The sequence below is a fragment of the Magnolia sinica genome, chromosome 17, assembly GCF_029962835.1.
Source record: "Magnolia sinica isolate HGM2019 chromosome 17, MsV1, whole genome shotgun sequence".
NCBI lineage: Eukaryota > Viridiplantae > Streptophyta > Magnoliopsida > Magnoliales > Magnoliaceae > Magnolia > Magnolia sinica.
The window spans coordinates 67,880,040-68,024,218 of NC_080589.1; the positions used below are offsets into that span (position 1 = coordinate 67,880,040).

Genomic DNA, 144,179 nt, shown 5'->3' on the forward strand with positions numbered 1-144,179 from the left:
CTAGCAAGGTTTCAACAGTGGAAATCATTATCCATGCCGTTTCCAATGGCATGGTCCACTTGATCTTTGAATATGCTTTAATTTTAGGCTCAACCCCCTAAATTAGATGGAAAGACAAATGGACGGTGTGGATAGATAACGTATATTAAAGGTCGGCCCAACTGAATTTACTTAGCATCTTAAGAGTGTACTGAGTAACTCAGTGCCCAATCCATTCACTATTAGTTTTACGACTCCATATTCAAACTTAGATTCAGTTTCGGATTAAGACTTCGACTTCAGATTTAACAAACACGGATTATATCACAGGAACAGTGGTGATTAACCATTGAAAACTTCTCAGGTGTTTCCTTTGGTGTGGTCCACCTGAGGTTTAAATCTGCTTCATTTTCTGGATGATGCCCTAAGATAAGCTGAAAAAACGGATGGACAGCATGCATGTAAGGAATATACATCCACGTAGGACCCGATCCACCCGCCTTGGTGGATCCGAAGCCGCGCCCACCTTACCACGTGATGTATTTGACCTTTGCCCGAACGGGGAAAAGGATCCTCGAACCGAGGTTTCGCACAGTATACTCGGTTTTTCAGTCCTGACAAGTGGGGCCCAGGACATAGTAATCCAGACAATTGCTCTATTGCCTCCCACAGTGGATGGACGACCTTTAAAATCCAAATAGGAATATCCTAACCACCAATATTTAACCCCCTTTTTTCAGTTCAATACGGACCGTTGCCGTTTTCTCTTCCATATCGTTTATCCATAACCCTACGATCAAAGGGTACAGAGATATCTCTGTGCCCGGGGCTGTGTGGGACCCATAGAGATATCCGTGACAAATCCACTCCGTCCACCCGTTTTCAAAGACCACAATAGGACTGGATTCTAAAAATCAAGCAGATCCAAAACTGATGTGGGCCATACCACATGAAACAGTTGGGATTGAACGTCTGGCCGTGGGGAAAGTTTTGTATCAGCATAAAAATTCTTCCTACAGTTTATCTGAGTGGTAATAATTCTTTGAACGGTTTGGATGGCGTATAAACATCATGGTCAGCTACAAAAAGTTTTCAACAGTGGACGTTGTTGTTCCCATTGTTTTGTTGGTGTGAACCACCTGAGTTTTGGATCGTCCTGAATTTTAGAATCATATTCTACTGTGGTGTTCCAAAACAGATAGACGGAGGGGATTTGTCACAGACATCTCTGGCGAAATGCTGTGGGCCCAAAATCGGATTGCCTACTGAGTTACTCAGTGCCCTCTTAACGTACTGAATAAACTCATTAGGGCCCACCCTGAATGTATTTTTCTTATCCACTCTGTCCATCCGTTTTTTCCGATCGTTTTAGCAGTTGAGCTCAAATTTGAGGTATATCTAAAGCGTGGGAATAATGATTTCCACGGTTGAAATCTTTCTATGGACAACAGTGATATTTATTTATCATCCAACCTGTTCATAATATCACAAAGACATAGATTAAGTGAAAACACAAATATCATATTGATCTAAAATTTCTGTGTCTCCCGTGAAAATTTCAATGGTAGATGTTCAATTGACACTGTTTCCAGTGGTGTGGTCCATTTGAGCTTTGGATATGCTTCATTTTTGGGCCAACGATCTAAACTTATCTGCTAAGATGTATGGACCGAGTGGATAAAATGCATGAATGACTGTGGGACCCTCAATGGTGATTATTTTTCATCAAACCCGTTAATCAGGTGTAGTATAAAGACAAGATACAAAAATAACCCTGATACAAAACTAAGGTGGCCCCACCGTGTGAACTTAGCAGTTTCGGGGGAAATTTTACATTGTTCGAATTTTCGTGGCCCATATGAATTTTTGATCTCGATCATATTTTGTATCGACGGTTAAAATAATGGTTCTCTTCTAATGGACGGAGTGGATTTTACGTGTACAACATGTTGTAGTTTGTATCTCGGTCAAAACAAGGGCGAGCGCATTATCCCTACGGCGTAGAGTAGGAGCAACCCCTTTCCCCGCCTCTTCAAAAAAAACAACACCCTGTCCTACGAAAACGAGGAGAGGGAAAATCCGAAAAGAGAAAAAATTAAAACCCGCTCCGATACCATTTCAGATATCGGGGAAATCCCCGATATTCCGGTACGACCGAAACATGTCGGGCGAGGAGCAGCAGCTGCATATAGAAACCCTAGAAAAGGGAAATCCGACCTCCGAAGAAGAAGAAGAAGAAATCCAGGCATTGGAGCGAGAAGTGAAGGAAATGGCACAGAAAATCCTCGATTTCCGAAGAACGCTTCCGGATCTACTGAAGAAAACCCTAGAATCTTCTCTCGCTGCGAGCAGGCCCATTCTTCCGCAGATTGATGCGGCGGAGGCTGGAATTTCAGCAGATCGAGACCTAGGTTTGAAAAATTCCCTCTTTTCTTCTTCGTTTTCCTTTGTTTTGAGTGAGATTCTGGGGTTTGGCAGTGCCACTGTTGTGATGTTTCTTGCATTTTTGCAAATTTATTGGATTTTTTAAAAGAGTTTCTTCTTCTGAGGAATGATGGCTGGCTTTCAGAAATGCATAGGACATCCAGGCCATCAAAAGGTGTGCCTCACCTCGAAGGTCACCTGTCACAAAAATCAGGCGAGTCTACTCATCAGGAGGGCCACACCTGTATGAGAACGGTGGATGGTTTAAATCAGACTAGCTGAACGTCTTCAACATAAGTGTGGCCCACTTGATGAGTGGACTGGTCTGAGTTTCGCACCAGCCGATCTTCACTTTCGGGCCCACCTCTTATGTGGCTCAGATGCCATACAGAAGTGACGTTGTTTCTTCGTGTTCTTTCCAATGTCTGTTGGATAACTTGGATCCGTGACATATGTCGCTGCTAGGGCCCACTTGATAGTGCATATCTTCTCCTTTTAATCGGGTTTTTCCACTATCCATTGTAAATGAATCCATAAGGGGCTGTTTGGATGCGTGTAAGTTCTTTTAAGTTGTAAGTCACTTAAGTGACTTACGGGTGGAAGTCACTTACAAGTGATCCTGTTTGGATGTAAGCTGTAAGTCACTTACAGGTAAATTGGTTTTTGTGTTTGGGTAGCCTGTAAGTTACTTAGAGCTAAGAAGTTGTATATGTACAGCCAAGCAGAGCTTGGAGTAGGGAATCATTTCAAGATGTTACAATCACATAAAAAATCTTGACACCAAATATATCATTTTGTTAAGCCCACCAAGAGGAATATTTAAGCCAATTCTTATGCTATTCCATGGTGGGCCATTTTTGATATTTTAGTTGTACACGGCGTAGAGCAGCCCCGCAGCTCCCCTACACCTCAGCATATCTACAAAAATCTGAGAGTCATCCATCTGGTGGGCCCAATCACATAGATATACCAATGCCTAGAAATAGGTGTCCATTTGTTTCACATAGCATGTTATGGCCCATATAATAATAAAAGAAAACAGTGGGCCCAGAAGATAGATAACAGAGCGGTGTACGATTTAGGAAGTGTTTTGGATGTTGCTAGAATATGGATTTTGGCTGAAAAATAGATAACTTATTTCATGCCCTGCATATATGAGCAGTAGGTGGAAAAGGTTGAAATGCTTTTCTTGCTGCTCCAAACAAAGTTACCTGGATTGCATGTTGCTTTTGTATGTATGGGAATGGGTCTACAGTATGCTATTTCCTCCAATCCATGGTAGCTAAGGCTAGGATCACATGGGTTGCTCCAACCTTTACCATGCCCAGTTCAAGAGCCCTGGTAAAATAGGAAGGTTGAGGTCCAGCAGGCAACTGATCATAGAACTTCTGCCAATCGTCCATTTAAAAATCTGACTCCAATTGTTGGGAGAAAGGTAAACACGGTGATTATACAGATTACTGTTGTAGTTTATGTGAAATGATGAATATGTGCACACAGATCTTGCATGCACAGTATTATATGGCTGGTGCTGCATAAATCAAAGTATAATTCCCTGCATTCTCAATATGAATTTGTCACAATTAATCAAGAATAGGACTATAAAATCATAATTTTATGTCAGTAAGAATAGTGATCTGGATTGAAATGACCCATCCAGATTGCGCAATTCAGCCTAGATAATACCTAAATGATGTTCCTTTTTTAATTGAAGAATATTTTTAAAAAATGTCTGAAAATTGTAGGACAATATTTACATGCTATAGAATCTTCCAGGTTCCATTAGACATGATTGATTGTTGAAATCCATAGACCTAATATTCTCTGACATCAAACACATCAAGATGGTATGGCATGGTTTGCTGCCAATTGTTGGAGCAGAGATTGAAGAGGACCAAAAAAATATAATTAGAGCAACATTTCTTTCAACTTCCATCTTTTTAGAATGAAGGTAAAGCATTCTAAAAAGCTTTTTCTACACACCACACATGCACTTCTCTTTCAAGAGAGTTTCCAATTTCACTTAATCTATATTTGCTATTAAAAATAAAGCCAAATACTCAAAGGCTACTTAGAGCACTCCTAAAAAATCAAACTTTAATCAAATGTATACTAAAGTAAAGAAATTCATCAATTTGAATATGACTCCCTCCCCCAATGGAGGTGCGTTCGAAACGGTAACTCCAAAAGCAGATTAAAAAAAAACTTCATTGGATTTTTGTTTTAATGACCATTTCCAACATCCTCTCTGAAAGTGAAGTTTCCAAATATGTCGCTACGCATCATCTTTGATTTATTGCCTGTCTTCTTTGCAACCAATTGTAAATGGACTTTGCATTCATTTCTTATTGAGTCTACAACTTTAATATTGAGCAAAATCACTGACTCACTTGCTGAGATATGGAGCTGTTGGAACACCACATCAAACAGACTAGTGTTTTATATCAATAAAATGAATTACTAGGATCTTACAAGATATTGTGATGCAGGACAGATAACCTGAACTATAATGACGCGAATGAATTAATAAACGGATTATTAGAGTAAATCAAAATATAAAATATTGCCAATCTATAACAAATCTAAAGAATTCAAGTAGTCAACTATGCTCAAATTCAAGACCACATCATAATCCCATAGATGGATCTTAAGATTATCGATCGGAAACGGCCCAATGGAATATAGAACTTCCATCTAGTATAGGATTCAATCTAAATCTGAGGATTCACTTGCGCTTTGTTAGGGTTTAGAGATTTAAGGTTTATGGAAATGGGAGATTAGGGTTTGGAATTCTATGTTCTAGGGTTATGGTTTTAGGTTTTAGGTTTAGGGTTATGGAGTTTAAAGGGGAAGGATCAAGGACCAAAAATAAGGAAAGGAGGAGGGAATGGAGCCAGTCATGTGGGGTGGGGGTTTAGGTCTAGAAGGTTTTAAGGATAGGATTTGGAAGGAAACAAAATAAAATAAAGAGAAGGGAAGAAGAGAAAAGTGAAAAGAATACCTTGAAGAGAAAAAAGAAGAGGAGAGAAGATAGTTGGAATCATTCCATGGCTTCACACCAAACTCCAATCACATGAGGTTTTTCTTTGCTCAAAGCAATAGAGAAGAAAATTTTATTTTCCATGTCCCCCTAGCGCTTCACATGCCGAACCTTTTAATAGTTTTTTTAGGTTGTTTTTACCAAAATACCCTTGTTGCATATAAAATGTCTAAAACACCCTTATTTCAACTAAATTATAAAATAAACAAAAAACCTAAACCATGCCATCCCAATGGCTCCATCTTATCCAAGATGATCCACAATTACGATCCAACGGTCCAACACTTTCAACTAAGCAACCCACATGCATATATCTGGTGTAGTCTTCAAAGATGCATGATCATGCATGTGCGGTCATCAACGGGGCCAAGAATTTAAATTCGGCCCATTGGGCCCCATGTAATGATCATCTAGCCATAATGAAACCGGGGTAGCTCTCCTATGTCTCTGATAAACTTTAAAAGGGGCTTGGATGCCCTCATCATATTAGGTGTATGGAATTCGGTGCTCAAAAATGTGTTATGGATGTGGGATTTTTTCCCCTTTCCAATCATGTAGTTCTCTACATTTGGTATAAGGGCTAGTAGTCTAATGGTGGGATTGTCACAGGGGAGTGGTTTGAAACGAGTTATTAGATCAAGTGGTCAGAGCAAGAAAAAGAAAGAGGAGAAGAAACAAAAGAAAATAAAGAGGGCGAAGAAGAGAAAGTGAAAAAGGATACCTTGAAGAGAAGATAATTGGAATCACACTATGGCTTCACACCAAACTCCAATCACATGAGGTTTTTCTTTGCTTAAAGCAACAAAGAAGAAAATTTTATTTTCCATGTCCCCCTAGGGCTTCGCACACCCAACCCTTTAATAGTCTTTTTGGAGTGTTTTTACAAAAATACCCTTGTTGCATATAAAATGTCTAAAACATCCTTATTTCAATTAAATTATAAAATAAACCAAAATACCTAAAATAAATAAACAAAATAACTAAACTATGCCATCCCAATGGCTCCATTGTGTCCAATGGGTCCACAATCAAGATGATCCATGGTCACGATCCAAGTGTCCACGTATGAAATCCGACGGTCCAACACTCATAACCTAGCAACCCACATGCATCTTCCTAGTGTAGTCTTCAAAGATGCACGATCATGCATGTGGGGTCATCAACGGGGCTAGGAACTTAAATTGGGCCCACTGGGCCCCATGTAATGATCATCTAGCCATACCGAAATTGGGATAGCTCTCGTCTCTGATAAAGTCTAAAAGGGGCTCGGATGTCCTCATCATATTGGGTGTATAGAATTCGATGCTCCAAAATGTGTTATGGATGCAGATTTTTTTTTTTTTTTCCTTTTCCAATCATGTAGTTCTCTACATTTGGTATTAGGCCTAGCAATCTAATGGTGGGATTGTCACAGTGGAGTGGTTTGAAGTGAGTTATTAGATCAAGTGGTTGGAGCAAGATGATAGTGAAGCCTGTTTTGGATCGTGCTCTATGCAATAACATCTTTGTTGTTGGGAGGCGACAAAATCAGTGCATGAGGTGCAACACTTGGTGGAATGATGATAAAAGTCGGTTCATCATCTTCTTTGTAAAGAATGGTTTGGATGGCATTTTGATTGTTTCACAGGTTTATTTTGGTGGGTTGGGCTTGTATGATGATCTCAAGATAGGTCATGAATATTCAAGGACTTTGGTGAGTTCAAGGTTGGTAGAGTTTATTTTAGGCATTGGAGAAGAGAATCCTTCTTTCTTCTTTTTCTCCCCTTCAAAAAATGGAAGCTTGCAAAGGGTTTGCAGTAAAGAAAAATCTGTAGATAATGAAATCTTGTGGAATTTTCGAGTCAATGTTGTAGCAACTACAATATTTGATGAGGTGAGATGATGATGTTGAATTATATGGGAGTTATACAAGACTCAATGAGAAGACACGAAGCAGAGGCCTATTCAATATTAGTTGCAAAGGAGATATGTTCAATGAGATGATGTGTTTTGTTCTTTAACTATAGTTTAAGTCTATCTAGGGGTGCGGGCAATATTCTAAATTGGTAAGTTTCATTAGTCTTTAGGTTAGGTCCTAGTATTTAACTTTCTTAAGGTGTTTGAGTGTTGCAGGATTGGTGGTATGTGATTGGACGAGACTAGGACAGTTATTGTGGCCTTCTCAACCCCCGTCAAAGCCGATTCCATCTTGGTGGAGAAAGTTTTCTCTACATATCTGTGATGAATGGAGTTACTTGATTTCTACAATAAAAGATAAATATGTTCATGGAATTCTTTGGTTAAGAATTGCCTAAAGTAATAATGCTAGTGACGAGTAATCTTCAAGAAAAAGGTAAATAGTTCCTACATGAGGGAAATTCAGAATTTTTATGTAGTCCCTATAATGTCAGACAATCTTTGCTAGCCAATCCTTCACCAAATCCCTCACCTCTCAAATATTCCATGATAGAAGTGTACGACACGTTTTGGGTTGGCAAGACAGAAGATCCCTGGTGATTTTTTATTAAAATTGGGGGAATTTTAGAAGCCGCGACAACCCTTTTTAAGGGGCTTCTTGTGACTTAACCTCAAATTACTTGCTTTGATGACAATGAATCGAGAGTGTATCCAAGCCTTAGATTCCTAAGTACTAAATGTAGAAAACCATTGTGCGATAAGAATAGGTTTTGAGGAGAAAAGGATGTAGGAAGTAATTAACCTCTCCTACCTCATACTTTTATTATTATGATACACTACGCATTGTTATGGTGTCCTAAAGAAGAAACCTTATTCAAGGATGATGGTGGTGGCCATCTTCTCTGCACATTGACAATTCTCATTCTTGGTAATTCACTTGACGCAGGACAACTAGCCACTTGCTCTAAAAGCTCGAAATGATAGACCATGGTGATTCGATCCCTTTATCTCATAGCCTAGGTCAGGCCCTCGACCGAACCCCCTTTGTGGGTCCCACCTTACATGGGCCCACTTCATATGGGTCTCGCCTCACATGAGCCACCCCCCTCACACGGGCCGCCCACCTTAAGTGTGCCCTCGCTTCACACAGGCTACTCCACTTGAGCTTGATGTGAAAATGCCCTTGCATTAATCATCTCCGGTGAGGAGTCTTGAACACGAGACTTCCCATTCTGATACCACTTTTGATGCAAGAAAACTAACCACTTGCTCTAAAAGCGTGGTGAAACAATCCCTTTATCTCATAACCTAGATCAGGGCCTCTGCCAAACCTCCTTTGTGGGCCCCACTTCACATGGGTCTCGCCTCGCATGAGCCACTCGCTCGAGTGTGCCCCTGCTTCACACAGGCTACCCCACTTGAGCCCATTGTGAAAATGCCCTTGCATTATCACTTTTAACTGGTGCAACACTTTTGTTTTTGTTGCAAACAACTAAACCATCTCATCATGGTTTCCCTCATTTTATTATCTATTCTTACTGCTCCTAGGTCTCTCAAATGCATTCATTTCTAATTCTATCCTTCGTTATATTTATTGTAAATTAATAAATAAATTTAAATTTAAATATGTATTTAAATAATAACATACTTAAGGTTTTTACTGTTTTGAGTTAATTTATCAATAAAAGTGTCATATTTTATAATTTCACGATATTTTGAAAATCTCATGATAATATTGTTTAGTGCTCATTTGACAGCTTGTATTTGGAATGCATTGGAATCCAAATCACAACTGCATTGGAATCAAAGTGATTCAAAATCTTCAATTCTATACTTTGGCATCCTGTCATTGGAATCTTGTGGAATCCAAAAATTGTGTTTGGCCTAGATTTTGGATAAAGTGAAATTGTGTAATATATTAATAGGAACCTAAATTTGATTGAGTAAATCATTTTTAATACTCTAAAATGGTATATATGTGTGACATTTTAGATAAGTATTGTAACATGCCCAATGAAATATATACTTTGGCTGCTTAGGTAATCCTGAGTCTCAGATGGGTCACATAAGTGGGCCCATTAATTTTATAGTTGAAGCAAAACCCTATATGCTTAAGATGATGAACCGTGAAGGAGCTTTTGTAGGGAGAAAAAAAGTTTTTTTTTTTTTTTTTGACAGTGGTTGGAGAGAGAGATGGCAATGGTGGTGGAATCCCGCTAGAGAGAGGTGGAGACAAAAGTGGAATTCAATTGCAATTGTGAGAGAGAGTGGTGGAATCCAACAACGGTTGGGGCGAGCCCACTAGAGAGAGATGGAGATGACGATGGAATTCAATTGCAATTGAGAGAGAGAGAGAGTGAGAGAGAGAGAGAGAGAGAGGGATGTGGTGCCTCTTTTTTAAAAAGAGGGACTTGCAACAATTACCTCTTTTTTACTGTTGGTGAGGAATTTATATGAATTCGGTTTGAATTCACACCATTTCAAATAGATTTTGAAATTACCTTTTTGAGTGATTTAAATACACCTTGCCAAACACACCCTTAGTGTATTTTTCTCAATATTATTGTGAGATTTTCAAAATCTTTGCTATAGTTGTCACATTGCTTCTTTGATGACTGATACTTAGGTTTCTTCCAAGTGTATAGCTTCAATTGCTTTCGCACATCATCTTAAACATATGAGGTTTTGCTTCAACTATAAAATTAGTGAGCCTACTTATATAGCTCGCCTAAGGCTCGGAATTACCTCTTTTTTAACCAAAGTATATATTTCAATGGGCTTATTACAGCGATGATCTAAAATGTCACATGTATATGCCATTTTGAGGTATTAAAGATGATTTACTTGATCAAATTCATGTTCTTGTGAATATGTTACAGAATTAATCTTTATATATATATATATATATATATATATATATATATATATACACACACACACACACACACATCATACACGGTCCATAAGATGCGGAATCCCATGAAACCTTAGGGGGTGAATTTTCACCCTGATCTAAGATTCTGGTGGGCCATAGCAAAGAGAAATTCAAATCAAGGGAAGAAACCGTTTGCATTTTTCATGGCCCACCGAAGTTTTGGATCAAAGGAAAAATTCGTACCAAGGGGTTTCATGAGGTTCTGCTTCATGTGGACTGTTCAGATTTGCGAGACTCATCAGATATGATGAGTTCTCAAAAAAGTTCGTATGTATTACGTACGAACTGGTTCGCAGGTGAGTGTTTCCGTGTGTGTGTGTGTGTGTGTGTGTGTGTGTGTGTAAAATGCTGCCCAGCACAATTTTTAGATTTCACAATATTCCAATTACAGGCTACTAAACACAATTAAAGATTCCAAATCACTTCAATTCTTGTGCAATTGTGATTTGGATTCCAAATACAAGCTGCCAAAAGAGCTCCAAACTTATGACTAAGATGCAAAAGATTGAGAGGGATGCTATTTGTAAGGAAATGGCATTTGGTTGATCATACAGGCGGTGGTGGGAGCTGCCTCATCCTAATAGGTCTTAGGAACGCTCATCCCTATTAAGATGGGTCTACTAAACACAATTGAAGATTCCAAATCACTTCAATTCTTGTGTAATTGTGATTTGAATTCCAAATACAAGCTGCCAAAAGAGCTCGAAACTTATGACTAAGATGCAAAAGATTGAAAGGGATGCTATTTGTAAGGAAATGGCATTTGGTTGATCATACAGGCAGTGGTGGGAACTGCCTCATCCTAATAGGTCTTAGGAACACTCATCCCTATTAAGATGGGTCTATTTACCCCCAAGAAGATGGCAATTTTTCCTCCAAGCAATACCATTTTGCTGAGGGGTATGTAGGCATGATTAATTCTATACCCTGATCACAAAGATAGCTTTCTAACTCATGGCATGGATCTTCCTTTGCATTGGCAGACTTTTTATTTGGATTCTGAGTTGTGTATGAATTTTTATGGAACATTTTTATAGGGGCTGTTGTGCCTAGCGCCTTTTAACTACACTGCTTTCTGACAATTGCTTGCTTTTCTTCATTTATTTTCATTTGTCTGCTGATGTTGGTCTTCAGATGTGATGTTTGTTGTTTTTACCAGACATAAATTAGCAACTTCCCTTGCCGTGAGTTTGTGACCCGTTTGTCAGTAAAGAGGAATTATAGATTCCTCGATCCCTAGTCCAACCAGTGGTTCAGAATCCAGGCCTGTTCTGCCCCACATTGGATGGAGAATGCCCTGAAATGTCTCAAAATGGACGATCCTAGCCACCAATCTTGAGTAGGACTATCAAAAGGCCAGGTTGCCCATCAGGCTTTTAGGGTTGGCCCACTTCAGTCCAGGCTTGTGCTGAGATGCTAGGCCTGAGGACCAGATCTGGGCTTAAGATTTATGCCCATTTATTAATCAGGCTGGGCTCAAGAAGCTATGTATAGGAGCCTGGCAGCCTGGCCTGTTTAAGGTTTCAAGTGCATTTTTGCCAATATCATGCATGATTGGGGATGCCTAACGAACGGCCTAGATCTTCCACAAAAGAGGGTGGCTGGGTCACAGCCTGTTTGTTTTGGCCTCTCATATGCCTGGGTAGACCTCAGCCTGTTCCATTGACAGCTCTAATCTCGAGTCTGTTTTTCTTTGTATATCGCTCTTGTATTTTTCTTCTTAACTGTCCACTTGTGATGCCACAAATCAATGGTTAGGATTGTTCTATCAAGGAGAATTTTGCATCATGGTTCATCCATGATGTAACATACCAATCATCTGGATTAACTGGACCATGGGCCACTCATCATTACTGAGAACGTTGGCAATTTTATTCGCAAGTAAAACAGTATTTGAAAGTGAACTTGTCACTTTTAACCTTATTCATCAGATCTAGATGGGTTCATTTTCTTACTTCCAATGCAAATTTGTTTCAGTTGTTCTGTTTGACAGCTACCTAAATTTACAGGAGCAAGAGAACACGCAGAGTCGAGCAAAGGAGTGGTGCTAGCAGAGGAAGATCCGGAAGCTGCTGAGAAGTTACGCCTGCTTAAGCTAAAGCTATCCAAAAATCTATCAGCCATGCCTGTCATTCTGAAGCGGATGCGTGACTGCATTGAGGCAATAGACAAGCTCGATCAATATGATGTAACTGCTCATCCGGCTTTCAAAAGGAAAAGGACACACTGACCGAGTTCATATCAACCCTTAACACAATTTGGGGGGGCCCGCTGTGGTGTATTTCTCAGTGTACCATAATGTACCATGTTGCCATTTGGCACTGAAAGGCTAACTTTATGAAATGAAGCGGACGGTGGCGAGCGACTCTGTGGAAATGTTGTTTACTCGATTTTCTTCTCTCAACAAGGCCCTTCACCCCCCTCAAAGGCGATATGCCATTTGTATGAGCTTTGTATTCATGTTATTTTGGCTAGGATGAGAAGTGTACAGAGCTTGTGAGCATTTCTAACTTGTCTTTCTTATTTGTATGAATGGCGGAGATCATTCCATTGTTGTGATTTTTCACATGATGGTGTAAGAAATGTTGATTGGACTGGATGAACGGTCTGGATTTAGATGTTTGCGTTGCACCTGTTCAAAATGGCATTAGTTTTGGGTAGTTAATGTGCAGCTAGTTGCATATGTTTTATTTTCCCGTCCAACGGATGGGGCTGTCAATGGGTACCTGTGCTCAACCTGATCTTAACAGTTCCAGTCCAATTTCGTGGACCCGTTAAGATTCGGGTCTCACCTTCTCGGGCCTGAACACTGAACTGAACTGGGCTCAAACCCTAGGTTCAAAGATCATATGGGTATCTAAACCTGATAGGGTCCCAGCCTGGGTCAAAAAACGAGATCCGAACCCAGGAAGATCTAATCCCGATTGTACAGGTGCTCTAGGGTCCGATCCGTCGACAAGTGTGCTCAATGCTACCTGGTCAGATTGGCAGCTAGACCAATGCTATGATTATGACGATGATGGTGGTGATGAAGAAGCCATGGCTCAGAAGTCAGGGTCAGGTGTCCAATGCAAAACAGTACAAATATTCATGTGAGGCCGAAGTGGATGAATGGATGCCAGGGGCCTATCAAGTATTGAATATTGTCGCGATGTATGTAAGGGGCTCGTCATGGACTGGAAATTGCCCCGATATGACCATGGCCAGATAATCACAATTCACAACCGTTGATATCAGGCAGAAAATTTGGCAGCATTCCTTGTGTCCTTAACTGATTCCACATTCAAAGTTCATGTCAGGTCCATCTGAAGCCTGGATCGGGCTGACTTAGCAGTAAGTTATTTTGAGTTTGTACAAGTGGGCCATGATTCGGTAATCCTAACCGTTAATATGATGGGAATCTAGATAGCCAATGCACGAGAAGTGCGGCAGATTGGACGATCCTTGCCATAAAATCTGTGTCCATCATTTGCTTGAATGTCAAACGTTGCCACATTTTCTTTCTCAACTGTTTATTTTTCAGGCCACCCATTCCATCGCGAGATTTTTGGTGCATGGGCCATCTGCACTGGGGCCTGTCACATTAATGCTTTGGATCACTGAGTGTTGTCCCAATGCCAGGCTGAATAATTTCACTGGGCTAGGGCCAACCCAACCCGAAAATTGATTTATTTATTTTTTAATCGAAATTTCAACTTGATTGTTCCGGTGATCAAGTGGGCGAAACATGCACCAGGAAATCGATGGTCTACATCCAAAATGCATGGGTGGCTTAATCAAGGATTAGAATGCCATATTTGTAGGATAGTAAGACATACATGACATTAGTGGAATTAATTGATACTCTGGCAATACATGACACTTGATACGCAAACACTCATAAATGATGCACACGGTGGCTAACGCACCACTTAAGTTGTCAAACCACCATCGCAAAGTCACCATCTCGAGCAATCCTAGCCTTTGATTCACGGACACTTGTTGACAAAATCAACTCGATCCAAAGCTCAGGTGGGCCACAGCACAGCCAACAAGTTAGGAGAGATGCCCACCCTTAATTTTCACTGGGCCTACACACCGATCCATAGCTCAAGTGGTAGATTGAGTGACCATAACCTCGTTCCAACACAGGTCTCGGTATGGATTCCCAAATGGAGTAAAAAAGAGATTTTCACTGGGGCCCACCTGAGTCGCAAAAACGCCTGGCCTGACACTTCGACCAGGCCAAATGAAGGATCTGAATCGCCTAGCATATACACAAAACAGTGATATCCCCAAGCAAATCAGCAGTGGGTCCCCTCCCTACTTGTTCTCTCTGCTGTGGTCCTGTTATTCAGATCAAGCTGATTTTTGGGCCCCAAGGGGAAAATGACATAACGCATCAGATCAACGGTTGGATATCATCCATATGTCTCGTGGGCCCCACATCAACCCGTAGCCCTGTGCTATAGGTACCACACAGGAGCACGCCCCTTGCATGCCACGTATGCAATTTCTGTAATTTCCAAGTGCGTGCGCATGGATATCATCTATCACACCGCCAGAGTATCAAAGTTCCTTTTCTGTCCATTTCTCTCATACAAGGTGGCCCACCTGATGAGTGGAACTCATATTTGGCCCAGGGCATGATCACGAAGCCCCATGCTGGATTAATAGGAATTATAAAATCCTCACCGTCTGTTGTGTGATCCAGACCATTGGTTAGGACCCACCATGGATGAGAAAGGCCCAGAAAATGTCCTTAATAAATCAACACTCCCTACCCTACACAACATGTGCCAGCATGGCAGACCCATACCAAATCAAATCCATCCACCAGAGGTTTATCACTATGTAGATGCACTAGCTGAAGAATCCGCTCCATGCACTAAAACAGGTGGCCCACGGTCCACAAATAAAATACACGGCTGAACAAAAATTGGCCGAAATTCTTTAAGCCTCCAAATGTTTCTGACATCGTGACCAACCTACTAGGTGGACCAACCTGATTTTTGGATGAGAACATCTTCCCAGTGGGACCCACCTGATGAATGGCTTGGATATTGCTCCTGTCTGCAACGTTGCAACTCAGAGGATCACAGCAAAGTGTAACTCGTAATTAGCTGCCAATGTTAGGAAAATAATCTCAAGCAAAGAACGACATTTATGCCCTAGCATGATTGATAAAAATTGTTACAAGTCGAAGGATAAAGTGGGGAATTCACATTGCCAGATTTGCAAGACAGCATCAACGGCTATATGCTGAAGTGGGCCTTTCGGGGATGTGCTGAGGCCATTGAAATGAGGGGTTCTTGCCTGTGAAAAAGGAATTTTTGGGTCAGTTCCAAAACAATTGCTATAAGAACTTTGGTGAGCCTGCATTGCATTGCGACTTGGACTGACCGATTGGTTTGGTTCTGAGTCGTCCTGACTCGACCAAGTTCAGCCTATTTCACTGCTTACTCATGATGCTGAACCCAGTCAAGACTCGATTAACCCCAAGTCGATTTGGACAGAGTCGCATCCGATGGAGTCTGGTGGGTCACACTTGGGCACTGACAGAGCAACACCCAATAATAGGGTCAGGCCTGTACAATGGTGGGACCCATCTGATGCACGGGTCTTACATTCAAACCCCATGTGCAGCCAATGATAGTGGTTTCATAGAATGAATTTAAAAAGAAAAAAATAGAAAGACAAGGGTATTATTACCTAAAGAGCTTGATTGTGATCACATTCATCGGTAGCACTGCCCTCAATGTGAATGGATAGAGCTCCAAGCCACAAGCAGGATGAGATCCACGTGATTGTCATGGTGGCAGCATTCAGAGCCACAGAAGCACATGATGCTTGCTGCTGGATTTAGACGGCCACAGAAGCATATACGCTTATCCCAAAATATCATTCCGGGTCAATCACTCCAGGTCAATCACTTCTGAGTCAGCAAAGATGACGGAAAAATAAATAAATAAAATTATGGCCATTCTTTGCCATTCCTCAATGACCCACTCATTCACCATAGATGTGATAGAGACACAGGTCAAACTATGGGTCCCCTTGTGGATGGAGCATATATCCTGAAAATCAAAGATGAAGCAATAATAACCATATGACGCTTGCTAAATGTCAATTTGAATGCCACTGATTGGATGGGTAGGATGGTTCTGAAATCCACAAAAGGCCCCATGATTCCGACCGTCTGGATTGGCATGCATGTATGCTGCATCATCTATAGTCTATAGAGGATGAATCATTACTAGTTAAAAAATGGAAGAAAATGTACACAGTGCTCCGACCAATCACAATATGGAGAATGACGAAGAAATGATACATTCTAGTAACTCTGTTTTCAGTCCAGGAAATTGGAAGTTGCTAAAAGAGAAGGGGCGTGCTCCGGCATTATTGGTACTACGTAAGCTTAAGGTGATACCAGGCAAATGTTGAGCCCATGCAACGTATTCACACCATCCAACCTGTCTATCAGATAGGCCACCTCAGAAAACCTCTAGGACCCAAAACTCAGCCTGATCCAAAACTTGGGCCACAGTAAAGAGAAAAAACTTGGAGGTAATGCCCACCACTGAATTTCACAGGGCATACATGATTTCACTAAACAGCCTGAGTTTTGTTGCGACCCTTTATCGGGACTGAATGAAGGGTCTGAACAGCCTTGGTTATATATAAGCAACATGTTGGGCCTCCCACCCTAATCAATGGTGGGCATTCCCACTCAATATGTTCCCTGTCCTGTGGCCAATTCGAGATTTGGATTGAACTCATTTTTTGGCTCTGGAGGTTTTCTGAGGTGATGTATCATATGTACAGATTGGATTCCGTGAATAGATCACTAGGACCCACATCTTTCTGGTACCACCATAAGCTCATGGTGGTACCGGTACTGTTGGAGCTCACCCTAAAAGAGGGGCCAAGGGAGAGTGGGATCATAAAAAAGAATCGGGAAAAAAAAAAAGAAGCAAGCAATCAGGGATGTTGTTGAAAGAAAGCGTGCAGTGGGAAACCAAGCACTAAATGAATTCAAGGAATTGCAAAAGAAAAAAAAAAGGCAATAGAGCTCTGTGTGTGCATGTGTTTCTATTTTTCATGGGGCAAGGCTTTGATGATGATGATCAAAGATGCAAAAGAGACTGCCATGGCCGGTTCCAAGAGCCTGGTAAAAGAGGAAGGTTGGCGTCTGGCAAAAAGCCGGCCACAAAAACATTTGCCAATCAGCCATTCTAAGGCCAAACCCAAATTGCTGGGAGAAAGGCTAAAATGATAGCGATCAAAACAGACTTGAAAGTGACCCATCGAAGGACCCAGTTCGAATCAAAGAACTGATATTCAGCTGCTTGTGCTTCCATTTCCAATACACTCGTTCTCAAGGGACATTTCGGAATCTGATGAATAGCTTGGACTCCCGCACTTCATTGAACTCATACCCCTTTCAAAGAAGACGAAGAATCTTTGGAAACACTCGCATAATTCGCCTTTACGAACGAAAACCGTGCAGCCTCGACAACGTAGAGTGATCTTCCACATTTTGCCGGTCCTCAATGATCCGTGCAGGTAATTTTGGCAGTTCGAAAGAAAAGACCCTCTTGAAAAATTCATATGATGCAAAAAATATAGCTCCTTGTGACATATACATAGCCAACCTCGGAGTCAATCCCCTGCCATCACAAAAACAAAGGGCATCACACACTAGAAAGCACAGAAGAGGGTATTGCAGTTCAAATTTAAATTAGGGAGGGAACCAAGCTACCATGTGCCCAAGTTGTCCACCGATTTGTCTGACTAGGTTATTTGACTCAGCAACTCAGTGAGTTGGCACCAAAAACAAAACAAAATGTCTTCCGATTTCTTTTAAGAACCCACATATGAATCGGCCAAGTTGGTTTGTCTATGTGCGTTGGCATTCTTTGAAGTAAAAAAACTTGTTATATCTTGTCAACTTAAAGAAGCAGAAGTTGAGGAGATTTTGCTTCTCGACCCAATATTTTTATTTTTATTTTTTATGATGATAGATACATATGTTGATAGATAAGCTGGAATTAAGCCCATGACCTCATGGTCTTCAACTTATCCACTGTACAGGAGGTATACATACAAAGCAGGACCACCCAAATAGTGGGCCCCATTGTGCATGGAGCATGGCCCAACGGGGAGTTACTGATCCTCCAGCTGTGTATGACAGTTGATATGTAGGCAGTCAAAAACTGTATGCAAGGTGTACATTACCTCAAATTAAACTGACTAAGTTGGGGAAATCACTGTCGCAAAGTCTCAGTCCCATAGTCTGATTGGCTGAACAACCCTAACCTCTGATACACAGCAACTCATTTGTTGAAATAAAACAAATCAGTTATTTCCAATCTTACCCATCCAATAAATGTCCACCATTCTGATACAATCAAATATGCGCAACTTTTGGTCAATGATACATCTAAACTTGGACACAGTTGGGACAGTTTAATTTGAATTACTGGTATTCCATGCATGCAATTTCTAAGTAATAACTGCCAGAGTATTGAAGTATTTCTCTAGCCCAAAAGACACTTAAGCAGACAATTGCAACTTCATAATTAACAAGCATCAAATGGACAGTTAAAAAGAAACTGTCAGCAGTTTCAAGAGTTCAAAACAGAGTTAATATTGCATAATCAAAATGATTTTCGGGTCATGCTCCATCCACAGTGAGGCTCATGGTTTCGCACTCCAAATCAGCAAGCCGTATCTCACATGTGCAGCTGATGAATTGCAAGAGACACAAGTGGCATTCAGCAACAGAGGAAAGCACCCACGCCTAAATTATATAACAGAATCAATATCTAACTTATAAAATCATGAAACTATCCTGAGGTAGTGTTCGATATTTCTTTTTTCCTTTTATCTCCTAAATGTTTGTTTAAATCTCCCCCTATTCCTACTTGAAGGAGAACTTTGATACTCTAGTGGAGTATGATGGTTGATACATATACACAAAAAGATTGTATGTGCATGTAAGTAATTCAAATTAAACCACCCAAACTGTGAGCCACAATTTAGACAGGTCATAAAACCCAAGACCACGCTCATATGATAATTTAACTGGCCAATTGGCAGAAACTTAGTGGATGGTTGATATGTGTCGAAGGACTATGATAAATGGCCGTGATCATGTGTGGCCCACCTTGGTGGGTGATGACTCCCTCCCTCCCTCAGGATTGTCTAGTGATCTGATTTTGGATCAGGATGTATCTACAGTGGATCCCACTATTTGGGCAGTTTTAAATGGAATTAATGCCTGGCAAGTATTTAATTTCTGAGTCCCTGCACATCAACTGCCATACTCTACCACAGTATCAAACAACTGCCCTTGTAATTATATGTGCATCTTGCATTGAAGAAAATAAAAAATTTTACAAATCTTGTTCAAGACCCTAGAGAGAGAGAGAGAGAGAGAGAGAGAGAGAGAGAGATGGGATGCCATACCTGTAGAGACCTTTCAGCCCTTCACGCTTGGCTATTTCTTGAAGGGCATGAAGAACACCATCATAATGTTTGAGCGATCCTGGAATCTGTTGAAACAAAAACTTGCTGGTAACATAGAATGCATCCTTCTAATGATATACTATCAAACATCAACATAAAACATTTACACAATCAAGAAAAAATCATGACAGTGTAATGTTATAATTCGTAAATAAGGATGCCTATGTTTTATGCGGTCTTTTTTAAGTCAAATTGGATTGTAAAATTGCAAGATGATTGAAGTCGCAAATTGTAGTAGGATTTTTCTTATCTTCCACACAAATTATTTTTTTTTAAAAAAAAACCAAAATGATATTAAACAATCTTTAAAAAGGATAATAAATTATTCATTATTTTATCATTGCCACATCATAATACCTAGATAATTGGAGAATATATTACTACAACACAATTTTTTACGCTATTTTTCCCCGAGTACGAGGGGCATTTCCAGTTGGATCCAGCGCAATGAAATGGTCGATCTGCCGATGGAGGGGGACCTTATTTCCTTGGTCGAATGGTCAGCAGAACACAGCCATGTTCTGTATCGACAGATTCCTGGTATCTGTGGAGTGGATAGGAAAACTCCCTATTTCCAAGCAAGTGGGTCTGCCGAGGCCTGTGTCCGATCACAGACCGATCCTTCTCAATGCCGATGAAAATACTTGGGGTCCGTGACCTTTCTACTTCGAATTAGCCTGGCTGGAAGTGGAAGGTTTTCATCAATTAATCAAGGACTGGTGGGCCTCTTTCAAAGTGCAGGGCTTTGCTGGTTTCATCCTTGGTCAGAAACTGCACCTATTGAAGAAAAAGTTGGATGTCTGGGAGAAAGAGTAATACAAAAGCAGAGTGTGGTCAAGACAGCGGTCATTGCTTTTGTCAAAGAATTCTTTGAGAGCAGTAGATTATCTAAAGAGATGGGGGCCACTTTTGTCACTATTATTCCAAAGATTGAGGGGGCGGAAAACATCAAAGATTTCAGGCCCATCAGTCTGATCGGCAGCCCTTATAAGATCGTGGCAAAGATTCTTGCTACCAGATTCCAAGAAGCACTCCTGTCTATTATTGCTGAAAATCAGAGCATGTTCATGTTTGGCCACCCGATTCTGGATGGTGGATTTGTTGCTCACGAATGCATTAATTCATTTCATCGAGCACGTAAACCGGGGGTGGTCTGCAAACTTGATCTTGAGAAAGCGTACAATCATGTGGACTCGGATTTCCTGGACTACATGTTGGGAAGGTTTGGTTGCGATCGGATTTTGAGGGCTTGGATAAGGGAATGCATCTCATTGGCTCACTTCTCTATTCTGGTAAATGGATCTCCAAAAGGCTTTTTCAAGGGTTTGAGGGGTCTGCGGCAGGGCGATCCGCAGTCCCCTTTTCTATTCGTTGTGGTTGCGGAAGCTCTCGGGGGAATGCTTTCGAAAGGGCAGGAGTTGGGTCTATTCTGTGGCTTTTTGGTTTCTACCTCGGGACCGGTGACCACCCATCTTCAATTTGTGAACGACACTATTTTTTTTTGCGAAGTGAACCAAAGTATGATTGACAACCTGAGAAAGGCCATCAAATGTTTTGAATTGGTCTTGGGGCCGAAGGTTAACTCCATGAAGTGCGAATTACTTGGGATCCATTTGGCGGAGGAGGATGTTCGTTGATACTCAGGCATCTTTGGGTGTTGACCTGGGTCATTCCCTTCGTTTTATAGCTGGGAACCACCGATACATGATTACCAAGTACCGACAGGGCTCACATGCCAGCATGGTCCAGCCCCACATTGCATCTTACTATAACCATTGCACTATACCTGTGAGACCCCAGTCCCTTGTAACATAGCCGAAGCGCGCACTTGTCTCGATCGGCCCTTACACAACACCCTTGAGCACTTAGAACCGGACCATAGTGAGTTATCTCGAATGACCTTGAAACCTTTGTTATGTCGACCACGGCATCGCTGCGGTCGCAACGATGAAAACCGTGCATCAATCCGATACCTGAGTACAAAGAAATGTGCATTTGATCAAATCCATAAACAATTTATGCACATGCGTGGGGCTCACCTAAGTGGGCCATGCCTAGAACGTTCTCCCAAGCAATCATTTCCCTCCCTTTTGTAATCATTACACATCTTTATTACACTTAAAGAAAACATCCACATTCATTGCAATTAATAAATAATAATAATAATTTAAAAAAATGTTGCAATAGTGGCTAGCCATTCCCCTCCCCTCTTCCCCACGTCATCCCTCCCTCTCTCCCATTTCTACATTTAATGAAAAAAAAAAAAAATTAAAAATGGAAAGAGAGATGTGAAAGAGAGAGAGGTACCTCCTCTTCTTCCACTCCTCTTTCTGCCTTTCCTTGTGCACACCCACCCCATCTCCCTGAGATAGAGAGGGGGTGGAGTAATCTTGGTGGGCCATCAACCCCATCCCTTCCACCATCAAATTCATCCTTCAATCTCAGCCATCCATCTTGATCACCAAGGTGAGTACACCACCTCCACTCTTTCTTTCTAAGTTTTCTTTCTTGATTATTTGGGTGATTACTCATGATCGTGATCTAATGATGGCAATGATAAAGTGGGACTCATTGACCATAGGCCTCACAGTTGCACTTGGATGCAATCCAAACCTTTCACGGGGTTACACACCCTTAGATGAAGGGAGTATACAAAAATCAGCTTGTTCTGAATTCTTTGTGGGACTCATTGATCGTGGGCCCCATCGTAATATTTATTAGCCATCCAAACAGTCATCCAGACCCACATAAAGGGACCACACAACTTTCATCTTGTTCCAATGTAATGTTGGGCCTCAAGTGGATGATCTACTCCGTCTACCATCTTGGCCAGTTCGAATGGGATCCAATAGGATCTGACTGGGACTGGTTGGGATGAACAGGGAGCCTGTGATGGGCCTTGAAATGTTTCAACATCTATGAATTGTTTCCCTCCGTACAGCCCACTCCAAGATATGATGTCTCATATGTCGGCCCATGGCCTAAAATGATATGGAGAAGCCGGTGGACGATGTGGATTAAATACATATATCATGATGGGTCCCATGAGTGGGGCCCCTTCCTTGCCCAAAGAGAGTTCTCACATTGCTGGGCAGTATCGCCTAGCACATGATATATGTAATTTTATTTTTTTCTTATTTTTTGTTTACTGTTGAATGGGGCCACAATGAAATGATCCACTCCGTACATCTTGTCGATCATCTCGCAGAAGACTTAAGGAGTCCAATCTTGGATGGGTTCCACTTCCTAAAAACATCACGGTGGGCCTGAAATGTTTCAATAGTGGGTGCCACTATCACCATTGTTTTCTATGATGTGGCCTACTCAAGCTCTTGATATGGCTTATCATTGGACCTATGGCCTAAATTGGCATGGTGAAACAGGTGGACGGTGCAGATTCTAAATGGTGGGTCCCAAGAGTGGGACCACCTCTCCTTGCCCAAAAGGACTTCCGCCACCCTCACATTGGTAGTAATGCCACGCACGTAAAACCATTTTTTTCCTCTTTTTTTTTTGTTCTTTTGCATTTTCCATTGATTGGGGCCCACATTGAAATGATCCACTCCGTTCACCTTTTCTCCCAGCTTGCCATGGACTCAAAGAGTCCTGACTAAGGCCATTTTGATCCCATGCACAAATCACAGTGGACCTTTGAAAGTTTTAACAGTGGGAGTCATTATCACCACTAATTTCTATGGTGTGGTCCTCCAGACATCTGTATTGTCTTCATTTTTCGGCCAATGGCTTGAAATAGGTTGGAGAAATTGATGGACGGTATGGATCAAACATATACGTTATGGTGGGACCCAAGAGTGGAGGTCCCACTCTCCCTTCATTCCTGGCCTGGGTTTCTGGACATTGGACATGGTCCCCTCTCTCTCTCTCTCTCTCTCTCTCTCTCTCTCTCTCTCTCACTTTTTGTTATTGTTATTATTATTTTATGAGGTTGTTAGAGTGTGCTCTGGGCTAGTTTAATGTGGACATTTTTGTCCGCATTGTTCATTGGTGTCGCCCACCTGAAATTTGGTTCTATTCAGTATTCGGGCTACTGGCCCAAGATGGAATGGAAAAATAGACGGACAACATGGATGGAACACATGCATCATGGTGGGTCCAGCAGTGGGTCCCACCTCCTTTCTCTTTTCTTTCCTTAAAACAGCAGAAGTGGATGCGTCGGCTGCAATGCTTATCTTTTTCTTCATTTATACATAAATATTTATATTGCTATATTATGGTACGTGATGGGATGACCACCTCAGTGGGGTCTAGCAATTGAACGTTCTTAACGACGAATAGACACCGCAGTGGGTCTCGAAATTAGAACTAGCTGAAAGTTGTGTGGTCCCTTCATCTAGGTATAGATGAATGTTTGGACGTGTTGGATGGCCAATAAATATTACGATGGTGTGGTCCCTTCATCTCGGTTCAACATTTGCTGGTGTAACCCGATCTCGGCTCACTCTCAGTTGCTCTCTTGGCATGGGGTTCGAATGAGTAAAGCTAGACGAAGCATCTGGAGGATGGTGATCCTTGCAATTTGGTGATCAGTTTGGGAGGAGAGGAACAACAAATGTATCGTCTTCGGTCAAAAATGTTTGGCTTAGGGCTAAAAATCTTATTTTCGAATGGGCGTGTAATGTAAAAGGGTTGTCTCAGGACAAACTCTTGTTTCTTGGTTGTTAGGTTCCCTGCTATCTCAGCAGGGTCCTTTCCTTTTTTCTTTCTTTTAATATAATCCTCAGTTATCTGTAAAAATAAAAAATAAATATTACGATGAGGCCCACGATTAATGAGTCCCACAAAGAATTCAGAACAAGCTGATTTTTTTATACTCCCTTCATCCAAGGGTGTGTAACCCCGTGAAGGGTTTGGATTGCATCCAAGTGCAACCGTGGGGCCTATGGTCAATGAGTCTCACTTTATCATTGTCATCATTAGATCATGATTATGAGTAATTACTCAAATAATCAAAAAAGAAAACTTAGAAAGAAAGAGTGGAGGTGGTGTGCTCACCTTGGTGATCAAGATGAATGGTTGAGATGGAATGATGAAGTTGATGGTGGAAGGGATGGGGTTGATGGCCCACCAAGATTACTCCACCCCCTCTCTATCTCATGGAAATGGGGTGGGCATGCACAAGGAAAGGAAGAAAGAGGAGTGGAAGAAGAGGAGGTGCCTCTCTCTTTCACATCTCTCTTTCCATTTTTATTTTTTTCATTTAATGTAGAAATGGGGGAGAGGGAGGGATGACGTGGGGAAGAGGGGAGGGGGAATGGCTAGCCATTATTGCAACATTATTTTATTATTATTTTCTATTCTTTTTTATTAATTGAAATGAATGTGGATGTTTTCTTTAAGTGTAATAAAGAGGTGTAATGATTATAAAAGGGAGGGAAATGGTTGCTTGGGAGAACGTTCTAGGCATGGCCTGCTTAGGTGGGCCCCACTCGTATGCATAAATTGTTTATGGATTTAATCAAATGCGCATATCTTTGTGCTCGGGTATCGGATTGATGCACGGTTTTCATCGTTGCGACCGCAACGACGCCGTGGTTGACATAACAAAGGTTTCAAGGTCATTCAAGATAACTCATTGTGGTCCGGTTCTAAGTGCTTAAGGGTGTTATGTAAGGGCCGATCAAGACGAGTGCACGCTTTGGCTATGTTACAAGGGACCACGGTCTCACATTCTACCCTCCTTACAAAAATTTCGTCCTCGAAATTTCCAAAAGCGAACTCACCATATTACTTGTAACCAATCACCAATATCATTAAACATGCCTGCCAGGGTGCTAAGTATAGAGTCTCTAAGTTTCCAGTTGGGATCCCTATTTTTAGCTGAGTTCTCAAGTAGGGAATCCTGGATTCACATCTCTAAGTTCTTTCAATCAGGGATCCTAGTTAGAACTAAGTTCTCACAGCTGGGATCATAGTTTCAAAATATTCTAAGTTCTTTTTAAACTGATTACTGCCCACAGGTAATCCCAAGCTCATGCTCTGATACCACAATACCCAAAAGGGGAATTTGCAAACACTTGATATCTAGAGCAAGTAGTGCCAGACAAACCTGGACTGTTCACCTACAATGCATTGCATGTTAACCTCACATGCAATGGACGCACATGATCCAATGTCTCACATCTACAACAACTGGCCATGAAGAACCGTTGGCAAAACAAGGAAAACAGAATTTCATTGTTTCTGCCCAATTACACTGATAATTTCAATTCGACTAGATGGTGCATCCAAATGCAGCAAAATAACAGAAGGAAAGCTTTTGATAATTCCTCTAAAATCATTAAATGGTGCCATAAAATTATCAAAAATGATAATGGGCAGCAAGATGTCAGCTGTCAGCCTGTCACTACAAAGCAAGCCAAGGCAAGGCATTCATTGAGTGCTTGTAAAAGAAGATACATGTGATATTTGCCACATTTACTGAATGAAAGAAATCAGATTTTGTTGAAAAGCATGAAAGAAATCAGATATTTGCAAACACACCTGTGTCTGTAATCTTGTCTTCACCACATCAAATGGAGTTGTAAACAATGCTGCAGTAGATGCGGCAACGCCCCCACACACTAGCTGCAAGTAAAGTACATCAACTCAGATAACATTCCCAACTAAATATGGTAAACAGCACTCGTTAACTCATCCCAAACTGTGGTATTATCATCATCTAAGCCTTATCCCAACTAATTGGGGTCTGATACATGAATACTTTTCCGCCGTTTCACTCTATCAAGGGCCAAAACTTCAGTTAGAATCCAAACTGTGGTATAAAATTAGCACATTATCATATTGACCTGATCTTCAACAGATTATGGTATGTACCCAAAAAAAAAAAAAAAACCAAAACCCCAAAATTGATACGTCTATGTTTGTTGGCTTTAGAAAGTTTATACCATGTCGTGAACTTATGCAAGTACTTGACATGTAACTTGTAGTGCGAAACCCACCCAAAGACAGTTCCAACTCCGATTTGGGGCAGCATAAACCTGCTCCAGCCATCTTGAACCCCAAACCCCATCTACTGATGCCTTGGCAAGGTAAAGAATGAAAAATGAAAAGAAGAAGAAGAAAGAAAGAAAGGTAGAAAAAATAAATGAAGAAGCTAAATTACTGTATAAATTTTCACCATTTAGGCAAAGTGAGTGAGTGTGTGTGCGTGTGTGTTGGGGGGTGGGGGTTCTCTCTCTCCTTTTATTCTATAAGCCTACAGGCACACTTCCAGAATCTTGTGTCCCTACCATCAGAAGTCAAAGTGCACTCTCCAAATTCCTTTCAAAGGTTTGGGGTCCAAACTGCCTGATTTCCTTACCTATTGAGGCAATGGCTAACAAGGATTCCTTTGGCTGGGGATAAACTGCACAGGGTAGAAAAGTCCATGGCATTTCTGTCGCTAGGCTCGCTAAACCACAGATCCTCTCAAAGCTAGCTTAAGTAACAAAAGGTATTATTGCATGACCTTGCGCAACAAAAGTGTTTCATCTAAAAGCTACTTTCGTCAAACCATTAATATATGAATTTTGAACTGAATGCAGTCTGTTCAGAAAAAGCAACATCACATAGCTTATGAAGAATAGAGTCATGCTAAAAAGGCTCTGATTAAAGAAAATAAGATTACTAAAGTAAGGGAAATGACCACAGAAAACGAACCGTTTGTAACGTGTTAGGAGCATTAGATTGTTGTGATGATAACATCCATTGCTTCAGGCTTTCATAGGTGTAGAACTGGAAAACAACAAAAAAAAAAAAAGGGAAAAATGGATTATGAATCAAACTACCTCATAAGGCGAACAAACAATGTTGAACAAAACAGATAGGTAAAGCTGAAAAAACTCAAAGTTGAAGAACAAGCCCTTGGCTATGACATCCCATCATGAGCCAAACAAAGTAGCATTTGTTATGTACGAAAATAAGCTTTATATATGTATATATTCTCTAAATTTGAAGAGAAGGCCTAAACTATAACGACCCCATATGAGGCGTAGCATTTGTTATGTAAGAACAAGATGTTGATTTTTTTAAAAAAAAGGACCTTGATAATAGAGTGTGGAATATTCCTACAAAGAACTGCACCCCACCCAGCATATAGTGAAGCCAAACCACCCCTTTCAAGGATTCCAACCAAAGCAGTCCTGCAAAGACATTTTTTTAAATGTAAGTTCTGCATGAATGGAGCACGATAATGTGAAGACACATCATAACAATGTCCAATGACAGCAACAAAAAATCTGATACAGTAAAAAATTACAGCAATGCAGGTGCCAATACATGAATATAACATCAAACACTGCTACAAAAATGTAAGCAATTTTAGTTAAACCCATCATCGAAGCAAAGAGGGCAGACACGAGAAGTATACCAGCAGTTCTGATAGTGTGAACCAACTTGCATCTGCTGCTTAATACGCTCACTTGGGGTAAAAATAAATGAAGTAGCAATACTTGCACATCCTCCTGCTGTGCAATGTGCAAAAGAATGGTACTCCTGCACGGAAAAAAACAGGTGAAGGCTCCTAAATGCGAGCAAAACAGACACTTGTTATGACAGAAGGACCATCAGAAAACTCAACATGCAAGATCACCTTTGGCAAGAGAGGCAACATCGCTCCCTTAATTGATTCATATGTGAAGGTGTAAACCGCAGAAATTGGTGCTGAAGAAGCAATATTGCTCGCAATTCCACGGTATAGACCTGTTATACCTGTAATCAAAATCTCCAGTTATTTTGACATGCTACATTAGGCATTCATGATAAACTGGTGGATAGGACTGCTACCAAATCATGTTGCAGAAACGAACACGACCTTCCTATTCTCATCTCAATCATGTTTTGCTGAGGAAAAGGCAGGGAACAGAAACCCATTTAATGTGGGATTCCATTTTTCTTTCCACCACAAAGACCAAGCACATTAAGTACGTTTGTGAATCATCACTGATAGCAATTTGGCATTACTCCCAAATGCCACCTTTGATTTGAACATCTCAAAAACCTACATTAGTTACTCCCCCCATTTTAAAAGCCACATGTAATCTATCTCTACATTCTCAATACGCATCAGCAATAAATAAAAAACAGCCCTAGTGATACTTGCCTCTTTCAGATATAATTGATCCGAATACTCGACCAATGGAGTTTTGATCCATGCTACGAGCTTGAATGACAGTCTTGACGGTATCTACGGGATGTAAACAAAGGCTAACAAATGTTCCAGCCAACGCTCCGGCGATGGCATGTCTTTGCTTGGCAACAACATTAGTTGGTTTATTCTGCATTGATAAGCTAAGCTCTGTTGGAGGATCATCCTCAAGGACAAGCCCCTTGAATTGTCTTTCGCCATCACCACGTGTATCTTTATCCTCAGAGACAGATGATTCTTCTGAACTTTCAACAACTGTAGAATAAGATGAAGCCAAACATTTGATATGGTAATCTGAGTAAAGACCCGAACATGGAGCCCTTGAAATGGCATAAGCTTCCACATTTGCAACGGGTCCTGGTGAGTACGATGTAGAAAGTGAACTAGCAAGTTGCCGCATGTTTTCTATGGGTTCTGCATTTTCACCACCAAGACAATCTTTACACTTCGTTAAATTGGGAAGATCATTAGATTTACAATCCATATTTCCAGAAAGGGTGATGTCAGCTGGGGGAGTTTTATTTTCTGAAGCAATGGTTTCAGCTGGTTTTGTGCAATCAATCCGGGTGAACTTTACCAGATCTTTCAAACCATTAAATGGGTTTTCAAATATGCATCCGTATATCCTTCCCACATCATAACAAAACCCTACACTTTCCAGCACATCTGTCCTCCGCAATTCCACATGTGCATCGGAGTTTGCAGCACGCGTATATCTCCACAATGAAGAAATATTACTATCATGCCTGCTGCATGGTTCAAGCACTGACATCCTCTGAATTGCTTTAAGATGCTCCAAGTTTGAGTTAACCTTGTAAGGGAAAAATCTAGAAGACTTAGAACCAGCGTGAAAATATTCAATGTAACAGTTGGATGCCTTGATTATCGCATCATCAGAAAAACATACGACGTTCTCAGTCTCGCAAACATCATTCTCTTTCACGTTTGGCTTGGACTGGAAAATAACGTAAGGCTGATTAAGACTGTTCCATATTCCCCCAACTGCCGAAATGAATTCGGAAGTACTCAGCATGTTTTTAGAAGACTTCGGTGCAGATTGTTTACTACATTCTGGCCGAAAATCAGAGCGTGTGCGGGCATCTTCTTCCTTTCCAACATCAGCAAGCTCAAAGGATGCAAACTCAAGTGGGACACGCCTATATTTGATTGACGGTTGATTGGTACAAGACTTCCGGCCCTGGGCAGCCATTTCTTGCGAGTCGTTCAAGATTTACTCCCTTGTATCAGTAGAAAGCATAGGAAAATCGTGACCACAAAGCAGCTGCATCCATGGTTAGAGATAAAAGACCAATGTCATATTTCTACATACAAATACAACATTAGAATGAAATCGACTTGGTAAAGCATAGCTTTCATATCTCAGTTGGTTAGAGCACCCGTTTAGTAAGTGGGAGGTCTTGAGTTCGAATCTCAATGGCAACAATTGGAGTTTGCTGACCCCGATTAATTGGGATAAGGGATGATGATGATGAGACATGGTAAAGCATAATTTAATCAGAGTACTAAAACTGTGTTGTGTTTGGATGTACAGCAAGATCATCGGGACAGGATCTCTTAGCCAACAAGGTAGGCTTGGCATTTGGGGTGACCAGTCCTCAAATTAGTGGGTTCTGTTTTACCACCCCAAATTACACATGACATGCATATGGGAAGGTCCCAAAAACATAGCCTCCTGTGCCAGCCTTGGAAACAGAGAACTTCCAAAAGTAGCCTATTTATCAATCTCTCATGCATACACCGACAAACATTTGCTACAGGACCTTGTCCTGATACCTTCCTAGAGTTGGTTGCCAATCATTCAAGCATTATTTCACATCAAGATTGTTTGGGACAAGGGTATGACATATGTAGTGAACAGGATAAAATGGGGCACATTGGAGTGGCCTAGTTTCTTTGGGGGAACCAAAGGCTTGTTAGGGTCTGTTCGGGAAATAAATCAGTTTCGGTGGATATGGTGCTTTCTGCTGTTTGTATTACAAACAGAAGCTGTGGAAATCAATTGCCATTATTACAATCCTTCTTAGCCAACTCAATGTGCCGCACCACTAATATCCCTATTTACATGGGTAAAGGAAACTGAGATGGTTCCCTTCATTGCCCTAACTTCCTCTATCCATCTGGAGAACCACCATCTGTAATCAACAAAAAGCAAACCCCATCCGGTAGTATTATCCAAATATCCTTCGATTAAAGTAAATGGAGTATGAAGATGGATGAGCTCAAGCATTGCATACCAAATGGCCCAAACTTCCACCTCATTGGAATTTGTCCTCCCAAATGAACCTACAAAACCCCGCGAACAACGCCACTAATCCCGGCTGGGCCCGGGTTCCCCTTAGAACTTCCGTCAAAGTTGAGCTTCCACATACATTTGGAATCGAGACCAAGAACAACTAATAGACTGACTAATTTATCTTCTATAACCTCCAACCAGCCTCTTCTCGAGGGATCCCTAGAGACACTCTTGAAATGTCCTTTAAAATCAAATCCCAAGAAACAAGCCGTTCTCTTACCCTGTTAACCACCTGAAGAATGCATTGATCGACATTCCTAATATCCCGATTATTTCTGCTCTCTCTACAAAGAACACCAAACCACACGGAGAACTTCCACAACATGCTCTCCTCTTTCACATCAAGATCATTTGAAAAGTTGATGATTATGATGATGGTGATGGTGGTGACAACTTTTATTTGTTTATTTATTTATTTTGAAAGGTTGTTGTTGTTGTTGATGATGATGATGATGATAAACACACACACACACACACACACACACACACACACACACACACACATCAACAAAGCAGGATCCATCAATCAGACACTAAACATTCTGGCCGGAACCAACCAAAATAAACAGGTGAAACAACAAGCAGCAACCGATTGTGAATTGTATATTTCGTTAGTAGATTAGGTTCCAATATAAACGCTTCAACCATTTTTACCGAACAAAATGATTTGACTACTCAGGCAGAGTCGGTACGACTTGCAAGAAACAGATTCGGAACAAAAATTAAGTTCGTAATTTCTGGAATTAGATAATGGCTCCATTTCAAAATATGCCATGTTCAAAAATTGAAGGGTGCCATTGGTTGCACCAAATATCATGGAATTTCATGATATTTTGCATCAAATTAGAATGATTAATCAAGAAATATAATGAAATTTCATGCTATTTTGTGCAACCAAACACACCCGAAAACTCTATTAATGCCTGTTTGGATGCTTGTAAGTTGGGTAAAATGTAAGTGACTTACAGGCAATGTTCAAATTATCTCTGATATTATCTTCACTTGTAAGTCACTTACAGGCAAACGTGAGAAGCCATTTCCCTGTAAGTGACTTACAGGTCCAACATTAGGATTTTTGAAAAGAGGGGAAGGGGGAGAAATGCACCAACAACCTACTTGCAATCGGCTACAATCCACTTCCTTGTAAGTGACTTACGGGCCCAACGTTCGGATTTTTGAAAAGAGGGGAAGGGGGGAGAAATGCTAGGGTTACAAGCTTCTTTTTTTCTTTCTTTTGAATCGAGCCCGATTCGATGAGGCCGTGACAATGGGGCCCACCTTATGTATTGATGTATCCACACCGCCCATCAGTTCTGCAATATCGTTTTAGGGATTGGGCCAAAAAATGAGGCAAATCCAAATCTCGGGTGGGTCACATCATAGGAAACAATGGTGATTGAACGTCCACCATCAAAGACTACATAGGGCCCATCGCTATGCTTATTTGCCACCCAATCCGTTGATAAGGTCACACATACGTAGATGAAGGGAAAACATAAATATACGCTCGATCCAGCTCTTGTATCCCACAAGAAATTCTATTGGTGGGCATTCAATTACCATTGTTTCTTGTGGTGTGGGCCGTGTGGCCCATCTAAGATTTGGATCTTCTTTCTTTCTTTCTTTCTTTTCTTTTTCTTCTTATTCTTCTTTTTCTTCAGGACATGCCTCACACTGAACTGATGAAACATACATCAAGGCGGGTCCCACGGTCCAATTCATAATGGTGGACCATTGCTCTTTATATTTTTTAAATCTTTTTATTTAACTATTGCCCATTAACGTGGACCATTTTTATTTTATTAAACCATCTTGTGTGCGGTCCATCCCATTGAGGGCCCTGCACACAAGAATCCTTGTTGTTTGATTATTTGCATTCATTGTTGATTTGTTACGTTTTTTGTATTATTATTATGTGATTTGGGTTACTATTTGTTAGTATCTGATATGTATCTTATTGTGGGCCACAATTTTTTGCATTAATATGTATGTTGCTAAATGTTGAGATATATTGATTGGAATTAAAATTCATTTTCATTTAATTTCTTATTGTTACACAATTAATTAGATTTGAGGATAGATGTTGTTCCTTATCTATTTCTGATATGTGGGAATATTTGATTATTTGGTGGGCCCCGGAAGTTATACAGTGATCAGGCTCTATTCAGGCTTTCAGGATTGGCATTGAGTGAGAAAGCCGAGTTGCTTCCAACAATTTGAATCATATACGATCCAACTCTATAAATGAGTTGTCGTCAACATCTAATTCTGGAGTTTTGGCTGATCTAATGTCTTCAATGGCCTCGAAAGAATCCATAGTCTCTTTGTGGGATGTTTCTTCAGTATGTTGCAATATTTTCTCATAGTTGTTCTTCTTGTTGTAAATACAGCAAAGAACCCAATCATCTAACTGCAACAAAAAGATTTCTCAATGAGCCCAATTAAAATTTTCTCATAGTTTCCTTTCAATTCTTATATTGAGTTATTGCTCTATATTATAGGTATTTTGAATCTGCGGGCCCACTTTTATGGTCAACTTGATGATTGGTCTGGCTTAAAAATTGGCTTGAATATCTATCTAGATGGGCCTAACAAAATTGTATATTTGGTGTCAAGCTGTTTTTTTTACTGTAATTATAAGATTTTAGAATGATTCCCTACGCTAAACTTGGTTCGATGTGAATGTACAACTTACCTTTAAGTAACTTACAGGTTACCCAAATGAAAAAAAACTAACTTACTTGTTTACCCGTAAGTGACTTACAGGTTACAAACAAACAAGATTACTTGTAAGTGACTTTCACATGTAAGTGACTTGCCCGTAAGTGACTTACAACTTATAGAACTTACAGGCAATCCAAACAGACCCTTAATAATCATGATTGTATCAAAACTACCAAATGTGCTGCTTCTAAGTTCAAACCCATTTCACGAAGCCAAAAGCATTTCTAATACACCCCCAATAGAAGGATAAATCAATTCGAGTAGTGAGATACATGCATTCCAACATTCGTTTGAGAGAGAGAGAAAATCAGTTCAGAAAATCCATTTACCTACTGATCTCCCCTTACTTATTTTATTTGTTCTTCCCCAGATCCATGCCAATGCAGCAATCCGATCAGCGCTACCTGACCACTGCCAATATCAAACAACTCTCGAGCAGATTACATTCCCGACACAGAAAAACCATGAAAACAACTATCGGTAAAAAAAAAAAATAATCATAATAATAATTTATTTTTATTTTTTTAAAAAACAATCATAAGGCTCCTGGGGCGCACCCATTGGTCAGAATTGTCCGATGGGTGGGCCCGCACTGTCAATCAAAAACCCAATCAGGCAGACCCTGAGGCGCATACCCAACGACTGGCAACATTCAGATTGCATTTCCAACAAAGCAAAACTATGCAAATTGGTCAAGTACTCGATCGTATTGCTTGTGGGGCGCATCCATGGTGGTCAGAATCTTCTGGCGAGCGGGCCCCACTGTTGATCAAAATTCAATCAGACAGACAATGAGGCCCATATCCAATGATCGGAACCGTTCCTCAGGCGGGCTTCGCTGTGGATGTGACAGTGGGAAGAAAATCTAGCCGTCAGATGATCCAATGGATCCCAACATGATCCACGCACGAAAGGCCAATTCATCAGAATATTCGTCGAAATTATCCATTAATATTAGTAACAATTTGCAATTTTCCAGCCCCAAATGAGTGAAATAATGAAAATACAAGCATAAATCCAAAACGGGATTTCCGCGTCGGGATTCCCGCCCACCACAATGCACTAGAAAAATCTGAATTTCTACCCCAAAAAAAATGCATTCTTCATAATCGAAATCTGTGAAAGGGGCAAAATGGGAATTCTACTTTTTTGGCAGAAGGGCAAAACGGAAATGTGTTTGAGAACGGGCGAGAAGGAGGATTTGAAATCAAGGGTTTAAGGGAGGACACCTGGCGAGATCTGACTGGTTGAACGGATGAAGAAGCTCCACGTGGATACATCCGCGATTCATTGCGGCAGAGACACACTCGCTAGAAGAAGATTAGGGTTTTTGAGGGGTTTAAAGGAGGGGAGACGATGGGAGAACAGATTCTACACAGACGGAAGAAACGCGACTGCTACTTGCGAGAATAGAATCCCGGAATTCGACTCTCCGCACGCGTGCCAATTTGTCACGTGTGTCTGACAATCTGGTAGCCTATCAATCTGGACCATCCAACTGGTTACACCTACTGTGGATAGAAAATGTTTCGGGAATATACAACAGTGGTCTCCAAATAGACGGTTGGAAATGAAATAGATTACAGTCAGTAAATGAATGAACAGACCTGATCATGCATTACTCATGACGTGTCGTGCAGACTGGTGGCTTTATCCGGTTCAGTTGTAAGTGGTGGGATGATTCATCAGTACAAGCTTTTCTCTTTCACTCATGCTATGAATATTACGTTGTTTTGGAGCTCATTCATCATATCAATCTAAGGGCTTGTTTGGTTTACCGTTTACTTAAGTAATTTGTGATAAATAGATAATAATTATTCACATTCATAAATTCGTGTAGGTGGTTGGTTTGAGGTTGACTACTTAATTAAATCCAAGGCAGAGAAGAATAAGTTATATAAATTTATGGGGTTTATGGTGATGTATTTGTTTCATCACCTCTTTATGACCATCGACAAATCGAGTTAGAGCGTGGCCAGTAGATACGGAAATAGAGAAAGCATATCGTAAGTTTTGAGAGCCAAAGTCATGAGTTTAAGGAGTTGTTTTGGTTTAAACACTAAACATATTCAATTATTTATGGAGTAGATCGATGTTTAGTTTCAAGAGTGGAGGGAGCCAGGCGCATCAGTTCATATTCCCCTTAGGGAAGTGAATATATTCGATCTGAGTATGTTGGCGAAGGAGGTGGGTTTGGTGGATAGAACCAAAGGACATTGTTCATATGTTTTATTCGCAGAAGCAAATCCAAAGTGCACGTGGACCACACTACAAGCTATGAGCTTATTCTATGCATGCTCATTTTGATCTATCAATCGAGGGCTACGAGATGGATGGTCTGGGTTGCTAAGACATCCCCAATAATGTAGTTGTGAATGCATTCTTCATACATTATCATAGTCGCAGTATCAAGTGGGAAGTAAATTGTATGATAAGGTGATTCGGATGTGGTGGAATTTGATTGAACAATATCTCATTGGAATTTTATTGGACCATGTATTGTTGTTAGAGATGTCTCATCTAGTGTGGATTACATCCTACCCTTGACTAGATGGACTCGGTACTGGCAATGCTTTGTGTGGCCATCGTGATTTATGAGTTTTATTTAGGAATCTTGACCGTACTAGCGTTGTGGTATGGTCCAATTCTCAAATTCGAGAGGGAAGTTTCAAATATTATGAAGATAGTTATTTGACAAGTTTTGAAAAGTTTTTTTAGACTAATTTATCATTGTCCTTAGATTAATGGTTATATGGTTTTCTAGTGAAGAATAATCAATGTCGTATTCAATTTTGAATATATATATATATATATAAGTTGTTATTGGGCCCATGTAATTTCGATCAAATCTATTCATTTTATCTGTAGCCCTTTTTTTTAAAGAGAAAGATGCTAACTTCTTACTGATATGATATATTTTTAGCTCACAAAACTTGATAACTTATGATGGTGTTCGTTCGATACATACTATTTTTTTATGATATAGTCAATGTGGATGCCAGATGTTGATCATGATTCCAATCATGATCTTCCACCAAATTTTGAAGTTAATGGATGGAGTAGATTCCACACATATACGATGGTGGACCCCACGTATAGTATCATTATAGTGTTAAGGATTGGGGTTGAGGTGTCATCTGGTAAGGGTCAAGGTTGTCATATGTTAAGTGCTGAGGTTACCAAGGTTGAGATTGTTAGGGTCAAGGTTATCATGTTTGTAGCGAAAAATTGTTTTGAGGGTTGATGTGGTGGTTGTAATGTGGTAAGGGTTGAGGTTGTCATGTTATATGGGTCGAGGATGTGGTTGTGATATGATAATGGACAAGGTCATGGTTGTAATATTGTAAGGGTCGATGTTGTTATGTCATAAGGGTCAAACTTATGGTTGTATGTTATAAGGGTGGAGGTCGTGATTATAACATTGCAAGGGTGGAAGTTTTCATGTTAAAAGGGTCGAGTTTGTCATGTGTCAAGAGTTACGGGTCCTGCTGTGGGTTATGTGTCGAATTTACTCCATTCATTGTATTTATAATTTGATTTAACATTATAGGCTAAAAAATGAGTTACATCCAAAAATTCTATGACCCTCGAAAGGTTTTTAATGCTAGGTTTTCAATTTCATTACTCTTCTATTCCATGGTACACTTAAGCCTTTGATATGCCTCCTTTTTTGGCCTCGTGCCCTAAAATAAATTTTCAAAATGGATGGACAGTGTGGATAAAACATATACATCACAATGAGCCCCACATGACCATCAATCTATAGATATGTCTGAGTATTTATCCTCATCACGCCATATTAAATCCCTGCAAATTTTAAGAGAAACTTGTTGGAAGTAATTTCTACCACTATAAGCTATGCTGGGCCCACCATGATGTTGGTGGGAAATCCACTCCATCCATTCATTTCGGAAGATCATGTAAAGACATGATATAAAAAAGATTGGACAGATCCGAAACTTAGGTGGACCGCACGACTAGAAATAGTGGGAATGAATTGCTTACCATTCAAACTTTTATAGGCTCCACTATGATATTTATATGCAATCCAAACCATTCACAAAGTAGTCCAAATGCTCATAAAATCTTTTACCATGGAGATGGACTGAAATAATAAAAAATATTAGCTTGATCCAAAGCTTTTGCAGGCTCATGAATGAGCATCTGAGAACACTATAATGCTTCTTTTTTTTCTTGTTCTTTTTTTGTCAAAATCCATTTTATTTATATAACCTATATTTGTTTCCATATCATTTCAGGGTATGAGCTTAAGAATGAGAAGACCTAAATGCAGCAGTGATATTGACAACTACGGTTGAAGTCTTTCTAAGATTCACTGTGATGTTTATTTGTCATCCAACCGGTTCATAAATTCACAAAATCTTAGGCTAAGCTAAATATAAATGTCAGCTTGATCTAAAATTTTCGTGGTCTCCTCCCCTATTATTTTCTTTTTACAATGGTCATGATTTACTTGACCATCAGATATTGACCTGTCTTACTTTTGGGCTCTTACTATAAAATTTTCAGAAAAAATAATGAACAACGGTGGGACCACATAGCCCCCATCTGCACCAAGTCTATCCAAGTTCGGGCAAGACGCAATCTGCCTTCCTTTGCATGTGGAACTATCCAGGCATATTAATTATGTAGGGCCCACCATGATTTATATATTGTCAATGTATTTTTTAAATAATTTCACGACATAAGTTCAAAAAAATGAGGCAAATACAAATTTTAAGTGGACCATACAAAAAGTAGTGGGGATTGGATATTTATTATTGAGAACATCCCCTGAGAAACAAAGTTTTGGATCAAACGTGATATTTTCGGTTTTATTCTTTTATTCTTTTTCATCCAAATATGGGTGGGCATCATAGTCCACTTTATGTGTGGTCCACTCGAGGCTTGGATTTGCCTCATTTTAGGGACTATGCCCTAGAATGATCTCGTAAAAATGGATGAACGGTGTGGATATAACACATACATCATGGTAGGCCCACAAAATTTTGTCACGTCAACACACCACCAAGGTCAGTGGTGTGTGCCACACCACGCAATCCGCATCCGCCGGGAACACGGGCATGATAAAATGGACGGCTACATATTGAAATAGACCGTCCAATGGGAAAATTTAAATGAACAGATCTGGCCCACGTGATGAGGACCTTTCTATTCCAGTGCCAGGGCTCGATCAGCTTGTGTCCTTCTAGATGAATGGTCAATATCATGCCACGTGAGCCGCGTGATTTCGACTGTGGTCGATCCTCTCTCTTCACGCGAATATTCTTCGGAGGGAATTTTCTTTCCACAAATACCTGGAATATCCCTTGCGTCTCGAAATCGGACCGTGTACTGACTTACTCAGAACGCTCTTATCGTACTGAGTAAACTCATTTGGGCCCACTGTGAATGTATGTAGTCTATCCATGCCGTTCATCCGTTTTTACAGATAATATAAGGGGTTGAGCCCAAAATTGAAGCATATCCAAAGATCAAGTGGATCATACCACTGGAAACAGTTGGAATAATGATTTCCACTGTTGAAACCTTGATAGGCCCAACAGCGGTGTTTATTTATCATCAAACCTGTTCATAAGATTATAGAGACATGGATGAAGGGAAAAGACAAAAATAAGCTTGATCCAAAACTTACGTTGCCCCCAAGAAATTTTAAATGGTAGATTTTCAATTCACACTCTTTCCTGTGATGTGGTCCATTTAAGCATAGGATATTCTTCAATTTTGGGTTCAAGCGCTAAAATTATCCTACAAAATGTATGGACGGAGCGGATAAAAATCATAAATTATGGTGAACCTCACAGAGCTTACTCAGTACGCTTAGGGCCTCTTTGGCTGGACCGATCCCACGGTAATAGGTGGGATGGGATAAAAAAAACATCATTATTACCCATGGCAGGGACTGTTCCTGTTACCGTGGGGTAAGCTTAATTCCCTTTATTGTCTGTAATACGGTAGTATATTGAAGGATATATCCACCATCATTTGAAACTATTAACAATAACACACATGTTATATTTAAACCGTTCATTTGTTTTGTAACCTTATTTTATGGCATGGGTCTAAAATGAGGCAGATCCAAAACTTATTTGACCCTAAAGAAGTTTTCTTTTGTAACCTTATTTTATAGCATGGGTCTAAAATGAGGCAGATTCAAAACTTATTTGACCCCAAAGAAGCTTTCAACGGTAAGTATTCAATCCCCATTGCTTTCTATGGTGGGGTCCACTTGAGCTTTCAATGTACTTGGATTTTTGGCCCTTGCTCTAAAATGATCTCAAAAAATGAGTAGACGGTGTGGATATAGCCCACACATCATGGTGGGACCTACACAACTTGCTAACATTGAGTGATATTAGCATGGGACCGATACGATTCCATCTAGCCTACTCCCAAGCTTTTCCACTGCTCCCAAACATCGAGTGAAACGGGCACAGGACCAATGCCATTCCAACCCACCTAAGCCCATCTAATCCAGCCGGCCAAACAGGCCCTTAGCGTACTGAGTTACTCAGTACGCAATCCGCTTCCTTGCGTGTCATGCTCGCTGGGCGGACGAATAGGCAATCGAGACCGTTGGGGATGCCCTTAGCTATGATAAGTGGGGCCTATATCTGGGCAATCTAGACCGTTGGCCCGTTGACACCCACGATGGATGTACTTAACTCCAATTTCGGAGATTTTTTTCCGGGTCGAATGTGGATGATTCGTGTATTGCTCCTCCTGACCGTCTATAGGTGGGCCACAGATGCAAAGGTTAATATTGTCATGTCGTTGGAAAATTTTAAGAATGGTACATTGACAGTTGGACAAAACAGAACAATCGTCAAGATTCCCGAACCATTGCCCACTTGTCACTTGTCAGTATACAAAGGTCCTCCGTTATGAGGCACGTGGTTTAATCCTGACCATCAGTAAGTTGTGTTCCACCCATTGTCCGGTGATCCAGACCATAAGTCTGTTTCTCCCCCTCGTGGATGGACAATGCATTGAAATTTGCTTTGATATGACAATCTTCAGCTTTCGAGTTGTAGCCTACAGATGGACCGTTAATAAGATAAATACAACAAGGTCCGAATATTTGTACTGGGGTCATTAGACCAAATAGATTTTCGGAGAAAGTTCTCCATCAATGGTGAAACTAACGTCCAACGGCATGGATTACCGAAATGTGGGCCCCACTTGTCAGAATTGAACGCGTGCGATTCATCCTCGCGTTGTATGTGTGACCGTGCGAAGAAGAGAATAGGAGGCCGGGAGAAAAGCAAGGGCAAGGGATATTCGTCTTGAGAGCATTCTTTTAGAAGAATATTCGCGTGAAGAGTGGATCGATTACATTTGCAAGCGCGCTAACGTGCATGAAATCCGGCCATTCATCATGCAGGACACGACGTGATCATGCGCCGCCCCTAAAATAAAGAGGTCCTCATCAGGTGGGCTAGACGTATATATTGAATTTTCTCGTACATCTTACCATGCACGTCTGCCAAACCTGGTAAGTGGCTGGTTTGATTGCACGTGCATGATGGGCCCACTTGACAAACGGCATCTGTATCTCGCACGCGTGCATGTAGAAGATTCCGTGCCAATAGTCTCGGCACATCTGATTACCACAAGAGCTGATGAGGCAGCAAATCCGACGGCGAGATGGTCAATCGCACAGAGAATGATAACCAACGGTCCACGTATAACGGACATGTGTGACCCATCCTATGAGTTGACAGGCCCAATTTTTTGTCTGAATCATTTTCATCGAGATCCCGTTTGATGAACGCATCGGATTTCACACAAGCCTACCGGTTATGCACGTGTGTGGCACTTGTGTTTGGGCCATCAGCTGCAGAGAGCAACTCTCTTGCTGTTTCGTCCAACTGGTCGTTGGCACGTGGTCACCTAACGAACAAAAATAACAAACTGCGCTTGTCGGGAAAAGGATACTATGATAGTTTGTCACCATCTTTAAATGGTGGTGACTCCGTTTTCCTCACACGCGGCACTCATTTACGGCTACCTGTACAATCCAAAATTGTGGGGACATTATAAATGAAGCATGTACCTAAATAACAACTGATCAATCAATCCTAACCATCCAATTGACGGCTATGAAATGGGTGGCCGAAAGTAGATAGGCAGTGGTCAAATTCGAAGAGAAAAATCAGAGGGCTACTTCAATCATCTCAGCGTTATTTTCGATCGATGCTCCATCCACAGTAAGGTCAGAAATTCGGACGGTCTGGATGACCTCAAAACTGTACATGCTTAAGGTTGAGGAGTCGCTAATATTTTTAAAATGGTGGTAACCAATCACAGGATTTTTGCCGATCCAATCACGTTGGCGTATACCAGCACATCAACCCACCATGTTGTCAGAATCCAGACTGTGCATTAGGTGGGCCTTAATGTTCAGCGTATACTGGGAGCCGATTAAGTGAGACCCCATATCCACGAAGGTGGGTGTACCCTTGACTGTGGGGCCCACTGTGATGTATGTGACTAGATCCATGCCATCCATCCATTTTGAAAGCTCATTTAAAAATAGTGGTGATTGACCATTAAAAGCTTCCTATGGGCCACAAAATCTTTGAATCAAGAAGATATTTTTGTGATTTTTTTCATCCTAATACTTAGGTTTTATTGGTCAAGTATCAAGTACAACTGTGTAGGTATAGTCACTAATACAGCCCTAGCTCTTAGGGCCTGTTGCCAGGCAATTTGGATGGGATGGATGGTATTAGGGTGCATTGCATGGATTTCAAGGTAATGATAATTGCATCAGTGGATTGTTGCAAGATCTATGAGATTGCTATATCCCGAGATTGGTACATCTGGTCTATTTGGCATGCCCGGCTGATCCCGAGATTAAACCTTCCAATGCCTTTCAATCCCTTGAACCAAACATGTCCTAAGCAATTTTGAAGGATTAGGGTGGATTGGATGAGATTTAAAGGTAATGATGGTGATGTCACTGGACTGTCTTAAGATCCATGGGATTGCTATATCTCGGTATCAGGATCCCATGTCTATTTGGCATGCCTAGCCAATCCTGGGATCTATCTTCTAATCCCTTCCAATCCCATCTAATCTGGCCAGCCAAACAGGCCCTTAGGGTAAGCAACAATAGCTACCGATATAACTTTTATATATGTCATGACCTTATCAAAAGTTTGGATGGCAAATACACATTCGGTGGAATCTATGAAGTTTCAAACGGTGGGGATTCAATCATGAATGTTTCTAGTGGTGTGGTTTACTTAAAAATTAGGTATGTTGAATGTTTTGGATCCTGCTCTAAAATGACCCGTGAAAATAGTTGAATTGGGTTGATTCAAGGCACATGCACGACTGAGCATCGCAGTCAGGGGTCACCCACCTTGGTGGATTTGGGGTCTCTGGCATAGAGATCAGGTGGGAGCAGATTGCCGCTGTGCATGGAGCTGTGTGGGCCATAGAGATGTCCATGACTAATCTACTCCGTTCATCTGTTTCAAAACACTATAATAGTACAGGATTTTAAAAAAATAGACAGATTGAAAACTCATGTGGGCAATATAATGTTTTGTTGGTGTGGCCCACCTGAGGTTTTTTTTTTTTTTATCTATCTGATTTTTAGAATCCCGGCCTATTTTGGTCTTTCAAAACAGATGGACGGAATGGATTTGTTACGTCCATCTCTGTGAACCCCACACATCCCGGGACACAGAGATATCTCTCTGCCCGTGGTCACAGGCAATCCACTCCTATATCCGGTCAGTCCACTCGTAAAGGTGGGTCAAGGTGTACGAAGCAAATGAACGGCTACACGTCGCGGGGGAGCGAGATGTGCTCATATAGGACCAGAACAAGTTTGATACTCTCGCACATGGTGATGGATGATACGCGGGCACTTAGAATTTACTTAGAAATTATACACGTGTCATGCAATTAAGCTTATTTGTTTATCTGACGATACGATTGAAGTAGCCTATTTCCACGGTCAAGTATCCAGATTAGATTGAAGTAGCCAATTTCCTCACGGCCAAGTATCCGAGAAAAAGAGCTTGGGATTGTTCAGTCAATCTGATCTCGTGATTGTAACTTCGCAACAGTCGGTTGCAGAAAAAGAGTTACTTTAAGTATACACTGAAACTCTTAGAATATACAACTTATTATAAATAGTAAACTTAATATTTATAGATGGTCTTTATTTTTACTAGTGCGCAGGTCTCCTAAATTTCTTTTTTGGTTACCTGGGTACTGCACCCATTGTCAGCACACACTTCACTATTAGCCACCCGCATTAGGGATTGATGCCAAGACCTCAGTGATAAAAGAGCTATGGGACAAGGTGTGACGCAAATCCTAACTAACTATTAATAGTAAAAAAAGAATTAAAATAGATAAATACCTATAGATCTGTATTATTTCATAAATATAGCTTGTGCAATATGACATAAGCAAGGTTGAGTAGCTAAAGTAGCTTGTTTTATCATAAAATTATATATTTTACCTTACTCATTACAAACGGTGATATACACCCGATTTAAGGTTTGATGGTTCAGATCACTTCTATCATTGACCGGGCCTCTTTTTATCGATCTTTGCCATGAAACTGCCCGCGTCCTGTTCTACAACATAATCGCTTTTATTTGAATCAATATATGCCACATGTGCAGTTTCTAAGTGCCTGCGCATCAAGCGTCCTTGATGGCATGAGTATCATATAACTCCTCGTACGAATGGAAGCGGATTACCTACTGAGTTACTCGTGTACTCAGTAAACTTTGTAGGGTCCACTGATATATGTCTCTTATCCACGCCGTCCATCCATTTTTTTAGTCTATTTTAGAGCGTCAGCCCAAAATTAAAGCATATCCAAAGCTAAATTGGACCATACCACATGAAACTATGGGGATAATGACGTCCACCCGTTGAAACTTTCCTACGCCTGGAGGGATATTTGTTTCTCATCCAACCTGTTCCTAAGGTCAATCAGACATGGATGAAGGGAAAAAACAAATATAAGCTTGATCTACCACTTCTGTGGCCCTAAAGAAATTTCAACGGTAGGCTTTCAATTCCTACTGTTTCCTATGGTGTGGTTCCGGTAAGCTTTCGATATGGTTCAAATCTAAAATCATGCTCTAAAACGATCCTGTAAAAATGATGGACGGCATAGATAAAACATATAAATTACGTAAGGGTGATTGATGGACGGCATAGATAAAACATATAAATTACGTAAGGGTGATTGATGGACGGCATAGATAAGACAAATAATTACGTAAGGGCCCACGTAGTTTACTCAGCACGCAATCCGCTTGCTGTAGGAATGTCAAAAGCAGCCTTATTAACTACACGTGTCGCTAGTCGAGTGCACTTTCCTCACACGTGAAAGTAAGGAATACGTGTGCTAGATCGGATCCGGACATCAAGTCATCACCAACGTCTAGATGACATATTTCAAGAATCGAGCTGATACGACGATCAGATCGGCCATCTTCTTCAGAGTAAATGAACCCTTAAAAGGGAAACGGATTGGCTACTTCCCCTGACACCGGCCAATGGCTGGTGGTCGGTGCTTTGTGGGCCCCACCATGATGTATGTGTTTCATCCATTCCGTCCATATATTTTTATAGATCATTTTACAATATGAATACAAAAATCAGATATATATATAAATATCAAGTGGACCACATTATAGGAAACAGTGTTGAATGAGGGTCAACCATTAAAAACATTTTGGGGGTCATAAAAGTTTTGGATCGAGATGTTCTTTGTTTTTTCTCTTCATCTGGGCCTGTATGACTTAATCAACAGATTGGATGTCAAATAAACAGTATAGTGGGCCTTAGGAGGATTTTAATGGTAGATATTCGATCACTATTGTTTTCATGTGGTGTTGTCCACATGAGATTTATATCCCTCTCATTTTTGGGCTCAATTCATAAAATGATATGTAAAAATGGATGAAACACCTACATGATGGTGAGGCCCACAGAGTACCGACCATCAGCCACGGAGCTGGTGGCAGGGGGAGTAGCCAATCCGTTTCCGTTAAAAGAATTTGACCAATGTGGCCCACCCGTCTAATCAGATTGATTTTATTTTTGCGAATGACATCTACACATTTGTTATCTCGCACGAGTGGCTCCGATCTCACGCACATGTTCCTTTTCTCCACGTACGTGAGAGTGCACTCAAACCTCGTCTGAAAATGACCAAACCGTCCAAGTTTTTAAATCAAATTACAGAATTGCCCCAACTTCTGTCCGATTGATCCAATGCTAGTTTTGCACCATTTAATAAATAGTGGTGACTCATCCTCCTCACGTGGAATTAATTTACAGATATCCATACCATCCAGTTATAGGTCCCATTGGTAGATGGAGTATACATGTAAAATCAAACTGCTAAATAAATCCTAACCATCCAATTAATAGATATAATTTGGACGGTTAAAAGCAAGATAATGAGTGATCCACTTTAAAACAAAAAAGAAACTAAATGGATGATATTATTTTCTCAGGATTTTTTTGGCTACAATCAATTAAAAATTGTTTGATCAATTTTGACGGTCCGGATTTCCGTAAAAACATGTCATTTCTACATTTGGAGAGACACCACTATTTAGGTCCACCACAGCTTCTGGAATCACAAGCTATACAGATTTAGTACGGTTTGCTGGTCTTTTTCTACACGCAACTGTTTGGCTTGTAGGCCCGTCTTTTGTTTCTATGAGATTTGTCAGCAAGGTTCTCACCCAATCCGGCCCACCATCTGATGATCCATACTGTTCATCAATAATAAGACAACATAGATGGTTCACGTAATGAAAAAAAAAATCATATTGATGGGACAAAATCACCATTTATCAAACCTTTGGTTGAACGATCAGGAATTCCGGTCAGGGAGATTCTTTCCGTATTGGACGGTTTGGTTGGTTTCTTATCCCGTACACCGAACTGATATTTGACTAGTAGCTACATGAGATTCTCTACAAGGCTCTCGTCCATAGGTTCGCTCCAATCCGCCCAACCATCTGATGATCCAGACCATTCATCAATCATACATCACCGCAGATAGTTCTTCTCAAGAAAAAAAAATTTTCCTTACTGATCGGGCATCACCACCGTTTATCCGACCTTCGGATGAACGGCGATCATTTCTGATGGCATATTTTTACTGTATTGACTACACACTGTAGGTGCTTCTTGATGAACGGTCTGGATCTTCACAGGTGGGGCACAAGGGGCGAGCTTGCTAACACAAAGATGGGGTCTATTCAGTTTGCACAAGTGGGGCCTCTTTTTAAGTGATCAGAACCGTTGAAATTGTGTGCGTCACCGTGAACGGTCCAAAAAATGCCTAACCCCTCTAATAGGTGGACGACAAAGAAGGATTAAAAAATATAACAAAACAACGGTTCTCATCCAAGGGCAAATATTAAATATCCGGAATTTTCGAATATGGAATTTTTTTGAAGTCCATAGCCCATCCACAGTTAGGCCCATCAAACTTACAGCTTGGATCACTGAAAGGTGGGCCCCACTCTTACAGAGAGAGATTCTATGAAAAAAAAAATAAAAATAAAGAGAGGAGAAAATCTCAGATTTTGAAAATTCCCAACTTTCATTAAAAGGTGGGCCCCACTTTTTGCTGAGGAGAAAGAAGAAAATCATGATAACCATTTGCCATTTGCAGTTGAAAACTCTTCATCTTCTTTACAAAATCCCACAGAAACCCAAAACCAATAAACCCCACGTCCTTCTCTCTCTCTCTCTCTTTCTCTCTTCCAATTTTTGTTTTTCCCGAAGAATCTCTTCTAAAACTGCGAATTTCCACCTTTCTGTTTCCTACTCAGAAATCTCTTCAAAGCCCTCTCTCTCTCTCTCTGTAGTTCCAAACATCAGAAATTTCTTTTGCTTCCATTGGTTGGAATACCCATTTGATCTTTCCATCAGAAACCGTCCGTACAACTGTAATTTCTTACGAACTTCATCTTCACCAAGCTTCTCTGCTCTGAAGTCTCATCTTCTTCTTCTTGTTTTTTTTTTTTTTTTTTTCTTCCCGTTATCCGTAGCTAGTTATGCCGCTTTGATGGATATCTGGAGTTCAAAACGAAATCTTTTTCAGTACCCATTTGAGTTCTTTCATCCAACTCGAAATCCAATCTCCAGATTTATACTGTTATTCAAAATCCAATAAATTTTCAAAGCCCATTTTTATTATTCCTTCAAACTGAAAACCATTTCTCTTCTCTGCTGTTTAACATCCAATCTTTTTCAACACCCATTTGAGTTCTTCCAAAATCTAATCTCCAGACTTCTCTTCTCTGCCATTCAAAATCCAATATTTTTCAATACCCATTTGAGTTCTTCCATCAAAATCCAAAATCCAATCTCCAGATTTCTCCTCTCTGCAATTCTTTACCCATTTTTAGTTCTTCCATCAAAACCAAAACCCATCTCCAATTTCTCTCCCTGCAATCCAAATTCTCGACCTTTTCAATACCCATTTGTTTTCTTCCATCAATCTCCAAACCCATCTTCAGATTCCTCTCTGCAACTTAAAAATTCCCTTCTTTTTGGATACCCATTCCTCCAAAAATCCATTTCAAGAACTGCATTTCAAAACCCTTCTCAAAAAAAAAAGAAAAGAAAAGAAAAAAAACATTTTCATCGCTGTATCAGATTTCTACATTGTCTGTATAAGAATCTTCATGTCTCCAAAAACCCATTTCTCAATCTCCACTACCATGCTCCATCCATAGCCCCCATGTCAATCGCCTGTGGTCTCCCCCTCCTTGAATGTGTCTACTGCCTGGCCTGCGCTCGCTGGGCATGGACACGGTGCCTCCACACAGCAGGCCACGACAGTGAGAACTGGGGCCTTGCATCCGCTGAAGAATTCAAGCCCGTCCCCCACCTCTGCCGCCTAATGCTTTCTGTCTACGAAGACGACCTTCGTCACCCACTCTGGGCGCCCCCTGGCGGCTACGGCATCAACCCCGATTGGGTGGTCCACCGCAGGACCTATGAAGACACCGAAGGTCAGGTCTCACCTTACATACTCTACCTGGATCATGAAAATAGCGATATAGTCCTTGCAATAAGAGGCCTTAACTTGGCGAAAGAAAGCGATTACGCGGTCTTATTGGATAACAAGCTTGGGCAGCGGAAATTCAATGGTGGGTATGTCCACAATGGGCTGTTGAAGGCGGCTTTTTGGGTATTGGATCATGAGTGCAAGGTTTTAACAGAGTTGTTGGAGAAGTACCCAAATTATAGGCTGACATTTGCTGGGCATTCATTGGGGGCGGGAGTGGCGGCGCTGTTAGTGATGGTTGTGTTGCAAAACCGCCATAGGTTGGGAAATGTAGAGAGGAAGAGGATCAGGTGTTATGCCATGGCACCTGCGAGGTGCGTATCCTTGAATTTGGCTGTTAGATATGCGGACGTGATCAATTCCGTTGTGCTCCAGGCAAGTTCATGGCTTCTTCTCTTGTTTTTATTGTTTTCGTTCCTAAGTAGGAAGAATCTTTGATATTATGATTAATGCTGTGTTTGGATATACAAGTGAATTGAATTGCAAACATTTGGTTTAATCAAGAGGAAATGTCAAAAAGTAACTATCTTTTTTAGTATTCATCATGAAGAATCAACAGTCAAATTGCTGATATCTTTATTTCAAATCCAACTTGCAAGCAACGTAATTGCAATTCGGAGCCAAGACCCTCAATATGAATGCTAACGAAGAAAATTGCAATTTGGTAACTGCATCTAAATGCAGGCTAACGGCATGTTTGGGTGCCACTTAAAAATGAGTTCATCACATCTTAGTTGATACTTGATATCGATTTTGTATCAGAGATCATAGTTTATATAAATTATTTGTTATATTTTTAATCTCAACTGAAAAAAAATCTCTAATGCATAATGAGAAATGCTTCATTGCTCTTAGAGCATTATACATTACAGTGCTCCTAGTTGCGTCGGGACACTTAGAGAGTCCAATTGGTTGATCCATATTGTCCATTAGGTCCATCGGACACTTCATATTAACCATTTGATCAATGTCCATTGCAATAATTTCATATTAACCATTTGATCAATGTCTTTAAATATGGATGGTCGAGATCATTTACAGAAAATAGGTCCAAGCCACAATTTGATCCATCTATTTGTTAGGGACCATCATGGATTGCATATGATTGTAAGAATCATTTTTGTTAGGCAATTGTAACCATCCCATCCATGGCTTGGAAAAGGGATGGTTCTAGAAAACAAGGCCAAATCAATGATGGATTGGATCATAAGATCAGTGTATTTTTTATTGATATCCCTTGAAATATGTATTGAACTTAATGGACGGTTCAGATTGATCAATTAAATAGTCTAAGTGAACTGATGCAACTAGAAGCACTATAACTTATAGTGCTCTGTGGGCATTGGAGCATTTCTCATACATAATTACTATTGAATAAAATCAGATAAACTCATTTTTAAGTGGCACCCAAACAGTCCCTAAGTAAGTGATAGAAACTTGGTTGAATATTTGTTTTGTCATTGTCTTGCATTGGAAATTTAGTACTGTTCACATTGAAATTAGCCATGTTTATGTTCACATCTCTCTCTTTGTTTTGGGATTTGTTTGGGCTTCAAGTCACTGTCTTGATGTTGATAGTTTGGTAAAAGATTGTATCCATCGGATTTTTGGATATTCATTCGGACTTTTATTTGTTTGTAGATTTTTTAGTTCTTGAATTTGATAGTATGTTTGATGGACATGGATGGTCGTGCATCTTCTAGTTGTAGAATACGAATGCATGATAGATTTGAGTTCTTGGCTTTTGCATACTCATCTGGCCATTTTGGATGTGAAATGTGGTTATGATGCTCTTGTTCTTTCTCTTGGTATCGTACGAAGTCTGCATTTTGAAATTTTGTTGTAAGATTTCACAAGAACAAGAACATCATGACAAGAAATTGGGAGTGGTTGGGTTGATATCACAATAAGAAGCTACTTGAAGTGCTTTCCTATTTCAAAAAGCCTAGAAGTTGCTGATAGAAGTTGTGAAAATGAACTGAACAAGAAAGGCCTTTGGACCAAATGGTATACTATAGAGGTTTGGAAGTATATGAGAGATATTGGGTTGTTTTGGTTGACAAAGTTGTTCAATAAGATTATAAGATTGAAAAAAAAGGATAGAGGAACGGAGGAAAAGTACAGTGGTACCTATTTAAAAGAATAAATGAGACATACAGAGCTGCACTAACTGTCGTGGGATTAAACTTATGAGCCATACCATGAAACCTTGGGAAAGAGTGATTGGGCAACGGCGAAGGCATGAGACGAATGTATTAGAAAAATAGTTTGGTTTTCTGCTAGGGAGGTCTACCATTGACGCTATTTTCCTTCTATGACAATTAATGAAGAAATATACGGAGAGTAGGGATCTCCACATGGTTTTTATTGACTTACAGAAAGCTTACAGTAGGGTCTCTAGAGAGTTTATCTAGTGGGTATTGGAAAAGAAATGAGTTTTAAGAGGATATATCGATATGATCAAGGATGTGTATGAGGGAGCAATAACAAATGTGCAGACCACTAATGGAGATACAAGTGAGTTTCCAATTATCATAGGCTTGCACTAGGGGTTGGCATTGAGCCCATATCTTTTTGCATTAGTTATGGGTGAGTTAACGAGTCATTTGTAGGAAGAGATCCCTTGGTGTAAGTTATTTATAGATGACATAGTTTTGATTGACAAGACGGGGCAGGGCGTCAACACAAAGCTAGATTTATAAAGGGGTGCTTTAAAATCTAAAGAATTTAAAATTAGTTGGACTAAAGTAGAGAATATGAAGTGCATTTGTTGGTCGTGGACCCCATGGGCCCACTAGAGCGCCTACACGCATGGCAAGTCTAAAATTAGCTTGCACGTTTTGGGCTCCAAATGCGACCCCCAAGAGACTAGCTAACACAAGATTCTTGTCTTAATATTAGGCAAGATCTCATGCCTAAATTGCTAGAAGATCTCATGGGTAAAGAACCCTATAATTAGAACAAGATTGCATATGCTAAAACATACGTTTTAAAACTATCTCTCTTAGGCTTTTGTCTTGTATAGGGTACAACGACCTTTGCACCACTATTAACGAGGTCAGTTGACCTTTGTTCATCATTGCGTGGACCTTCATCACGGTTAGAGTTGCTAGAGGTGTGAATTATTTCACCATACTCTTGTAGAATGCATACGTTGGGAGTTTGTTCAGGTAAATACTGCAAGAGTAACGTGATATGTCGCCCGTTTCGAGTTCGCTTCCATTAAGTTGGTGTTCATGGGGTTGGAGACTGGATACACTACTACTGATAGTGGTATTTAGAGCTATAGTGTGACGTCTTTCGTTACAAAAGGGTAATTTGAGAACTTTTAATAAAAAACAATTTTTTTTTTCGATCCATGCATCTCCATATGTGGGGTTGTTCGAGCACGTGGTGTGCAATGATCCACATATAAGTTTGTTTTTGTACATAGATCAGCTGACCTCTTGGTCAAGTACCTACACCCATGACACCGTAGTGATTTTCTTTGATGGGATTGGATCAAAACATCCCTTTTGGATTGATGTTTGGAACAATCAGGATATTATGATGGGGGTCGTTGGAAACGCGATCACGATTGTGTTTGCACGTGAACAACAATGCAATCATGATTGTGACAGCTCGATCCTAAGGTTGGACCCCGGTTCAAAACGAGATCTGGTTTGTGAGATTGGTGCGATCGACCCGATCGGTACGATTGATGCGACCACAAGATCAGTGTGATCGATGCGATCTGTGCAACTGTGTGATCGACATGATTGGCACGACCATTCGACTGTAGATCTATAATGAGATTATAGAACTACAATGCGACTATAGATCTGTAATGAGATTATAGAATTACAATGCGGCTGTAGATCTGTAATGAGATTATAGAATTACAATGCGATTGTAATGATATTGTGGAAATATAATGCAACTATAAAACTATAATGAGATTATAAAACTGCAATGCGACTGTAGATCTGTAATACATTTTTATAATTGCAATTGTCCTAGGTCCCCTTGGACCCCCCTGGCTCTGAATAGTGGGGGGAAACCCCCCTCCCCCCTTCTATTGTTGGGGGTGCTTTTATGGGTCTTAAGGAAAATAAAAAACAAGAGCGGTTTGGCCTTGATCGACTGCGCATCCGATCCAAGTAAGATACCTGAATCATATCCACATCGAACAAGTGGGAGCTATTGCTCCTCATCTCATTTGAACATTATGAGAATGATCAACAATCAATCTAACGGAGCAATAGAATTTGATTGAAGCGTCGGCTTCACTGCCATGCAATCCTCTCGACCTAGGACTCTCTTAGGGTTGGTAGCTGACCATTCATAAGAGTGCTAAATGTCTATATAAAATGAACATTTACAAATTTATTTATTTATTTTTTTTAAAATTTTAAATTGGGCTTATTTGTCTTGAAACAATGATTGCAATGGCCTCAAAAAACATAATTGTTGATCTCAATAAGGGGGAAAAGTTGAATGGGAAGAACTATGACATGTGGCATTGTAAAATCTAGTACCCCTTGGATGAACAAGGTGTCCTTGAAACTTTGACAACTAGCATGGACCCCCTTGAGGAGGGAACGACTGCTCAACACCGTTGTGACCTAGAAGCATTTCCAAATTGGTCTAAGCAAGATCGCCATGCACGCTCCACTTTACTCAATTCCATGAATGCTTATTTGATTGAACAATTTGAGTAATGTAAAACAATAAAGGATATGTGAGACTTATTGTGTATTTAGTTTGCCGACACAATTGCTACCAGATTACATTCACTGTCTTTTAAGACATACAAGATGGCTCCCATCGTGAGTATGGTTGAGCATCTTCATAAGATGTCACAAATGATCTGCAACCTGAAAGTAGTCGATAACGTGCTTAGTGACGTGCAACAGGTGCGTGTTGTTCTAAGATCTCTTCCTGACTCCCGGGGGCACATGAAGCTCCCAATGACACATGACGAGAACATGAAAATGTTCACCTAGTTGTCTCGCCACTTGGAGCTAGAGGCAGAGTGTAGAGCTACTTTGGGTAGCAACATTGGCTTCATCACTGAGGCCGCACCTGTTAAGGCCTCTAAGCCAGAACGTAAGTACAATGCCAAGCATGCTCAATTGGAAGATGATCCACAACTCGCCTGCAAGAATGCAAAGAAGGCTAAGTACAAATGTGAAAAGCACAACGAAACTGCAAACAGAAGGGCCACTTCCCTAGTGAATGCACGGAGCTGAAGAAGGTACGAATTGATGTCCCGCATGTTGCACATTTTTATGTTTACACTAAGGTGCTAATTGCTCACAAATCCAGTCTTGATTGGATCATAGATTCAGGAGTAGCAAAGCACATAGCATGAGACCGAGTCGGATTCGAGAACTGCGGTGGATATTAGCAAGGAGCCAGACGATCTATATGGGGAACACCTCTTCAGAAGATGTGTTAGGAGTTAGTACCTAACAACTTTAGTTGCGCATTGTACAAAAGCCGTTCTTTCATGATGTCCTTTATGCATCGGGGTTGCATTGTAGTCTACTTTCCGTGGCTTGTTTAATTGGACTTGGATTTACTTTACGGTTTTCTTTGGATTCTGTTAGTTTTTTTTTGGATTCAGTACTATACGGACATAGTTTTACTTTTGATGGGTTGTTTAGATTGGATATTGATGATTGTTATTCTTCCTTATCATCTCATTCCGTTTATGTGGCTCAATCGCATGATGATATTATATCTAAATCAATAAAATGGCATGCTAGATTAGGTCACATAGAATGTGAAGAATGACTCTTCTAACCTGAGCAGGCATCTTGGGAGACCTGACTAAGTGATGTAGGACAATTAACCACTTGCTCTAAAAGCTCGAATTGATAGAGCATGACGAATCAATCCCTTTATCTCATAGCCCAGGCCCCACATCCCATGGGTTAGGACCTCGACTGAACCTCCCTTGCGAGCCCCACTTCACATGGGTTTTGCTTCACACGAGCTACCCACCTCACACAGGTGGGGCCCTTCTCACATGAGCCACCCGCCTCACATGGGCCACCCACCTTGAGTGTGCCCCTACATTCCACATGCCACCCCACTCAAGCACGGTGTGAAAATGCCCCTGCATCAATCACCCTCGGTGAGGAGTCTCGAACACGAGACCTCTCACTCTGATCCCACTTTGATGCAGGACAATTAACCACTTGTTTTAAAAGCTCGAACTGATAGAGCATGGTGAATCGATCCCTTTATCTCATAGCCCATGCCCCACATTCCATGGGTTAGGACTTCGGCCAAACCCCCCTCGTGGGCCCCACATCCCATGGGTTCCGCTTCATACTAGCCACCTGCCTCGCACGGGTGGGACCCGAGTCACACGAGCCACCGGCTTCACACGGGCCGCCCACCCCGAGTGTGGCCCTGCATTCCATAGGCCACCCTACTCAAGCCCGGTGTGAAAATCTTCTCATATATGAACCGTGTTTAGTCGAAAAGTCCACTAGAAAGCCTTTCCCAAAGGCAGTTAGAGCTACCAACCCATTATAATTATTTTGTTCCGACATTTGTGGGCCTCTCAGAACTGATTGAGGACGTGAGTACACATCGGAGCTTTTCACAAAGCTTTGTGAAGATAAGCGGGATCCGTAGGCAGAAGACGATTCGTTACACTCTAACAAAATTGTGTGTTTAAAAGACAAAATCACACCTTGATGGATATGGTAAGGTCGATGATGGTGCAAGCTAATCTCCCCATCGCCTTTTAGGGAGTTACGATCTTGATTGTCACCTACGTCTTGTACATGGTACCCTCTAAATATGTGTTTTTGAGCCCATATGAATTATGGAATGGCATGATGCCCAATTTGGACAACCTGCGTCCTTGGGGGTTGATCGGCTATGTTTGTCTCCCATCAGCGTTGATTGGGAAGTTAGATATGAGAGCTAGGAAGTTCACATTTATTCGATATCCTGAGCACCCTAAAGGCTATTTCATGATCTATGAACATGAAGAGAGGAATAATTGAGGTGGATTCACGAGGTATAGATTTTATAGAAGATCAATTTCCAAGCAGGAAGAGGGCTGAGACAACTAGCGAGCTATATGAAGCTATAGAGTTAGACACTGATGATGAGATGGTCCCTACCTCAGTAGACGATATTGAGGGCATTGATCCTATGATCGTTGAGGATGGTTGGAGTGAACCTCCAGAACGTACTAAGCCTCGAAGGAGTGCAAGTGAACAAATTCCTCGCCAATATTTTGATATTGAATGGGAAGCTTTTGTATGCACCCACGATGATGATGATGAGTCTAGGTCTTACTAGGCGGTATAGGCGGTATTGAAATCCTTTGATCGTGAACATTGGGTTGCAACAATGGAAGATGGGATTCACTCCAAGGAGAAGAACTGAGTTTGCGAACTCGTTGATCTTCTTCATGGCCACAAGACTATTGGGAATAAATGGGTCTTGAAGGTCAAACATAAGGCCAATGGAAGCGTGGATAGGCACAAAGCCACCTTGTGGTGAAATGATTCACCCGAATCGAAGGTGTAGACTATAAGGAGACCTTCTCACCTATTGCGAGGTTTGCCCTCATTCACTTAATTATGGAAATTGTTGCATATTTGGATCTAGAACTATATCAGATGGACATTAAGACGACATTCCTCAATGGCGACTTGGATGATGAGATATAAATGGATCAACCCACCGGTTTTGTGGTCAAAGGGCAAGAGCGCAGAGTCTGCAAGCTCAATAAGTCCATCTATGGCCTAAAATAGTCATCGGGACAATGGTACTTGAAATTTGATTAAGCTGTCAAGTCGAATGGTTTACGTCAAACATTCTGAGAAGAGTTTTTTTTAATCATTTCTCTATGTGTTGATGATATGCAATTGGCTAGAAATGATACAAAAATGATTGTTGCCACCAAACGGTAGTTGTCCTCCAAATTTGATATGAAGGACGTGGGTGAGGCGAATTATGTACTTGTAATTAAGATCCTTTAGGATCGCTCTAAGAAACTTTTGTTTTTGTCTAAAGAGACTTACATTAAGAAGGTGCTCGAGCATTTCTGTATGCATAATTCTAAATCCATCGACACACTCGTAGAGAGGTGTAGTAATGCAGGGGCATTTTCACACCGGGCTCGAGTAGGGTAGCCTGTGGGATGCAGGGATACACTCGGGGTGGGTGGCCCGTGTGAGGTGGGTGGCTCATGAGAGGCGGGCCCCACCCGTGTGATTCGGGTGACTCGTGTGAGGCGGTACCCATGTGATTTGAGGCCCACGAGAGGGGTTTGGCCGAGGTCCTAACCCATGAGATTTAGGGCCTGAGCTATGAGATAAAGGGATTGATTCGCCATGCTTTAACAGTTCGAGCTTTTAGAGTAAGTGGTCAATTGTCCTACATCATGTAGCCTTGCATCTTGGTCCTAGCCCACAGACAAATGCTGAAAGGGAAAAGATGACGTCCATTCCATATTATTGTGCTATTTGGAGTTTGATGTATGCTATGATGTGTACTTGACTTGACATAAGTTATGTCGTGGAGCTAGTTAGTCGTTATTAAAGTTATCCCGGACCAGGTCATTAGCAGGCAATAAAGAAAATCCTTTGATATCATCGGGAGACTGCAGACTACATGTTGTGTTGCAATGGAGCCGACCTACGGCTTCGAGGCTACTCCGATGCAAATTGGGGTGGCAACTTGGATGAACACAAATTGAACACCAGGATACTTATTCTTGCTTGGAGGTGGTTTAGTCTCCTGATGCTGTGAGAAACCGACATGAGTCGCCCTTTCGACCATGGAGTCAAAATACATCACCGTTTGTGTTTTGAAACGGAAGGTCACGTGGCTTAGGTGATTCCTTTTATATCTTGGTGTTATCTTGAGTGTCAGACTCCCCATCACCATACATTGCGACAACGAAGCCGCATTAGTGTATGCAAAGGATCCTGAGTATCATGGTAGGTCGAAGCATATAGACATCAGATATCATTATGTTCGAGACATGATAGTGTAGAAACAAGTAGTCTTGATGCAAATCTCTATCGAGAAGATGATAGTAGATCCGATGACGAAGCACATTGTGCAAGATTCTTTCAGAGCACACACGTTCATGAGATGGGCTTCATAGGTTGTGATAGCTTTTAACGTTCGTTCCCTAGTTGGATATGATATGGACTCATTTACATGCATTTACAATAGTTATTGGATCATGTTTTTGACATGTATGGTTTGCGTATATTTATTCATTTTGTTGCTTATTGGGATGTAGAGTTTACGTTGATAGACTTGATCGGCCCTTTTCACACGGCCGTGATCGCCCTCATGTCGTGGGCGTGGAGGATGAGAGACATCGCCTCAACTGTAGGATCGAGTGTGATTACCTCACCCATTGGGATCACAGTCTGCACATAGCTGGATGTGTGTATCGGGGATGCTCATGTCAAGTGTTGGATAGTGATTGGACTTAGATTTGCATGCAGTGACGCTTTCGGTGTTGACCCCAATTATGCCACTCCATGACATGTGATTCATATCGCCTGTGCTAAGGACATTAATTTGTCCGCTTGACTAAAACACCTACATGAGTGAGATGATCAATACTTGTTACCCCCATTTTGTGAACGAGCCAATTTCCAGTAGGTTATCCTAGTGTCATCATGGATTTGTGACTACGTTAAGAAGCAGAGTTTTGATGATGCTACTTTAACATGTCACCCAGAGGCCATGATATATATTTGGTCACCATGGGACATGTCTAGAAAAGCGGTCAAATCAACGTGGAATGACATGAGGCTCGGGGAAGATCATCAGTAACACGCTTACTTTATTTTGGGCACATATCTATGACTCTTTAACCGGTTTACGTATTGAAATGTTTAATCGAATCTCACAAAAATGTTTTCAAGACCTACTATATGATATGATATTTATTTAGGAGAAAGATTTGCAAAATGATTCATTGTTCTCTCGATGATTGGATGGTGTATACCTAGGTCGAGTATCGTCCTGAGTTTGTGATCCAAGAGGGATTAGGAGATACTTAGACCAAAGTGTGATTGGATGAGTCTAGGATAGGCGAGTGGTATATCTGGTGTCCGATCACGTGAACACGAACTTAGCAGAAGTGAACTCAAACTAGGTGATGTATCACGTTACTTTTGGGGCGATGACCTCGACAAACTCCCAACGTATACGTTCTACAAGAGAACGATGAAACAATCCACGCCTCTAGCAACTCTGGCCATGATGGAGGCCCACACAACAACGGACAAAGGTTGGCTGACCCTCATTAATGGTGGTGCGAAGGTTGCCGTATCCTATACATGAAGAAAGCCTAAGAGAGAGCAAGATGGTTTTAGAACACATGTTTCAGTGTATGCAATCTCGTTCTAATTATGACTTCATCCATAAGATCTTCTAACAATTTAGGCACGAGATGTTACCCACTGTTGAGGCAAGAACCTTATGCCAGATAGTCTCTTAGGTGTCGTATTTGGAGCCCGAAACATGCATGATAAGTTTAGCTGGATGGAAGTTTAATATGGTGCTCTTTTGACTTTAGAAAAATTCTCAATGATCGCATACCTCACAACTCAGTATGACAAGGCACAGAACACTTAAGAGCATGCCTTACGAGAGATCAGAAACACCACTCGTGTATGGGTGAATGGGAGCTATTGGTTGTGGACCCTATGTGGTGGGGCGCCCACACGCATGACGAGTCTAAAATTAGTTTGCATGTTTGGGCTCCAAATACGATGCCTGAGAGACTAGCTGACACAAAATTCTTGCTTTAATATTGGGCAAGAATCTCATGCCTAAATTGCTAAAAGATCTCATAGGTGAAGCTATAATTAGAACGAAATTGCATACAATGAAATATACGTTCTAAAACCATCTCTCTTAGGCTTTCCTCTTATATAGGATACGACGACCTTCGCACCACCATTAACGAGGGTTAATTGACTACCGTTCGTCGTTGCGCGGGCCTCCATCACGGCCAGAGTTGCTAGAGGTGTTGATTGTTTCACCGTTCTTTGGCAGAATACATACGTTGGGAGTTTGTTCGGGTCATTACCACAAGAGTAATCTGATACGTTGCCCGATTCGAGTTCCCTTATACTAAGTTGGTGTTCACGTGATCGGACACCGGATACGCCACTACTGATAGCATTTTAGTAACAATTAGGAGGGGGGAACGGGGAATTAGTTAAGATTGCTGACCAAGAATTTTCCTTTGATATCTTGGGTCACCAAGACTAATTAATAGATGTTGCCCATGAATCCAAGTGAGGTGGAAGAAATGGAGATGTGCCTTTAGAGTTTTATGCGATTGTCTAGTAGCACTCAGACGAAAGGGAAAATTTATAGGATAGCTATAAGACTAGCCATGCTTCATGGGACAATGTTGGGCAGTTACGGAACACCATGCTCATAGGATGAGGATGATGAAATGGATGAATGGCAAGACAAGGAAGGATAGAACTAGAAATGAATGCATTCGAGGGAATTTAGGAGTAGCACCAATAGGTAACAAGATGAGGGAAGGTAGAGTTAGACGGTTTAGTCATGTGCAACAGAGCCAAGAACAACACTTGTTAGGAGTGAGTTGGTACAAGTTGAAGGCTCTAGAAGGGCCAAAAGGATGTGGGTGGAGGCAATAAGAAAAGACCTGATGACCTATGGTCGAATTGAAGTTATGGCCCTTGATAGAGTGGAATGGCAGAGAAGGATTCGTATAGCTTATCCCAATTAGTTGGGATAAGGCTTAGATGATGATGATGATGCTCTATTCACAATTCGAGAACAAATAATCTGATTCAATTTCTTCGTAACTTATTCCGGCGAAAATTCCTCTATGGGGCCCATGTAGGTCCACCTATGATCACCATTAACCATTGCATATGAGGGGTCCACCATGGATTGCACATCGTGCTCGAATCACTTCAATTGGATTATCAAACCCATCCAATAATGGGCATGATAAATGGATAACAGTAACAATGGTCCTACTGTCCATTTCGCAGGTTCTTAATTGGGTTCCTGTGGTCATTCAATTGGGGTGATTTTAGGGACGTGTGCAATCCATGGTAGACCATGTCTATCCAGTGGCTGTAGCTGGGCCGATCTGTGCTCCACAGAGGAATTCACGCAGGAACAAAGTAAAGAAAATTTCATATTGGGATCGTTGCTCTGTAATTCCCAGTCTATATTGTTGAATTTAACATACATTTGAAACTATCTTCACCTAGATGCACAGATAATTACATTGAAGTGCTGAAAATGCATTAAACAAATAATATTATTAAAAAAAAAAAACTAAATGTTAAATATGGAAGGAGACAGGTCCACCCAACCCAATTGGTTCGAAGAATTCGTAAATGTGCCATAGACAAAATAAAAAATAAATAAAAAATCACAGTGAATGCACAATCCTAACTGTGTAACAATGCTATACAAAAATGACTAAAACCATAAAAATACTAATCAGATTTAAGAGATTTTTGCATGCCCTTTTTTAATGGCCAGGATTGGCCAATCACCCTAATTTTGTTCTATTACCCATTTATGTCCCATTCAATGGATGAACGGTTTGGATAATCACACACATGCCATTGTATGGTATACAAAGTGGGATTCAAGCGAGTCCGGGACTTGGAGCTGCTAGACCCTACAGTCTGGATAATCACACATGTATCACCACTAAAAACAGGTAGTCGTATGCCCTTGATTTGGGACTAAAGAGAGTTTGAGACCTGGAGCTGCTAGACCCATAACAGAGTCTGAGTTGACCTGTCCCAACCGACTCAGACTCAGTCGGACCAATCCGGTTTGACACCACAAGTCACCTCCGACTCAGCCGAGTTAGGCTGCTTCACCCTCGACTAGGGCAAGTCATGATTCAACTCGAGACCGGACGAGTTAGTCAAGTCATCGAGTCTCAAAACCATGGTCTGTTGCCTTTGGATTTATTTTATTATTGTAGGACAACTGCTAGGATCTGATGTACATGCGTCATGTTGGCACATGTGGGCTGTTTTTTTTTTTTTTGGTGTTTACAAGTAGCATTTCTCTTCTTTTTCCAAATGTGGAGGATCTCCTTGGTTCTTACATGTCTATTTGCGATCATGGGTTTTAGACTTGGCGACTCAGTTGTACATGTGAACGAGTGGACTTAGATGAGTTGTGTCAGACTCATCTGAGTCTTAAAACCATGTTAGCAATTTTTATTTTTATTTATTATTATTTTTTTATCTTTCTTTCTTGCGAATGATAGTCATTCTGATTTCAATGCAATTATGTGGTTTTGATGCTGATAGTAATTACTGTGATCCAGGATGATTTCTTACCACGTACTTCTACTCCCTTGGAAGACGTTTTCAAGTCACTTATCTGGTAAAATTGTGGCCTTTGCCTACGTTTTCAATTATATAGAGGGGCCACCTACTTTGATGGGCCATAGCGAAAAAAAATGAGGTCCATCCATTGACCGATAACCTGGAAATTGGACTTTAAACGCAATGTGAGAAATGGTCCACATTCAACAGGTAAAACTCACAACAATTGGATGGTCATAGTCATGCACTAGCTATGATCTTTTCGACTATGGCCCATCCACAAGGTGGCTGATTAGATCAACGGTCCTAATTGCTATACACATTTTCCATATGTATGGTGGCTAGGCAACTTCATATAATCCCTTTGAAAAACGCATCATAATAAAATTTCTCCACCGAACAAACAAATTATGCAGAAATCCAATAGACCCACATGCTGTTGAATCAGATACTGTAGTAGCAATTATATTCAGTTATATCCCTCTTCACTTTTTAATTGTGAGCAGCAGTCACATTCAATGGGAAGAACTCTCAACAGCTGGATGGTCATGATTGTCCAATCACCATTAGTTTCTGCCTATGGCCTACCCGCATGGCGGCTCACTAGATCGTTGTCTCATCCTTCACACTTTCCACGTGGCACTTCATAGAATCTCTATGAAGCATGAACCATTACTTCATTTTCTCTATTGAATGATGAAGTTGCTTTTCACTTCCACACAAACACAAAATGTTTGTATGCTTTGGATATTTTGTCACTTCTCTTTTAAGGGGACGAGTACATATTACGCTTAAACATATGGTAATTACCATAAGTTTGAGCTGTGTGGGGGCCCACCCTTTATATGTTTTTAGAATCCAAACTGTGTATCGAGTTCGCATTTTTGTGTTTGCTGTACATCCCAAGAATCACCCTGATCAAAACTCGGGTGGGACACACCATAGGGAGATCTGTGTTTTGGAAGGGCCTGATTTTTGGTGTCCCTTAATCCTGGTGGGGCAGACCTGATTGGGTTGTTTGATGGTGTATTCACAACACAGTGCACCCTACATTCCATTTTAGAAGTTTCTTTGGTGGGTGTCAACCTCCAATGTCCCCCATTGTTCCCTTTGGTGTGGCTCACCTGAGTTGTGGATCAGGCTGGAGTTCCAGATTGAGGTCCAACATGTGGACACGAATCTATTGGGAGGGTTGGATGGCCCTCACACATCACAATTGACCCCACAAAGCTCAAATGTATGGTAAACATTGTTTGCACCCATTCTGCACCGTGAATCGGTGCAACATCTCCCACCATCTAAAATTCTAAATGTGATGGTGGAAATCAAAAACATATTCCAAAATTGGATTTTTATATGTGTTCGGATTCTCACCCATGATATTTAGACAAACAAACATCTGTGCACTGACTCATTGCATGCAGAGCGCACTTCTTCTTTGTATTTATTATATATCAAAGGGATTGAAGTGATTCTCTTTTGGGCAGCTTGCCATGCATACTATGCCTAAGATGTATGAGAGATACATGCACACCGCAACATGTCAAGCTCACAGATCCAAGGCGACTATATGCACCGGGCCGGATCTATCACATTGTTGAGAGAAAACCGTTCAGGTAATGCAGATCTACGCTTCTGTACATACACATGCACAAAGAAGTGGTGATCAGAAACCCCCCTAATTAGGAATTTTCTCATCTAACACTGTCAGAAATCTGGACCATTGCTTCTGTTCCCCTTTGTATGCACCACAAGGATCTCTAACAAGTGAGACTTTTGTCTTATGGCACATCTATGGTTAGATCCTTCTAGATGAATGGCCTGGATCACCAGGTGGGTGAGGTAGTAGGTGTGAGCCATCTGTGTATCCTCTGTTTCTCATTGGCAGATTTTGCTGCCTTTGGTATGTGAGAAATTATAGTCCTGCTGATCAGCGAACAAACGGTTGCTGACCTGTAGGTTTCTTTGCAGTGGTGCCATATTTTGGTGATCCAAACCGCCGATTTGGTGGTCCCCACCATGGATGGGGCATGCTTCGAAACATTTCTGTATTGGAAGATTCCAACCCTTTCATCCATGTACTACAGTTAGATGGTTAGAAAGACAATACAGCAAGAGTCCAAGATCGCATTCAAAAAAAAAAACCAAAAAAAAGTCCAACAATCAGACGTGGTTGGTATTTTTGAATACAGATGGCTTTTATGGAATCTCCTAGTGCAAGGCCCATTATATCAACAGTCCTGTTTACCAAACAATGGTTTTACTGTACAGAATTCTGCATGTTAGCAAACTGTTCAGTCCTCTTTGTATATAGGACTATATAGGACTACATACACCAAATCACCATTGGATCGGTGGTCCAAAGTCATTTGGATAGACATCCAAACAGGAAGGCATGTGGGGTAGGATTTTTTTTCTTCCAGAAATCAAATCCAGAATGGGCAAATTTTCACACCACCGGATTGAGAAAAAGGTAGACCGTGGCCCATAATAGGGAGATCCAATCTCCTCCGTTTGATATGCGACATGTCCGTTCTTGGTTTCAGGCTTGGAAGATTCCCACCAGTCGTGAGAACGGCCGTGCCTGTGGATGGGAGGTTCGAGAACATCGTACTTTCTTGCAACGCCACCACCGACCATGCGATCGTTTGGATAGAGAGGGAAGCCCAAAGGGCCTTTGATGTAAGTTTGGATTTTGTTCTTCCTCTACTTCTCTTGTTAATCTCATGTGTGATTCTCTCCTGTCTTTGTTTTAGAACTTTGTTTTGGTAAGAAAATCTAGTGTAAATTGACCACTGTTATACAATGCTTGGCTGAGATTATGTGTAGAATACTGAATGGGTTTTCTACGATGTGACCTCTTGTAACAATGGCGTCAACGGGTACAGTCCATTCACCAATCCCTCATATTAGGGGTGCAACTTGGGTCGGGCTCAACCCAAACCTGACTGGGCTGGAAATCCTCAACCCAACCCCAGGTTGGGTTGGGCTTGGGTTGAGGCCTTAGGCAACCTGATCCATCCTGCATGAAGCCCTATATTATATTTAATGTAGATATGGTGTAAGGTAATAAATTACTACTATTAATAGAGTGTATTATCCGAGTATTATGGGCGCAACCCAACACGGGTTAGGGTTGAGGATATGGTACATTGGGTTGGGGAACTCAGGTTAAGTAGGTTGGGCCGTGCCATGTGTTGACCCAACTTGAGGTCGGGTTGGGCTCGGGTTGATCGTCAACCTAACCCGACCCGCCCAAGTTGCATGCCTACCTCATATTTGGCCTTGTTTTGGTCCAACATGAATTGTTGCTTTATTTTCTCTTAGCTTCTCCTTCAACTCATTGATTGTAATCATCCTATGTAATAGACTGGTAGATAGCACTTGATTGTAATCAACTATGTAATAGTCTATTACATCGCGCCTGTGGGAGTTTTATGCTCTCATTGTTGGTCCTAAGCCCAGATAAAGGAGTAAATACCAGTGTTTCAAATAGCACTCTGGTGTAGCTAAATAGCATAAATCCCCTATAGCGTATGCTACATGAGTTGTAACGTACGCTATAACTATGTAGCATATGCTATAATGTTTTTTTTTTTTTGGGTTTGTTCGTTAAAAATGGTGTAAAACTCACATTATGAAAAAACTTAAAATATAAAGTTCAAATCAAACCTTTATTTGTTTACTTTCACTTAAAATGGTGGTGATCCTTTGTTAAAGTTGGTGTGGAGGCCACACATTAAAAAACCTTTAAAACTAAACATAATAGAAAAAAGGGTTTGTATTGATGACATCTATATTATAGTTAATACTCTTTAACCTGTGGGATTTTTATTTCTTTTTCATTCTTTTGAGGTGTGGCTTGTGGTTTCAATTAGACATTATTAATTGAAGTGGTTTGCTTAGGAAGTTGTTGATGTAATAATTATTTGATTTGGTTTATAATTTACATATGTGGATTGGCTTTTGGTTAAGTGATAATTAATAACTTGTTTGAACATGCTTATACTTGAAATTTGAATAATCTTTTAGGCATTTTTATATTTTTCTTACTATTTATCATACTTTTCAATTTTTAAATTAAAAAATAGATGTATCGTGTAGCTTACGCTACATGCTATAGAGGGTTGAATGCTACGCAACACGCTACTACTATTTAAAACACCGGTTAATACACACGTTATCAGGTCATTTTCTTATTACTTCCACGTGTCCTTTTGGGCCTTCCCCTTACCATTTAAGGGCCTTCAACATGAACCAATTCACTCCTCCCAACCGATATAGTTTTTAGTCCTTGTTGCACATGGCCAAACCATCTTAGTCTTCTTTCCGTCTCCTCCTTATCGATTGGTGCTACTCCTAAGTTCTCTTGAATGCTTTCATTTCTATTTCTAACCTTCCCATCTTGTCACTCATCCATCTCAGCATCCTCATTTCAGCTAAAGTTCTTCTGGAACAATTGGAACTAGATGGTCATGTCCTCAATTGAGGTCTAGAACTAAGAATTGTCCCTTCAAAAAATAAAAATAAATAAATAAATCGTTTTTTGATGATTCATTTCTCATTTATCTGATTTCATGGATCGGAAATGAAAAAAGATTCATTTGTCACTGAACAAAAGAAAATAAATAGGATTTTTTATGTATCACAATTGGATAACTACATCAAGGGATTTCTATAAATATTTAGATGGTTTGGTATCGAACATGTTGTTCTTTAACTGCCCAACATTCAGTCCCATAAAATGTGGCTAGTCTTATAGCTATCTTATAACCCTTTGCTTCTAGTCTGATTGGTACGTAGCGGTCATATAGAACTCAAAAGGCACATCTTCACTTCCTCCACCTGGCTCTAGTCCAACACTTTTCTCACTCTATCGGCGCTTATGAATTATCAACCCACGATATCGAAAATGGTTATTTTCGGTACTTCTTGGTCAACAAGCTTAGGGCCTGTTTGGACACCCTCCAAAGAGGCTTTTGGGGCCGAAACACCATTTTGACCCAACCAGCGGTTGTTGTTGCCTGTTTGGATGCACTTTGCAAAACCATGTCCCTTCTCTGGCTCGGTAAAATAGGCACTAAAATGCCAAGTTGATTGAAAAATAAGGCCTGAAATCCCCCTTTGAGGAATTGCGTCCAAATGGTTCCTTAATTAATTCCTCTTTCCACTTCTGTTGTTTCTAAAATTGTATTCCATATACTCTGTTTTAGTCCAACTAATTATAAAACCTTTACATTTTATTTTTTTCTTCTAAATCCGGGAGATTTTTGATGCACCAAACATTCTGTTGGGCCCATAATATCATCAGTTCGGATCACTGAGTGATGGAACCTACTTGTACAAGCTGAAAACCCGGACTGCGCTTCACAAACTTTCTGCCAAAGCATTGCATAATGCGTCAGTTTGTTTACAGAAAACCTAACCTCAAGATAGCACACCAAGAATCCTGTATGATTGACTGGACTCAAAGTTGGACATGTGGCACATGATCCAGACCATTCATCAGGTGTGCCCCACCAAGGACTGGTTACGGCAGGAAAATCTCATTGATTGGATGATCGTAACCTTTTGTGGGTGGTGGGGATAGGATGTTATTATCAAGTAGTGAGCCATCCATGGTGGGGGCCAATTATGGACTGTTGTACCATATGTCGAATTTTAGTGCAGTCCACAAGAGTATGTAGACATGATGCCATGTCTCTTTCCCAATCTAATTAAGAAACCGAAACATTCTCTTTTTATGTTAGCTCGGGCCTGCCCATGGACGCTTCTGATCATGGATCATTGTGCTGTGTGACTGATTTAAGTGCAGCGCACCATCTCTCTCTTTCTCTATTCATCCAAATGAAATCGAAAATGTTTTTTTTTTTTTTTTTTTAATGCTAGTTGATGATGGAGAAGGAAAAGATCATGGAAATCCCTGCAAAGCAGAGGATGGAACGGCAGAACACGCTTCTCAGAGAACAGAGCGAGGAACACAAGGCAGCGCTCCAGCGGGCCGTCACATTGGCTGTCCCACACGCATACTCACCTCCTTCTTATGGAACATTCAGTGAAAGTGACGGGGACGGCTCTGCCACGTCCGGGGAGGCCTGGGCAGACTCGTCCAGGACGAACCGACGAAGAGAGAACTGGGAAGACTTGATCGAGCGCATGTTCGAGAAGGACGAATCCGGCCACATGGTGCTGAAGAAATCACCGTCAGATTAAATGGGTGTGTTTGGATGTATGTTCAAATCGCATTCCCGAAGGTGATGTTCTGAGCCCACCTCCCATTTGAATAGGAATACTGGAAAGTGGCATTTGGTGATCTATCACTTTCCCGCGTGAAATTGATTGCCTGTCTGTTTTCCATTGGACACAACAAGCAGGCCGTTAGTTTTGGTTGGAAATCAAATTCTCCCCACTCAATTTGGAGACCTCCAAACGCGCCACAATGATGTAAATTTTCCACAATTTGATTGTATTTTATTGAAGCCTGTATATTAAAATAACAGAAGATGGTCACTAATCCAGATTGGTGGTTGGCATTTGCTGCTGTGGAGGCTATGCAGCAGAAGTCTCCTTGATGGAGCAATCTTGATCGTTGGATTAGCGGCATATGGATGGATGGTTAATAAGATATAGCTAAAATGAAAATGTGCTGAGATTGGTCGCTGTGATCTTCCAGTGTGAGATTTTTGGGGTATGGCCCATCCACGGTAATATGCAACAAATCAATGGTCTGGATTACTGACCCATGTCCCCTTGGTTGTACTGTGTGGTTTGCTCCCATGGTATGATCACCCCCGGAAAAATATCCCTATTTCCAAGGCCCACCTTGATCATCTTGGAAATCACTGATTGGAGGGTTGGATACGCCCCTTTAGATGGCCTTCCATTTTCAAAGATGTGCACGGGATGGTCAGGATGACAATCCATGGTGGGCGTCGATAAATAGGTTTGGGCCATTGATTAGCCTCATTTTTACATAAAATGAATCTTAGCCGTCTGTTTTAAAGGCAATTTGATAGGATGCGATTTTGCATAGTGGCCCATAAAATGGGGTTATAGACCCAACGGTTAGATCAGTTGGACTTTTTTTTTTTCTTTCAACCACAATAATATAATGTAATAGTGCAATGATTATAAATTCTTTTACTTATCCTTATGAAACATCAGCATTTGATGGATGATTTTTGTGTTTGGTTTAACGATGGTAAAGTCATAATAATGATTCTTTTCTATTATTTTAATGTCAAATCATCAAATCTATACACTGATGTGATTATTTGAATTTGAGATTTTCATAATAATGTGATTATAAATTTCTTTGCTTGTCTCTTGAAAAGATCCGCGTGGCAATGGTATATTATTTATTTATTTGATGACCCATTACCATTACATAATATTATTTATTTATTTGATGACACATTACCATTACATAATACTATTTATTTATTTATTATCACAGGCACTCACACACCCTGCTTTGGGAGTACCATAGAGTGCTCCTAGTTGCATTAGTTCACTTGGACAGTTCAATCGATCAATATGAACCGTCCATTTTAAGTATAGAAGTATACAACACATTCCATGTTCTACTAAGCAAAAATAGCACGGCGTGGATGATCCAATCTATCTTTGATTTGGCCTTATTTTCTCTAGCCATCCTTTTTCCAAGCCATATATGGGATGGCTATGATTGCATAACAAAAGTGATTCTTTAGGATCATATGGTATCCATGATGGTCTCTAACAAATAGATGGATCAAATTGTTGATTGGGCCTTTTTTGTGTAAATGATATTGACCGTCCATGTTGAAGGCCATTAATCAAATGGTTAGTATTGGTCAAATAGTCTGATGTGATGGATCATAAAAGTTCATTGGTGAAGATCACATTAATCAGATGATCCAATTCATCTTTGATTTTATATCTTTTTTTTTTTTTTTGTAGTCATCCCTTTTGTAAGCCATGGATGGGATGGTTAGGATTGGATAAGGAAAATTATCCTTTGCAATCATAAGCAATCTGAGATGGGCCCTGAAAAATGCATGGATAAAATTGTCGATTAGACCTATTTTTGTGTAAACGATTTTGACTGTCAATATGAAATGTCATTGATCAGATGGTTAAGATTGTTAGATCAGTATGATATTTTCACAGCATCCCTTGAAATGTGCATTGAACCCTATTAACGGTCTAGATCAATGGATTGGACGGCCTTAAGTGTACCAACCCCGCTAGGAACACTGTAACTTATAGTGCTCTGCGAGTGCTGTAGCATTTCTCTTAGATATAAAGATTCGGCTGATCTGATTCGATTGTAGTTTTAGTAATTTGCCATCTGATTTGAACCATTGATCCTTTTTTTGGCTTCTGTTGTCCATTTGATGGCCACAGATTGGAGGCTTAGAAGCTACGGATCAATGTTATAATCATCGGTCCGTCAGGAGTGGGCCCACAAAGCGGTGGATGCAGAATGAGATATCTACTCCGGAGATGCACTTATGCATTGTGGTTAGCTTGTTGGATAGTTGTGATTGGCTAATTATAGAGGAAGAAATGCTCTTATCTGGACTATCCATTTTTCAAGATGTTGATTGGATGGTTGGGATCACTTGGCTTGCCCCAATGGTATGGATGAACCCACATTTGGATCAACGGTTGGATGCCAGATGTAGCCAATGTCAATGTTAGCATTGCCAGTAGAGTTCTCATCCGTTGGAACTGTGTGGGGCCCGTCCGCCATGATGTTTTTCTGTCATCCAAAAATCATAAAAATCAGCCTAATCAAGAACTTAGGTGGGCCACACAACTTTCAGAATGTGTGTGGAGCCCAATGTGATATCCAATCTAGTAATAAGATGAAGGGACAACCTAAACATCAGGCTCGGGTGGGCCACACCACTAAGTTGGAGCTTTTAGGCGTGATTGTACTGTGTTTCTTGTCGTGTGGCCCACCTGAGTTTGGATCAGCTTGATTTTTGTGTTCTATGATGATGAACAGGGTAATTTTTTACTATAGATTCGACCTACCACCTATCTTTTTTTATTTGACCGAACAAAATTTACCTTATCAAACTAGACCTCTATCTATATGGATGAACCAATAAAGATAAAAATATTCCTATTTTTTCCAGCTGCTTTACCCTAAAATTTAAGGGTATTTTTGTTCAAAACCCTCCTTCCGTACCCTAAAAATTTACTTTCATAACATAAGTTTTTGGGCGTTTAAAAAAAAAGTTATACAAGGAAAAAGTAGTGCTAATTTTTTCTGATGAATATGATACAGGCCACCTGAACAATCACAAACTTTGGGCACTTCACACAGACATAAAATAAAGCACGCAATAGATAAGGCACCTTGAGTGTAATCCAGCCTTTAAAAGATAGCTGCTGACTTTTTCACATGGACAACTGCCTTTCAAATCTCTCCACCTGTGCGTAACGGCAATTCAAATGCTCAAGCTCTTCCATCAACGTTTAAACACTTAAAACATGGAAAATTGACCATATTGACCTCGATGTATGGTCAAATTTTTTAAAGAAATTCAACCATTCAAATATTTCGAGGGTGGCCTTCTGACAAGCTTCTGAAAATTACTTAGACCAAAATACCCTTTGTCCTCGGTTCAATAGTTGTAAGGTTTTTCAATGTTGTACGGAACCCTTTTTTGGGCATGAGTAAGGCCCAACTCGTGGGGCCCACACCGATGTATGTGTATAATCCATGCCGGCCATCCTTCTTGCCATGTAATTTTAGGGCTAGGGCCCAAATATTAGCCTAATCCAGTGCTCGTGTGGCCCACATAATAAAAAATAATAGTGACTGTTGAAATATTCTAGGCTTACGGTGATGTTTGTTAGAAGTGGATACTACCCAAGTCATGACTTTTTGGACCCACGGTGAGCTGGCCGATAAGGTGTATGGATCGGATCACCCCATCGTGGGCCTTAAGTTATGGTACCAATGGTTTGGTAGAAGAAGAAGTGAACACGTTGCAAACTAAGATCCATGTAACATGACAACCACGATCCATGTAACATGACAACAACGACCCATGCAAACCACGACCCAAATGGGCCCACATTGATGTATGTGTATAATCCATGCCACCCATCCTTTTGCCGTGTCATTTTAGGGATAGGGCACAAATATCAACCTGATCCAGCGCTCGTGTGGCTCACAAGATAGAAAATATCGGTGACTACTGAAACTTTCCAAGCTCACTGTGATGCTTGTTAGATGTGAACACAGCCAAAGTCAAGACTTTTTGGGCACATGGCAAGCTGGTCAACAAGGTAGATGGATCAGATCACCCCATTGTGGGCTATAAGCTATAGTTCCAATGGTTTAGTAGAAGAGGAAGTGAACACATTGCAAATCACGATCTATGCAATATGACAACCACAATCTATGCAACATGACAACTACGATCTATGTAATTGTAACAACAATGATCCATGCAACGTCACAATTACGACCCATGAGAACCATGACCCAAATGGGCCCACATTGATGTATGTATATAATCTATGCCACCCATCCTTTTTGTCGTGTCATTTTAGGGTGAGGGCCCAAATATCAGGCTGATCAGGTGCTTGTGTGGGCCACAAAATAGAAAATAATTGGGACTGTTGAAACTTTCTTGGCTCACTGTGATGTTTGTTAGAAGTGGACACTGCCCAAGTCAGGACTTTTTGGGCCCACGACAAGCTAGTCGACAAGGTGGATGGATCGGATCACTCTATTGTGGGCCTTAAGCTATGGTACCAATGGTTTGGTAGAAAAGGAAGTGAACCTGTTGCAAACTACGGTCCATACAACATGACAACCACAACTCGTATAACATGGAAACCACGACCCAAATGGGCTCACATTGATGTATGTGTACAATCCATGCTGCCCATCCTTTTTGCCGTGTCATTTTAGGGCTAGGGCCCAAATATCAGCTTGATCTGTTGCTCGTGTGGGCCATAAAATAGAAAATAATGGTGACTGTTGAAACTTTCCAGGCTCACTGTGATGCTTGTTAGAAGTAGTCACTGCCTATTTCAGGACTTTTTGGGCCCACAGCGAGCTGGCCGACAAGGTGTATGGATCGGATCATCCCATTTTGAGACCATTTGGGTCGTGGTTTGCATGGGTCGTAGTTGTCATGTTATATGGATCTTGGTTGTCATGTTGCGTGTTGCATGGATCGTGGTTTGCAACGTCTTCACCTCCTCTTTTACCAAACCATTAGTACCATAGCTTATGGCCCACAACGGGGTGATCTTATCCATCCACCTTGTTGGCCAGCTTGCCGTGGGCCCAAAAAGTCCTAATTTGGGCAATGTCCACTTCTAACAAACGTCCCAGTGAGTATGGAAAGTTTCAACAATCACCAATATTTTCTATTTTGTGGCCCACACGAGCGCTAAATTAGGCTGATATCTGTGCCTTACCCCTAAAATGACACGGCAAAAAGGATGAGCGGCATAGATTATACACATACATCAATGTGGGCCCATTTGGGTCATGGTTTGCATGGGTCATAATTGTCATGTGCATGGATCGTGGTTGTTATGTTGCATTGGTTTGTAACGTGTTCACTTCCTCTTCTGCTAAACCTTTGGTACCATAGTTTATAGCCCACAATGGGATAATCTGATCTATCCACCTTGTAGGCCAGCTTGCTGTAGGCCCGAAAAGTCCTGTCTTGGGCAGTGTCCACTTTTGACAAACATTAAGGTGAGCCTGGAAAGTTTCAACAATTACCAATATTTTCTATCTATTTTGTGGCCCCACACGAGCACTTGATCAGGCTGATATTTGTGCCCTACCCCTAAAATGACACGGCAAAAGGGATGGGCGGCATAGATTATACACATATATCAATGTAGGCCCATTTGGGTCGCGGTTTGCATGGATTGTAGTTGCTAATGTTATATGGGTCGTGGTTGTCATGTTGAATGGTTTTCAACGTATTCACTTCTTTTTCTACCAAACCATTGATATTATAGCTTGAGGCCTACAATGGGGTGATCTGATCCATCCACCTTATTGGCCAGCTCGCCGTGGGCCCAAAAAGTCCTGACTTGGGCAGTGTCCACTTCTAACAAACATCACAATGAGCCTGAAAAGTTTCAACAGTCACCATTATTTTCTATTATGTGGGCCACACAAGCACTGGATCAAGTTGATATTTGGGCCCTAGCCCTAAAGTGACACGGCAAAAAGGATGAGCGACATGGATTATACATATACATCAATGTGGGCCCATTTGGGTCATGGTTTGCATGGGTCATAATTGTCATGTTGCATGGATCGTTGTTGTCATGTTGCATGGATATGGATTGTGGTTTGCAATGTGTTCACTTCCTCTTCTATCAAATCATTAGTACCATAGCTTATGGCCCACAATGGGGTGATCTGATCCATCCACCTTGTCGGCCAGCTTGCCGTGGGCCCAAAAAGTCCTAACTTGGGCAGTGTCCACTTTTAACAAACATCGCAATGAGCGTGGAGAGTTTCAATAATCACCATTATTTTCTATGTTGTGGCCCAGACGAGCGCTGGATCAAGCTGATATTTGGGTTCTACTCCTAAAATGACACGACAAAAAGGATGGGCAACATGGATTATACACATACATCAATGTGGGCCCATATGGGTCATTGTTTGCATGGGTCGTAGTTGTCACGTTATATGGGTCGTGGTTGTCATGTTGCATGCAAACGTGTTCACTTCCTCTTCTACCAAACCACTGGTACCATAGCTTAAGGCCCACAATGAGGTGATCCGATCCATCCACCTTGTCAGTTAGCTCGCCGTGGGCCCAAAAAGTCCTAACTTGGGCAGTGTCTAATTCTAACAAGCATCATGATGAGCCTGAAAAGTTTCAACAGTCACCATTATTTTCTATTTTGTGGCCCACACGAGCACCGGATCAGGCTAATATTTGGGCCCTAGCCCTAAAATGACACAGCAAAAAGGATGGGCAACATGGATTGTACACATATATCATTGTGGGCCCATTTGGGTCATGGTTTACATTGGTCGTAGTGGTTATGTTATACGGGTCGTGGTTGTAATGTTGCATGGATCATGGTTTGCAACTTGTTCACTTCCTTTTCTACCAAAGTATTGGTACCATAACTTAAGGCCCACAATGGGGTGATCCGATTCATCCACCTTGTCAGCCAGCTTACTATGGGCCCAAAAAGTCCTGACTTGTGTAGTGTCCACTTCTAACAAACATCATAGTAAGCATGAAAGGTTTCAACAGTGACCTTTGTTTTCTATTTTGTGGCCCACACGAGCACCGGATCATGTTGATATTTGGGCCCTAGCCCTAAAATGACACGACAAAAATGATGGGTGGCATAGATTATACACATACGTCAATGTGGGCCCATATGGATCATGGTTTGCATGGGTCGTAGTTGTCATGTTATATGGGTCGTGGTTGTCATGTTGCATGGACCATGGTTTTCACGCGGTCACTTCCTTTACTACCTAACCATTGGTATCATAGCCTAAGGCCCACAATGGGGTGATCTGATCCATCCACCTTGTCGACCAACTAGATGTGGGCCCAAAAAGTCCTGACTTGGGCACTGTCCACTTCTAACAAACATCACCGTGAACCTAGAATGTTTCAACAGTCACCATTATTTTCTATTATGTGGGCCACATGAGCACTAGATCCGACTGATATTTGGGCCCTGGCCCTAAAATGACGTGGCAAGAAGGATGAGCGGCATGGTTTATACACATACATCAATGTGGGCCCCACGAGTTGGGCCTTGCCCACGCCCAAAAAAGGGTTTCGTACACGTCATTAAATACTACGTAACTTCTTATTCACTGAAAAACGGTACAACTATTGAACCACGGACAAAAGGCATTTTGGTCACAGTAATTTTTGGAAGCTTGTCAGAAGGCCACCCTCAGAATATTTGAATGGTTGAATCTCTTTAGGGAATATGACCATACATCGAGGTCAGTACGGTCAATTTCCCACTTAACATCTCAGTGAACCAGTGAAGATGGGAGATTAGAGGACTTTCCTATCAACATTGAATCCACGAAATAAACTAACCTCCTCTCCCTTTCCAGCAATCTGCCCAAAGCTTTGACCACCACAACTAATGGAAATAGTGAGATTGAATCACCTTGTTTAGGCCTCTCAAACTTTCAAAAATGCCCTTTGGAGACCCGTTAATCAGAATCGAAAACCTAACTGAGCTACTGCACTACTTCATCCACCATCTCTATTTTCCCTCACTTCTAATGTGATCTAGAATGTAATAAAGAAACTCGCAATCAACGTGGTCATAGATCTTCTCAATGTCAAGTTTGCACACAATCTCTTGCTCATTTTATCTCGAGTCAATACACTCATGGATTATAAAGTGCGCTATCCAAAATTTGATAGCTTGAGACAAATGCACCTTGATGTTTGGAGATGACACTTGTTATGCTACCACCTTAGCCAGAATTTTGTATAGTACCCTGATCAACCTAATTGGTCTGAAGTCTCTTAAGCTTCCCAGGCCTGTCACCTTCAGGATGATAACACTAAAGGATGCCCCCAAGGTCCAATGAGAGTCTTTCCCTCTTTAAAAAATTCCCTAGTAAAATCCATCACATCCCTAGTAAAAATGCCAAAGGAAACCCATCCGGACCTAGGGTCTTGTCCCTTTCCAAAGAGACCACTGCCGCCTTCACTACCTACTAAAAAAAGAAAAAAAGAAAAAGTGATGAAGTGGCTCTACCTCATTATCCAAAAGACAGCAAACAGCAGGCTGTCTCCTCCAATTCTTAGCAGATCCTTATAAAACTAAACCACCAGTTCACACACCATTTTTAGATTCTGACTTATTGCCTTCCACTACAATAGTACTCATTGCATCTAGCTTGAGTACTAACTATACTGTGGAAGAATTTAGCAAATTTGTCTCCTTTTAACTAGGTGGCCTTGCCTTCACTCGATTTCTGACTTGAGTATTCTTCCGCAAGGATCTCTCCTCCTTTGACAGCTCTTCTTCCCCTGCTTTCAGGTGACTTGCTTAAGAAGTCATCAATTTCGATCTCCCTTTCCCTGAGCAATTTCCTTCTCCACTTCATAATCCTCCTCAACATCTTCAACTCCCGAACTCGGCATAACCCTCCCATCTCCAAAGATCCCTACCAATCTCTAATCAGAATGGAGAATCCCTCCACTTCCAACCACATTAGTTTGAATCTAAAGGACTTTGGGCCCCAATCATCCTCGATTTCTAGCATGATAGGATATACAGGTTTTGGAAGCATGCATTGGGAGACGAGTGGGAATTTTTCCACCCAATTTGTGAGCTTTCATGCTGCTGGTGATATGACCTCCGGAAGACTTTTCAAAGGGTCATCTGGTAACCTTAAAGTATCCATCCGTGCACCAAGGACAGTCAGCCCTCGCCCAACTTGCAGAGAATTCAGCTCAAAACTCACCCCCCTCAGCGGCTACATTACACTGCTAGAAATTAATTTGAGAAGGAACCAACACTGAAGGCGTAGTTTAAGGCATCATTGATGTCAACACAAATGCATCTATAAGAGAGCCACTTAGAAGGTAGGGCCCACCATGAAGATTGCCATGCACAAAAAATAGTCGATCATTCATCAGAGGATAAAAAATGGATGGCCAATGGAAGTCGATGTCGCCCATCTGATGAATGGAATGTCCTTATTTTTTGTGCCCAATGATCTCTTCAATGCAGAGCCCACCATTTCAGCCGCTCCCAAGCACACCCAGTGGGCAGTAAGCTTGTGTCCAATTGACGGGGCTCAAACGTCACTTTGATTTTATATATATATATATATATATATTGGGGGGGAGGGGAGGGGAGGGGAGGATGACAAGATTAGAACGAGTGGTGCTGGAACCTTCAACTTACCCGACTGTCCGTCTGCATGTTTGCCAGCTCTTTTACAAGTCATGCCGTCAATTACAGATCGAACGCCAAAGTACCAATCAGTGGCAGCTGGGCCCAAGTCTTACAAAAAAAACAAAAAAAAAAATACAAAAGAAAGAAAGAAAGAAATTACAAGATGGTTTGCACGGTCAATCTGTTCATTAGCAGGGATGTTATGGTAAATTAGCCACCAAAGGCTGAAAAGTGAAAACTCATTACTGCTTTCTCAGTCTACTAGTACATGAGCGTGCCGAAATTTTCAACTGCATTGGAAACAAAACACCCTTTTGTTTCTGGGATCAGATAAACAAAGGGTGCAGCTGCTAAGGTGGGGGGTTATGAATGTCATTTTCCTTCATTGGAATTTCTTTACAAAGGAGGGTTTGGCTGGCTATACTAACAAAAGAGCTTCTTTTTTCTCCTTTTTCCTCTTACAGCTTGCAAAGAAGCAAATATAATTTCATGCAAATAACAGATTACCACAGATACACTAAGGATTGCAAGCCTCCCCTCCTCTCTCTACAACTGGAGATCCAGCACTGCTTCCCCTGCCAATGAAAACGAGACATGTCATGTGCAGGCTGCAAAAGGAAAATTCCATCGCATGTGTTAAAAAGTTGATTGAATTTTGATGTATATGAAAATTCAAGGTTATTGGAAATTGCAATAAAGGAAGAATACAATACAATTTGAAAAGAGGCATGGAATAAATCATCATCATCATCATCTGAGCTTTATGCCAGTTAATCGGGATCAGCTACATGACTACTGTTACACCATTCCACTCTATCAAAGGCCACAAGGCATTGAATAAATAAACAGGGAATGAAAGTTCCATAGTTCTAAAAACTAGGAGACTCGACTCAAAACTCAGGTAAGTGAACTCGACTAGGCGAGAAATTGAGCATCATTGTGGAACTCGCTCGCAAGATTGACTCAGTTCAGACTCGGGCTGACTCATTGAGTTGGCTTGCCTACTCAGGCAACTCAACATGGCAGTGGGATTCAAACTCCCAACCCCAAACAGCAAAATCACACTCCTACAAGCAAGCCAAGCAGTTGCTTTGGAATTTTGTTTGACTATTTTTATACTCCTGGTGTTCTAAACATCTATATTAGTGAAATATATCAGAATTTAATATTTTAAACATCGAGTCAGGCCAGGTCGAGTAGAATATTTGAGTCAACCCAACTTGGCTGGATGTTGAGTCGAGTCAATTTTTTTAATTTTTAAACTATGAATGAAACATGTCCGACATTTACCGTGCATTCTCTTGACAAACCGCTCGAACTCTGAGAAGTTGGATCTCTCCATAAGATCAGTGCTGAGCCGGAGGTAGGTGAATGCAGCCAAGTGCCTTCCGTCTGGATCATTCATGGGCTTGGCATTTTCCAGTATCTTGTTATAGCCATCTCTATCATGGCACGGAAGTGCATTTTCACTTGCCACAGGTATACCAACATCCCATGCAGCATTCAAAACCTGAGAACAGAAACACCCAACAAAAATAAAATAAAATAAAATAAAAAAATAAATTAATAAAATCAGTCCCAAACCCAACTTGAAACCTAGATCCAAAGGATTTTATGGATACTCGACGGGTACCCAAACCCGATTGAATCCAGGCCCATGTCTTCAAGAACCACGCCCAGACCCCGAAAGGACCCGAATTCAGCAAGAACTGAACCCAGTTATCCGGGTACAGGTACTATGGGACCCGGCCCAAACCCTACCCGTTGACAGCCCTATGTATAGCCAGACATATGAACTAAAACATCATTTATTGATTGAATCCTTTCAGATTCTATAGCATGTATTGCTCTGGTGTCTATCTTTAGTTGCTCTACTTGGCAAGTGTTACTGTATTACTTTATTTTGGGCTTATATGCCAATTTCATTGCGTGTCTTTGGAAATTGGATTGTCCAGTGATGCGCACAGTCAAGCGACTCACTGAGATGAGGATAAATAGGGTTATCAAAAGGCCAGGCCGAGGTCTGACCAAACTGGTCCAGAAAGTAAAACCCAGCCTGAGCCCAGAATGGGACCATAATAGGCCAAACAAACAGGCCCAAACCCAGCCTGTGATGATTATGCATGGCCAGGGTCCAAGTCCAGCCTGAGCCCCGCCAACCTCTTTTCTGCAAGATCTAGGCTGTTCATTAGGTGTACCTAATCATGCATCATATTGATAAAAATGCCCTTGAAACCTTAAATGGGCTGGGCCAGGGTGATACGCTCTTAGATGCAGCCCAGGCCCATGCCAATATGTCAACGGGCTTAATTTTTAGGCCCATGTCCAGCCCTCAGACCTAGTATCTAATCTCAAGCCCTGGCCGAAGCAGGCCAAGCCCAAAAGCCAATGGGCCAAGCCAGCCATTGACAGCCCATAGGATTAATACCCAAGAATTAAGAAAAAGCTGCAAATCCAAGCAAATATATATATATATATTATTTTTTTTTTCATTTGCATACCTGCCAGACCAAGCCTTCGGGATCTGCCAATGCCTCTGGGAAGTCCTCATGCTGGTCCAGAGTGCGCAACTCAACGCATGTGAAGTTAAGAGCAGCCGCGTGCTTATTCAACATGGCTACTATTGAAGCATAACCATCACGGTTGCATGGGTTGTAAAACCCAGCAGCCAGCTCAGCAGCATGGCTGGCTGTCTTGTACCACCAATGAATCCCGGAGATCTATCCATAAAACAAGCACAATGCACCCAATGGATCAATATCATCAATTACTCTTTTCATCAGTAAAACAAAGGAATCAAATTAGGATCAGTGATTAACAAGCAGTCAACACATTTGAAGGAAATACAAGCCATCACGAGTAAACAATACAAAAATCTTCTTCTTCTTTTTTCTTTTTTAAATCGAGATAGAGTTAACAGATTTTCTTGAAGGAAAAAAGAAAAGTAACATCAAGATAGCAGGCAGGTGTTCCTAGTGCAATTGTACAAATGCAAATCAGCTCACTCCCACCAGCTAGGCAATCGGATGTATCTTAGCCCCTCCTGATGTGGACAAAATGACATGTTTATCCTAGACGCGATGACATGGTTTTTGTTAGACAGAATAATCTCTGCAGATCAGACTTCTCAAAAGATGCCCATTAGATTACGTTCGAAGATTCAGACTCCCTTTCCACAATTATAAGCCCCCAAAAAAAAAAAAAAAAAAACCTTGTCAAAAACTCTTAATCCCTCTCCAAGAGCTTGAACCTCTGCTGCATTCGATTCTTCACAGCCACAAGGCTAGACAAAACCATGGGCAATGAACCTTTGTCACCTCTTAGAGCAACAACAGTGCTGCATGCATCCTGGGTTCCATGAGCATAATAATAAAATCAAGTTTCCAAACTCCATTTCCAAGGACACCTCCGCAAGCACTGCTTAGTAGGTCCTATAGTTTCACTATTCAAGAGTGGACCAATTAAGAAGAATATCCAAATTGTACACACCATGAAATTAGTCCAACAGGAGGTACTGGGTAAACACACCCCAAATGAAGAACATATGAGGTACTAGCTTGTAATAGATCATGAATTCTATTAGAGAGCTTACTGCCAAGATTCCATTCATTTTGCAGACTAAAGCAAGGTTACCAAGAAAGCAGGTCGCTGTGGTACATGGCACGGGAACAGTATGTGGTTGACTAGGCATGGGATCATGTGGGTCACTCCAACTCATACTACTGAGCATATGTAATCTAGTTATATGTACAAACTTGTAATTTACATACAAAATTATTAATGTTGTTACTTGTTACTGTAGATCTTGCATGTGTTGTATTATGTCGTATTCCCACTATTGCATACAAAAAACTAGAAATTCTCACTATGAATTAACATTAAGACTTGATTTACCTAATAAATGAGATGAGTGAGAATCATAGCTCTAGATCTGTAAAGATAGCAATCAGGACCGAACATGAACCACAATTTGGATTGCCACGAGTCAAAACGGAAAACATAATGGGTTGGCAGTACAGGTAAAACTGGACTAAAGCAATCTTATAGTCTATTAGTTGGCGTTCCCAGAATAACTAGAACATTACCTTTGCAGCAATGCAGGTGCCTTCGAAAGCCAACTTGGCCAGAGACAATACACGGTCAGCATGATCAACCAAAACTTGCGCATACCAACCAAGGAAGAATCTGCCATAATAGCTGTCATAGTCACCTCCATCACAAAAGAATCCAGTTTCGTGTGGGCGGGAATTATAAGTGCCAGCATTATCTGGTCCTCTAGCCCAAAAAGAGTGCCCCCTTGCTTCAGCTGCCTTTCTCAAACTCTTCAATAGATACTGATCATAACACTGCAAAAGAAACAGTTCGCATGAATGGCAACAAGTTGCTGCACTTTCAGAGAGAGAAAACATGTTCTATTGGTGCTCAAGATGATAGAGAAAAAAAAGAGATGAATATCTTCTCTTCTTATTTTTTTCTCTTTTGGAGGATCAGCAGAGAAGAATATCATTTTGCTTAGCAGAGGAATAATACACCACAGCACAGTGATAGTACTAGAAACATAAAATACTTTTTTCAGAGCTTTGCTATGCCCACACATGTGGGAAAGGCAGATCATGCACACACAATCCTATGTGCCAGCACGGCACATGGCTGTAAGATCAAATCCACCTCCGCGGGTTCCACTATATATATGCCCTGGCCCAAGAATCAGATCAGTCTACACCTCATTTGGACCGAAGTGCATGGAAGATGGAACAGCTGTACAGTTAAAGACAACTTTGCTAAAGTTTTCTAAGCTGTCCACCTATTTCTAAAAACATGGAGTAGCCTAATATTTGGACAAGAACAACTACAGGTCAGCCCACCTGGCAGCCAGCTTGGATAATACCTACTTTCCACGCTAGCACATGTGATGATGTGAAAACTAATGTGAGGACACACTCGGGGTGACCCATGTAATTTGGGGCCCACGGGGGAGGTCTCATGTTCGAGACTCCTCACCGGGGGTGATTAATGTGTATTTCACACCGGGCTCGAGTGGGGTAGCCTGTGGGATGCGGGGACACACTCAGGGTGGGTGGCCCGTGTAAGGCGGGTGGCTCGTGTGAGGCGGTACCCATATGATTTGGGGCCCACAAGGAGGACTCGGCCGAGGTCCTAACCCATGAGATGTGGGTCTGGGCTATGAGATAAAAGGATTAATTCATCATACTCTAACAGTTCGAGCTTTTAGAGCAAGTGGTTAATTGTCCTGCATCAGAAATAGTATCCTTGTACATGCATGTAGGCTTAGCAAGCCTCTTGTTTCTTTCTCATTCATTCATTTCTATTTTTTTATTTTTTTTAAGATTGAATTTATTAAAGGGAGCCAAAGCAAGCCTCTGGTTTCTAATAACTCCACAACAAAATGCCGCCGCCATCGAACTAATGTACACAATTGTTTGGAGGCTACATTGCATGGGATAACATCACAAGATTTTGATCCTATTATATTTGCCTTTGAGTTCAAGCTCAACAAGCTCGGCTGGCACTACATGCTCTAAACATAACTGTTCGGAAATTCCCTACCCAGTAGTTGTTCTAAGGTTCAGTGTGGGGCTGACTATACGGGCACATGAATTGTGCTAGTAATCATGTACTAGAGTAGTGAGTCCCCTGCTATTTTGGCAGCCAACTACTTGAGCCTGAGCTTTCATGTCTGCAGGAGCTTCGCGCTGAGCAATTTGCAAGGCAATTGCCGCTCAGTAACCCTACTTTGTTTGCTCCCCCTTTGAGATGTGCATGTAATTGTTCAGGTAGGCATCAATACGAGGTGGGGAAATTTGGCATGTGAGTAGTGCCAATACGAGCTTTGCCATATGGCAGGTTCCAAGAGCATGGCCAAAAGGGGAAGGTCAATTTTTGGTGAGTAGCTCATCCTAAAACTTTTGCCAATATGCCATTTAAAAGGCAAACCGAAATTGTCAGGCAAAAATGATGATGATGATGATAATGAACGACATTACGGACGGAACACATACATGTAACATGACTACACATCCACAAAGCCTATATTGAGTTCCTGAGAAAGGTTGAGAACTCCATCACTTAAGGCCCTAAAGTGCATGAAGGCAGGATCAAGTGAATAGAATCTGAAACTTTCTTCGTCTTCTTCTTCTTCTTGTTTTTTTGTTTTTTTTTTGAAAGATACTTCTTCTTCTTCTTCTTCTTCTGAGAAGATAAAATTCATTAAAAACATCTAAAAAAAAAAAAAATCATTAACAGCAGCCAAGGCAAAAGAAAAGGAAAGAAGGGGTGATGATATTGTCACTCAGCTTTGGCCAAAAAAGTAGCAACTATCTAGCACATATAATGCAGGGGCATTTTCACACCGGGCTCAAGTGGGGTCGCTTGTGGGATGCAGGGGCACACCCGGGGTGGGTGCGGCCCACGGAGGAGGTTTCGTGTTCGAGACTCCTTACCGGGGGTGATTAATGCGCATTTCACACCAGGCTCGAGTGGGGTAGCCCGTGGGATGCGGGGACACACTCGAGGTGGGCGGTCCATGTGATTTGGGGCCCACGAAGGGGGTTCGGCCGAGGTCCTAACCCATGCGATGTGGGGCCTGGGCTATGAGATAAATGGATTAATTCGCCATACTCTAACAGTTCGAGCTTTTAGAGCAAGTGGTTAATTGTCCTACATCAAATTGGTATCAGAGCAGGAGGTCTCGTGTTCGAGACTCCTCACTGGGGGTGATTAATGCAGGGGCATTTTCACACCGGGCTCGAGTGGGGTCGCTTGTGGGATGCAAGGGCACACTCGGGGTGGGTTCGGCCCACGGAGGAGGTTTCGTATTCGAGATTCCTTATCGGGAGTGATTAATGCGCATTTCACACCAGGCTCGAGTGGGGTAGCCCGTGGGATGCGGGGGGACACTCGGGGTGGGCGGTCCATGTGATTTGGGGCCCATGAAGGGGGTTCGGCCGAGGTCCTAACCCATGCGATATGGGGCCTGGGCTATGAGATAAATGGATTAATTCGCCATACTCTAACAATTCGAGCTTTTAGAGCAAGTGGTTAATTGTCCTGCATCAACATACCTACAAAACCTGGCCCAAACCCAAAGACAACTTCATACCAATTAGACCGTAAGGAAGCTGGCAGAATTCCTTCATTTATTATTATCAAGTACATATAGGTGGGGAAAAAATATTTGCCAGCAGAAGGGCTAAAATGATGATGACGATGATGATCATGATGCTCAGGTGGAGAAGAACTTGAAAAGTTACCTGGAATTCCCCAATACCAGGATATCTCCAACCATGCTTTACAGGATAGGATGGATACCGCAGCTCTCCACAGGGACCTAACCCAACTTCAATCTCAGAAATAACGCCATCCTCAAAGAATTCATCAAATTCTATTCGAAAGCTTCTCATGTAGTCAAAGTAAACCTACAGGGATTTTATAAAACATCAAATGAAAAATTATAAAGAAAATTTCACGTAAAAAGAAAAAACTAGGTAAAAATTCATTTACTTGATTTAGAATGCAAATTACTGTTGCTAAGCAAGCAAAGTACTTTCCACAGGAGCACTAATAGCTAATTTGGAAAGAAAAAATAAAGTACACATGAGGAAAAATGGTTTCATTTTAATCATGTCAGATAATGGGCATCAATTCCTAGCCCTCCAAATCACAAATGTTCCATGGAAATAAACCATTTGCACCACTCAAAGTCTCAAACATATACTTTCAAGATGAATCCACTAAAAGAATACAGTTTCCAACATCTCACTGGATAAAAGACTTTCTGAAAATCAGGTAATGATCAAAAGGAAACTTCTATCATTGGATTAGAGTGAGAGACAAATCCATAGGCGACATAAGGCATACAGCGGTTTCTCAGTATATTTCATTGAAGGCACTGAGATCAACAAGACAAAATAGGCCAAGAGCTCCAATGAAAGGATTTTATATACAACACAGTCATAAGCAATGAAAAATGAAACAGAAAGTAATTACATGGAGATGCAGACTCAAATACCTCAACTGCAGTCCGACCTCTTAAAACCCGTTCCTTATCGATTCCCCATGTCAGACATTCAGGGTTACGCCTTCCTTCTCTATCAGTAAAAAATATGTCCGGATTGGTTCTGCCAATTTCTGCCACCCAATGAGGTAGGGGTATACACACATCATCACCAACATTGCCTCCGCATTCATGAAATGACATTACCACCTGCGGCGGTTGCAAATTCAAGATGTGAGAACAAAAGGTCCACATTAGAGAGCGAATAAGTTATGGAACAACATGTGATATCGATCAATAAAGTTATTCAAAGCACATATGAGAATGTCTAACTCTGCCCGTTAGCGATGCACCAGCCAATCCCAGGCACAGGTGGGGTTGATGTCAAGTGGGCAGCTGGTCGTCAAACTCATGCCAAGAAAATCATACAAATACTGTTTCAAATATTATGATTGGGAATATGTGGCTGGTATAGCGGACCCCAAATAGCGAGGATAAGGCTATCATCACCATCATAAATTTTTCTTGCCATTTTGGGGTCTGCTTTTAAATGGTTGATTAGCAAAAGTTGTACATCGGCTGACTACCAGACATTAACCTTCCCCTTTAATCCAAGCTCTGGAATTGGCCATCAAAAAGACTCACATTGATAACAGTTACATGCTTAACGTGGTAACATCTAGTACAAACCCCCAGCACACCTATTACATGCACACCCCACAAGGGAAGCAAGGTGCAGTTAACACTTTGACAAGACATGTTTAAAAAGGTTTCAAGTCCCAATAAAAACAGTCATTGTGGACGGCCCAATGAATAGATGCTTCAAGATGATAATAGGACCTTTTTTGTTTCTCCGTTGGATCTTGACTGACCATTTCTCATGCTATTGATAGGATGGTTAGGATCATTCAAATGGCATAATTTTTGCACCATGGCTTTAACCCTAGTGGTCTGAATGAATGGGCAGTTCAGATCGATGGCTGGCTGTCCCACATGCTAATGTCCCAACAAAGGTACAAGTTTAGCAGTACCTTACATACTTATGTGTAGACACACACAGCTAGACTTGGTACCTGGGAAAGCAAATTTATGAGACTTATCATGTTACAAACGTTTTTTCACATTCATATTGAAACAATGATCATTTGTTTAATGGTTAATTGTAAATAGTTTATGATGCATGAACACACCTATAGATGGTTTATCCTGCACACTTACAGGGATAATTGTGTCCTTCAATCCTGTTTGGATAGTGGGAAAAGAGAAGAAAAGAAAAGAAGTTTGTAATATTTACCTAATGAAGATTTCTCAAGATCTCACATGAGCATGGTTTCCCATGGATTCCATTTTACATGTCTTGTTTGGATACAAGTGAAAATCAAAATAAAACTCTCACATAAGTAACATCATATCTTGTGCATGAGAATTTGACTATTGTGCTTGGGTAATGATTGCTCTTTGAAATCAATGTTTCCTTTGCTATCCAAACATTTTGTTAAACATCCAATCATAGGAAACTCACTTGTTTTCCTTTTATTTTATTTTCTTTTCCCACTATCCAAACAGGCCCTTGGGGAAAGCAGGCAAGTCGGGAGCCATTTGTTCATCATGAATAGTCACATAAATGATCAGGTTCTGAAGTTTGTCCATTTCCCTGGATATGAGTGTAAGCTCTTATTATTGCAGGTTATGCTATAGCATAAATCCCTCCACAGTGGCATGGGTTTTCTCACTCATGGGAATGGCTTTTCCTTCTTTTTTTTTCTTTTTTTTTTCCAAAGATAACAGGATTATATAAAAGAAAAAAAGCTAATACAAGGAAAGAGGATCTGCTGAGGTAGCAGAAAAAACTAAAAAACCTACAAGCCTAGAAACAAGAGGCCATACTCCTTAAGACCGAAAACATTAACCACCCATTCTATGATCATCTTTTTGGCTCTAGAACCCACTGCTTGAACTGAGGACTGATTGTCATTGAAGCATCTGTCGTTCCTTTCCTCCCAGACTGACCACCATATGGCAAGAATTGTCATTCTCCAAATCCGGGTTTTGACTTTACCCAGTTTGTAACCATGCCAAGACGCTAACATGGCAGAAGAAGAGATCGGGATACACTCGCTGATATTGAAGCTGTTGAAGAAATCTGACCAGATCTGAGTGATAAACGGGCAATGGACCAACAAGTGGTCAACCGTTTCTTCACTTTTCATGCAGCAGAGGCAGATGTTTTGGCTCCTTAAGACCGATAACATTAACCACCCATTCTACGATCATCTTTTTGGCTCTAGAACCCACTGCTTGAACCAAGGACTAATTGTCATTGAAGCATTTGTCGTTCCTTTCCTCCCAGACTGACCACCATATGGCAAGAATTGCCATTCTCCAAATCCGGGTTTTGACTTTACACAGTTTGTAACCATGCCAAGACGCTAACATAGCAGAAGAAGAGATCGGGATACACTCACTGATATTGAATCTGTTGAAGAAATCCGACCAGATCTGAGCGATAAACGGGCAATGGACCAACAAGTGGTCGACCGTTTCTTCACTTTTCATGCAGCAGAGGTAGATGTTAACGAGCTTCATGCCTCTCTTTCTCAGGTTGTCAACTGTGAGAATCCGATTTTTCCCAACCAACCATCCGTAGCAGATATATTTGGGGGGGCTGAGTATTTCCATATGAAAGGAGAGGCAAGGCTCGCTGGAGTGGGAGGGGGGACAAGATAAGAGTAAAATGATTTTACCGAAAACACACTAGATTTGTCCCTATTCCAAATCAGCTTATCCAGGCCTGGTTAGGAATCATCTTAGAGATGCAGTCAAGCAGCCCCACAAATTCAGTAACCTCCCAGTCATGAAGGTTTCTAACACACTTCACATCCCACACTATACCGGCATCGGAAGCAACATAGTAGCTAGCAACAAGGATCTTCTTATCTGGGGCCAGGCAGTGTATGTTCGGGAATCTAATTTTTAGAGGCACCTCCCCCACCCACTGATCTTCCCAGAAGCGAATAGCAGATCCATTGCCCAGTTCGAAGCCAATATTATTGATTACTGCTTGCTTTGATCGTAGGATCCCTTTCCAGATGAAAGAGGCTCTGTATGCTGAAGAGCCTTTGGTCCACCAACGTCCTGGAGAAGTTCCATGCTTTCCTTTGACAATATTGTTCAAGAGGCTTTTCCTATTTTATATTGTACTGTGATCCAACACTCAGCACACCATATATTGTCAGATCCGTGATATCAACGGAATCAACATGCTTAACTAAATCTGTTCTTTTTCTTTTTTTTTGAAAGATAACGATTGTATTAAGAAAAGAGAAAGACACAAAAAGGAGGGGGAGCCTGCAAAGATTGCAAACTCCCTAAACTCCAATAAAGCTAAGATCACTATCCTTCCAAGAATCTACATAAGTAGCCCATTCAATTAAGAGATGCTTAGACTTGGAAATAACAACTTCAACTGAGTTAGAGACGTCCAAGAAGCATCTTCCATTTCTTTCAACCCACACGGACCACCAGGTGGCAAGGATTGCCATCCTCCATAGTCTAGTTTTCTCCTTGCCAATTTTTACCCCATGCCAAGCAAACAGAAGTTGATCCATTGCTTCGGGAGCGCACCAGGAAATATTGAACCTAAAACAGAATTCGGACCAGATGCTGGATATAAAAGAACAATGCAGAATAAGGTGGTCTACTGTTTCTTCGTTCCTCATACAGCAGAGGCAGATGTTAGCAATCATCATTCCCCTTTGACTCAGATTATCAAGAGTTAGAATCGTCTTCTTACTGACTAACCACCCGAAAACAATCATCTTAGGGGGAGCCGGATATCTCCAGATATGTGAGGGCTGCTGAGAGTCTGTGACGATCAAGTTACTGTGAATCAGCTGCGATTTGACAGAAAATCTGCAAGACTTATCAAATCTCCAGATTAGCCTGTCAACGTTTGTCTGAGAAGGCCTGACCGAGTAAATGTATTCCAGAAGGGCCGTATATTCTGAGACCTCCCAATCTTGCAGATTCCTTCTACAATGAAAATTCCAAACTATGTTGTCTCCAACAACAGAGTAGCAGTCAGCCACTGAGCTATCTTTACGGGAAGCTAGAAGATAGATGTTCGGAAAACCTGGTGTTTTTGGCTGCATGGTTTAGATGTCTATGTGGTGGATTTGTGGGCAATCCGTCATGGTATCCAGTCCACACCCGAGACAAGGGTTTAGTATCAACTAAAGATAGATTATATTTATCAGATATGCAGGCACTAGGCCTGCGTCATCGTGAATGTTTTGCCAAGGTCCAATAGAAATATTATGCACATAGAGAGGGGGAGAGAGGATTAAGAGGGTGCCTTACAGGTTTGGTGTGAGAGACTCTTGGGGTTCTCAAGTATGTGTTGAGGAACAGTACATCCTCTTCAAGCCTCCATCATCAACCTCAAGTTCCAGTTCAAGATCATTGGGTTTCAAGTTAGGCCTACCCATGGCAAGATAGGCCGACCCATGGACCATAGGCATGAAAAGGACAATAATATCCAAAGATGCACAAAACAAAACTGATTTAACTTCTCGTAATCAATATGCTCAGAAAACAACTCATTTTAAGGATTCAAAGGATGAACTGAAGGTACAATGATAAATTATCCTATATGAAGCTAAGCATAACCTGGAAGGTAAGGTGGATCCGCTTTCTATAAAACAGTCCAGGTTGAACTTCAGAGACAGGAGATAAACCCATCTTGAGTCTGTGTAACAGTAAGAGATTAGTCCCTAATTTATCGAAAGAGGGAATGGCATTATAATCTAACCAATGGCTGATGCTCAGTCTTCTGATATCGGTTGAATTCTGGGAAATCGATACAAGAAACAACCTTGATACCTCTTATGTGAATAGTAGGAGAGTCACTAGTACTCTTTTGCAAATGTTTACGAATGAAGGCCGATATGAGTGGCAAAATATAGCCACATTATTTATTTTATTTTATTTTGAGAATTTTATAACGGAGTATAAAACTTTAGTTACCATTAAGAAAAGACTATAATCAAGCTAGATACATCATGATATCTAACGAAAACTATTTATCTTCTTAAGCAAACAAACCAAGTAAGCTGAATGATAGATCAAGCCACCATACTCAACAATATCGCAATGACAAATCAACAAAAAGAAGGGAAGTTGGATTATAAAACTAATGAGAACTAAATGCAGCTGCATTCATAAATACTAACTACAACATTGCATATCTTGATCTCACCTGCAATTTTAGCTTCAGATCTCGCACCATCTGGAAAAGCCGCTTATAACCACTCCAATTGTACTCCAGTGGTACATGTGACTCAACTATTCCCCACCAGCAATCAACCATAACACCGTCAACATTAACAGATTTTAAAATTCTCAACTGTTTAAGTAGACCATCTGGATCCATCAGCTCGCATTTCATGTTGATAACACCCAGCTACAATCACATCAATGATGCAATAAGAAAGGAAGTTAGTAATAAACTGAAAGCAAGCTATACCAATGGCTAGAAACAAGGTTCCCACTCTATGCCTATTGGCAGGGCAATGAGAATTCAGCTCGCATTTGCATGAGATGCCAAAATTTTAAAAAAATCATGTTCGTCAAATTAGGATGTGAAAATGTTAAACAAATATGCAAAGAAAGAAGAGGTGCAAGAAATAATACAATCCCCTCCTTAAAAAGGGTATTGATAGAGAATTCAAAGAAAAATGATAAAGGAATCAGAATGAACAGGATAACTCACAGGAAGCATCACATAGACTGGAACATAAGGAGTGCCAGCAAAGTCTCGTTCTTGCATCTTCGGAGGTATGGCCATCATCTAGAATGAACAGAAATGATGTATCAGTTATGTATATGCCATGAAAGTGCTAGATGTAAAATAGAAGAAAAAGACAGAGTGGATAAGAGATGTCCACTAGAGATAAGTGTAACACAGGCTCTAAAGCAAGGCTTTGAGTATAGAATGTTGAAGTAAGGTATAAACAAAAGGTTTACCAATAGCAATTTCCAGGGGCATTGTTGTTGAAGCCCTGGCAATGATAGTACAGTCATAATTTCCATGTACCACAGAGATCTCTTCTTTCTTTCTTTTAAGAGAGAGAGAGAGAGAGAGAGAGAGTCACACGAATCACATTTCCATGTATTATGACTAGTGGTTTCAGCTATATTTGCACATACTTTCAAAGTTGGACAAAATTATGTAGTTGGGAGGTATTTTCATGTCCCGGGTGCCAGGCTCCCAAGCATAAGCAGACATCCCTTTCATTTTATTATCCATTTGATTAGTCTCTTTAGTTCTTTGAGCAGCGACCTACTACTGGGCTATGTAACAAGGACAAGGCACTTCTTAATAATTACGTCCACACATACCAACATGGACATGCATGTCCAACACTTGTAGCTCATATTTTATATGTTTAATTATCAGTCTTCTACTTTTGGGAGACTTGTAACATATAAATAATTCATTTTATGTTTATAATTTATGTTTTGACTTTATATATATAATTCCAAAGTACTATTAACAGTTTCCACGTGCACAAGCTGTGCCTTCCTGCTCATCTAAACACCATTACGCATGACATGACAATATGGCACATGTACAAGATCTAAGCTTTCCATGAGACGGACCACAAGTTGGATCAAAAGATTAAAAAATTTGGGGTGTTTACTCATCAGGTAGGCTGTAGTATGTGAAACAAATCAAAGGTCTAAATGATTATTTTTTAGCCATTCATTTGCTTTGTATATGGTGGCCCACATTAGGAGCTATCTACCTGATTCTTGGGCCAGATGATCTGGACAGTGTGGCACACATCGTGGAAAGCTCGGACACTACACATCACACATGTGCCATATTGGAACATATACTAGCATGGACATGAACAGGGTTGTACACGTGTGGTCTTAGCATACCCGTTATTAAATATTATAACATTCACACTGTGAAATATCCATGATGAATCTGACCATTAAAGCCACAGGTCTGTCATCTCATATCTGCGTCCATCACCAAAACGCATTATTTTTCAAGTTATATAGCTACAAGGTCATACTTGAAGATGCGGATATTCTAAAGAGGAGCCACCAAGCCAGTGCGCGCGCGCGCGCGTGTGTGTGTGTATATATAGAGAGAGAGAGAGAGGAATGCTCACCTGCGCACCAAACACCAGTTCTCACAAGAACTCGTGAGAACTTTTTCAAAACTCATCACACGTGATGTGAGCCCAAAATCTAAACCGTCCATGTGATGCAGCGCCCCATGATATCCCAGGGCCCAACTTTCACTCTAATCCAAAACTTTGGTGGGTCATGGCAAAAGAGACAAATCAAGGGAGGAAACTATTTCCTTTTTCCATAGCCCACCAAAGTTTTGGATCAGAGTGAAAGTCGGGCTTTGGGGGTTTCATGGGGTGCTGCAACACATGGACGGTTCAGATTTTGGGCCCACATTACGTGTGATGAATTCTGAAAAAGTTCTCACGAATTCTCGTGAGAACTGTGCGCAGGTAAGCATTCCTCTCTCTCTCTCTCTCTCTCTCTCTCTCTCTCTCTCATATATCCTTATCGCATATCCTTCTTCATTCTTCCTTCCTGTAGCTAAACCTTCACTACTGGACAAAGGGAAACGAATAAAATTTTTCTTCCTTTTTGGGATTTTTAACTTCTTTTACTTGATAATTGACTGAATACATTAACCAGCAAATATTCTTTCTTTCTTTTTCTTAAAAAAGAAAATTTGAGAGTTTTTCGAAGAAGCAAAACCTTTATTTTTATTTTTCTTTTCTTTTGCCATAAGAACGTTGCTGCCATCACAAAAGAACAAGCAAGGGGAAAAATCTCAATAGAAAAACTTGCAACCGAGCAAAGAGAAGCCAAAATACAAAGAACATGATCAAGGGGGCTACGGTCCTATGATAATTCATCACCATTTAAGAAAATGGTGGAGAATCTTTCAACCGCACACGCAAAGTTGTATGGCGATCCAGACCATCCAAACCACTTACGCAATTGCCAATGGAGGACAACTCAAAACTAGACCAAGAATATTACAGTTACATTCTGATTTTGCCCTTGGAATTTGGACCACAGGGCATTTATTTTTAACCATCCATTTGGTAGTCATCAACTGGATGGTTAGGATTGCTTAATCAGTGTGATTCTATAGATATACTCCCACAATTTGGATGGTCAAGATAGGCAGCCAAACATGAGGATGAGACACCGTTAGGGCTTTCAACGAGCGGTGCCGGCCCTTCAGGTTATCAGACTTTCAGACTTGGGATGGAATACCAGGCCTGAGGCTTGGGCCTAGGCCTAAAATTTAAGTAGTTTAAAAACCGGCAGACTCAGGCTTTAATTAAGAGCCCTAGGATTTCAGGGCCATTTTCATCATATATCATACATGATGGGGGCACACTTAATGAACAGCCCAGCTGTCGCATAAAACTGCATGTTGGGCCGTACAAGGCTCAGGCCATGTGTAATCATCACATGCCGCCTGTTTGTATTGGCTTGTCATGGACCTGGCCAGGCTCGGGCCTAGGTTCTACTCCGCCGGCCAGACTTGGACAGACCTTGGCCCAGCCCTAGCCCAGCCTGTTGACAACCTAGGCACCACCATTTTTTTTATATTATTATTATTATTATTATTATTATTTTGTTTTGAAGAGTAGTCACCACCATTTCCAAAATGGTGAGATGAATTATCACAAGAATACATCACTAATCAAGATAATTCCAAAATGCAGAGGCGGCCATGTACCTGCTTGTCGTCTACCGTTTCCATGCAGCTGCCGACAAGGGGCGAATTCTCAGTCCGCTCTCCTCCGTCTCCCAACATAGCCGCAGTCCGAGGCCGAGCAGCAGTGGGCGTAGACGCTGGCACAAAGACACTCTTCATCGGGCGGTACTCAACGGAGCTTCGGGCCCCAGTGGAAGAGACGCCCCGCAGGGGTGCAGGCGGCGTCTGTGCTGCCACTGGGGTCGCCGCCACTGCAGGAGAGCCAGTGGAGGGCCGCCCTGTCTGGAAAAAGGAAGCAGAGAGAAACCCCATTTGGGTTTTTTGAAGAATGGTCAGAAATGGAGATTACAGACTCTACATTGAATTTCCAAGAGAGAGGGAGAGAGATGACGCCATGAAGCGTAAAAAAACGTCAACAGATTGACGGAGATAATTAATCAGAAGGAGCGGAATCCAGCAATCCTCGGATCTATCAAAGAGAAATGTATTATAGAAGACGGAAGCGTAAAACTCAACCGACTTGCTATAGTGCGCGCGGGTGACACTAGCATCCCGTGAGAGAGAGAAATCGGAAAAGGGTAGGGGAGGCTTAAAAGGGTACGATGCTAACTGAATACGAGCAAGGGTGCGGAACGACTCATGAGGACGAGATCCGCACCATCCATCATGGACGCCACCTTGGATTTGGTCAGGGACCGAAAAATCAGGCGGATTCAACCCTTTGAGATGGGAAGTCCCGTCATTAATATGGGTCCATGACACCCGTCCGATCCACTCATCTGACGCGCCACACCCGGATGAATGGATTCCCGAAATCAGGAGATTCGGGACTGGTGTGGACCACACCACGTGAATTACTCTTTCCCTTGGGCGTGGCCCACGTAAGTCTTGGATTTAGATGACTTTTGTGATCCATGGCGAAAATGTGCCGGCGCACCTGATGGACGGTGGTGGATCTGATGCGTGCTTGTCAGGCCGTCCGCGTGCCTACGCAAGTTAGGCTAAGGTTGGGTGGACATGGCTGGGTTTCCCTAGCTTGCGCAGGTGGTGACGGGAGCGTAACCAGTCATGTCATGCTCATTTTTACTCGGGAGAAACGTGATGGGCGCGAAACAGCGCTGGGCCTGACTAACATGCGCCGCACGGTTGGCCTTTCTCGACGGGGGGACGATCGTCCAGTCATCGTCACCAATCGTTTCCAGATGAGAAATATAAACTGCGAAGATAGCGACTTCGTTTTGGGGACTCTATTCACACGTGTCAAAGACACGCACATGTGCGAGATCAGAGCCACTCATCAAGTGCGCGGAACTTAGACCTATCCGACCACCCTTTTTGGCCATCGCCAATATGGTGGGGCACACACGTGTCCCATAAAACCACAAGGAGAACCACCACATCATACGTGGGATGATCCAAGCCGTTTATCGGAAGGGACAACCAGCGATGGACCCTGCCCCGGACATATCCCAAAAAGACAATCCCCGCCCCCTTTAATATCCAGGAACTCAAAACAGACGGTCGAAAAAAGAGAAGAATGAAAAAAGCAGCAACGGTCCAAATCCAGTTGGAAAAGAGTTTTTTTTTAAAACAGAAAAATATATATAAGAAATGGATGACCAGGATTTCCAATCCGGTACGTCTCCTGAGCGTGGTCCATCATGGTGGGCCCCATCATGCTCCCCATCTTGTAAAAATCAAGATCCTCAAAAAATCAGGAAAAAAAAAAAAAAGAAAAGAAAAAAAAAAAAAAAAACAGAAGGCGTTTTCAAGATAAAGAAAGATCGTTTTTTTTTTTCCAGACCAAAGAGAAGAAGACCAGCTATCAGCCATTTCTCCCCTTTTCCTCCACAAGTCAGAGAGAGAGAGAGAGAGGAGAGAGAGTGAGAGAAGGAGAGAGAAGGAGAACCGGTCCATCACATACCTGCTGGGACGTGGACGATGATCTGGAAGGGAAGGTGGTCCCATCAGGAAGCACGACCCACCCGGCCTCCCTGGCCAGAGCGGCGATCACGTCGTTGATGTCGGCCCTAACTCTGAGATTGTAATTCCCATGCCGACGCAATCCAGCTAGTATGCGGGCCGTGATAGCCCGGCGATGCCGCTCCCTCAGCTTCGTCCGTTCCTTCTCTTCCTTTGGCCTGCTTCTCCTCACTCCCACCACCACCATCTGGCCCACCTCCCCTCCTTGATGCTGCGGCTGCTGTAGCTGCATCTGTTGCAGCTGCTGGGGCTGCTGTATCCTGTAGTATACGTTCTCGCCGGCCCCACCGATGTTCACCATCTGCTCGATACCAATCCCCGCCAGGATCGTCCCGCCACCACCTCTACCTTCATCCATGTCGTCATCCTCGTCGTCTTCTTCGTCTTCTTCCTTTATCTCCATCTCGATTTCCTCCTCTTCCTCTTCATCGCTAGTTCCTCCCATTCTGTCCATCTCCGCCTCTCTGAAAACCCTAACCCTAACCTTAACTCCCCTTTCTCTCTCTCGACCCTAACTCTTATCTCTTTATCAAAATTCAAAATTCTCTCTAAGAAACCTAACCCTAATTCTCTCTCTCTTATTTGGATCTGAGGAGAAGCTTTCTGCAGAATCGCCTCTCTTCTCGGATTATCGTCTCTGAAGCTCCAAATCCGCGCTTCCTCCTGTCGGATTCTCCGACTTCGAGCATCACATTCGAGCTTTTTTCTGCAGGATTCTCGCTTCCAAAGCTCTGATCCGAGATTTTTTCACCTCACAGGTTGCGATTTCGAAGCTGTTATCTTCTTTCCAGAGCTTCCGCCTTCGGAAAGATGAAATATTCTTCAAAAATACGATCTACACCGGCATTTTTCGAGCTCTAGAAAAACAGATCTTACCTTTTCTCCTTCATGGAAAAAACGCAGCTTTTTCTTCTTCTGCTCCTCTCTCTCTCAAAAGCTTCAAGATCTCGACGCTTTCCGTACAGATCCAGCCCCCTTCCTACGAAAGCCAGGTTTTCCGGCAAGGCGCCGGGGGTACCTCCGGCGAGGTCCGGCAGCCAGATGCGTGGGCTCTATGGCAGGACCTTCTTCCTCGGCGAGCGTCGATGGTCGGATTCGTGTTCTCCGGCGGCTTTTCCGGCGGTCGCCCGTGGGGGAGGTTGGGGAAGGGAGGCGGTCTCTAGGGTTTCGCTCGTGTGCGAGCCGCGTGCTTGGGTTTTTGTTGACACGAAGGAGGCGAGGGAACGGATCCAACGGCCATAGGAGCGACACGTGTAGCACGTGCCGATGGTGTGGATCACGCGAGCGGGGTTGGGGGTGCGTAGGGCACGTTGCGAAGATTCGTGTAATCTCAAACCCTAGGGCGAGGACCCTGTGACTGACATCTATGCCCCATCGGGCTGATAGATGCACCCATCTTTTCACTTTTGGTAATACGATAGTACACTTTTGTGTTGTTTTGTTTCCCAAAGTCGAAAGAAAGGGACGAACAATCACAATGGTGGGCCAAATAGTCACCACCAATAAAAAATTACAAATGCATTTAGATGATATTTTGCGCGGGCATGGACCCTCACACCCGTCTTCCCAGATCTACACCGTTCAGACACTGTGTATATGATGATCCAAGCCGTTCATTCGTCCTAAGGATCTTTATATGGGCAAACGTAAAGTAGAGATCATCTGATAATACTAACCATTTAAAAAGATAGTATATAGGATTGGACGATCGTGGTTAGATTCTGGTCCATGATGGATGCCGATGGTCTGCCGTTAGGTGGGACCCACCGTGATGTTTATGAGAAATCCACTCCGGCCATCCATTTCGCCATCTCATTTTAGGACGTTAGACCAAAAACGAGGCAGATCCAAATCTCAAGTGGGCCACACGACAAGAAACAGTTGGAAGGGAAATGCCTGCAGTGAAACCTTTCTGGGTCGACCGTGATGTCTATATGCTATCATCCAAACCGTTTATAAAGCCATTCGGATAAATTGAAATTACAAAAAAATTAGCCTGATTCAAAACTTCTACGGCCCCACGCATGTTTTAACGATAGGCGTTCATCCCCACTGTTTCCTGTCTTGAGGCCCACTTGAGTTTTGGGTCTGCCTCATTTTTTATCTCGTGTCTTAAAATAAAAAGGCAAAGCGAATGAACGGGGTGGATGATCCATGGATGTGGGCCCAGCCGAAGAATGGTTTGATCATCCCTCGCTTATATTATATATATGATGGACCGGGTAAGAGCACTCTTCAACGTTAGGGTTACGGCTCGCATGTATACAACATCAGAGCCGTTCATCAGGTGGACCTAATGTGACCGTGCGTGGGTGTAGCCGTGGGTTACACGGTTCCATTCCAACCCAAAGCTCTGTGGGGCCTACTGTGATGTTTGTGTTATATCCATTCCGTCCATCTGTTTCATTGGGTCGTTTTGGTGAATGGACCCAAAAATGAGGGAGAACAAAATTTCAAGTGGGCCACACCAGAGGAAACAGTGGTGATGGAGACACCCACCGTTGAAACGTATCCGGGGCCCATCTAGATCTTTAGATGACATCCAACCGGTTACATGAAATCGTGTCCGGTACTCAGCCTTCCCTGATTTGCATCGTGACCCAGCCATAGTAGGGAAATATCATTTGGTATGCACAAATGACCACATTGCATGTCGAGCGTGTAAGCTTATCCAGGCCTTTGATTCGATGATAGTGATCCATCTACTGCGAGACCAACCTAATGGACGGTCGGATGAATGGTTGTTCATACAGAATAGAGGCCCACGTACTTTAACATCGTTGGGCCTGCTGCATAGCTATTTGGCTTACCCATAGTTCGGCTCCTTGATCTTAAGGCAGGTAAAACCTTGGTGGGCCCGCCGTCATGTTTGTGAGAAATCAACCCCGCTCATCCATTTTGTGAGCTCATTTCAGGATAGGAGAGTAAAATTGAGCAGGATCCAAGACTCAAGTGGGCCATACTAAAGGAAAAGGTGGATAGGAAAATTCCCACCGTTGAAACCTTCTTGGGTTGACAATGATGTTTACATGACATCCATACCGTTGATATCGCCATTCCCATTGGGATGAACTAAAAACACAAATATTAGCATGATTCAAAACTTTTGTAGCCCCACCAATATTTCAACTGTGGAACGGATTGCCTACTCCCCCTGCCACCAGCCAATGGCTGGTTGTCGGTGCTTTGTGGGGCCCACCATGATGTAAGTGTTTCGTCCATGCCGTCCATCTATTTTTCCAGATCATTTTGTGTTACCAAAACAAAAATTAGGTATATCCCAATCTCAAATGTACCACATTACAGGAAACAATGTTGAATGAGTGTCGACCATTAAAAACCTTTTGGGGGCCATCAAAGTTTTTGATCAAGTTGATTTTTGTTTTTTCCCTTCATCTGGGCCTGTATAACCTAATCAATAGATTGGATGTCGAATAAACAGTACAGTTGGCCTTCAGAGGATTTTAATGGTGGATATCCAATCACTATTGTTTTCCTGTGGTGTGGTCCACCCGATATTAATATCCCACTCGTTTTTGGGATCAATCCATAAAATGATATGTGAAAATGGATTAACAGAATGGATAAAATACATACATCATGGTGGGGCCCACAGTGCACCCACCACCGGTGGCTGGTGGCAGGAGGAGTAGCCAATCCGTTTAAATTCAACTTACAAAACGTATGGACACAGTATATTTCTCACAAACAACGTGCCTCCCCTAGCTTTCCAGCACAGGACCTAACTGCCAAAGGCTTTCACAGGAAATAGGTGGCTTGAGCCACTTGCATACCTGGTCATCTGACTCTATCCCAGACTATCAATGAATTGGGCCAGACCGTCCGCTGGTGGGTCTGGCCCACTTCAAGCCATTGACATATCATTCCCAAAACAGCGTTCAAGGCTGCTGTTTAGATCCAAACGGCATTTGATGCTGTGGATGCACTTTGCAGATTCTCATTTCATCTCCCAGTCGTCAATACCGGTGTTAAAATGCTGACTTATATGTTTAGTCAACCAAAAGATTCTTATTCTCAACCGTATACCCGGGAAGAGAATACCATGCCTGTTATGGTACACTTCCATCTAGTGGACCCGATTTTCGACAAAGGATATGAATTTTATATTGTTTAAGGAAAGATAGGAGTATATTAAAATAAGCTTTGAAACTTATATTTATAGTCTTATAGACCTTTATACTTGAGAAACTCTATTAGAAGGGCCTATAATGGGTGGGGCCTGGGGTTATCTTAGGCCCAGATTAAAAACTGTTTGGGCTGGGCTTGACATGGTAGCTCTATTCAAAATTTTGATGTTGCTCAGCCTAAGCCCAGCCTATTGACAACCCTAGCAATGGGTGTGGTGAGTTACCACAATCCATTTAGATAGAAAAATCTAATCCATACTCTCCAATCAAATCACTGATATATGTAGTTCCCTACTAGATGATATTGTACATGTTTAAAAGTGAAAGAGCTATCATTTATTTAAATCTCCAACTACTTGTCCTAGACCTCCTTTTTTTTGGGACTCCCCGCACATTTCAATTTTATATGAACACACGCATGAATCTCAATGTTTTAATTGTGATGTGCACTTATCTACTTTTAAGATGAAATAGATTTTACTCTACAAAATTTATTGATTAAAGTCTGATGAAATTTATTAACATATAAATAAATGAAATTTCAAAATTGCTCCCAACAAAAATATCATCTGTTATGGGTAAAAATGGACTTACCGGGACAATCAGAATCAGAGAATATAAATCGCGAGTAAAGGAGGTCGGATAAGAGCTCGACCCAACAATCGAGCACAACCTCAACAAACAGCTCGAGCATCAGCCACCAGCAGTAGATCAGCTTTTGTCGATGTCTTGCTATCGCGATTAATGAATGTCCATAAGTATCGACTCGACATGCCTCGAAGATAAGCTCTGACCACAATTGACAATTCAACTTGGTCTATAGGACCTCAGCTAATCTGACTTGAAGGTTGGCCTCAGTCATCTATCACAATCTCCTTGTAAGCTGACCACAGGGAGAGATTCTTCTCCTCGAAAACTGACCACCAACAGATCTTCTTCAAATCTGAAGAAATTCAATCCCCCAATATCTTCACCAAGGATAATGCCTTGGATTCTGAGGACAATCCCTCAAATGATATGCAATTGCATGGTAGACTCATTGTCATATACGTAACTAATATCATATGATTATAAATAAGAACCACACCTATAGTGAAATGTATGCACCAAAACCTTAAGTTCTACCAAACCCAGAATGCCTATTCTAACTTTGGCATCAGAGGGTCCCTTGTATTAACCATGGTCTCCATTGTTGTGTTTGCTTTCATAGGTGCATATCGGTCTAGTTAGGAAGTCCAGATCACAACATTAAAACTATCTTCCATTTGTTTTCTTGATTAACATATAAATATAAATAAACAACATTTCAAAATTGTTCACAACAATAATATTATCTTTCATTTAATTTTTTGCCTTAACATAAGTTTCTCTCTCCATCTTCAGATGATTTCTCATTGTTTACTTTGGTTTACTCATGCTTCTAAAAAGATCTTAGATATTCTTTTAAAGAAATTTCATTTTGCATTAATTCATGGAGAGTCCAACAACGGCAAGTAAGCGAAACTTCTTCTACATTCTAGGGGTCAAGCGTGCATTGCGTCCGATAGTCATGTATCACACAAGAAATGATTGCCTTTCGGGTTCTACCCATGCGTAAGACTATGAGTGTTTGCACTTTTGGTAGGATACATGTCCTAATAATTTAAGCATTTGCCGTCTTTTCTTGCTGCAATTATGTTTCTCTCCCGTTTATGTACGAGTGTGTCGACACGTGACAGCTTCTCATTTATTAATTTATGCTATGTAAACAACCACTATCGTGCATACACGAACAATAGTCTATATTATGTAAAAAGTGGACCAATTTTTTAATCAACAATTACATGCAACACTTGATAGTATCGGCCCTATCAAATTCAACATATATACATCATTATTGCATAGATAAAATAATCACATCCATGCATATGTAAATAAAGATGTGTATGCATCTATCTTGATTAGATAGGCTTGTCTAGCTCAAATTCAATCGTGCGTGCTGCGTGTGTATCGGGTATGCTAAATCCGAATGCAGGTCGAATTGAACCGAACGCCTATGACCCCCGGTGCTGAAATAAACCGAATGCACATATGGTATAGTCATCCATCCAACCACAGTGATGTGTTAATGAGATTATCCATCTAGTGGGCTTATTTATTATGTATCGCCCATATTATGAAAATCATGCTTTTTAAAGTAATTGCGACCATCACTTTCATTCATTTTTCATTAGTGGATGTTGGGGCTGTTAATGGGTTGGGGCTCGATATGAGCCATAGAGTACCCATACCGAGGTTGATTGGGTTTGGCTCTCATGTAAGTTGCATCTTTGACCCATATTCAATTAGGTTCATATGCTAGTGGGACCTTCGGTTTGAGTTGGGGTGAAATAAGGGCATTGACATTGTTGGGCCCACTTGATAAATGGATTAGCATGCATGTGCTACTTTGACACATGCATGGTGTGCAAACGCTTCTATTTCTATAATTAGCATATGCACACCCATGTGGCCATTAAAGTTAGTTGGATCTAGCCAAACTTCACCTGATGATTTTTACCACGTCCAAAATGGTGGACCTGACCTGACCAACTAGACCTTTTTAAAACCAGGTCCAAAATCAAGGACCCAAACCTAAGGTGATCTTTAAACAAATTGGAAAAAAAAAAAAAAAACCCATTTTAATAATGACCGTTAACCTTTTGAAGGCAATGTGAAATCATTTAAATGGCTAGAAGCATCATGGACCATTTGCCATCCATCATAGGGCTGATTAGCCGGTGGACCTGATTGGCAGATCAGGTCCACCCTATCATGTTTACAACTTCATGGTAGTAATATAAATTTACCATGCTCCGACTGTGGACCCCACTCAATAAGTCATCCACTCATGACACGTGTACCATGTTCAAAGTGAACTTTCTTCCCACCTTTGTTTCATGAGCATGTTTTTTTTTTTTTTAGTGGATTAGGTGTTACCCTTGCTTGAGGGCCCACCTTGATGATATGTTGTATATCCACTCCGTTGATCTGTTTTTCCAGCATAGTTTAGATGCGGTCCCAAATATTAAGCATATCCAAATCTCATTTGGACCACACCACAAGAAACAGTGATGATTGAATGCTTACCATTAAAAACTTCCCAAGGCCCACAGTAAGCATATCCGTGATGTTTATTTTTCATCCAATCTGTTAACAAGGTCAACTAGAACTAGATGAAGGGAAAATACAAATATTAGCTCCATCCAAAACTTTTGTAGCTTACAAAATACTTTTAATGGTTATTCACTACCTCTTCCAATGGTGTGGAAATGATCTGAAAAATAGGATGGGCAGCATGGATATGAAACAAATTCATCAAGGTAGGCCCCACATGGTAATGGTAATACCCACTAAGTTGTTACTTGAGTATAGCTAATCTCCTCCGCATTTTTTATGCGATCCGCTGTTCATTTTAACATGTGTCCATGTTTCCTTGATTGTGAATGGACCAATGAACAGTTCTTAAAAGAAGCACAGTAACCATCCATATTTGCTAAGAAAAGTCCAAAGATTAGATCCTACAATCAACCTTTCATGATGATTTTTGGGAATGTTCCATCTATGGTGAGACAACAAAAGACCAATAGCTTGGATCACTGCATTGGACCACTTAGAGGTCCCACTGGACATTGTCCATGAAAACTTAAATACTACTTAAATCCTTATTTCAAATTGCAGTGTAAATGAGTAATGATGATTTTTTATACACTTCATTGGAAGAGGGAGGGAATTTTAGGGTAATTAGGCCTCAATATCATGGCCCACCTTTATGTATGTGTCTAATCTACACCGTCTATCCATTTTACCTGCTCATTTTAAATTATGAGCCAAAAAATGAGGTAGATCAAAAGTTCAAGTAAACCACACCACTGGAAATAGAGGGAATTGAACGCCAACAATTGAATGTTGAAATGAGCCCAGGGTCCACAGGAATGTGTATCTATCATCAAACCTGTTCATAAGGTCATATAGACATGGATGAAAGATAAACTCAAATATCAAAGTAATCTGAAACTTCTGCATTGCCCAAGAAGTTTTCAATGGTAGGAGTTCAATTCCACTTTTCCGCATGGTGTGGTGCATTTGAGCTTTAGATCTACTTCATTTTTAGCTTACGCCTTGAAAATGAGTAGCTAAAACTGATGGACGGTATGGATCAAAAACATATATCACAGTGAGCCCACAGATTTTAGTAGTACCGTATCTTTTTGGCGTAGGAGATTGCCCAACATGCCTAGTTATCAACCTCAGGTGGAGATGGTTCAGGAAATTATACCTGTAAATTATAATTACTCATTTACCCACATTTATGATGTAAATTGATAAAAACTGATGTGGATTAGAGCCCGACAGTAGCCAACAGGCTACTGAAGTGACACCACCACATCCTGTGGGCCCCACCATAATGTATGTGTTGTATCCATGCCGTCCATCTATTTGGAGATATCATTTTAGGGCATGACTCAAAAAATAACACAGATCCAAAGCTCAAGTGGACCCATCACAAAAAACAGTAGGGACAGTGATGCCCAGAGTTGAAACCTTCCTAGGGCCCGCTATGATTTTTATTTGAGATCCAACCTATTTATAAGTTAAAACAGACATCGAATAAGGGAAAACATAAATATCAGTTTGATCAAAAACTTCTATGGTCCCAAAAAGTTTTTAAAGGATAGCCATTCAATCCCCACTATTTTATGTGGTGGGTTCACTTAAGCTTTGGATCTGCTTCACTCTTTGTAGCATGCCCTAAAATGATCTCTTCAAATGGATGGAAGGTGTGGATATAACACATACATCATAGTAGGGCCCAGAAAATGTGGTGATGTCACTGCCACGGTGAGTCTTGCTACTGTAAAGTTCAATAGCTAATCCCCATCCTGAAAAAACAAATAGGTAGGGATTAGCTACCCAACCAGACAATAGCCAACTCGCTATCAAAGTGATGTCAACATGATGTATGTGTTGTATCCACCGAGTCCATCTATTTGGAGATCACTTTAGGGCATAAGCCAAAGATTAAGTCTTATTCAAATCTCAAGTGGACCAAGACATATAAAACAGTGGGACAATGACACCCATAGCTAGAACCTTCCTAGGGCCCACTGTGATGTTTATTTGAGATTTAACCTATTTATGAGTTAACACAGGCATGGAATACCGAAAAACACAAATATCAGCCCGACCCGCATCTTTTAAGCCCGACTCGCATCTTTTAAGCCGAGACCTAAACTCAGGCCAGGCCGAAAAGTCAAGTGTGAGATTGGCTCAGGATTTTTATACAGGGCCTGGCCTAGATCTGGGCCAACCCTAATGCAGAACTTTTGTGAAATAAAGGGATGTCCTTGCTTCTTAAAGGGGTCCATCGTGATGTGTATGTGAGATCCACTTCAATTACTAGATATGTAATCTCATGTTAGGCCAATGATGAAAAATCAATCTTAGTTGTGATTCGGGTGGGCCACACCGAAGGAAATAATTATAAGAGAGGCATCCAGCCTTGATTATTACAAGGCCCATTGTGATGATTATATAAAATCCACTCCACCCATTAGATGCACACCATTATTTAGGGTTATGATCCAAAAATCAGGCTCATTTGAGATTCAGGTGGGCCAACAAAAGGGAAATAGTTCGAATGGTGGCCCTTGCCCTGCATATTTTTCCAATCACTTGGCCCACTCGAATTTCGAATGTGGATGATTTTTGGATCATACACCTAACATGGTGTGACACACTGATGGATGGCGTGGATTTCAAATCAACACCAAGGTGGAGCCCACCTAAGCCATTTACGGCTTTTCCATAGGATGGGGAAACAACTCCCCTCCCTGGTGATGTGTGAGATGTACATAAAATAGCTCTTCACTCCCCTTTTTATTGTACAGGAGGCTCACCTTGATGCTGATGGAGATCCACTTTGACCATTAGATGGATAATCCTACTTTAGGCCAATGACCAAAAGTCCAAGCAGACCCGTGATTTAAGTGGGCCACACCAAGGGAAACCATAAGGAGTGTGACATCCACCCTTGATATTCACAGGACCACTGTGATGATTATAGAAAATCCACTCCAACCATTAGATACCACACCAAAATTAGGCCTAGTGCCCAAACATCAGCCCCCATTCGCTATTTAGATGGGCCATACGAAGGGAAGTAGTCTAAAGAGTCCGTGGTTGGGTTGATGCTAAACATTAGCCCAACCCAAGTTTCTATACCTCAACCTTAACCCAATCCAACCCAACCTAACGTTACGAATTTTAAACCCAAGCCCAACCCAAGCTGGCTCAACTAGGTTAGTCCGGTGGATACATGCTAATATTTACATTATTACATTAATTTATTATATTTCAATACATGTCTTATTTCTTTACCAATCATTTTATTAATTATATATGTAGTTATTTATGATAAACAACTTCTTTTTTTCTAAACAAACAAGTTATGAGAAATGCTCACACAGCTAGTTGGACACTGTGTTTTGGTCCAATTAGCTGGCATTTAATTAAAAAAAAAAATTCTCTTAAGTACAATACAAGTTCTCATTAATTAAGGCAGGAGTCTCCCCCTCTACTGTTTTATTGGTGTGGCCTACCTAGATCAAAAGTCAGTATGATATTTTGTCTAGAAAAGTAGAATGAGATGACACATCTAACGGTCGTCGTGGATCTCACACGCACATCACTACATCACTGATGGGCCAATAAAAATGAGGTTAGGCGTCCGCTTCTGCCGTTAAACTTCTTGGGCTCCATTTAAAGAAAAAAGTACCATATTAAATATATATATTTAAAAAAAATAAAAATACTTGACGATTAAGTGCGGCGCCTTCCTCAGCAACACAGTCATGCCACCCACCTTGATGTAGGTATTATATGTCCAGGTTGTCCATCGATTTTTCAACTCATTTGACAACATTAATTTTTTTAAAAAAATGAAGCAATTAGAAATCTACGTGGTCCACATCATAGGAAATAGTGGATATTGAACTCTTGCCATTAAAAATTTCCTAGGGCCCACCATAATTTTTACTTGGCACCCAGCTTATTGAAAAGGTCACAAAGACCTTGATGAGTAAAATAAAAATACAAAACAAATTTCAGCTTGATCCAAAACTTTTGGACCACAAAAAAGTTTTTATTGCCACAGTTTCTGGTTCACCGGAGAATTTTATCTACTTTATTTTTAGAATCATATCCTATCATCAGCTGAAAATATGGATGTAGGGCATGGATATACAATACCTATATCAAGGTAAGGCCAAGGTCGGGGATGCACAGTAATGCCTGAGAACAAGTTGCACCTTTTCTATTGCAATCGGAAGAAGTTTAGCAGCCTGAGATAAAGCCAACCTTGATTTTTGATATGGCCCACCCTGTCTTGTATGTAAAATCCACTCCCCCCATCAGATGTGCAATCTCATTGTAAGTCTAGAGCCAAAATGTAAGGCAGACTTGTAATTCGAGTGAGCCACACCAATATAACAGTTGAAGTAGAGATGTCCACCTTTGATTTTTACAGGACCGCAATCATGATTGTGTGAAATCTACTCCAACCATTAGATGAGACATAAAAGGTTAGGTGATAGATCCAAAAATAAGATTGACGTGTTATTCAAGTGGGCCTCATCAACTGAACCATTTTGGAGGGTAAGATTTTTCAGCTCACTGTTTTCAATTGTGCGGTCCACCAAAACCACCAATGGGATTGATTTTCAGTCCCTAAGTCTAATACGGGGTGACATACATGATGGCCGAATGTATGTTACATTAGCACTAAAATACGGCTCACCCGAGCTAATGACCATTTTGAAACACGTGTTTCAAAGGTAGCGTGAAGCAAAGTGACGCGGATTAGATACTGACAGGGTTGAGCAGCGAGAATCGCTACTGAAGTGTGGCGTGGATTAGATATTGACAAGCTCAGTGGCCAAATCACTACTGAAGTTGTTAAATGTTATCACCACCTTTCTTGAATGTTCTGGAGTCTTCCGGAAACTTTCAGACATTTTTTTAGAATTTTCTATAATCTTTTGGAAACTTCTAGAGTTTGATAGAGTTTTCTTGACTCTTCCAGAATGTTCCAGACTATGCTAGAACCTTCCGAATTCTCTTAAAATATTCCGGAATATAATAGAACCTTATAGGATATTTGGAAGTTTCTAGAACTCTACTGATTCTAGAATCTTTCATAGCCCTCTATAAATATAAGAAGTGTCTCATTATATATATACATAAACAACAAAGAGTGAGTTCAAGAGTGAAAGTAAGGTGTCCAAGTATTAAGACTTCAAAAGAATTTTTCCTTGTGTGTGAAAATTGTCATTCAAGAGTGATAGTTTGTGAGTGTTGTAAAACATACCATTGTTATGTACAAGTATTTGTAATAAATAAAATTACATTTACTTATCGTGTTCAACTCTTCAATTTCGTATCAAAGCAAGGTTTGGTCGGGATCCGTTTTCTAAGGTGATCATGCACAGTTTGGAAACTGTGAAGTTTGTTGGCTTGCTTGGTAAATGGAGTGATAACCACACCAAGTCACTATGGCGGATCTTGTGAACACAACGAGCAGAGTTACGAGGCTTAACAACCACAACTATCAAATCTGGAGGAGTCGCATTATGTCCTACCTTAAAGGGCAGGACTTGTGGGAGGTTGTTAATGAGAATGAGATTACCCCACCTCCTAAGGAAAATGCTGAAGCACTCTGAAAGTAGAAGATTAAGACCGGGAAGGCAATGTACGTGCTCAAGTCAACCATTGAGGATGAGTTGCTCGGGCGAATCAAGGATGACAACACACCCAAGATGGCATAAGACACCTTTGCATCATTATTTTCAAAAATAAATGATGCTCGACTTCAATATTTGGAGAATGAGTTAATGTCTACCACCCAAGGAGAAAAGTCTATAAGCGAATACTTTACAAGAGTGAAAGATTTATGCCGAGAAATTTCAGAATTGAATCCTAAAGCAAATATTTATGAGAAAAGAATGAGGAGGATCATTATACACGGGTTGAAGCCCGAGTGTAATGCTTTTATCACGGCAATACGAGGTTGACCTACTCAACCTACTCTCATAAAGTTGGAGAATTTGTTGGCCAATCAAGAAAGTTAGAAAGTTTATGCAAACAAATGTCTGGAGTGTTGATAAACAAGGAAAAGGAAGCACTCTACTACAATAATAAAAAAAAGGTGGACATAGACAGCAGAACAGAAATGGCAAACAAAGTCAGCAGAACTTTGAAAAGTTTAAGAAGAGAGAAGAGTAAGGAAGAAGTCCTCGGACAGGGGGAGTTCAATCCGACAACAACACAAATAAATGATGATCCTCCATATCTCGAAGGTATGATATAGAGTGTTTCAATTGCGGCAAGAAAGGTCACTTTGCAAAAAATTGTTGATTAAAAAAAATCAGTCGAAGGTAACTTAGTGACTTATAGAAATCACCAAGAAAACAGTGAGATGACTAGGACTTTTAGGCATCCTTAGCGGTGTTTGAATCCATCAAAGGAGATTGTTCAGAGAAGGAGATAGATTTTGATGAACCACTCAAGCAGTCTAACACAACCAATGACAAAGTAGCTAATTCCTCAATAGTGACAGAGATGGGTGAAATTACCCTTGCCGCAGTTTCCAATCAAGGAACTATCAAGTACGGTGATGATTGGATCGTTGATTCAGGATGCTACACATCGAGGAATGTTGTCTTTGATGAAGCCTCATCATGGTTGTCGTCACTGAAGGAGGAGCTGCCAAACTCTCAAGACTTAGAAGATGAACTGCATGAGAAGATGGGGGAGATAAGGGAAGGAGAAGAATCTCATAGTTCAACTAAGGAGTTGACGCCTACAGCAGGAGATGGTGAGCAAGTGCCTAATCTGTCTAAAACACCAGATATATGTATGAGTCCATGGTAAACTAGAGTACATCAAAGTAGTCCAGAAGAGCTTCGCCCGAGTCAACAGGAGGTTGCAGTAAACAACCTACCACTTAGGAGGATGACTAGACAGAGAAAGCCTAACCCAAGATACGTGGATGCTGCCTTAGCAGAAGAAGATACCGTGAAAGAGCCAACGACATTTAAAGAAGCATCCCAAGACATAAAATGGCAGAAGGCGATGGAAGAAGAGATTAAGGCATTGAACCAAAATCAGACTTGGGAACTAGTTCCAAAATCCAAGGATGTGAAGCCGATATCATGCAAATGGGTGTACAAAGTCAAGACTCGCCCCGATAGATCAATAGAAAGGTACAAAGCTCGACTAGTGGCTAGAGGATTCTCACAAGAATATGGGTTGGACTATGATAAGACTTTTAGCCCAGTAGTAAAAATTACAACGGTGCGGGTACTACTAGCACTTACAGCGAGCAAATCTGGGAAGTTGTGGCAGATGGATATGAAGAATACCTTTCTATATGGAGAAATTGATCGAGATATCTACATGGAGTAGCTAAGTGGTTTCCAGAGTAAAAGGCATCGAGATTATGTCTGTAAACTAAAGAAAGCCTTGTATGGGCTTAAACAAGCACCAAGGGTATGGTGCGGCAAGATAGGGAAATTCCTAGTGCAAAGCGGGTTCTCGGTGGCACCTGCAGACTCCAGTCTCTTTGTAAAATTTCAGGAAGGTAAACTAGCAATAGTGCTAGTGTACGTGGATGACTTGATCATCACTGGAGATGATGACGGTAAGATTGAAAGGACAAGAGAGAACTTGTCCGTGCAATTTCAAATGAAGGAACTTGGAGAACTGAAGCATTTTCTTGGGCTGAAAATTGAGCGAAGCAACAAAGGCATATTCTTCTATCAGCAGAAGTATGACAAAGACCTATTAAAGAAATATGGGATGCTCGAATGCAAGCTAATTGCCACACCTATGGAAGCTAACGCCAGGCTATGTTCGGAAGAAGGAAAAGACTTGGAAGATGCAACTATGTACTGATAAATAGTTGGTAGTCTAATTTACCTTATATTATCGCTACCAGATATAGCTTACGCAGTTGGTGTGGTTAGCCGGTTCATGCAAACACCAAAGAAGCCGCATCTTGAAGTAGTATGTCGAATACTGAGGTATGTGAAGGGTACAATAGACCTTGGTCTATTATACAAGAAAGGTGGAGCATGCAAGATAGTTGGGTACTGCGATGCTGACTATGGTGGTGATCATGACATACGACGATCAACTACTAGATACATATTCAACCTTAGCTCAGAAGCAATCTCTTGGTATAGCAAGAGACAACCTACAGTATCTTTATCAACCACGGAGGCTGAATATAGAACAATGGCAATGACAACACAAGAAAGAACATGGCTTATGCAGTTAATGAGGGATCTTCATCAACCAGATGATTATCCAATGATATTGCGCTGCGACAATCAATCAGCAATCTGCTTGGCTGATAATCCAGTGTTTCATGCCAGGACCAAGCATGTGGAGGTATACTATCACTTTGTGAGAGAGAAGGTATTTTAAAGAGAAATCGAAATGAGTCATGTGATGACCAACGACTAAGTTGCAAACATATTCATAAAAGGACTTAGCAATGCTAAGTTCACCGAATTCAGAAAGCAACTCGGCATGATGACTAAAGCAGAATTGTGAGAGTTGGTGCTGAGGGGGAGTGTTAGATGTCATCACCACCTCTCTTGAATATTCTAGAGTCTTCCGAAAACTTTCAGACATTTCTGAAAATTTTTAGAATTTTCTAGAATCTTCCGGAAACTTCTAGAGTTCGATAGAGTTTTCTTAACTCTCCGGAATGTTCCAGACTATGCTAGAACCTTCCGGATTCTCTCAGAATGTTCCGAAATATAATAGAACTTTATAGGATATTTGAAAGTTTCTAGAACTCTACTGATTCTAAAATCTTCCATAGCCCTCTATAAATATAGGAAGTGTATCATTATGTATATATATAAACAACAAAGAGTGAGTTCAAGAGTGAAAGCAAGGTGTCCAAGTATTAAGACTTCAAAAAAGTTTTTCCTTGTGTGTGAGAGTTGTCATTCAAGAGTGATAGTTCGTAAGTGCTGTAAAGCATACCATTGTTGTGTACAAGTATTTGTAACAAATAAAATTACATTTACTTGTCATGTTCAACTCTTCAGAAGTTACATCATCAAGCTTCGTAGACCCCACCATGATGCATATGTTGTATCCATACCGTCCAACTATTTTTAGAGATCATTTTATGACATGACTAAGAGAATGAGATAGATCCAAAGTTCAAGCGGATCCCACCATAGAAAATAGTGGGTACAGTGACCTCCACCATTCAAAACTTCTTACAGGCCACAGTAGTTTCCAATCAAGCTGATATTTTTGTTTTCACTTAATCTATCTCTGTGTTGACTTATGAATAGGTTAGATCTAAAAAATACATCACGGTGTGCCCTATAAATGTTTCAACGGTGGGTGTGACTACTCCCATGGATTTCTGTGGTGGGTCTACCTGAAATTTAGATCTATCTCATTCTCTTTGTAATGCCATAAAACGATCTATACAAATGGTTGGATGGTATGGATACAACACATGCATCATGGTGGGTCCACATAACTTCGTGACGTCACTTCGGTAGCGATTTGGCTACTGACCCACTGAAATGACATCACGAAGTTTTGTGGACGCCACTATAATGTATAATGTATGTGTTGTGTCCACAACGTCCATTCATTTGGAGATATTATTTTAAGGCATGACCCAGAGAACAGGCAGATCCAAAGCTTTAGTGGACCCCACCACAAAAAACAGCCGAAAGATTGATGCCCACCGTTGAGACCTTCCTAAGGCCCACCATGCTGTTTTTTCGAAATCTAACATGTTCAAAAGATAAAAAAAGACATTAAATAAGAGAAAAAACAAATACCAGCTTGATCAAAAAAATTTGTGACCTTTAGAAGTTTTTAATGGTGGTGTCACTCTCCCCACTGTTTTCTGTGGTGGGGTCCATTGGAGCTTTGGATGTGACTCATTCTTTGGATATTACCCTAAAATGATCTCTGTAGATGGATGGACAGCATGGATATAAAACATACATCATGGGGGGGCCCACATAACTTGGTAACGTCACTTCAGTAGTAGCCTCGCTACTCAACCTGTCGGTAGCTAATCCGCACCCGAAGCAAAGTCCTCTCTCTCCTCTCAACTACTCGCGTATCTTGTCAGGGTTTTTTTTTTTTTTTTCTTTACACACACACACACACCCCACACACTCAAGCTAATGGAATTTCACCACCTACGGATACTTGAACCCTTGATCCGGTGTTGAAACTCCTGAGAGTCTACCACCCGAGCAAGAGTAAGGATCCGCGTTATCTTGTTAGCTTGAGTAATAAAAAACGATGTGGACCAATGAGACTTGACGACACTGAATTTCATGTGCGTTCGACATAGACGAACCTCACTCATTATAATTTGTAAGTAACTTATATATCGATCAGGTTTAGGTTAGGTTGGGCAACCCGAGCCCGACTCAAGTTTCTTCAGGTTGGTGTTTGCATAGGTCAAGTCTGAGAGCAAACCCAATACATCCCATTTGAGCTCAACTCAATGTCAGGTAGGTCGGGTTAAACTCGCTGGACTTTTGCCCATAACATGGGGTGACGCGAGTAGAGTTGGGCATGTCTGACCCGATTCGGTGGATCTGACCCTATCAGACTCGATCCGACCCGTTCCGAATCAAACTGATGGCCTGGATTGGTGCGGATTGAATAGGGTCATTCAGATCCGACAGTTTTTCAGATCGAGATCGGGTCGTGGTCAATCCGATCCGACCCGATCCGCAGTGATTCTTATCTGTACTTCTACTTTTTCCTGTGGCATGGTCCACTTGAGCTTTGAATATGCATCAATTTTGGGTTCAACCACTAAAAAGATATGGAAAAACGAATGGACGACGTGAATAAATCACATGCATTCACAGTGGGCCCCAACAGAGTTTACTTAGTACGAATTGGCTGGTGTACCACACACCAGCTATATAATATAGCTGTTGTAGCCTCTAGGTACGTGTCGTGCGAAAATGAGTAATGAGTCCTCCCAGTTTAGTCCCATTGCATCAGCATCAGGACACCAATGAAAGACAATTCGCATGCTTCTACTAGTTTTGAAATACTCCGATGCTAGTTTTGCACTATTTAAAAAGTGATGGTGATTCATCTCATATCATGTGGCACTGATGCAAAGATATCCCCACTGTCCAAATTGTGGGTCCCATCATATCTATGAAGTCACACCGATCAAGCTATCCTAACCATCCAATTAACATCTATCAAATTGATGGTTGACATTAATTACCTTCATCTCAAATATTCAGTTATGCTCCATCCACAACAGTTTCATTTGGATGGTTGGATTACCTCACAATGGTGTCATGTGTACAGTTCGATAGTCTAGTTTTGTTAGGTGTACAGGCATGCACTAGATGCCACACGTGTGCCAGCATGGCACTAAGATCCAATCTGCACATCAGGTTGGTCCAACCTTGTATATGTTTTCACAAAAATATAAATAGCACTCAACTCGAGGGCCCAATATTGGAAACAGGCCAATGGGTTAATTTTCATAGTCAAATCTTTGTTTACAATCCGTGGCCCACCTGATGATTGGATCAAGCTGATTCTTAGGCCAGGGCATCAATATAGCAGTACCTTTCTGATGAATGGACTAGATCTTGGAGTTATCATGGCATGCTAGCACATATGGGGTGAGCTTTATTGCACAAGTGTGTTCACTTGGCTAAGCTTTGGATAATCACCACCATTTTCTTAATGGTGTAAAACTAACATGGGTCTAATCTGAGCTATAAATAGCAGACATCTTATTAGTTTCTTTCTTGCTTTTTATAGTTTTCCTCACCGCCACTGATGCCATAGCATGTAGCCTTAGCTTGTAGGTACGTGTTGTGCGGATTAGATACTGACAAAGTCAATAGTGATGTCACCAAGTTTTGTGGACCCCACCATGATGCATGTGTTGTATCCATACTGTCCCTCCATTTGGAGAGATTGTTTTATGGCATGAGAAAAATAATGAGATAGATTTTAAATTCAAGTGGACCCCATCATAGAAAACAGTGGGGACAGTGACATCCACTGTTCAAAACTTCGTAGGTGCCACAGAAGTTTCCGATCAAGCTTATATTTTTGTTTTCACTTCATCTATCTCTATGTTAACTTATGAATAGGTTAGATCTAAAAAATACATCATGGTGGGCCCTATAAATGTTTCAACGGTGGGTGTGACTGATCCCACGGTTTTTTGTGGTGGATCCACTTGAACTTTAGATCTATCTCATTTTTTTACTCACGCCATAAAACCATCTCTACAAATGGTTGGACGGTATAGATACAACACGCGCATCATGGTGGGGTCCACAGAACTTGGTGACGTTAGTAATTTGGTACTGACCTTGTCGGTACCTAATCCGCGCCCACACACAATGTAGTTTCGTGCACAGCACGTCAACACAATAATGTGTCGTGGAAAGACGATCGGAGACGCGCCTCGAGCTTCGAGTTGTACGAACGGCTCAAATAAGATCAATATTACATGGGCTCCACAATGATGTATTTATTATATCCATACCATTTACCCATTTTCGTGATCATTTTAAAGCATTTGAAAAAAAATAAAAATGAATCATATCTAAAGCCCAAATGGACCACACTTAAAATAGCAGCAAGGATAATGATTTTCACTGAAAATGAATCCGAACCTTGCCGAATTCGATCCGACTCTATTTTCTTGACTGAGTCGGACTTGGATCGGATCAGCGATGGTTCGGATTGGTTCGAGTTAGATAACCCAGACTCGGTCCCGGATCGGATCGAGTTCGGGTCAGGCCATCTAGATTTTGGACCAAGTCGAGTTGGACCCAATTCGATCTGACTCAGTCGGATGCCTATCTCTAGACACGAGGTGGTCTTGGTGGATTTTACAAAAACACCTTTTTTTTAAAATTCTCTCATTCCATTTATTAACACTGATTAATGCATTGCAAATCTAAACGATTGGATATGGAATCCCATTACGTACCATAGTCATGGCTTAGTGGGTAACACCCTAATTGTGGGGCCCACCTTGATGGACGTGTTCTATATCCATGCCGTCCATTCATTTTGCCACCTCATTTCAGTGCAGTCTAAACAATGAGGCAGATCCAAAACTCAAGTGTACCGTATTGTAGGGATTGAAACTTATCTGAGGCCGCAAAAATTTTGAATAAAACTTTTAGTTATGTTTGCCCTCCGTCTAACCTTTTTGATGGCCGGCATTCTATCACCATTATTTTCTTCTACCGTGGTCCATCTAAGATTTGGATTTGCCTCATTTTGGCTCATATCCTAAAATGAGCCGGCAAAATGGATGGACTGCATTGATATACAACATATACATCGATGTGGGCCCTACTATCAGGGCCTCACCCTAAGCTGTTACCCTGCTGGCCTTTTGGAAGGATGGCCTAAACCTAGGCTGGGCTCGGCAGACAGGCTTCTAGACATCTTCGTCCAAGCCCAACCTGTTTATAAATGGGCTTTAAATTCAGGCCCAAGGTTAGCCATCCAGCTAATACTTCAGCCCAAGTTTAGCCCAAAGCGAGCCAAGTTTGAAAGTCTGACAGGCGAACCGGACCCATCAACACCCTAACAAGTCCAGTCAAGCTTTTGAAGACCGATGGAAATGGGCTTCTCCTTGCTTATCCCTATTCAAAGGTAAAAGGGGAGTTATTTGATACTCTCCCCGTGAGAAGAGGTAAAAGGGGTAAAAGGGGAGTTATTTGATACTCTCCCCGTGAGAAGCGGATTGGCTGATGTACCACGCACCAGCTATATAGCTGGTGTAGATACGAGTCGTGCCAAGACGAGCGCGGACGCTCCTCGAGCTTTGAGTTGTAGAACGGTCCAAAGGAGATCAAAGTTACATGGGCCCATAACGATGTATTTATTATATCCACACCGTTTATCTATTTTTCGAGATCATTTTAGAGCATTAGAAAAAATAAATCATATACAAAGCTCAAATGGACCACACCAAAAATAGCAGCGAGGACAATGATTTTCACTGTTAAAAAATTTGTAAGGCCCACCCTAACATTTATTTTCCATCCAGTCTGTTAATAAGGTCACAAATATATGGATGAAGAGCAAAAACAAATTTCATATTGATCCAAAACTTCTATGATCCCCAAAAGGGTTTCAATGGTAGACATTCAATCCCTTACTGATTTTTGCAGTGTGGTCCAATTGATATTTAGAGCTGTCTTATTTTTTGGCTCAAGCCTTAAGACGAGCTCGCGAAATGGATGGGCGGTTTGGATATAACATATACCTCATGACAAGACCCACAAAACTTGCTGACGTCAATTAAGCAGCTATAAAGCTGGTGTGTGGTACACCAGCTATTTATTTATTCAAAATTTCAAATCTGATGGCCGGTCTGGATCATTCAAACATTACATCATCTTACCCAAATGAGTGTCTTTAAAGAATACATAGATGATGAATGATTACCACTCACATCTGTCATTAAAATGTCCATTTAATTTGGTATAATGATTGGGGCAATACACTGAGGTGGGCAATTTATCATTGATCTGGGCCCTTGAACATCGGGCCTATATCTCTAGCCTCACCCAGTCTTTCGGCTTTTTCGCTAATTAACCCAATATTGTTTGACTATTATCACTTTAACCCTTTATTAGGTGACCCACAAATCAGATTTATTTATTATTTTTTTGGGTATCCTTAATTCCTGACAGTTTTATCTGATGAACGGTTTAGATCATTCAAACATTACACAATCCTACTCAAATGGGAAGCGGATTGGCTGTTGTACCACACACCAGCTGTATACCTGCTGTATTGACGGCAGCAAGTTCTGTGGGTCTTTCCATGAGGTATGTGTTATATCCAAACGGTCCATCCATTTGGTGAGCTCGTCTTAATGCTTGATACGAAAAATAAGACATATTTAACTATCATGAGGACCACACTGAAAAAAGCAGTTGGGGATTGAACAACTACCATTGAAATACTTTTACAGGTCACAGAAGTTGTGGATAAATATGAAATTTGTTTTTCCTTTCCTTCCAGTCCTTCTGACCTCATGAACAGATTGGATGAATAATAAACATTACAGTGGTCCCTATGAGTTTTTTAATGGTAAAAATCATTATCATCCTTCTATTTGTGGTGTGGATCCTTGGATATAATTCATTTTTTGGATAATCCGTGTGGCTATAATAAATACATCACTGTGGGGCCATGTAACTTTGATCTTCTTTGAACTGTCCATGCAATCCGGAGCTCGAGGAGAAAGCGGATTGGCTGGTGGACCACACACTAGATATATAGTTGTTGCAGGTACATGTCCTGTGAAGTCGAGCACTGATGCTCCTCCATATCCGAGTTGTAGGAACCGTCCTAAGGAGATCAAAGTTACATGAGCCTCACTGTGATGTATTTATTATATGTACACCATTCATCTACATTTAGAGATTATTTAAGAGCAATATCCAGAGATCATCTGGGCCATACCATAAATAGCAGTAGAGATAATGATTTTCACTGTTAAATTTTTTTTAGGACCCACCATAACATTTATTTTACATCCAATCTCTTCGTAAGGTCACAAAGAATTGAATGAAGAGGAAAAACAAATTTCATATTGATCCAAAACTTTTGTGACCCCAAAAAGGGTTTCAATGGTAGACATTCAATCTTACACTAGGTTTTGCAGTGTGGTCCATTTGATAGTTAAATCTGTCTTAATTTTTGGCTGAAGCCTTAAGACAAGCTCGCCAAATGGATGGACAATTTGGATATAACACATACCTCGTAATCAGAGCTATAAAACTTACTAACATCAATACAGCAGCCATGTAGCTGGTGTTAAGTACACCAGCCAATCCGCTTCCGTGTCAGCGATCATCTTCTCACAACAATTACCTACACCAGCTATATAGCTGGTGTGTGGTACACCAGCCAATCCGCTTCCCTCAGATGAGGGTTGAAATGGGCCATTTATCAATGACCTGGGCTCTTAATACTGGGCCTTGTCTCAAGCCAGGCCGAGTCTTGGCTGAACCCAAGATTGTTGCACTATTTTTACTTAAGCCCTTCATTGGTACCCACAAATCAGGTAGAAATCAAACAACGTTGATTTCTTGGATCTCATACATTTGTTTTGTGTCGAGTTTTTGGACAGATCGATTTGATCTAATTTTTATGCCATTGGTGAAATATCTCAAGTGATGGATGTCAAACACCACGCTTTGCAGAGTATCCAAGATCCATCTAAGTTCTCCTCGATGAAACTGGACAGGATGGAGGGGAACATAATATAGAGGGTTAGTATTGTGTCTACGTGGCAAAATTATCTGGTCTCCACTAAGAGATATATATATATATATATATATATATATATATATATATATATATATATATATATATATATATATATATATGGAAAAGGTATTATGCGCTAGAGCTGATGGGACCGTCCCATGAGGTCGAGCTGTGTGGGCCCCACCGTGATGCATTTCGGACATCTACCCATCACTCAGATGCATCATTCCATCGTGGGCTTAGGTGTCAAAAATCAAGTCAATCCGTGACTTGTGTGGGTCACACCACATACAGAAGTGGGGAGGGGCCGTGCACCATTAAAAATTTCATAATCATTTTTTGGGCCCACCAAGATAAGGTTTGCAAATCTAGCTCATCCATTATGTGTGTCCCACTTGAATGAGGGTTCAGACCAAGTTTCAACAGCATTCAAAACTCAGGTGGGCCCCACCAAGTGCTTTTATATGTTTTAATGGTGTCTTCACATGATTTTAGATGGTATGGCCCACTTGAGTTCCATATACAGCTGATTTTTGGGATATCCCATAATTTAGAGGGGACCCATCAAATGCACGATGTTGATGGTCGACACGCATCACGGTGGGGCCCACACAGCTCAACCTCATGGGAGCTTATCTTGAGGTCGAGCGTATAGTACCTTTTCCCTATATATATATATATATATTAAATATTTGATATCTTAAATTAAGTTAGATATAATGTCTGTTGATGCCATCAACAGTTTATTTGATGTTACCTTCGTTAGTATTGAATAGTTTTCGATCCCATCGATATTTTCTAGATGTTTTCTTCAGTTAGTTATTAGACTAACTAGATTGTTTTTCAATGCCATCGACGGGGCTTCAATGCCGTTGATAGGATTAGCTCAGTGCTATCGATAGGATTAATTCGATTAATCGGCATGGCTTCAATGACATCGATAGATTATTCGCAAAATTTATACAAAACTGTGAATCTGTGGAATTTGTTTTCAATTTTGTTTGAGATTCTTTTTAAGATTATATATATATGTGTAAACAGGATTGAAATGTATTCTAAGGGTTTCTAAATAATCATAGGGTTTTAAAGGGGTGTAACAATGGTGAGATTCGAGGCTGTTCAAAATGGATAAGCATTCTTTCTTTGTAATTTTTGCTTTCATAGTGATTACTTGTTATTTTGTGTTATGGTTTTTTTTTTCTAAAATAATTTTTTCATGTTAAATCGATGTATTTTCCTTTTTGCTTGATTATTTTATATCGATATATTTAATTTATTTCTGTGTGCTTTAGCAGTTCACCCAACAATGTGTTATTTTTACAAATCTAATCCTTTGTTTGATACAAGCAAGAAAACCTTGATCATTGCGATATAATTGAACTACAACAGTACACACTACATTTAATGATGCAGGAAAATGATAATTCTCTCCTTGCAAGGAGTAGAGAGGTGCATATCACAGGAAATGGAGGGAATTGGACACCCCTCATCGAGGGATTCACTAAGGAGGATCCCTTGCTATAGGGCCATTGCCATGAATGTGCCTTACATCAAGGCTCCTCCCATTTTGAAAGCCCATTTCAAGGTATGATTCTGAAAATAAAGTAATACAAGTTTAAATGAATCACAATACAAAAACTGTGGTGGTTGATTGTTATAATTTTCTTACATGCCACGAAAGCTTATGAATGCAACTGATATTTATATGGTCCTTTTATCTAGACCTTCGTAGCAATGCAATAAGTTTGGCAAATAAACATTCCGGTAACCCCACGAAGTTTTAATGGTGGGTATTCAATCACAGCTATTTCCCATGGTGTGGTCCACCTAAGATTTGGATATGGTTCGTTTTTAGAGATCATGCAAAAATAAATAAAAAATAAAAAAAATAAGCCGTCAAAACGAATGGACAGTCTTATGTAAGTCACATACGTAACCGTCGCCCCAAAGTCAGGGATCCACCGAATCTGCGCCCATGGAAAGTAAACATGACTGTGGACCCTAGAAGGTTTCAACGGTAGACGTTATGGTCTATACGGCTGTCTATGGTGTGTGGTTCACTTGAGTTCTGGATCCGTCTTATTGATAGGTTGATTGCTAAAAAGATCTGGAAAAAAATGATGGACGGAGTGGATATAACACATACATCATGGTGGGGCCCACAGAGCTTTGACACGTCAACACAGTACCGACCTCGGTGCACTCAATATACGTCCGCTAAATCCCGCGGCAAAAGATAGAAGAGCGAAGGAGAGAAATGGAAGCAGATGAAGGAGATAAAACGCCAAATCTTCCTCTGCCTTCGACGAATGCAGAAACCCTAATTCCAGAAACCACTCTCGATCGCGATCTCGATCCGCATGCAAACGCTCCACACGATGCTCTCGAATCCGACGCACCCGGCCCCATACCGCCCTCCTCCTTCCCTCGCGACATTTTCAGAGCTCTGGAAGTCGTCGAGAGGGATTCGACCGCCATTGCCGAGAGCTTCACCTCTCTCTTCTCTTCACTCCGCCTGGCTCTCTCTGAGGTCAGTTTTCTTGCGATTTTAGGCGGTGCCGTGTTTGGATGTACGATTTTGAACTGCGATTTGGTTGAAATTTATACAATGGCTGCGCCTGGACGCGCGATTGAACTAGATTGCGATAACTTTGTTTGCAACGCAGTGAAATGTTCGAAAATACACTTTACGTGGCAGAGCACGGTGGTTGATACACACACATGCTACGTGGGTCCACCTTGATGTGTAGGGTACATCCAATCCGTCCATCATTTGTGCCCCGCGATGCTCTTGTAGGGCCTCCAAAGAATAGACTGATTGATTATCAGGTGGGCCACACTGTAGGGTACAGTTGGGATGGTGCACCCACCTTGAAAAAACCTTCTAGATTGTGTGTGGACCCCATTCTAACGGGTGCAGGACATTCAATCGGTCCAGAATGTGCATCCCTTGATGCTCTCCTAGGCTCACAAGAAAATCATAAGCTCTTTGTGATTTAAATACTTTTCAAGTTAGCCAAACACAAACTGTTTACCTGTAAACACTTTACACTCATACGGGTCGTTTGGATGGTTGTATGTTCTGTAAGTGAAGTGACTTACAGGCAAGTCAATTACCGGTGGTGTTTGGGGAAGGAAATTCACCCTGTAAGTCAATTATTAAGGGAATGTGATATGTATGAAGCCAATTGTATAATATGGACCTCATGGATTCTTTTGTATTTATAGACTACGAGATTACAACAACCTTCGGATAAACTACAAATTTGAAACTGCCGTAGGTATCGTGCTAATCATTTGGAGGTAGTTGTGGTGGAGATGTGGATGGGTTGTTAACACGGCCCCCTTAAGTTAAACGGATGACTGGTGATGTGAACCTTGTCTTGTAACAGTTGAAACTTGACAGAGCTTAAGCCTTTAGTGAAGATGTCAGCTATTTGATCAACTGTACCAACGTAGCAAACAAGAAGATCACATCGAGTAACCTTTTCTTGTATGGAGTGATAATCCACCGCAATATGTTTGGTGCGAGCATGGTAAACCGGATTGGATGTGAGAAAAATGGCACTCATATTATCACAGTAGAGAAGATGAGGTTGTTGTACATATTATCACCATACTGTTCCAAAATACTTCTGCGGTTGTGACGGCAAGAGAACAATACCACGATTCGGTGTTGGAGCGAGAACTTGTGGGCTGTTTCTTGGCACTCCAAAAGATCAAGTTGGGACTGCCTCCTTCGGATTACTCGATAAACGTGGTTTGTGGGTGATTACGTGAATTTGCAGGGAATAGTTTCGCCTCAAAATGGGGTGGGGACATCTTGACGTCAAAAAAAAAAAAAAATTTCAAATTGGGACTGAGAAAAATGGCATATCCCAAAGTAGAACGACGATAATCAGGATCTCATGCCCAATAAGCATTGGAATAAGCTGTAATGGTAAGATGACCTTTAGGGCCTTTATAAAATTGGAGGCCATATGAGATGGTGCCCTTAAGAAAGCGTAGTATATGCTTAACTGGCATCCAGTGTTTTGATCGTGAAGCATTCATGAATTGACACACTTGGTTAACAATAAAGGCAATATTCGACCTTGTTAAAGTTACATATTGGAGAGCGCCCACAACACTCCGATATTCACGAAGTTGAGATAGTCGGTGAGTTCTGATAATTCTAATTCGGTTGGTGAAGGCGAAATTGAAAATAGTCGGCGACTGCTGATGATGCTGATTCGATTGGTAAAAACGAAAGTTGAATCGGTTGGTAGGGAAAAAAGGCCGATTTGATTGGCAACCGGATGATTGCACGGCACCACACGATAGAAATGAAGACCAAATCATCGCTACTGCGAACGACGAGATGATGCGGTCGATTGGCAATCAGATTCGATGGTAGAGGACACAATTGACTTGGGCAACAATCGGATTACCGATCTAATTTGAGCGGAAACAATGTTGACAAGAACGAAGAGATGACGAGCTGATTGGAAATCAAATTCGATCGGAGATAACACGGGTGATGTGGGTAGTAGGCAGTAATCAAATTACCGATTCGATCGCAGAGGTTTGAGTTGATGGGAGATGGCCTTCGTGTAGAGTTGCTAGCGGTCTCCGATGTTGCAGATCCGGGCAGTGGATTGATGTTGGCAAGTGGTCCTACCCACAGTGAAAACAATACCGATGGTCCGATCAAAGGATCAAAAGGATTGGATGGTTGGGATTGTAAAAAAGGAGCAATTTCCCTCTATGGCTTTGATACCATAAAGGGCATGTGATAAGTATGAAGCTAATCGAATAATCTGGGCCTCATGGATCCTTTAGTATTTATAGATTACAAGAGATTAGAACAACCTTTGGATAAACTACACATTTGAATTAAACTTAAATTTGAAACCACTGTAGGTATCGTGCTAACCATTTGGAGGTAGTTTTGGCGGAGATGTGGATGGGTTGTTAACAACTTACGGGCAAAACAGACATGAAACTTCATGGGGCTGGGGGTGAGAAGTCACTTCCTTGTTAGTGACTTATAGTTGAAACTTGAAAACCATTTTCAGGTGAAAGTCACTTACAACTCAAAATTTTATAGGCATTCAAATGACCCCTTAAAAAGCCAATAGGATGGTATATAAACAGTTTAAACTTGAAATGCTTCTCAGATGAAAAGTGTGTACAACTTAAAATTTATAGACCACCGCTTGCATGTGATTTTAGGCGGTGCCATGTTTGGATGTACGATTTTGAGCTGTGATTTGGTTGGAATTGAAATTATGGCTGCGTTTGGATGCACAATTGAACTAGATTGCGATAATTTGGTTCACAAAGTAATGAAAGGTTCACATGTTTAGTTTTTGACAATGGGCCTTGTGAGGCTGGGCATGAGCTACTGAAGTGGGTTGGTTTCGGAGGTGGTTAGGAGGGCCAAGGTAGATGTTATGGGTTGGGCTTTATGTATTGAATTCTTTGATAGCTGTAACTTTTCTTGTATGTATTGGGCGTCTTTTTATAAGTAGTCTCCTTTTTCTTTAATAAATTTCTCTTCTTCTTGTTCTTCTTTTTTTTTTTTTTTGAAAGATAAATTTCTCGTTACCTCTCTCAAAAAAGAAAAAAAAAAGGCTGGGCATGAGCTCTTGACAGGCTGGTCAGGTTTTAGGCCCTGAGCCAGTACTATGGGTCCATGTGTCGGACCCGGGCCTGATTTTGAGGCCTAATTGATGAATGGCCAAGCCCGGTGATTTTTTAGAAGCCTTGTAATAAATGTCATCATCGGGCAATTTCTCGGCTTGGGAATTTCTCGTGATATTTTCAGATTTTGAGGTTTTCTCCTGACGTTATCAGGAAGGTCTGGCGAAAATAAAAGTTAAATGATATTTGGTATAAATTAATAAATAATTTAAAGTTTTAATTATATAGGTATGAAAAGATTTTTATTTATTTATTTACATCTAAATATTCGGTTTGCATTGATATCGTGATGAGTTGTGAAAAAATCGTGGAAAAAGTTTAAAATTTCCAGATTTTGAAATTATCGCAATATCGACGTGATAATATCTTTTGGTTAATTTTCCTTGAAAGTATCGTGAGACATTTAAAATGTTGGCAATGTTTGTCACTGTTTGGAAGATCTATTAGGGCTGGAGCGAGCTCATGGAACAGGCCCATTTATGAATTGAATGTGGACTTGGGCAAGGAACTGAAGGCCCAATTACTGAATGGTCCAGGCCCAGGCCTGAACTTTCGACCAATTATGGGCCATCTGGAGCCCAGCCATGACCAGCGCACTACTACTCTTATCTTGGCCTAATTTTACTCCTAAATGGGCCTGATCCTGGGCTTGGGCCGGCTTGAGATAAATGCTATGAAACCTAGGCATTGGGGTGGCCCGTTTCTTGATTGGCCCTGAAAATGAGGCCTAGTCTGCCCACCAAGGAATTAAATATCACTTTCAGGGTTTGGCTGACTTGGATTGGAACTGTTGTTGTGACTTGTCTAGAGAATTTAAATGATCCTGGGTGAGGTGACTCAGTTTCAGACCGGTTTTGATTCCATGTCATTCATGGGCCTATAGTTCTGGTCCACGCATTGTCTTTTGTGGGTTGGGCCTAGAAGCCCAATGTGCTAGCTCTATCGAAATCGTGAAAATGATGCTTTTACTTGGGATCAACATAAAAGAGACAAGTTTCATTAACACTAGGAGACTGACTGATAATTTTAATAGGAACATAGTAATGTGACCTTTGTTCAACTTCTCCTTTGTGCATAACCTATCATCCTACTTGGCTTTACCCCCCATTGGACAATAATATCCACGTATTTCGTACATGGCATGACTGATGGTTCCAAATATCATCCAATATTGAGTTGAGTCACCTGAATCATCTCGATTTGGTGGGAAATGAAATGAGTCACCAGACTGAAACAGAATGAATTGGGGCTGAGTTGTACCAGTTTCAGTCTCCTCATGAGTCACACTCGGAAACCAATATTTAAGTCCATAACTCATAAGGTTTTTTTTTTTTTTTTTTTTTTTTTTTTAAATTTTTTTTTTTTTTAATTTAAACTCTAAAATTCAAGAAAAGAATCAGATCTGAAGAAAATTAGCAGGGTTTAAACTTAACATGTATGTTAAAGTTTAAAGTTGTCTCCTCGTTAAAATATCACAACTTAATGCATGCTATATTTTAGGGTTATGGGCAATTATACAATGGAGAAAAATGAAGTCTAGGCACTTCACATTCGATGCTCTTTTTATATCGCTTATGAATACATTTATGGCATGTTATATTATGTTTCAAAAACTTGAACACCAATTATGATAATTCACTTGTTGAATTTAATAATTGCAAACCAAATTACATGTAGATCCACACACATTTGGTCACTCTTTTTAATTTTTAGAGCCTTGAACAATTATCCAATGCCATATTCAATAGTAGAGGTCGCTAGGTCCTAATGTGTTTTAACTCTAACCAGCACACAGATGCAGGTGGGGCCCACTTTTCAGTGGTGGAGGCTGTTCATCTGGTGGGCCCCATCCTGGATTCGTTGCTGCTTGAAACTCTCTCCAATTTTCCTTGGCATCGAATAATTGATCTGCAAATGGACAAAAGTCAAGTATTGCTAGCAGTCGGTTGCAATGGAAAATATCTGCTGATCAGATGGCTGAGATTGTTTGATGGTGGAGATTCTTTGTCCATCATCCATCTGTTTAAGGGCCCACCAGATGACAGCCTTGATCATTTATCGGTGAGCCATATTCTTCTGGAATGCTGCTCTGAATTAAAATGCCTGTGGTTCAGCCTGGACATCATACTACCCTTATTAAATAAGGCTTATGTGAGATTTCACTCCATGATGGACAAGGAGCAAATTTTCCTCGATCTGAATGACATGTGATGAACACAGGCAAGCTCCAGTGGTACCTGTATAAGCTAACTCCTCGGGTGCCATTGGATGTTTTGTTTAACTCATACTTGTCGCACTGATCAACAGATACAGGGAATGATGTGTAAGCAGTGATTTTACAATTCTTACAGAACGCATTAAACAGATGTGAGATCGAGAAACAAGAAATAGCATCTGCAAGGGGTAATGGATTTCTCAGTAACTGTGTTCCCCTTTAATTTAACTACAAGGTCTGGTCATATGCTTCTGAAGACTTACCCAAAATTTTGGTACCACCCCGCCCCCCCCACCTTTTTTTTGGGTGATAATGATGGACAATATTTCATGGTCGTCAGTGTTGATGTATGTAAAGGAGCGTATAAGAATTGTGTGGTTGATAAATCTCTTTATTTTAGTTGATGTTAAAACTTCTATGGTCTGCCCAATTATCTCTTGGATGCATGGAATTAATTTCTATCTCTTTTACTCAGTCGAATCTTTATGAGATCGGACATAAGAGTGCAAGTTACTGGTTTTCATCATCAACACGTCTAAAATTCCATTGAAGTCTATGCACACGAGCATTTGATGGTTGCTAACTTGATATGATTTCTGTCCTTTTACACAACAGATTCTCACTTTTACTCCAATCTCAGAGTGCATCAATTGCATATAGAAATGATAGAACATGATCATATGCATGATGAAAATGTAAATGGTTATAACTTATATCTGAACATCAAGTGGATGTTTATTTTTCAAGTGAGGATAATATGTCGAAACCTTTAGTGCAGCAAATATGTGACTTAAATTGGTCTGTACGAATGATCAGTGACATCTCCAATGGAATTTTACAATTTTTGTAGGTCACAGGCACTTCGATTGAACACATGCACTGCTTCAATGATGCTGCAGGCCGCTTGCAAGAATCTGGTAATCTATAATGCATTTGAGCAATATCGGGTTGCATGTAGCTGCCATTTGATGATAGTTGAATACAAGTAAAGGGAACTGCACTACAAACTTTGTAAAATGATTTTTGTTGTTTAGTGCAGAGAAGTAGCAGGTCGTGATGCATCAGGACATGAATGGTGTCCTGATGAGCCAATCAATCAACAGGGTTGATCCAGTGGTTCTCATTGTCAATGAGGGATGCCCTAAATTCTTCCAGATTGCAAGATCCTAACCCATAACAGGTGGTTAAGAAAAACAAAAACAAAAAACAAAAAAGATACAGTATCTTTCCATAAAAAAAGTCAATGATTGGATGGCTAGGCACTTCCAATTTAGAATACTTTTGGAGTATCAGCCGCCACGAAGGGGCCTGTCTGTTCAATGGTTTGGATTACCATAGCACGGGCCCCAGTTCTACAAAATGCATGCATCAAGACACCGTTCACATTCTAATGCATCAAGTCCCGATAGTTCCTTGTTAGCTAATGACTTTATGCTTATGCGGTTCTTTGCATGGCCTCCTTATTTTCTCCCTGCAAAATTGCATCCTCATACAAAAATGTCATCAATCATGAATATGGATCCATGACTGAAGGAGTGGCTAAATTGTTGTCATGGGACATAAATAGGATAGACATGAATAATAGCATTAGTCTTTGGCTGATATTTCTTCTGTCCCCATAGTTTTTCCTTTTTTAGTTATTTATTTATTATTATTATTTTTAAAGATACAATCTGAGGTTCACTTTTCGTTCATCTAATCAACTTCCTTTTTGTTGTTGTTGTTTTGCAGCACTTGATGCTGCAACCAAGGGAAACCGTTACATAAATTCATGCCTGAGGTCCTTACTTCCATTTATTTATTAATTTTTGCAATATTATTGAAAGCCAACCCCAACTAGGTGGGACAAGGCAATGATGATGCAATTATGAGCTCAATTGTAGACAGGGTGCATTTCAAAATCAAGGTCTCGGGTTCGTGCCCAACTTCCATGTATAAAGAAAAAAATGTGGTGGTGATATTATTGACTGAGTTCATCCTTGGGAAAACAACAGTAGTTGAGACTGATTTCATGACCTTCCTGTCTACTAGGCATAGTTTGCAGACACTGACTTGGCAGGTCAGCTGGGCAGGTCTGATTGGATGATTCTGACAATCATTATCCGTAGATGAACTTAGGACATTGAAAAGAATTTTCAATGGCTCACATCCAACCCCAGAAATTGAAGGTTAGGATCATCATTAAGGAGTGATTTTGTGATGATAGCTCATTTATATAAGCAACGAGAACATGGATGGTTCAAATCATTGAACCATCTCAGAATGTGGCCCAGTGGGAGACGGCACATATTGATCAATGGTTGAAAAATTCCAATAGAAGAGCTTATGTTTTTTTGGCTATTTGCCATCTAAGGTGAAGCCCATCATACAACCAGTTTGGATCGTTGAATGATGACCCCAGATCCGAAGGCTAAAGTCCACATGTATCTATATCAATATGTTGGGATGTATTCTAGCAAACCTCATGGAGGAATTAGGAACTCAGTGTAATGGAGGAATAGAGCTTTTCTCATAGTCCCGTACAAGGCAGCCCATCTACGTGCCACCATGTGTACCATCATGCACATGGATATAAGATCCAAGCCAGTCAACAGGTTGGACCCATTGTGAACATGCCTTGGCTAAAAAATCTGGCCACAGTTTACGAAATAAATGGATAGCTATAAAGAACTTGGCAAAGTTTTTCTTTCCTAGCTGACTCTTTCTAAATTGACGCCCTCATGAAGAGTAGACCAGCTTTATTTTTAGAGCTGCTCATCTACATGGTCAAATCCATCTTGATGGATGGTTGGATCTACCAAGCGCATGTGCATGAACAACAAATGGTGTAAGATTATCGTAGCTTTTCTTGTTCACCCCGCAGAAGCATAGGCAGCCTTCCTTCCACAAAGGCTTTCTAGGAAAACATACATTCTTTCCATTCATGTCTACATCCTACACTGCAGATGCCAATCTGTAATGTGTATGAAAGACCTGAGATGATCAAAATGAGGGCCCACCTTGTAGCTCAGAGGTGAAAACATCCTGCAAGTTACTGCATAAAGAGAGCCACATTTATATGTTGAATGCAGACAATTTGCAGTTTGTTTAAAATGCCAATTGTTTTCTAATAGGGATGGGCCTCTAATGAGTGGATTCATTTTATTTTTATGCTGCTGGGTTTTAATGACGGGTCAAACCTTGTGAACGGTTCATGTCTCACAATCATCGTCCATGTAGAGATGCATGCGTAGTGGCTGCATGTAGAGCACATAGACCTCTTGGAAACTTGAAAGAAACCGATGCACGACAATTAACCACTTGCTTTAAAAGCTCAAACTATCAGAGCATGGCGAATTAATCCCTTTATCTTATAGCCCAGGCCCCACATCTCATGGGTTGGAACCTCGGCCGAACTCCCCTCGTGGGCCCCAAATCACATGGGTACCGCCTCACACGGGCTGCCCACCCCGAGTGTGTCCCCGCATCCCACAGGCTACCCCACTCGAGCCCGATGTGAAATGCGCATTAATCACCCCCGGTGAAGAATCTCGAACACGAGACCTCCCCCGTGGGCCCCGCCCACCCCGAGTGTGCCCCTGCATCCCACAGGTGACCCCACTCGAGCTCGGTGTGAACATGCCCCTACATTAGAAACCCTACCGTTAATCCTTCTGTTTTATGAGATTTTTTATTCGTCCGAGTCCCAACAAGTTGGGCTGTCCATAATCCATATATGAAGGTTTGGAATCGGTTGACTTGGGCGAATCAGCCCTGAGTCAGATGCAACTGGGTGCATCTTGACCTTGTCACCCAGTTGGTGACTGGGCCAAGTTCACTCACCCAAATCCTGGGTCAATCTGCCAAGTTGCGACTACGATTCTAGGGCTGTATAAATTGGAAATGACCGTCTCAGAGAACTGCAATGAAGCTTTATAACAGTAATGTGTTTTAATTAATCAAAAGTTCTAGGATCCACACTTCAGCAATGGTCTGAGCTCTGTTTCTCACAGAAGGAAGAGACTTTACAACCACAATGGGTCAATGTCTGCAATGAGGTTCTGGAATAGCATTGGTCACATTTCCACGTTTGGAAGATTGTAGCATTTTCAGTCGTCAGCGTGGGTTTATCATGTCTTGTGGTTCCTTGACAAAACATGGGTAATGGTATTATACAAGTGCTTGGTGAGAATTTGTGTTCGGATTGATTATCTTTGGGCGGAGCTAATTGTTGGGTGTCACAAACCATTGATATGATGGGAGTGGGACTCACCATGGACAGACCATGCACCCAAGATTTCCCAGATTGGAATATCCTAGCTATACAATATTCAGTCTTTCTTTGTTGAATGTGAACCATGGCTATATTTTCTTTGTTAACCCTCTATTAGTTATTTAGTTGGCTACCTATTGAATGTTTTGTAATTTTCCATCTGGGAGATTTTTGTAGCAAGGTGTTAATTAAAATGGTCCATCCATCCTTTCCAAAAATAAAAAAGAGGGTCCATCCACAGTGGGGCCCATAATATCCATGGTTTGGATAGTACAGCTCAAATCTCCAAGATGTACTGTACAAACTTCGGTCCCAAGCTTTTTATAATATCCCATTTGTTTAAAGTCCACCTTTTTTGTCTGTGCGCGCACGCACACGTGTGCATGTGCTGGTCTGTTGTGGTCAATTGTATGTTGCTGTTGACAGTGTTGTCAAAATCCTACGATTTACGATTTGAGGCGAATCTTAAGCAAAATGATTTGAAGCCCACATTTGAATCCCTTTTTATATGAATCCTATGATTTTTTGATTCAAATCCTGATTTACGATTTCATTATACATGTTTTCTTCTATTTTAAGCTTCACTTGGCTTTCATTTTATGTTTTTAAATTGGTGGGGGTTTTAAGAATCATTTATTAAAAAACCTTTAAAAAAACAAGAATCGTTTGGAGAGAAGGTAAATTATTTTATTTTGTTCTTTATAAAAGATTAAACGATCGATATTCTCTTTAATGTTAAATTGTAGAGCTTTTTTGTTTTTGTTTTTGTTTTTTGTTTTTTGTTTTTTTAAAAAAAATTAAATACTTATGATTTCTTATTTCTTAATTGGTCGAAACACCAAATTGATGTATGACTTGTTTGGAATGTTTTTATGGATGATTACAATCATGTTGACTTGTATGTATTGTGGAATGATGGTTAGAAATCAAAATATTTTTTTTTTCGTCAGTCTACGGAATCAAATGCCTTAGAAATCAAAATATCTTTGTTTTTTTTTTGGTCTTCAGAATCAAATGTCGCTTTTACAATGCGATTTTACATTCAAGAAATGTAACAAGAACACAAGTTATTAAAGGATCGTTGTATGTTTTTAAAGGAAAATTTCTTGAAAGACAAAAAAAAGGAAAGATAAGAATCATTTAATTTTTAATTAATATCATGTCATGATAGTGTTAAAGTTTTTAATTTCATTTATTTATTTATATTTTTCATATTTTAAAGAAACCATAAAAAATCTTACGATTTACGATATGATTTGCGATTCGATGCGCTTCAACCCCTATTACAATATTTATATGATAATGATTTTGAGAACACTGGCCGTTGATTGTAAAGGATATGATTATGGTGCAACTTGATTATCAAGTCAATAAGATCTTGACGCCCAAATTGAAAGAAATGGCAAGAGTTCACTCACAAAAATAATGGAGTAGAGAGGGAGAAATAATTTTATTGATACCAAATTTCTTCTCTTCCAAAACTTAAGAAATCACACTAAGAAAGTTATGGAATGACTAACTCCTACACCACCCCCCTTTTTATAGACCCCAAATGCCCCAACTAAGAGTTTGATTTCAAATAAATCTAATCTACCTAAGATGGTAGAAGCCTAATAATAATAGAAGAAAATGTAAAAAATAAAATTAGCCTATCATCTCTTCAATCACCTCTTTAAATTAGCCCCCATATATTTCAAAAATAGTAAGTTGTAATCTTTCATTTAGGCCCCCAAATCCATAAATAATTAGTAAAAAATCAACATGTGTTGGGCTGTACGGTGGGCTGTGGGCCTATGTCATTGTTGAGCGCTACAATGAGCGTAGGTGGGCCGTGGGTTTTTTTAATCGATTTTGTCCTCTTTGAAAGAACTCGTCTTCGAGTTGGAAACCAATCTTAACCTTTGGACTTGTACTGCCTATACAACAAACCTTCTCTTTCTTTGGTGGAATCTGGTGGGGCAACCCTAAGCATCGGTTTGGCACAACTTTTGTTGGAGTCTGCCGTAGATGATGGCTCTCTCACTGTGCTTCTATAAGTGCTAACTTGTTTGTTATAACTTTAAATTTCTTCGCGGATCCTGAAACATTTACCTTGTTTTCACAATCATCTTTTGCAAAGATTATGCAATTTGAGTGTTGAGACCTATTTGCATGGCACTAATGTACAACCCAAGAAATTGATGCAGCCGGTTGATGGGAAGGATCCGCTCAAACGTAAGCACCTTCAATCGAAACACGAAAACCACAAACGAGTTAGAAAGAAAAATTTAGAAACTTTATTCAATTCAAAGATACCTTGAGACTACTCATGTAAGGCTCTTTAATAGGCTCCTTATGCGTACAAAGAAGGTAGGCTGATAATGCCATTGATAATCAATGACTGATTACAAAAATGGAAAAGCAATAAAAAGAAGCTTAAGGGATAAGAATGAATTTAAGAAGATTTGGCTAATTGATTATTGCATGGCTAGCTGATTGATTTTGCATACCTAGCTACCTAAATAGGAGGCTTGCGCTTCCATGTTAATGGACCAGATGTGGGGCTTGCGCTTAATGGGCATCGGCTTGGCCCATGAATCTTGGGCTCAGTTCAGATTGCATCAGAAATTCTCTTTTACTCTCTTAAGTGAGTGGGATTTTGTGGCAGCCATTGTTATCCATGGCTTCAGTAATTAATGGTGTTTGTATTTTGTGCTGCAGATTGAATCAAGACATGAAGGGCATTGAAAGTCTAGCCATGCAATTGTATCCTTCTATTTTTCAATCTCAATTAATCTCCCTGGGATTCTTTGATATCGTTCATGCGGTTGTGTAGTACTAAATTAAGCAATAAAGATTTGTGATTATTAAATTGATAATTGATGCAAAATACCTCATGTTGGACACATCCTTTTTATAAGGGCGCATTTGGAAGTGTTACATTCCACATTGAGTGGAATGGGCATTTTGTGCAATAGGTCTGTGCTGCATCGAGCGTACTTGCCATTTTGAGCTGGTCTGACAGGTCTTCTCCATTCTTCTCAATCCCAATGGGGTTTCTGCACTTTCCAAACAAAAGCCTGTTTCAAAATGCAAGTTGGTGTAAATGCAATGCGTATTTGTGCTCTCTCCGAGCTGGGGCCTAAACCAATGATAGTATGATATCATTTTAGTTGCGAGGAATTATAAGGCGCTGCTCATCAGCAGATGAACAGTTTGCTGACCAGTTGGATTTCACGTACATGGAGGCCGTGGTTTAGTGATCCACGCTGTTCAAATGAATGGGCCTCCCTGTTGATGGGATAAAAGTGCCCAGATTGAAATATTACAACTCTTTTCTTATGGTTGGATGTGGACTGTTGCTAATTTTTCCACCTGAAGTGTATTTGTATTCCACAATATCAAAGGGTCCCGATCTAGTGAATTCCCCCGTCCATGATGAGACCCATCATATTGGATCATCATGCCATGGGCCCTTCATGGACAAAATCCAACTCTTCAGCAAACTATACATTAGCTAGTGTGCAGGAACCTATAAGCCCTCTTTAGTTGCATTGCATGCAACCTAGATCACCAACCCCCCTATGTTTTTTGTTCTGAATTGTGTGATCCAGATTATGGGTCAGTTCATCATTTGTGATCCTAACTACTCTTTTCATCGACCCAAAGATATGATTCTTTACTTATATCATTGATTATGCCGTTGTATAAATTATTTATACTTCTATTTATATACAATCACAGGCACACAACATAATGGTATGCATGCAAGATTTTCAGTGATAACATATCATTTCATATGTAAATCATAGGTTATGGTGCTCCTAGTTTGCATCAGTTTACTTGGACAGTCCAATCAATCAATCTGAACTGGTCATTAAGTCCAGAAACAATCAATCTGAGCTGTCCATTAAGTCTAGGACACATTTCACGGGCTAGCATGTAAAAATCATGCTGATCAGATGAACCAATCTATCCTTGATTTTTTTTTTTTTTTTGCCCTTTCTTTCTATAGCCATCCTTTTTCCAATACATGGATGGGATGGTTATGATTGACCAACTAAGATGATTCTTTATAATTATAAGCAATTCATGATGGGTCCTAACAGATAGATGTATTTAATTGTTGGTTGGACCTATTTTGTGTAAATGGTCTTGACCGTCTTTATTAAGGCCATTGGTCAAACGGATGGCATTTGTTAGATTGGATTGTGTAATGAATGTGCACTGGTTCTAATGAACTGTCTAGGTCAATGGATTGGATTGTGCAAGTGTCCCAAGGCAACTAGGAGCACTGTAAGTTCCACAGTGCTTACCGCAGTGACCCATGGTCCATGTAACCTTGGCTGCATGCCCTTTATGTACTATGTGAGCATTTGAATGATTTGTGGTATACTTGTTTGCTAGCTCCCACATGCACTCTCTCCAGATGCACCTTTAGGTGCAACGCATGCCAACCTGGCATGTGTGGGGGACACATGATGGTGTAGAAACTGGCCTCACTGTGTGAAGATGAAGATATGCAATGATCCGAACATCAGATGGGCTACCCAATGGGGAAATAATGAGTGGTATGAGAAACTTGACAATAGTCCATATACATGTCCATGTGGCTTTCCCGAGAAGTTGACTAGACTGAATTTTGATCTTGTTTCTGTTCACATGGCTGGGGTCACACCTGGTGAATGTTCCACACATTTTCATTGTTGACACGTGTGGAGAACAGTCTGTCCAGCTAGCAAACCTTGCAAATAATATACTTGATTGTTTTTCCAGTATAGAATTCCTGAAATCATGAGTTTTGGGCTCCTAACAAATTGCCTTCAAAAATCTGGTTTGTCACTCCATCTTACAAGATTATGCATTTTGCTTTGTGCGGCTGTTTTTTTCCTTGTCCCCTTGTAGCCCTTGTAGCTACTACCCATCTGTTCATACCGCCCACAGAGGCACATTACCCGTACAAGTGAGGCCCGTGCTCTTGTGATCTGTAATCTGACCTAAGGACCCTGCATGGATGAACCATGCCTCTGAAGATCTCCTAGATCAGAAGATCTAGGTCATTCAGTGTCCCTTTTCTCCATTGGATTCAGACATTTGTTTTCTTAATCGTCTCATGGTAGGCCAATGATCTAAAGGTAAGGATGTTCCCATCTTGAGCCCTGCTTTAGGTCACCTGACAAATGAGGGGCTCCACTTGCATGGGTTCAGATTCTGAATAGGAAACTTCCCTATTAGTTATAACAGAGAATAATCTTGTTAAATGCTGGTGAAAAAATGCTAGAGACAAAACAAGAATATCTCCTGAATTGGAAGTTTGCAGTTTCTTAACATTTGTAAAGAAAGATGTTGAAGAGGAATGTTGATGCTCTGGATTTGGCGGTGAACCGGATTGTACGGTTTCCATGATCTCGGGCCACACATATGGTTGGATGTCTCGAAGCTCTCCTTCCACAGGTGAAACTGCTTGTCATTATCTCCTTTATATCTATACATGGAGTAGGGGCTAATGTATAGAACTTGTATATGCCTTCTTGTTGTGTTGAATTCACTTGAATCAGAGGAATCTATGAAGAAACTGCTCTCAACAATGATCATGATTATGCAAGATTTCAAATACGAGTTTCCTTTGAAAAGTTTGAAAAGGTTAAGGGCCTATTTGCATGCAGCCAGTCCGGTCAGATTGGATCGGATTGGATTAGTTGGATCAATTTTGTTTTGAGCTGCAGATGAAATGGAATGACTTGAAGAGAAAAGGACCCTTTTTAAAACTGAATTGTCTTGCCCAGACCAACCATATTTCTCAGATTCAAATCCTTATTGAGAAAACTAATGAAATCCAGATTCATCCCTTGCATCATGGTGTCTGCATTAGGGGCCAACTCTGATCTAATGCGCTGGATTGGATCAGGAAGTGGTGTTTGTTGGTCAATAACCATCACATCACATGGCAGGTGGGGAAGGGGGATCCGGACCATCCAGTGGATGGCCAGCAGTTGAAAGATCACACTAAACTGGATGATACCTAGCTACCAATTCTCCCTCCTGCATGGTTTTCAACCTTGGCCATCCAGTGATTGGGCCCACTACATGGATGGTTTGGAATGTTTATTTAGGAAAAAAAATCATTTATTTTGATGAGAGGAGGAACAAGAGCATAATCAAGTTGAAGATGCAGAGGAACTGGAACTTAGCAAGGCTCTGTGTGAGGCTTGATTATGGCCTGGTGCTTCTATCTTGCATGTTAATTCACACTAAACAATTTTCTGAAAGATGTTTGCTTGAATACTTCCTGACATCTTATGAGCTGTCCCGTAATAAAATACTAGATGCAAAGGTGCATAATAGATCGATATGAACATCATGAGCTGTCCCGTAATAAAATCAGTTGTTGCTAATACCTCCTCAGATACTTCTTTCATAACCTGAGCTCGGAGAAGGAAGAGATAAGAGGGTCCTATTGAGAATGTGGTCAGAAATTCATGATAGAGTACGACCACAATGACCAAATTTATTATCTTCATGCATCAGGATAATAGATTGCCTAGTAGAAAAGATTTCAAAATCATCACAAACCTCTATTTTTTCTATTGCAATTTCTCGATTATTATATGATGATTAGTCAACTTCCCGTATATAAAAACATATAGACTAAAAATGACATCTTATGTCAATGATACCGTCTTCTTCTATTGAATGGCATCTCTTATGTCAATGACACCAATGTGGGATATTAAATGAATGGGATTGGAATATGCATGAAAGCCCCTTTGAAGTGTACCCTGAGCCTCTTTTGTGGGATTGAATAAAATCAATTAAGTATAAATCTGAGACAAGGAGAGAATCTAATTGGTGGATACATACACACACACAGAGAGAGAGAGAGAGAGAGAGAGAGAGAGAGAGAGAGAGAGAGATTGGACCACAGGTTATGGTCTACCCAGCCGATAACTTCCAACTAGTTAAGAGCATGTGACATCCAACCCTTCTAATGGGTTGGCCCATCCACGCGGATTACCTAGTTCTTACATCAGTCCCATTTGCTTATTGGGCGATCATAACACAGGAAACAATTTATAGCCATTGATAAATAGCAAATTACAAGCTTGTTCCATTTGAAAAGTGGATGTGGCCAAATTTTTCTGAAGGTGATCATCATGATGGGGCCAACCTATTGGATGTGTTGGATGTTAGACACACATCACAGGCTGGAAGTTATCTGCTGGGTGAACCCTAATTTATAGTCCAACTGAACTTTTGTGTGTGTGTGTGTGTGTGTAGAGAGAGAGAGAGTGCCAAAATACATAAATCTCAGATTGAATGTTTTAACCCGTCAACTGCTAAAGTCCTGACATATTGTACTGCAACATGTTAGGATTTATTTGAGCAAACCTCTTTCAGAAATTGTTTATTTGGAATTTTGTTCATACAAAAGTAAACATGTTTAGTGGAGAAAAACTTCGACACTCTGGCAGAGCGGGATTGATGACACGCAGGAACTTAAAAATTACTGAGAATTTGCCTACTCGACATGCACATTATTCAAAGTAAGCATCCCATATTTTGAAAACCATTTTAGATCTAAAACAAACAAAAAATTACACTTGGTTGATTATCATACTGGTGGACATTTATTGGACGTTTCAAAAAATAAAATGAAATCGAATTATCTTATTTCATCAAATAAGTGTACTCAAATCAGACGGTTTGGATTTGTTCAAAAGATCTGATTTTTGGACTCACGGACACTTAACGTACAATTTCAAAGTACCTGTGTACGGAGTAGCATAAGCAGCCAAAGTACCAAATAACTTCACTATTTGGTAAGCATAAATAGAAAAAAAGAAGGTATTTTGCTAATGTCCCCACCTTCAATGGGACGGAAGCAGATTGCATGCTGAGTAACCTCTATGGGGCCCACCATGATTTGTGTATTTTATAGTAAACTTATTATCTATAGACGGTCGTGATTCCCACTGGACATCTCCTAATTATTCTAAGCACTTTTCATGTTGGACGCAACTCCTAAAGCCCAACAGATAAAGAGTTATAATCAAACAAAAACTCACTATAAATAGTAAAAATGAAAATAAAATGGAAATTCGATCACTGATCTGATGGAATCTCATTCATGGACAACCCGGCGTAGCCAGTTGGGTGGCTAAAGTAGTTCATCCTAACCTAAAATCATATATGGCATGTGGATAACTCATTCCGGTTTGTGAGATATGCCCGTTTTAAGGTTCTGACTGTCCGAATCACTTCTGCCTCTGACTGGGCCTTTTCTATTCCATATTGGCTATGAAATTGTATGCGACACGCTCTATAAGCCAGTTAGGCCAATTGGCTTGGACATGGGTACCACTCGGGTGGGTTGGGTCAGGTTGAGGGCCCACCCTAGCCCAATCTAAGCTCAAAAGGTCCCAACCTTTGATCCTACCCGACCCAATTCCAGCAACTAGACGACTCTCACTGGTAATTTTTGATTGCTGGATATGGGCCATTCCTCTAACCATTCCGTCTGGGAAATGGCTGATCGATGTGGTGGCCCACCTGATCAGCAGTCGCCCACCTGGCTAGACGGTGTGGATCGCTTAGTTCTTGGGCTTGTCATTTGGATGTGGCCTCGGGCACTCTCCACAGGTCTGATCAGGCCCACCTGGCCCATTCCAAACACACTGGCCTCTAACCCAATTTGGGCCGGGCTCGGGCCCAGATCTAGGCCATGGGCTGGACTGGAGTCTCACCGAAATTTAGATAGGCCGGGCTCATACTGACATCAGGTGGGTCCGATCCCAGCCGTTGGTGGCCCTACCTATAGTCAAGGACTCAAAAGAATTCTATCGCTTTTTTTTTTAAAAAATTTTAATCATCTATTCCACGTAATTTGCAGATTATGATACATTTAAGCGGTGTCCGATGTTTTGGACGGTTTGGATTAAGGCTGATATATGCCACGTGTACAGTGCCAATGTGCATGAGTATGGATTGTGATAACATCTTAGAGTAGAGTCAGGAGTCCAGATCCTCTGTTATCAGGTCAACAGAGAAATCCTGATACCCTAATTCCCATTGGTCCACGTCATCATTCACCAAAAAAATAAAAATAATAAAAAACAGCTTCGGACGCGAAAGCATTAGGGGTAACAGGAATTCTCTGATAACAGAGGATCCCGACTCGTCAGAGTATCAATTACTTCCTGAAACTCAGTGGCGATACTCTGTCGAAGTGGTCCACGTGTGGTGTTTGTACTTTTCCTCAGTTGAACTGTATCCGTTGCTGTATTCTCTCTCTTAACTGTCCATCCATGGACGACGACCTATTGAACGGTTAGGATTCTTCGAATCTGGCAGGCTTTTGCTGGATGGGCCATCCAAAGGTGGAGATAAGAATATCAATCGTTTGGATCATGGTCCTCACTTGTACGAACTTTAACCGGCCCAAGCTTATAGAACCATCTCAACGGTACACGTGGCATGGTAATGTACTGATCGGGACCAATAGACTAGTGGGCCGGACCATCGATGGACAACTTTTCATATATCACACCTATTGGACAATCTTAACCGTCAATTTTCTTCACTTCTCCCCAATTGAATGTCGTCTGTTATAAGCATCTATTTCCTACCGTCGCTTTGACAAATGTTCAATCACATGGACGGTCCTGATTCACAAGTCGCCTTGCCACGTGTACTATGGAGGTGGTTCATCCTATGCTGGTCCACCGGCTCTACGGTACATCTCCCACCCAAAATCAGGCTGGCGCACTAATCGGATAGGACATATTTGCATCGTAGAATCTAGATCGTCGATCATCTCTTTCCAAACCGTCCATTTTCCATATGCAACTGCAGCCGCACAAGACGGAAGGACTTTCTCACGCAATCAATGTAATCTATGCTAGTGGTGGGCCGTACTTTGAACGGTCCTCCATTGCATGGATTTTTCACATGAAGGGGATATTATGAAAGACAACACCATTCAATAAATGCTCCCTCTTTGATGGACGGCCAGGATGCGTCCTACGGGGCCCACACCCTCGACAACTGAGTGCATGGTACTGCATCTGTTGGGGACAAAAAATACAAGTCCGCAGACTCGGACTTAATGCCTCGGGTCACCAAAGGATGTGTCAAATCCGAGGCATGATTCGCTAAACCGAGACAAAGGTTGAGTCGGTTCGGACGACTCATCAGCATTCCGGGCATGCGTCGGGCGGACCACCTTATCAGAATCGACCATCGCAAGATCAAGCCTCATCCCGTATATCTTGGGATAAGATCTCCGACCCCGAAGCTCACGGGATCGGGTGAAGGCTCGAGATGGGCACGATCCTATCTCCGTGATACCAGGAGAAGATCCCGCGCACAATATCAGGAAGAGAATCTTCGTGCGATTAAATACCCCAGCAGCTATAAAAGAGGGACCCCGGTTACCTTGAAAGGTACGAAAAAAATTCTCTCTAAAAACTCCTCAATACACTTAGACCCAGAATCCAGGCCTGACTTTGGCATCGGAGGGTCCCCTGCTCAAGCCAGGGTCTCCTTTGTCCTCTCTCTGTGCAGGTATACGAAGGTCTAAGAGGACGAACCGGATATTTGCATCAACAGCATCAATCATCTAGGCATCTTGTCCACTAGTGCGACGAAGGAACAAACGGTCCACGTGACTCGTACCAAGGACCACCGTGGTAGGCAGGCGTGTCAGTGTCCACGTGGCTTTATCTAGTTGGTTGTTTCCCACAAGTGGGGTGTCATCTTTCTAGAAGAGATGGACGCATGTGATGGTCTATCTCACTGTATGGGCATTAAATGAAGAGATCTGATCACGTACTGCAAGGTACCACAATGTGTGATGACGTGTCATCTTTTCCAGAACGTGCCACCATGGAAACCGTAGGGCCCACCATGAAGATCATTTGGGAAATAATTCCATCCTCTCCGCTCATCAAGTGGGCCATAATGTTGGAAACAACATCCAACCGTTGGTATGATTCAACATTTGATTTTGGTCCATCTAGTCATGGAATCTGATCACTATGGTTAATAGCGTCAAAATTTTGAAAATTTTGCAACATTTTCTTAGATTTTTTATTAAAATAATATTATCAATCGTGACAATATTGGGAGATTTTTTAAAAATTTAAATTTAAATTTTTTGTGATTTTAAGGGAAAAATTATTTAAAAGTTACGAGTATTTTATTATGAAAAAAAGATCAAAATTGCGAAAAAAAAAATGGTATTATTATATAATGAAGGAAATGAAAAATATTAGTTTTGCAAAACAAGCCTTTTCTTTAATAGTTAATATCTCAAGAAGATTTGCCCCAATTTTATGAATATTCTAGTAAGTACAAAAGAAGAGAAATGACAAATTGTGATTAGGATATAATGTCGGGGAGTGTCCATCCTTAAAATTAGGTTTTTTCAAGATAAAAACTT

General features: G+C 41.0%; 5 protein-coding genes across 10 annotated transcripts; 3 read left to right on the forward strand and 2 right to left on the reverse strand.

Annotated features, from left to right (window-relative positions):
• The first annotated feature begins 1,999 nt into the window (after nucleotides 1-1,999).
• LOC131231262 (uncharacterized) lies at nucleotides 2,000-12,873 on the forward strand. The gene is made up of 2 exons (XM_058227401.1): nucleotides 2,000-2,390; nucleotides 12,284-12,873. Exons 1-2 carry the CDS (start codon nucleotides 2,141-2,143, stop codon nucleotides 12,502-12,504), a joined length of 471 nt encoding a protein of 156 aa, XP_058083384.1. The 5' UTR covers nucleotides 2,000-2,140; the 3' UTR covers nucleotides 12,505-12,873.
• A 2,119-nt stretch (nucleotides 12,874-14,992) lies between these two features.
• On the reverse strand, nucleotides 14,993-35,167 carry LOC131231961 (uncharacterized). Its single transcript, XM_058228387.1, has 11 exons — nucleotides 34,603-35,167; nucleotides 34,297-34,378; nucleotides 28,885-30,211; nucleotides 28,375-28,493; nucleotides 28,153-28,277; nucleotides 27,826-27,925; nucleotides 27,444-27,518; nucleotides 26,286-26,369; nucleotides 19,725-19,810; nucleotides 15,966-17,923; nucleotides 14,993-15,569 (listed from the first exon to the last, which is right to left on the reverse strand). Exons 3-10 carry the CDS (start codon nucleotides 30,137-30,139, stop codon nucleotides 17,743-17,745), a joined length of 2,025 nt encoding a protein of 674 aa, XP_058084370.1. The 5' UTR covers nucleotides 30,140-30,211; nucleotides 34,297-34,378; nucleotides 34,603-35,167; the 3' UTR covers nucleotides 14,993-15,569; nucleotides 15,966-17,742.
• Nucleotides 35,168-47,673: 12,506 nt separating this feature from the next.
• On the forward strand, nucleotides 47,674-69,075 carry LOC131230724 (uncharacterized). The gene is made up of 5 exons (XM_058226664.1): nucleotides 47,674-49,448; nucleotides 62,410-62,468; nucleotides 63,898-64,026; nucleotides 64,957-65,092; nucleotides 68,300-69,075. Exons 1-5 carry the CDS (start codon nucleotides 48,744-48,746, stop codon nucleotides 68,621-68,623), a joined length of 1,353 nt encoding a protein of 450 aa, XP_058082647.1. The 5' UTR covers nucleotides 47,674-48,743; the 3' UTR covers nucleotides 68,624-69,075.
• Nucleotides 69,076-78,510: 9,435 nt separating this feature from the next.
• On the reverse strand, nucleotides 78,511-98,497 carry LOC131231651 (beta-amylase 7-like). 3 transcript variants are annotated; one of them, XM_058227917.1, is made up of 11 exons: nucleotides 97,957-98,495; nucleotides 97,022-97,880; nucleotides 95,119-95,379; nucleotides 92,095-92,172; nucleotides 91,582-91,785; nucleotides 86,340-86,534; nucleotides 85,582-85,746; nucleotides 82,396-82,656; nucleotides 80,812-81,030; nucleotides 79,601-79,820; nucleotides 78,511-78,885 (listed from the first exon to the last, which is right to left on the reverse strand). In XM_058227917.1, exons 2-11 carry the CDS (start codon nucleotides 97,532-97,534, stop codon nucleotides 78,857-78,859), a joined length of 2,145 nt encoding a protein of 714 aa, XP_058083900.1. In that variant the 5' UTR covers nucleotides 97,535-97,880; nucleotides 97,957-98,495; the 3' UTR covers nucleotides 78,511-78,856. The 3 variants fall into 3 exon arrangements, with proteins under 3 accessions (XP_058083900.1, XP_058083901.1, XP_058083902.1); XM_058227918.1 differs by having other exon boundaries at nucleotides 78,511-78,918; nucleotides 97,022-98,497; XM_058227919.1 differs by lacking the exon at nucleotides 95,119-95,379 and having other exon boundaries at nucleotides 97,022-98,494.
• A 24,334-nt stretch (nucleotides 98,498-122,831) lies between these two features.
• Nucleotides 122,832-138,589, forward strand: LOC131230986 (uncharacterized). 4 transcript variants are annotated; one of them, XR_009164162.1, is made up of 6 exons: nucleotides 122,832-123,138; nucleotides 129,359-129,425; nucleotides 130,240-130,288; nucleotides 135,461-135,505; nucleotides 138,083-138,193; nucleotides 138,298-138,589. XR_009164162.1 is itself a non-coding variant. In XM_058227029.1 (6 exons), exons 1-5 carry the CDS (start codon nucleotides 122,866-122,868, stop codon nucleotides 138,143-138,145), a joined length of 501 nt encoding a protein of 166 aa, XP_058083012.1. In that variant the 5' UTR covers nucleotides 122,832-122,865; the 3' UTR covers nucleotides 138,146-138,193; nucleotides 138,298-138,589. The 4 variants fall into 4 exon arrangements, 3 of the variants coding, with proteins under 3 accessions (XP_058083012.1, XP_058083010.1, XP_058083013.1); XM_058227029.1 differs by having other exon boundaries at nucleotides 138,079-138,193; XM_058227027.1 differs by having other exon boundaries at nucleotides 138,079-138,589.
• Nucleotides 138,590-144,179: the final 5,590 nt, after the last annotated feature.

Coding starts and splice junctions, on each gene's coding strand:
- LOC131231262 (XM_058227401.1), top strand. CDS start 2,141: ATGTCGGGCGAGGAGCAGCAGCTGCATATAGAAACCCTAGAAAAGGGA. Junction 2,391..12,283: donor TTCAGCAGATCGAGACCTAG/GTTTGAAAAATT, acceptor CTAAATTTACAG/GAGCAAGAGAACACGCAGAG.
- LOC131231961 (XM_058228387.1), bottom strand. CDS start 30,139: ATGGCTGCCCAGGGCCGGAAGTCTTGTACCAATCAACCGTCAATCAAA. Junction 28,278..28,374: donor TGTTGCCTCTCTTGCCAAAG/GTGATCTTGCAT, acceptor TTTTCCGTGCAG/GAGTACCATTCTTTTGCACA. Junction 26,370..27,443: donor CTCCTAACACGTTACAAACG/GTTCGTTTTCTG, acceptor CTTTACTTGCAG/CTAGTGTGTGGGGGCGTTGC.
- LOC131230724 (XM_058226664.1), top strand. CDS start 48,744: ATGTCAATCGCCTGTGGTCTCCCCCTCCTTGAATGTGTCTACTGCCTG. Junction 62,469..63,897: donor GTTTTCAAGTCACTTATCTG/GTAAAATTGTGG, acceptor TCTTTTGGGCAG/CTTGCCATGCATACTATGCC. Junction 64,027..64,956: donor GTTGAGAGAAAACCGTTCAG/GTAATGCAGATC, acceptor TCTTGGTTTCAG/GCTTGGAAGATTCCCACCAG.
- LOC131231651 (XM_058227917.1), bottom strand. CDS start 97,534: ATGGACAGAATGGGAGGAACTAGCGATGAAGAGGAAGAGGAGGAAATC. Junction 95,380..97,021: donor CATCGTCCACGTCCCAGCAG/GTATGTGATGGA, acceptor TCCTTTTTCCAG/ACAGGGCGGCCCTCCACTGG. Junction 86,535..91,581: donor ATCTGAAGCTAAAATTGCAG/GTGAGATCAAGA, acceptor CAACCGCCGCAG/GTGGTAATGTCATTTCATGA.
- LOC131230986 (XM_058227027.1), top strand. CDS start 122,866: ATGGAAGCAGATGAAGGAGATAAAACGCCAAATCTTCCTCTGCCTTCG. Junction 129,426..130,239: donor AGGCCGCTTGCAAGAATCTG/GTAATCTATAAT, acceptor GTTGTTTTGCAG/CACTTGATGCTGCAACCAAG. Junction 130,289..135,460: donor TACATAAATTCATGCCTGAG/GTCCTTACTTCC, acceptor TTTGTGCTGCAG/ATTGAATCAAGACATGAAGG.